Here is a 128,991-nt window from a genome sequence, read left to right as displayed (position 1 = left end):
ATGGACAGGTCCCTCTCACCTCCACAAAACAAATGACATGAAACCTGACATGATTTGATGAGCTGAACATACAGCCATGTGTCTTTATATCTCTAGATTTCAATATCTTTGATGAAACAAAAGTAATTAAAATTTCATGAACATTTTGCATTCCACAGCTTTGAACAACCTCGTGAGACCAGTCTGGACTGTTTCTTTTTCTTTTTTTTACACTATTTCTGCACTTATTTGTATACTTTGTGTGTGTTAGTGAGAGAGAATGCGCGTGAGTGTGTGCATGTGTGTGTGGATCAGTTTGCAAGACATTTAATACACCTGTCCCTAGTTTTTACCTCTGTACCACAACACTGCAACCCATACTTTTCTGAAGTGTACATCACAGGCCATATTCTCTAAACCCCAGAGTGCAGTCTCTGATGAAAGACCTGACTGCTTTCATTGCTGAATATATAATGGCAATGAATCTACTAATAGTGCTCACAGATCTGATTGGATTTTGGAAACATTCTGTTTCCTCCTCTCCCTGCAGCACAGACCACAAGCAACACCTTAATCATCTCCCCAACTGCCATGTCCCAGTTTCATCCCCCTTGGCCCATGCTCCATACTGCATGAGTTGCTATAACAAGATCCCAGGCTGGAATGTTGTTTCAGGGTTAAATTGCAAATATAAAAATTGAGCTCACTGAAGTGATAAATGGAAAATTAAATATTTCATGATGATAAAATGACAACGTGTTTTTCTAAAGAAAGGTGAAGATAACCATAACCCACTTTCATTCATTCGAGCTCAGGTAACAGTAAATTCTAATCAGTTCACAAATATATTTTAACTTCAGTCAGTGTAGTTGTAATTCACCTAACAAACAATTATTCCATATATAAATTAGATTTGTGTGCTAAACAGAAAAACCTCTGAAAACAGTGGAGTTAAATATGTATTTGCAGGCAATACAAACAATATATGGATGCCCTGTATATTTTTGTAGAATAAAGAAACTGAGATTGATTGACAAGTAGATGCACTACTGAGAAGCAAAAATTAGTATATAATTAACTAATCCCTTGAAGCTTTAGTATATGTTGTGCATGGCACACACACATGCTCTAGCTTTCTCTCTCTGTGTCTTCTAGTACTCTTCAATGTCATTTTTCATGCTCATGGCTGTTTATCAAGTGGGTCGTCCTGACATTAACATGTTACTGCTCTATCCTCTCTTCTCCTCCTAGATAAGCCCCCGTGAATCTACACATATATAAGTAGAAAGGGCATGCAGTGGGCAAGGAGGAATAATGGCCATTTCTCACGGCATGGACCTAAGCGTGACACACTGTGAGAAATTCACATGATATAGTATGATTTAGCCCTAAGCTATCACAGGCTAGTGTGTTTGTCTTTCTGGCTTTGCTTTTGTAGAAAACAGTACACAAGGCATTTCATATGCTTTACAGAGCAAGAAATTAGTTCACTGAAATGGTGCTCAGTTATTATGAATTATTGTTGGTGTTCAGTTATTATAAATGGTTCTTATCAATGTTGAAAACCGTTTTGCTGCCTAACATTTTTATGGAAACTATGACACTTTTTTTCTGGATTTTTTGATAAATAGAAAGTTCAAAATAACAACTTTTATTTATAATAGAATCTTTTGGAACATTACAAGTAAATGCTTTTCACTTGTAATTAATTGAATACATATTTGCTGAATGAAAGTATTCATTTCTTGAAAAAAAAGAAATATTACAATAAAATTTGACCATAAAAATATTAGCCAGCAAAAACTATTAGAATGATTTTTGAAGGACTGTGTGACACTGAAGACTGTAGAAATGGCTGCTGAAAATTCAGCTTAGCCATCACAGGAATAAATCACATTTTTAAATATATTAATATTAATGAGCAAAAAAAAGAACTTGTACACACACAAGTTCTATATATATAATTCTTTCATTCATTATTATTTGATATTAAAGAAACAAAGATCAACAGTGAACACAAAGATCCAAAATATATTTCAGTATTTGGTCATATTAGAGCATATGGACCTCCCCCCATTTATGTGCACTGTGGACTAGAGCTGCTCTAATCCATGGTGACATGACATTGAGGCCATAATCAGCAGTGTCACCCATGCAACATGCAGCTAAACTGGTCAGAAAGAGAGAGAGAGAGAGTTGGAGGTTAGAGGAAGAGATGAAGAATGCAAAAGCAAAGAGAGGCAGAAAAAATGACTTCTCATCATCCGTTTCTTCCACACATCATTTCACCCCTATTCTTGCCATATCCAGTTCTGTCATGCCTCCATTTGAAAGATGCCACCCCTTTCAAACACCCAAATTTATGCAAACTATCAAGCACACACACACACACACACTCCATATCAAAAAAGTCGGTCCATCTGTCTGGGTGTTTGCAAGTAACCTTAACATCAGTCTCAGCTCATGATAAAATTTCCCCTTCACACTAAGACTTCACTCATGCGAGGATGAGAGGCAGTGACACTGGAAAATTCAGCACTGGGAATGATGCTTATTTTTTTATTGCCATTTCTTCTGACTTGCCTTAAATACCTAATAAAATTTCAGCTGAAGATATGTCACTATATATTATAAATATAATAAAGGCCAGTGTTGGGACTGGAAGGTGCAAGAAAGTAGAAGCTGCCATCCCACCTTCACCTCACCCAGTGTGTGTTCAGGTTGTATTAGGCAGTAGTCTATGTGATATAGGTTAAAAGACTGGACTGACCGGTGGGGTGGGAGGACAGATAACCAGCAGGAATCAGACAAGCTGCTTGAAACAATGTGTGAGACAGCAATCACGGGGAAAACGCAGAGGCGAACGCATGTGGGTGGGCTTGGAAACACACGCTGAGTAGTGTCACGCTCAAACACACAATTGCAAGCTGCTGAAAATAACTTTAAAACCGGTGAGATACATTTTTGAGAAGTGCTTTGCCTGTATTATTTGAGTCAGTCTTAAATTTACCTGCTTCGACTATCAATAGAGCACATTTCTAAAATAATTTCTTATAGTGTGCATTGTAATATCAGAATGGCTGATATGTATGAAACACTTAACCATTGCTGGCTTTATTTGTGCTTATCAAACTGATATCTGGGAATTCAAAGGCGTACACCTCCGTGTTAGCCTGTCTAGTTACACAAAAGCAGTGGCTCTACCACTGTAATAAGTCAAATGAATGTGAAGGAGGATCTTGCAGTAAAATGCACAGATGAAGGAAATACATATAAAGAATTAGCTAGATAATTGAGAACTGTTTTTCAACACTCCATCACACATTTGTGTGATTTTGATATGTATACTGTAGTCTCTTTAGTGAGTAACTTCATAAGTTGGACCCCTAGGGGGCTCTGTAGTGCATCTTAACATTTTGAAGTCGGAGGGTTTAATCAACTTTAAGTTAAAGCAGGCTACTTAAAATACATAACAGATAACCAAATACATATCCAGATGAAGGTTTTTATTCTAAAAACACTGATTTCCACAGCAGTTCTTAATCTAATGTGACGGCTTTAAAGGTTTTCAAACAGACCTGGCTCCAGACACTGTGAGACAGGGGAAATATATCAGCAAAATCACGCAGTAGCTGTCTCTGTGTCTGTTGCCATAGCAACTAACTAACCATTCACATGCTCTGCAACTCTGTGTATACCACAAAGATAATATGAGGGAAAAAAATGTGGTAAGGTTCCCGATGGTTTCTTCTTGCACTTCCCTTTCATATAAGCAACTTCAGGTTTCTCTTAGATTTATTGGCATGGCCTATTTGTTGTGTGAATGCGGCAGCTAGGGAGAGGTGGGGCACTCTCCATTTAGCACGCTTCATTACATTCCAGACAGATTTCATATTCTGACTAGTGCAAAGACAGCCGTAGGTCAATCTGCCAACATATTTCACAGCATAATGAATACTGGTGCTTGGGTTGGGCACAAGAACAGGTCGGACCCTGACTCCCAGACAGCTTTAGTGTCTTAGGTCTCATGCTAGGTCAGCAACACACATAACAATAAATCAGCAGGACTTTTAAATAGCCCTTATGGGAAAAATACTCGTAGTTCTTGGGTAAATTAACTTTGATATTATGGCCTCAACACTAGAAAAATTTCTTTTTAGTCAGGTACACCGTTTTATTCCGTTGCTTTAATTAAACTTTAAATTATTACACACACCCATTACTTTTAACTTTCATCAAATACTTAATGTACTTGTTTGTATTTAGGTTTTATATTTTATTCATAAAGATTTTATATTTAACTATATTTAATTTAGGTGAACAACTGGTCTAACTTTCAAAAATCAACTCAAAAATGCTTTGCATTTGGTTGCATTATTTAAGGAATTAATTAATTCACTTTTACTCTGAATACATGATAACATCTACAGACATGATCTGAAACTATAAACAAATCAACCTATTTCTAGTTTTTATTTCTAGCTTGACTTTTTAGGATATGATGATCTTGGGAAAGATATAAATAAGAAAAAGACTCATAGGTCATGAGGTCAGCTGAGCCATTAGGCCATTTATTGATGGTTGATTAACAAGCACAGAAGATGTTTATTATTTTCTGCTTCATACACTTGCTTGTAATTTCTGGAATGCTTGTAATAGGAACATCAAAAGACAGTTCTTATGGCAGTGTTTATCAGTACAAATGTCTCAGCATCATCTTAACAGCTGATCTGTAGGTCAAAAATAATGTTATATATTTTAAATACAATATATTAATATCCATATACTCCATTTCTACATGCAAGATAATAATTTATCTCTGGTTTGTGCATAAAGTAAACATAGCAGCTGAAAAGTTTTAAGCAATGCCTTCATTCTTTCTATTCGAAAATGTTTTTATTTATTTATTTATTTTATTAGCAATACTGTGTTTACTGACTGCACATCAGTGGCAAAATTGCTCCGTTTGATGTCTGAGGTACAAATTATATGGGCTGAGACTATACGAAGGAGGGAAAAGTTAGCTGAATGGAAGCAGTTTAAACTTTACACAATCACAAATACACAGACCAGTAAATGACATTAAAGAAAAGGAAGGTGAATGGGAAAATCGCACGAGCATAAAGATCTACGCGCTTGGCTGCCGAGGGGATGACAGGTTTAGGAGGTGGTGGCTTCTTGTTGTTCTTGGCTTGTGATTTACCTAAAGCACTACCAACTTCAATGGGTTTGCCGTAGCAGTCAAAGTTTGAGAGTTCAAAGTCTCGTGGCAGAGAGCCTACAATGCTGAAGTCATTGGAGCGCAAATCTGACTTGGAGGTGCATACCTTTTTGCACCTTGTCTCTGTCACCTGAGAGGGATAAAGAGGGAGAGAGTGAGAAAAAAATTAATAAAGAAAAAACATGTCAGATCTCTGCAACATCTGGTGTGATTTTTACTGAAACATTAAAGTGATAGTTTACCCAAAAATGAAATGCCTTCATCACTTCCTCAACCGCATGTTACTCCAAACCAGTATAACTTACATTCTTCATGAAAAACTAAAAGAGTTATCCTGAAGAATGTCCAAGCTGCTTTCTACATTACAATGAAAGTAAATGGTGACCAACACGGCTGTCTCTGGTCCCCAGTACAAATGGTACAAATGTTACTTTGTTTTAGTTTTTTACCATTAAAAATGATAATAAAATTTAATTTGATTACTAAATTATAAATATAAATAAATAAATAGTTAATTTTAGAAAATCTTTCCAAAAATGTAATATACAAAATTTCCTGGTGAGTTAACAGAAAGAATAACAGATTTTATTGTTACTTTAGTTTTATTTCAGTGTGTGTGTGTATGTGTAGTTGTTTTATTATTGCAAATATATGTAGTACGTATTATGTATCGTCACTGAAGAAAGAAAATCATACTGGTTTGGAATTATATAAACATGAGTTTTTGATAACTGGATTTCATTTTTGACTAAACTATTCCTTTAATTTCACACTTAGGTATTTTCATTTGTATAATTAGGAAATGAACAAATGATAGCTGGCAGGCGGATCATTTATGCATTATGATACCCATTCAGGCAGCAGACATGGACAACACACCAAATCTGATTAAATGTTTCCCTCAGACTTTTGTCCCTCAAGTAGAGACACATACTCTCTCTATCGGTTTCTTTTTGCATTCTCCTTTCTCTTAACACTCTTGTCTGCAGGGAGAGGGAGATTTTGAGGACAGGCAATTATTTTGAGCTCTTCCTGAAGCCCTAACAGGGAAGAGGCAGTGTAGCATGGCCCTCCCACGCAGGAACAACAGGAAAAGGAAAAAAGTAGTGTGAAGAAACACCTACCTTGCATCAAAATAGAACAGGACAAGACAAGCATTACGAACTGTTGTGACATCGCACAACATCTGTTTCTCTCTCTCTGACTAACGGAGCAGAGGGATGTCTGGATAACTGATGTCTGATGGTTTAATGCCAACTTCTCTGTTGTATTAGTTCTGGATGTGTGGAAAAGGGCAGAAGCCATGCAGTGCTGGACCTCACTACTTCTCACTGGGTGCACAACACTTAAATCCTCAAACAGCTTGATATCTTTTCTAGTGTGTGGGGACACATGCACAGATTTAGGAAACTGTCTGTCAAATGCAGTAGGAGCTTTCATATGCTTCTGATAAATGCTGCCTGCTCAAAAGCGTTGAGCATGTCTGAACAGCCGTGAGATGGCTATAGAATCAGTCACAGCAAGCAAGCCTTGGGACACGTCCAAACAGCTCTAATTCAGAGCAATGAATGAGGCTTTCTTGGAGGTCGGTGACTTTTAGGGGTTGTGCAAAGAGCATGTGGGTTAATCTGGGGTCAGATGTTCTTCTGGTAGCTGCTGAAGGTCCAATCTGGGAGTAAATGTGTGACAGTGGTTGAAAACACACCGCATCCTTAAGCCTCCCTCTGGGACTAATTTAAAGCTTATAATAGACTTGAGTAGAACACATTATTCAGCCTATTTCTTCTGTCTGTCAGGCTATCCTTGCCTTCAAGCTCGGCTTCCAACTGTTGCTATAAAGCTGTCTGTTTTCTGAGGAACATGAAGTACTGTGATTATCCCACCTACACTTTTGCATGCAGACCTAACATTAGAAGTGCATGATTTTAGATTATATAACCACAGGGACAGCAATGCAACTGAGTACAATGATACAGAATTGAAACAATGAGCTCTTTGAAAATGTCAAATCACCCAATCAAACATTATGTGTGCATTACAACATTTTAAATGTCTTTACTGTCCCTATTGATTGATTTAATGCATCCTTGCTAAATAAAAAATAAGACAATTCTTGAAAGAATTTCCCCAAACGTTTGAACAATATTGTATATAAAATATTACAGATGATATACAGATGATAAAACTAGGGTATAACAAGATTACCATGGTAGATGTTCATAAAATGGTTTTGGCATGTCCAAATATTTGAGTACCCTCATAATATGTACTGTACATTAAATCACTACCCCACTATCCTTGGTGCTTTTTATTATGATTATGAGCTATGGTAACATTACATTATACTCATTTTGTTTGAATACAAAGTCGTCTGGTTGTTTCTGACCTGTAGAGTACTGACATGTATAGGGGTGCTTCCCATGCCATTGATGGTGTTCTTGGCAGGGGTCTTTCCTTCCGCCTTCTCCTTACTAGCAATCTTTGCTCTCTCCGCCTCCAGCCGTTTAGGGCTGTTAAGCATCACCTGAACCACTGCGTATTCAACCAGAGAGGCAAAGCCAAAGAGCAGGCAGGCAATCAGCCAGATGTCAATTGCCTTTACATAGGAGACTTTGGGCAGTTCAGAGGCCAGAGACGTGCACTCAGAAGAGAGCGAGAGCACTGACAGGATCCCTGCAGACAGAGAGAGGTCATTAGATCAAATTAGTTGATCTGAAGTTGTTTCCAAAGATAATAGTAGAGCAGACTGTAAGACATATGAAGGCATCTGTAACAGTATAAGATCAGTGGACAACAAATGCCATCCAGATTTAACAGGTTTTCATCTTTTTCTGTTACATTACTGTTCAAAAGTCCAAGATTGGTATAAGTTTTTTTTTAAAGATGTTTTTGAAAGAAGAAGCTTATGCTCATCTTATTTAATTAAAAATACAGTAAAAACAGTAATATCGTGAAAAGCTTGATGCTTAATATTTTTGTGGAAACTAGGCAACATTTTATTCAGGAATCTTTGATAAATTTAAAGTTCAAAAGAACATAATTTAATGGAAATATAAATCCTTTCTAAATAAATTTAATGTCTTTACTGTTACTTTTGATCAATTTAATGCATTCTTGCTGGAAAAACAACAACAATACATATACTTTCCTTACATGTTTGTTCCTGTTCCTTACATGTTTTAAAATGTTGTTACTTTTTAATCATTTCATAATAATCTTACATCTTATAATATACTTATATTTTAAATATTTTAACATTAATAACGTCTGTAAAATATGAATAAATATTTAAATTCAATTTGTTGATTTCTCCCCAAAAATCTAGTTTTAATCTGGGCCTGTGTATGAATAATCTAAATGAATGCAAACACACAAATATAAACCAAACACTCACAAAATGCAATAAATGACTGACCTGAAATGATCATGGACAGAGGCATTTTGAGATGGCACTTGATGTAATCACATTATACTGTGACAGTGAGAACAATGTGGACAGAATGATAGTGGTACTTGAATCACCAATGAAATCGCAGAAAAATTGCATGCATATATCAGCAATATCAGGCTATAATTGGAAAACACAAGAAAATGTCACATTTCGCGGCATCTTGCATAATCTTCATCGCATTTCAGATAATACTCTCTCACTGACCTCTGTGATTTCTCATAGAGAATTAATGCCTGTGGGCTGCAGCTCAGGCTGATGGGAATATCCTGGACATGCGTTATATTTCCTTGGAGATGCCTTTAGGTAAGTAATTGATGAAAAGAAGCTAGAGTGCTGTAGGGGATAGAAAAGATCACCCTAAACCTCCCGCAACGACGACACTGAAAAGATTCATTGGTGGATGTTGCACTGATGAAAACGGGAAATGAAAATGGAAAGGATGTGGTCGGTTATGTGGGTATGAGATGAGGTGCTGATGCTTGTGGCGGGACTGATGATTGGAAAAAGTACCCAGAGGCACACGGGCAGCGCTGGCGTCAGGGTTGATCCAAAAAGAGAGCCAGGAGAGCACGACGATGAGCAGGGTGGGAGCGTATACACCCATCATGTAGAAGCCCACCTGCCGCCTCAGAGTAAAAATCACCTCCACACACGTGTAGTATCCTATCATTAAAAGTTCAAAAGGTTGCTTTAAATTGACATGTTTTTTCCTGGAATCACATCTAATGGCTACCTCCTCAACAATGTATGAGAGAGCTCATGTACACATTAGTGCCACTCATGGAAAGTGGAAAGCTTTTACCTGTCCCTGCGTAGAACTTGGTGCAGTTGCCATATTCAATGTCCTCTTGTTTAATATCGAACTGAGGCAGAGCAATCTCCTCCATCTGTACAGGGTCTCCAGACTGCCACATGAACTGCAGGTCATCTGTGGTGTAGCCAACTAGACACGCATTAAATAAGGAAAAAAACTGTTAGACTCCAAGAACAGTCTAAAAATAGGGCACAGTGTACTGTGTTAAAATGAAGGAATATTCCGTATTGATTTTTCTGATGTTTTACCCGCATTTTGAACCACAAATTGCATTCAGTCGTGTTTTAGGGATAAAGGAAGAGTCCATAAACTTCCCAGTACCTTTTCTGTTTTTCTAATGATTTTTTTTTTTCTTGTACTAGCCTCACACTTCAGTGATTGACTTTTTAAATTAAATGTTAGATTATTAAACATTATATTTATAGTGGTCAGGCTCACCAAGAGCACTTTCTAGCAAAATATATATTATATATAACATCAAATCTATAACAACATCAAACATTTTATTGTTTTCACATCAAATAATCATAAAAGATTGTATTCATATTCACGTACAGCTCTCAAGCTGCATTTTGCATCGCTGGGTGTCCATGGGGAAGAGAGTCAAGTCCAGTGGACAAGAAAGGGTAACAGACAACCTGCAAAAGGAAAAAAATATGCAAATTTGAGTACCAGACAATGAATCATGTGAGTTTGAATCAGAGTAGTAATTCTGAATGGGGCAGAATTATATAGCTTTTCCCTAAAATACACTACTTGATCAGCTACATGTGGTCACCTAAATATTATATCAATTTGCACTTAAACATTTAATTTTAAAGGGATAAAATAGAAAAATAACAGATTCCACTTACTGCATTTAAAGCTTCATGCAGAATATATTCAGCAACATTGCAAAGATTTCTATCAAGATTATTTTATCACCAGGTTGCAAATGAAAATCAATCCAAATTTAACAGATTTCCAGAAAATCTAACAGAAATGCCACAGACATAAAGGGTATTTCGTGACAGTGGGATACATTCTTCATGCAGTTCCCTTTATTGTGTACAGCAAGCACACCAAGGCAAATTTATTTAAAACAGTAATAACACATGAAAGCTTTTTTGGTTTTCTGTTGTAATCTAACAAGCACGGTCTCAGATGCAGCAAAGAGCTACTTTTTACACCAGCTAGGCTACACAGAACTAAAGCACTGTGCTAAGATATTTTTGTAAAGGCCTGGGAGAGGTTAGAGAGATCTGTTTTTGTTCTAAATGTATCTTTATGGTGCATTATACAAATTATCTAAGAGAAAGAGAGAGACGATGGGGTTAGGCAAGAAAAGACAGTGCACACAAAGATGCAAAATAAAGATTCCTTATGAAAATAAACATTGCGTCCATCATATTATCTTGCTCCAAACAATGTTTAATTGTAAACTTTTTATTATTATTATTTATACGTCTTTTATAATGTCCAATATACTGGACAATTTGACTTAGACATATACAATTTTAGTATCACTGAGATAATATTATATTTGAGTTGTTGAATTATTTTTCTATTTGTCAATTGGATTTTGTAGTAAAGTTATAGCAATTTATTATTATTCATTTTTATTTCAGTAGTAGTTTGTAGTAGTTTGTTATGTAATGATTATGTAATGATATGTTTTGATATTTAAAGTATATTCATAACATAGTGTTATTTCTGAAATCTTTTTTAAGCTGACTAAAAAATAAAAATTCAAATCTTTGCACAAATGTCATGTTCCAATAAGAAATAAGATTCTCGTTTGCATTTCCAGTACACTGGACGTTTACAGTAGAATGAAGAGGTTATGGGAGCAGAAGGATAATAAAGTGTGATAATGGGGGTGTAAGGTATGTCAGTTTCATGAAGAAAAAGAGATAGGAAAGATATGAAATGTAAAGTCTATGCATGTACAGTATTTGAGGAAGTTGAAGGTCGAGTAAAAGCAAAATTTGTTTCAGGGAGGTATAACATGAAATAAACACTCTTGTTTCTTTTTGAAAGACTCTCATTAGGACAGTAATCCCCTGCCACACACATACCCAGAGATAGAGCAAAGCATCTTGGGCCAATGCCAAAAGTGAGAAAGGGCTCACGAAAGACCACCCAGCTCATGCTGTGATCCGGGTGGCATGGAAAAACACTATGGAAATACATTTGCCTCAGACATATCAGAGCAAAATGTGATGCTCTTAAACACACTTCCCATCCAGATTGAAATGGCTCTGTGCCAGTGTTAAGATTTTATCTTCACCCCAAACTGGACTGTGTCCAATGCCCGTCTGGCACAGTGACCACAACACTACAACCCATGTTTGTGTAAAGCATAACGGCTTGTGGAATTGTTTATCTTTATAAATAACTGTTTGTTTAAATCTATCCGCATTGATAAACTTTTGCTAAATAAAATAATATTCCACAGCACTGCAAGGACAGATCTACAGCAGGTTCACTGGCTACTAGAAGTCTCTGAGAACGTCATTCACTCAGCAGGACCTGCAGATAAAGCAGTGGAAAGATAATGACAGAGGTGTCCACCACTGCTAAAGGACTGAACTTTCACATGGGATCAAATAGCAGGAGCTGTAATTTAGGTCTCAGTGGCGAGGTGAAATCCTAGGGTCAACAGATGTATCGAGTCTCCAACTCTCAGATCACTTTAAGTCCCCTGAGGTTTATTAAAAGCACTAAGAAGAGCTTGGAGGAGGACTAAATCACTGCTCCCTGTCATTCAAACGTATTTTTTTTTGTTATTTTGGTTATATTTACATCATAAGACACTTTTTTCACTTGTTTTGTTTGTATCTATACTCAAATTAGGGGAGTCGTGACCTAGTGGTTAGAGAGTTTGACTCCTAATCCTAGGGCTGTGGGTTCGAATCTCGGGCCAGCAATACCACGACTTAGGTGCCCTTGAGCAAGGCATTGAACCCCCATCTGCTCCCCGGGCGCTGCAGCATAAATGGCTGCCCACTGCTTCGGGTGTGTGTGTGTGTGTTCACAGTGTGTGTGCACTTTGGATGGGTTAAATGCAGAGCACGAATTCTGAGTATGGGTCACCATACTTGGCTGAATGTCACGTCACTTTTCTATACTCAAATTAGTATGGAAGCCTGTTTCTACCTCAGACTTATTAGGTAATCAGGACTTAATTTCTGATAATTGTGAATTTATTTATTGTGATTCATCTCACAGTGTGATTTTATGTACTACCATTCAAAAGTTTAGGGGCAGTTTAAAAAATAATAATACTTTGACATCCTCAGCAAGGATGGATTAAATTGATCAAAGGGGACATCAAAGACTTTTACATTGTTGCAAAAAAAAACTCATCACAGAAAAAAGTATTGGAGTTTTCACCAAAAAAGCATATGTGTAACATTATTTCTTGTAATTGCAACTTTAAATCTTTTAAATGTAACTTAATTTCTCACAAATGTGACTTTTCATCTCGCTGCGTGACATTGTAACTTATTTTAAACTTTGTCTCACAATTTAATATTTCATTGCTCGGTAACTGGCTTCCATAAATTTATGGACATGCTGAACCATTAATTCCAACACCTTCAGATTAGGATCCAGCACAGTCATTTGTTCCACTTTAAAAGGCCTTGACATCTAATAAACTCTTGTGTTTGCTTTGTTTTGATTGCTGCGGTAAATAATGTGAGAAGGTGTTACCAGCACTCAGAGCTCATTTGTCACCATCCCCAAAGACAGAGGTTGGATACTTTGCAGGAAGAGAGCATAAAAGTTCACCTCATGCTGATGAGGACATCTCCGTTCCTGAAGATAAAGAGCAGGATGTTCTCCTGAGTGACGTCATGAAAGTTAGCGCTCTTTTCGTTGGCAAAGAAAAGATCGGGTTTCCACAGGCATTTGAACATCTTGGGGTCAACGGTGAGCGAGTCCGACTTGAACTCCTGAGGAAGCCGGAGTCTGGGATCGTTCCAGCGCTGTCTCAAGAAGATGTTGACACGATAGTCCTAGGAAATATAAGCCAAATTATCCATTAAAGTTTTCACAAATTCAATCAAGCCTGTAAAACCTGGTATTTTGTGTATAAACTGGCTTCTTGGATGGTAGTTAACAGGGCTGACACCTGTCTTTGTGTTACGTGACAGGAACTGTGAGAAGCTCTGATTTGGACACAAAAGCAGCACATTAGTCCTTAGGGTGACAGAGGAGCCCAGGTGTCTTAGGCATCTCCATGGCAACAAGCATTTCTCACGACCTCTGAGTGATGTTTTTTTTTAAATGCCTGTCTCTGAAGTATCCAGGCTCCAATAATGCCTGGTATTGAAGGCGCACAGCTGCTGCGCTTGGAGCTGCTCCTATTTACATTTCTAACTATTGCAAACATCAGGGGCATGCGACGGGTGCTGCAATGAGGGCTCACGCTGTATGTGAGCACCTACACTAGGGAAAACACAGGGTTTGTTAAGTCAGATTGGCCCCAGCTTCCCTGCCAGCTTGCGTGAGCAAAAGGCTTTGAAGTGGCATTTTCTAGTGGGGCTTGTTTAGCTAGCGCTGATACTGTGAAGACAGACGACATGCCAAATAAAATTGCCACATTCCAGCTGCACTAGGTCAAGTGAATTTGGTTCCTAAATGTTATTGGTTGTGTTGTTTCTGTGTGTATGATTCACATCTTGGTATGTCCTGTTTTTCATTCAGGGCTCCGACCAGGAACATTCGGGATGTATTACACACACCATGGATGGTACTGTGTCACCCCAATCAACAGGGAGCATTCTCAGTACATTCTGGTAAGGTTCTCTCAAAGTTATAAACAAACATTCTTCCAGTAATGTTAATAGAATGTTTGTTCAAAGTTATCTGGTCTTTGATAATCTTCTCAAAATGTTGAGAAAAACATCACATCATTAATGGAACTTTAACCCAGGAACCAAGCCAGAAAATGTGAAAAGAAAAAAAATAATTGGGTATGACTTTCTCTGCAAGCTTGTGAAAAACCACGAGCCACTCAGATTTTGTTCCCCCAGTGATGTAGAAAGACAATCTTAGTATAAAATGTTTGCCCCTTAAAATCTGCAAGTTTCCACCCACATCACCACCATTGCGTTTTTGTAAGTGACAGGGTGTACCAGTTCTAACGCCATGGTAAAAGTTTGAGCAAAGCATGCTAACTGTTCTGTCTTTGGCACACAGTCAGTATTTAACAGTTTAAGCACAATAAGACATGAGAGTTTAGTACATGGTGTTTGCGTGCTTCGAATTTGTGCACTCAGAAAACCGTATATCAGAAGTATAAATTAATATGGTTTTAAAAACATGATTTCAGCACGATAGAAATGATAATCAAAACCAAACAGATGTTTTTAGCTGAGGGACGAGCTGTAAAGGCACAGCCTTATTTTGGAAAAGGGGGTGGGGGACAGGAGCATATTTGCATTTAAGAGACATGCACAAAAACTGTGTGTTTCTGCTTCCACTCAAAGTAGGCATTTTCAGAATGATATAATAAATTATCTGTGGGGTATATTGAGCTGAGGGACACATTCTGGGGACACATGAATCTTATAAGGGGCATAATAAGCCTCTCCTAAATGTTACTACTTGTTTTAGAATGTTTAGGGAGAAAAAAATCAAAAACTAACATTCCTATATTGTTTGCAGAATAATGAAATGGAACGTTCCCCTAAGACCCATTCACATTAAGAACAATAACTATAACTACATAGTGTCCACACCAATGCACAATAACATTGTTTATTATAAGCATGCATTGCAATTTTGTCTTCTGTCGCTTTAAATGCTTGAGTTCTCTATTAAAGCAGGATGGATTCTGATTGGCTGCCAATGTTTTTATCATTCATTAGCTGAAAAAAGTTTCTGTGTGGGATTATCATTATAGTTGTTGTGTGGACTCTTCTTTTTAAAATTAGAACAATTTTTAAATTGTAGTCATCGTTTATAGTTATTGGGTCTTTAGTGTTCACAACACCATGACAAAAAGTTTTTAAAACATTAAAAAATATATGTTTTGAACATTCAGAGAACTTTCAAAAATAACATAGTCATAACTTAATGAAAAGGTTAGTAAAATGTTCTTAGAACATAATTTTGTTAGTTTTATGTTTACAAGTGTTGTTTTGTTGGACCTTCCTGTCCAAATGGCTATATAAGCTGTGGTAGGCAAAGTGGCCTACTCTGTACTAGTAATGTCTTTGGATAGGTTATGAATAGCCTTTTTGTATTTCTGTTGTATACCACCTGTTCATTTTAAGGTTAACCACAGCAGAATGATGCAACAACAAAATGGGACCTCAATTCCAATGCTATTAAAGCCTGGTGTCACGCAACACTCCTGTAGAAGTGAATGCAAAACTATATTCAACCTGTGACACCATGCAGTGCTGGGTAGAATACACGGGCCTCTGATGTGTTTCCAGGGGAAATATTTTCAGTGGAGGTGATCTGAGACACTCTGGCATGATGGGTTGTTTATGGATGTCACTGCTCATAAGGAGCCAGACGCAAGATTGTGGGTTCTGGAGCTGATTTTTTTATTTTAGTTTTTTTCCTGGTGCAGTGTTAAGTAAACACAGTAAGCCTAAAATAAAGCACACAGTCATGAATCCAATCGTCTGTCTGGTAGGAGTTGTCTGACAATCTGACATTTTAAAAAAGTTTTTTCCTTTTCTTTTTTTTTCTTTTTTTTTGAGACTGATCTTTGTTTTTTGTTGATCTAATAATTGATTTCAATAAAAAAGTAAAAGTAAAAAAGTAAGAAAAGAAAGCAATTGAATAATCATGAGGAAAATACAGTACATGACTCAAGTACAATGTACAAATACAAATACAGTACAATGATCAAATGTTCTGGCAAATGTCACTTATCAGATTTGTGTTCAGCTTGTTTTGATAAACATCTACTGTATATCCAGGGAACTTTTTTTGTTGTACGGTGAAATTACAAAGAAATTGATTGATTGGAAATAATTGAAAATATGTTAATTATATACATTACCATTCAAAAGGTTTGGGGATAGGTTTTTTTATACTTTTATTTAGCAAGGATGCATTAAATGAATTAAAAGTAGAAAGAAAGAAAGAAAGAAAGAAAGAAAGAAAGAAAGAAAGAAAGAAAGAAAGAAAGACAGACAATAAATCAGCATATTAAAATGATTTCCAAAGTATCAGGCGACAATGAAAACTGCTGAAAATTTATCACAGCAATAAATTATATTTTAAATATGTTAAAATAAAAAAACTGTAAATTGTTAATTGTAATATTTTTTGTACCAAATTACAATTAAATAAATAAATAAATCCATGGTGAGCATTAGAGATTCAAAAACATTTTGAACGGTAGTGTTTATATACAGTATTTATGATTTTTATTTTTATGTTTATTTATTGCTATATTTTTGTGTACACTATTTATGTGTATGGAAAGACAAAAGTGATGTACAATACCATAGTAGTCTCTTGGATGGACCCAAAGCTGTTGATAAAAATGTTTACACGATCCTCAACAGGAATACCTAAAAACCAAAACACACAAAAAAACTTTACATCTTAGCACATCAAGCACATCCGTCAAACAAGACACACCAAAAGTCTTTCTAGCATGACTTTTGAAAGTCATTCAAGTAATTTACACAGCACACATTTTCACGGACTATTATGGGTAGCATTAACTATTTGGTTTATACCATGAAACATATGTTTTCACTTTATGTATAATACGTAGAAAGCATGGCATTATAGAAAAAAGCTTCAACTACTCCACTGCTATTCCAATTCCCAAGATTATAATGTTGACTTTAATGACTGCCAGGAGCTTTCATCTTGCCCAGATATGAAGAGCAGCTGGCTGGCCATAGGGAGTAATAACACTGAATCATACAGTGAGCTCTTAACACTCAGACCACATCAAGGCTCACGTTTACGCCGAATGCCAGAGAGCAGGGAGGCGACAGAGGTTCTCACTCTTTACAACCTGCTTCATTATATCAGGAAAGGCTGCCAACGGTAGCATAACCTAGAATTACGTATCTGCCACAATGTATATACATACATTAAAACATGCTTTGAAATGTTTCAGAATTGGACATAAATATAATCATTGACATGTGGGCACGCAAAAGGCAATGTCATAATAGTAACAACTGACAAGTGAATAAATAGCAGTACCCAGATGAAAAAAGTGCACTTCCATAATAAACTTAAAGTGCAAAGATAGAGCACTTTAAGTACAACCCGAATTCCAGAAAAGTTGAAAGATTCAGCAGAATCTTTCACCTATAGAGAACATTTGGCGCATCATTAAATGAAAAATACGTCAAAGACGACCACGAACTCTTCAGCAGCTGGAAATCTATATAAGGCAAGAATGGGACCAAATTCCAACAGCAAAACTCCAGCAACTCATAGCCTCAATGCCCAGACGTCTTCAAACTGTTTTGAAAAGAAAAGGAGATGCTACACCATGGTAAACATGCCCCGTCCCAACTTTTTTGAGACCTGTAGCAGGCATTAAATTTTAAATGAGCTAATTAAGTGGATAAAAGTGTAAAATTTCTCAGTTTAAACATTTGCTACGTTACCTATGTTCTATTGTGAATAAAATATTGGCTCATGTGATTTGAAATTCCTTTAGTTTTCATTTTATTAAAATTTAAAAAACGTCCCAACTTTTCCGGAATTCGGGATGTACATTATGAAAGTGTACTTTTCCCCCCTTGGTGAACAGTACCAGCAGAAGTATATATTTATACAGAAAGTGAAAGCTTGTTAAGAAAAACTCTTGTTGCTATTGCTGAGGTAATCTGAGGAAAGTGGTAGGGCACTGGTTGGCTGTTGGTTAAACCGTTTGAGTGGCTGCTAGGTCTCTGTTTGGCTTATGAGGTGTTGGTAGATAGATGAGACAACATAATGAATGTTGTTCATAATTATATATATCATGGTGCTAGTACTGACCTTTGAAGTTGGGTCGGATTCTTGGGTCATAGCTGACCAGAAGCCTGTTGAGGATGTTGCTGGTAGAGTTTGCTGGAACTCGTGCCAGATCCTCTGATGACAGCTGCCTGAAGGGAGCAACGGTGGTGGACATTATGGTGCAACCATTTAAAACAACAAAACTATGTGAAATCATGCTCATGTTTAAAGTTTCCGTCATCTGTTTATTAAAATGTCTTTCATTTTTAATTATACTATTGCAAAGGGCAGCACTTCCAACTCAAGAGTCAAACATTATGATGATGTGAGTTACTCCATGTGTGAAATGTGAAGTACACACAACATTAGAACAGATTAAATGGATACTTCACCCAAAAATGAAAATTCAATATCCTTACTACTAGGGCTGCTCCGATCACGATCGGCCGATCGTTATGCGCATCTCGTCAGTAAAGCCGGTTCTCTAATCAGCGGTAAATTCCCTCAGGTGCGTGATTTCACATAGAGCAGCTGTTACTACACGGAGCCGTTGTTAACTGAGAAGATGCGCAAATAAACGCTGAAAATGAACGTGGATTTGCGCAGCTTCTCAGTTAACAATGGCTCTGTGTAGTAACAGCTGCTCTATGTGAAATCACGCACCTGATGGAATTTACCACTGATTAGAGAACCGGCTTTACTGACGAGATGCGCATAACGATCGGCCGATCGTGATCGGAGCAGCCCTACTTACTACCTTTCTGGGCCATAAAACATTTCATTTGCGTTGCTGTCTATACAGGGTCAGAGAGCTCTTTGGTTCCATCAAAAATATCTTAATTTGTGTTCCGAAAAAGAACGAAGGTCGTATGGGTTTGGAATGATATGAGGGTAATTAATGACAGAATTTTCATTTTTGGGTGAATTGTCCCTTTACTCGTTAGTTAATTGTTAGCCTTTAGTTCCCATAGTCAACATTATATGTATATAGCGCAATAGCAGTGTTTTATGAAAAATGGGTCATAAAATGATGCACACAAATGTACTTACGAAGGACAGTAAACCTGTTTTCCCTTCTTCTTTCCCTTCTTAGCAGATTTTTCTTTGGCAAATCCTCCTTCCATCCAGAGACAGATGATAAGCAACAAGAAAATCACCTTTAGAGCCTTCATATTACAGCAGTTTAACTTAGCCTGGAAGAGAAACAGAGCAGGTATATATGTATTATATTAGATGCATACTGACATTATTTTTATTATGGTTATTAGGTAATTAAGGGCTGTTTTGTCAATAGTGTTACTTAATTCCCTTTATTTAATTCCAAATTGAAAAAAAGCAGAATCAATATTTTAACATCTGTTTTTTTGAGAAAACAAAATCTGATATTATTTCCTTTGTTCAAAGTCTTACATAAACATAGCCCTGCAATGGATAACAGTGGATAACAAATGGATAACAATTGCCTCTCTCAGAGGACATATAGTATAGGGCAAGAATGCGCTGGGCTGTCTTGGAGACTGATGGTCCGTTGGCTCAGGAAATGTGGTTCTGTTGTATCCGTGACCACTTTAAAAATGGTCATGGGTGTCTGTCACTGTGGGTGGTCTGACAGTGTGCTTGTACAGTATAAAAGCACATTATTTCCCCAAATTATATAGGACAAATTATTGAATTTATCACCCAATCTACAAATTTTGCCCCTAAACAGTGCCTTACTGATATTTATGTCACGATGGTTCTTGGTATCCTTGCATGTGCATTATAAGAATATTAGCAGGATTCATTCATTTAATATGTTCTATATGAAATAACTAAGTTATGCTTAAAGTAAGACCTAATGTCAGCAGTTTGAACTATACCAAATGTCGACCTAATTGACTCATGTACAGTCCTCTGTACAACACAACCATCCATGAGTGTCCCAAATGTAGAGAGGAAACAATTGGAAAGACCAGCATGAGGAATTCCCCTCTAAAGAACACTGCCAGAAAACTCCCCTGTCTAGACTCTTCCACCCTCCACCTCTGGAGGCCTGATTCTGCGCCAGTGCATTGATCATCATCTTAACTGAAACAGGCCAGCGTTCATGCACACTCCTCCAATCTCTCACTCATTCCATCATTATGATTATCACCAGATGCTTGTGTTTCTCTTTCTGATCTCTCCATATCTCTCAATCTCTTTCTCTCTCTCATTCCCTGATTCAGATGTCATGGCAATTTGAGTTTAATGTTCTTCTTTGGAAAGACACAGAAAAATACTGACTGCCGGTCTACATATGAGGTATAGAAATACAAAAAATGGATTAGAACGTTTTACTACGGAAGATAATTTAAGTTAAAGAGAGACATGGTTTTGCTTTATTTTCACAACAGACTAAATCTAAATAAAGTTGACCCTTATTCAATTGAAACACTTCTTTTTTTTACCCGTCTGCCCTTACTAAGTCTGACTGCTTCATTCGCAGCTAAAAAAAAGGCTCACTCTGTTTCACTCTGTTCCACTGATCTCTGACCTATAACAAAGATCTGAAAATGTATATACAGTATGTAAAATAAAATTATATATATACATATATATATATATATATATATATATATATACATACATATACATATGTATATATATATATATATATATACATACATACATATACATATATATATATATATATATATATATATATATATATATATATATATATATATATATATATATTATGTTTATTATATTAATTATGCCTACTGTTGCTCACACAATATGCTACAGCAATCAGAACAGGTTTAAACAAATTGCTGATCATACAATATTATGAAGGCTCCATATGACTGTGATCATGATCTATGATCTCCATATGGAAAAAAAAATGTATAAAAATATTAATGTTTGTGTTAATGTATTTTAATTTCAAAATAAAATAATAATAATTGCATAATTAAATAATAATAACATAGAAAAAATATACATATTAATAAAGGATATATATATAGAATCTATATATATATATATATATATATATATATATATATATATATATATATATATATATATATTATATATTTATCATTTACTACACACACGTATGGTTATGGTTATTTTTTTGATTCAGTAATAAAATAGTATCGTAGTTAGGCCCAAATTACATAATTTTAGCCTGACAGATGATTCAAATATTGGCAAACCTCATCACTCTAATCTCCTACTGGCATGCTTATATTTTATGCAAATGCTTAAAGGTATAGCAACGACCTGTGGATGAATCTGAGCATCAAGTTGAAGAAGTTGCATTAAGACATGATAGAAAAATAAAACACGTTACGGCAGCAGATGGAGGAGAGGGAAAACATAGCAACAGCATCCTCCATGACGACGAGGGGGTTGGGATGATGATGATGAGGGGAAATACAACACAGAATGACAACATTTACGCGCGTCGCACCTCCCCCCATTCATCATACACATTTAAAACACTCGATCGTTCTTTTGTTTAAATATTACCCGCGGTTTCACTTACCATTTCGTTAACGGTTGTTGTTCCAGTAGCGCTGACAGAGCAATCGGTCGTTAAAAAGCCTTCAAGACCAGTCAGCGTCTATATCGCATTCTGCTCGTCGTTCCTTCAGTCAGCGCGAATCAACGCGAAATATCATTACGACTGCGATTCTCGTCTGTTTTTCTTATTTTTTCAATTTCAGTAATCTGAACAGAATCTATATTCCCGCTGTCCTTTTGCAGTGGTAAAGGGTTGCCAAGATGGAGCCTTGTGTGTGCACCTGTCATGCAACATGCGCAGTAGAACGCTGTACAAGGACAGAATTCATCACACAGCTTCCACATCAGCACTGGAATATAATGCAAGGCCATCACACTTGCTCTGCCGTTTCAGCACCAGTGTGTTCCTGAAAATGATTATGGCATGCACAGTACTCTCTGTTGTGTCCATGTGATGCTTGAAATTGTGCTTCTATAACAGAAAGATGAAAAAGAGAGAAATAAAGAACTCATACAGTATGCAAAGGAGAAAGAAAGGAAAAGAGAGGATGAATGCAAGAAAAAGAACGCATGCAAGGACAACTGCAATAAAAAACAGAGGCAAGAGAGAGAGAGAGCAAGAGAGAGATGAATCTGTCCAAGAAAAAATTATGAAAGAAACAATATGTTAGAATGAATGTTTATATATATATATATATATATATATATATATATATATATATATATATATATATATATATAAAGAAGAAGAATAAAACATGTATTTTTGTGCATGTGTATATAATTAAACGCTTAACCTTCATGTTAGAAAATGATAGTTCATGTTTTTGCATTGTACTAACACTTACTGTCTTTGTAACACAAGGTATTATAACTTTTTGCACTTTTTGAGGAATTGTTGTTTTTTACTCAAAAACTGAGGTGCAACAGCTCAGATCCATGAACAGTCACTTCCAAAACGAAATACAAAACCTGTGTTAACTGAAAAAACAACAACAACAAAAAAACAAAGTTGACAAAAAGATTGAATCCAAGATTTGGTGATAATAGGTCAATGAGATTCACAAGCAATTTTTAAAAGGTCAATTTCAACTGAGATCATAAGATTAAAGAACAGGATTTCCAGCATAGCACAAGGGTTAACCCTCTGGAGTCGATTAACGCGTATACGCGTTTTGCGGGTTAATTTCCTGATAACGCCGAAAATAGCTTAAATTGCACTTCCAGTTTTGATCGTACAGATAAGAGCAATACATCAATCGAATCTGTAAAGTGTTTACTATTTTTTATATACACTCGTGATAAAAACAAAACGCTATACTTTTGTAGAATAAAGAAAATAAACAGTGTGCGTTATCTGCCATCTCTGTCTCTGTCACCTCTCTTCACAGACACCTAAATGAAACAACCCGAATCTCATTGTTATTTACTTTATCATTTTTTTAATATATGTCTCTCTATACTTGTTTCTAGCTGAATGACCGGTCCCATTTTAAGCTTAAACAAGAGTACTCCAGCAACAAGCAAAGTGAAACACAAGTGTGCCAGCCAACAGACACAAGGTGCGAATATCTGTATTTTTAAGAACATTGGGAAATAGAACCAGTTGTTAGTGGAATGTAGCCATCAGGTATAGTCTCAAACCAAGGCCAAATACATTTTTGTTCTCTCTGAGCGACATCAAGCACTCTATCACTTCACTCAACAGACAATATAAACATTAAGATGTGAACCAAGAGCAAAGCTCAGACACATTTTTCTCTCATGCAGATATTTTTCAAGGGTCCTGGGCAAATGGTGTTTGGATTAAGTGAGAATGAAAACACAGACATTCACAAATTTCCGCAGGGCACTCTGGCATTCAGCAGAGGTCCGAAGACCTCAAGCATTGTACATATGAATTATATGCAATACTATACCTCCTTCATCAGCTTTGTCAGAACAATAGACGCCTTAGTGTCTGTTTTTCATTGTACCAGAGCAGAACGCATTAATAAACCGTGCACATTAACTAAATTACTTATTAATACCAGTTGAATTAAAACCCAGACAATAAATGCCCAGGAACAAAGGGAGCCTTATTTTCAGAAAGTGTTCAATGTTTGGCCAAAAGCCACATAGCTGATGGACAACACAGCACCGGTCCAAAAATATGTCAGTATGTTCTAGCAAATCGAATGTGGTATTATATCTGGCATGCAGACTCCACTCTGCTATCAGTGTCCACACACCCCTGTGCTGAAACATTCCTCAATAAAAATTTAAATAAAAGCAGTCAGAGGGTGAAGGTACCACTTTACTTTCCCAAAGACACTTCTTTTTGTACAATTGTTTTTTTGTACTGCATTCCAGAGGGCTGAAGGAATATCAGGAAGACCCCAATGGAGAATAACTTCTGGGACTCTGAATTAGTCGTTATATATACAGTAGTCACTAGATGTGATACATTACATGTAAGAAAGGGACTGTCAGAAGATGTGTATGGAGAAGTCTAAATAATGAATTTCAAAATAGTTAGTCTAGACAGACATGATAGGAAGTTTATTAATAAATCTGTATATTGTAGATTTATATTCTCACATTTCACTGACAATGTCTATCTGAGGGATTCACACTTTTTTTCCAGCCAAAAAACTGTGCAAGGAGCATGACTCATCCTATAGACTCTCACTCATTCACTTTACAACATATTTATCTGATAAAATCTAACAAGTTCATCCGTCTTGTGAAGTACGGACTGGGATAATTCCTTAGGTTGTAATTGCAGCTTAGCAAGAAATTGTTATAACTTTTACTTTAACTTTTTATGTCTCTTGGAACAGACCCAAATAAATCAAAGTGAGCAGGTCAATGGCCTTTTTCTCACATTGGAACAGGACCAAATCACAGACTGCAATGTACAAGGAGAGAATTTACTCACCTGACAAATTACATGGAACTTTAACAGCTACAAATGTGCAGTACAGTACAAACAGAGATCAGGTGTTAAACACAAGAGAATTTTTTTTCAAATCCCTATGGTTTTACTACAACAACCATGTCTTTATACTCTATGTTACTTAATATCATTTCTACAAGCAAAAATACCTTAAACGAGACAAATATCATAGTGACTTTTCCGGTTAATGTTAAAGGGATAGTTCACCCAAAACTGAAAAGGTTATGTTTATCTGCTTACCTTAGGCCATCCAAGATGTACAGTAGGTGACTTTTTTTTTTCTTCAGAGATTTTTTAAAACAAATCATTGCAGTCTGTCAGTCTTATAATGTAAGTAGATGGGAATCACGGCTAAAACATACATAAAAAAAAAAAAACATAAACAAAACCAAATTAAACCCTGCAGCTTGTGACGATACATTGAAGTGTAAAGACACAAAACGATCGGTCTGTGCAAGAAACTGAACAGTATTTATATCGTTGTTTACCTCTGACGCACAGCAATGCCTGAACTGTCTGAGCGCCTCCTCAAAACACAGCCTGTGCGTGAAACGTCTTCTTCTTCTTGCTTTATGGCAGATCGCAGACTTATAAATGCATTACCGCCACCTATCTGTCAAGTGGACCATTGACACTCTTAAATGAAATTAAGAGTCAATTAAAAGCTCAGGCATTGTAGTGCATCAGAGGTAAACAACAATATAAATACTGTTCAGTTTCCTGAGCAGATAAACATAAAATTTTCATTTTTGGGTGAATTAAAGGGATAGTTCACCCAAAAATGAAAATTTTATGTTTATCTGCTCAGGAAACTGAACAGTATTTATATTGTTGTTTACCTCTGATGCACTACAATGTTAGCCAAAACTAAAACTATTAAAAATTTTAAATGTAGAAAATAATATAATATAATATAATATAATATAATATAATATAATATAATATAATATAATATAATATAATATAATATAATATAATATAATATAATATAAATATTGCCTTGGTAACTAACTGAAATGAAATTAAAGCTGAAATTGAAGGGCTAAAATTACTAAAACTCAAAAATAAATACAAATAAATTGAAGCTAAATAGAAATATATATATATAACTAGTGAAAAAGGCAAAATCAAATAACAAAATTACTAAAAGTTAAACTATCAAAACTATTTTTAAACCAAATTTATTACACTATTAAAACAAAAACTTGCAAAATATAGATAATGCAAAAATAAATCTGGATTTGACTGTAAATCTTTAGCACGTCATTGTAATGTCCCTCGCCAATGATGCATTTCCTGGTCTGGACAATCTAACATGTCATATCCTGCATGATGGATACTGCACTGGATAAAAGGTGACACAACGTTTGTTTAGTTTAGTTTCCTCTATGACCTCATTGCAATCATACAAAGATTATTTTCTCACTAATGCTACAGCCGGATGCTAACTTGCTGGCCAGACAGGCAGTGACCACAGTGACCTTTTCCTCCAGTCCTCAAATAGCCTTGTTTGTAATTTCATTGTTTATCTAGATTCAATATCAAAGTGACTCACAGGACCACCATGAAAGCATAAGACACTGTATTGTCTCAAACAAGGCAAAATAGCAATCTACTGAAACCCCTCCCCCATATACAGAGAGAGGGAGAGATTCTTTCTGGCAGAGGTGCTGACATCTGCTGTAGGTTTTGGGTTGGAATATGATACTCTCCCATAGTCTGCACATGACCTCCAGTCTGGCGGCACCACATACTACACCTTTCCACTTTGTGCTACTGAAGGATCCATGAGCAATATTATCTGCATACCTAGAGGCCAAACTTCTAAAAACCAAAAAAATAGCTAAAATAAAGTATTAGGTATGTTTTGTTTTTACATTACAATGTTTTCTTTAAAAACCTACTCCTGCTCTGACTGTCAAAATCATTTGTCAAAAAAGACCAAATATATCCTCCACACTCCCAAAATTACACATATATATGTACTGTACATATACTGTATATTTCTGTCCATGTTGCACACAATGCAACAATAAAACAACAAACTTCAAAATTGGATCATATCAGAATGAGATCTTAAGCTTCCACATGCTTCTGATCTCAGATTTTTTCCCCCTTCTGTAGTGGTCTGGGGCTGAAAGTGAATTGCTTTGCCATTGCATCATTTGTCTGGGAGAATCACTTCAATGTGTGCCCTTCTCTGATTGTTTAGTCTGCCATAGAAATCTACACCTAACAGGCACGTAAGGAACACGTTGACAACTGAGAGATGAGATTAACCACATGAAAAGACCTTCATGGGTTGATGCTTTGAGCAAGGAGAAGGAAATAACTTACACAAGGGGAGTAAGTGCACTGTCTGCAGCTTTGATTTGACAAATTAAGAGGTCTTTAGCAGTTCCCTTAAGATGCTTTAGGCATTGTTCTGACTTCACAATGATGAAATGCCAAACAAAACGATGAAAAGATTTAGACATAAGAACCGACACAGGCCACAACTTGTGATAATAATAGTGTTAGGCCTTATTCCAAATGGTCACACCCATTCAGGAAGCCTTTAGCATCTTCAAGACCATTTGCAGAGGCAGTGTTAAACTTACAATAATGACAAAAGATGGCAAGCTGCCCATGCTATCTAAAACTTTAAGTTCCTAAAAATGATATTTTCTCTGAATTCTCATATTTATTCTTACCACTAAAAACAACAAGAAAAAGGAGATTCCAAAAGATTAATTCTATAGCTGTAGCAATGTCTAACTATGGTACTTGGCAGAAACTATCATCAGAATATATTTTCAGAAGAATATATAAAAATAAAGTGCAAATCTATTTTGATCTGCAATGCAAATCTGTGGAGTTTTTCCCTTTTTCTTTTCTTTTTTTCCCTCATCTCCAGCACCAGTGGTCTCCAAGGCAGGGGCGTAGCCAGAAGTGAGGGGGACAGAAATCACACACACAAACACACACACACACACAAGCTTAGTAAGTATATATATATATATAATTTTTTTTTTTAATTAAAAATTAATACTTTTATTTAGCAAGGATTCTTTAAATTGATCAAAAGTGATGATAAAGACATAATTTTACAAGAGATTTCTATTTCAGATATATGCTGCTCTTCTGAACTGTCTATTCATCAAAGAAACCTAAAAAAAAATTCTACTCCGCTGTTTTCAACATTATCATAATAAGAGTTTTTTTTTTCTTCTTTTTTTTTAGCAGCAAATCATTATATAAGAATTATTTCTGAAGGAACGTGTGACTGGAGTAATGATGCAAAAAAAAATTCAGCTTTGAAATCTCAATAAATTACATTTTGAAATATATTCAAATATAAAACAGCTATTTTAAATAGGCTAGTAAATATTTTTTTAAATTTCACTGATTTGCAGTACTTGGATCAAATAAATGCAGGCTTGGAGAACAGAAGATAATTAAAAAACATTAACAAGCTTAATGTTCAAAAACTTTTGACTGGTAGTGGATACTAAAGGCAACTAATTTTCTCTCATTTTTAGATTTTCTTTTCTTTTTTTCTTTTTTTTTGGCTTAGAAATCTATAACTGCTGGACAATAACAAATAATAATGATTTGTTTATATACTACAAACACTTTTTATCACATAATAAGGCAGAATAGTTTATATACTGTAATAAATCTATGTCAATTAGCACTGCATTGTTCTTATACTCTATTTATTACCTGCTGGAGAATTTTTTGCTGGAGAAAACATCTTGGTTACGTATGTAACCTTGGTTCCCTGAATAGGGAACGAGATGCTGCGGTGACGTCACCACGTATGGGAACACCTTCGGTGTGACGAATGTCTGAAGCCCTATACCATCCCGCCAATCTTATTGGCCAAATAGCGCGTGGCACCGCCCAGCATGCGTAAGCATATATATACCTGGTGCCGCGCGCCATTTACCTCAGATTTCATGACGAAGAAGAAAGCTATCAAGGTACGGCACGGCCAGAACCGCAGCATCTCGTTCCCTATTCAGGGAACCAAGGTTACATACGTAACCGAGATGTTCCCTTTCATAGGTCACTTCGATGCTGCGGTGACGTCACCACGTATGGGAACGCTATACCATCACGCCTGACGTACCTGATAGCTTGGATCCAAGGAAGCATCTCTGTCAAGCGGAGAGAACCCGGGAGCCAGGAGCCATCCTCACATCCAGACTGTAAGACCTGATGAAAGTGCTCGGTGAGGACCAGCCTGCCGCAGCACAGATATCATCCATAGAAGATCCACTGAGAAAGGCTTGAGAAGAAGCCACTGCTCTCGTGGAATTAACTTTTTCCTCCTAAGGGCCAAGCGAGCCCGCGCGCCTCATAGGCCAAGGAAATAGCCTGCACCAGCCAATGGGACATGCGCTGTTTCGTAACTGCATGGCCTTATTCTTATGTCCAAAACAGACAAACAGCTGGTCGGACTCACGCCATGGGGCAGTACGATCCACATAAGTCTTTAACGCTCTCACAGGGCAAAGACTTAGATCCCCAGACTCCGCCGCAGCAGGAGAAAAAGCCTCCAGGACCACCTGCTGAAAGCGAAAGGGATAGATGCGACCTAGGGACATAATTAGGCCTTGGTCACAACAACACTTCCACAGAGTCTGTGCTATAAAAGTCAGGATTTATCCGGAACAATTCCAAGGGCTCAAACAGATGCCCTGATAAACCATGCAACACAATGGAAAAACCCATGAAGGGACCCGCACGGGGCGGAAAGGCCTCAGCCGTCGCGCACCCTGTATGAACGAGAAACAGTGGATGACGGCCCACTGAGGCACCATTTATATATTCGTGGTAAGCTGAATGGCTGCCACGTAAACCTTAGGGTAGCTGGTGTCACTCCATCCGAAAAACGTTCCTGAAGGAACTCCAGTACTGACGCCACTGGGCAGTAAACTGGATCCATATTATGAGTTTCACACCAGGCCGTAAACAGTCTCCACTTGAAAGCATATAAGCGTCTCGTAGAAGCTGCTCTAGAATTCAGTATAGTCTCGGTAGTTTCAGCAGAAAGACCGGGACATATGAACCCACTCCGCTCAGAGGCCACGCCCACAGATTCCATAGATCTGGCCTCGGGTGCCAAATCAGTCCCTGTGCTTGTGATAATAAATCCTGTCTGAGGGGAATCTCCCATGGAGAGCCCGCTAACAGATTGATCAGATCCACAAACCACGGCTGTGTGTGTGCCACCGCGGAGCCACCAGCAGCAGCTGTTCCACCCTGTCCACCCGTATTCTGCATAATACCGCCGAAATCAGACAGATTGGGGGAAAATGCATACAAACTGGTCCTGGGCCAGTTGTGGGCTAATGCATCCAAGCCCAGGGGTGCTGGAGGGCATAGGGAGAACCAAAGCGGGTAATGCGTAGTCGTGTTTGACGCAAACAATTCCACTTCTCTTCCCCGAAAATCTGCCATAGGAGACTCACCGTTTGGGGGTGCAATCCCCACTCCGCTTGCTCCAGAGTCTGCCTGGATAGCAAATTCGCTCCAAAGTCCAACGTCCGGGGACATGAACAGCTCGGATCGATAGAATTTAGTTCTGAAAACAAAGAACATGTTTCGCCAGCCTGCACAGGGGGCGAGAGAATAATCCTTTCTGATGATTCAGGTATGACGCAACCGCTGTGTTGTCTGATCTGAGCAGCACATGACGGCCGATCAGCAGATTCGAGAAATACTGGAGAGCCAGAAAAACAGCCAGTAATTTCAACCTGTTTATGTGCCTGTACCTGTTTAACTCCCTTGACAAACAGCTCCCCAGTCGGTCAAAGACGCATCCGTTGTGACAGTCTCTCGAGAAGCGCAAATCCCCAGCCGGACTCCGGTCAGGAGAATTCAGTCAGGAGAATTCGGTTGACATACATATTTTTAGGGACATCACACATCGCCGTGTCACCGGAATCGTCCGATGCGGAGACAACGGGGTGAAACATTCCATACGTAAGCCCAGGCTGTTAAATGATTCAACACAAGATCCCCATGAGAGTGTGCTTGAGTCTGCGATTGCGCTAAACACCAGCTAATCGCCTAAAATAGTTCAAACACGAACGCCCTGGGGCCGCAACGGGGCCAGAGATCCATCCATGCACTTTGAGAAATACTGATACGCTTTGCTCTCTAAAGCGAATCTGAGGAACTTCCTGAGTGCAAGATTCAGATGGTGTAAATCCAGAATGGGTCGTAATCCGTCAGTGGTTTTTTTTTTTTTTCTTTTTTACCACAAAATGACGGCTGTAAAAAACCCCGCCTCCATCTGAGAGGGGTGTACTTCCTCTATAGCCCCTTTGATCAGCAGAGTTGACATCTCCTGTCGCAGCACCGCTATTTCCATCGGCTTCGCCACCGTGGAAAGAATTCTGCGGAAAGGAGGCGGGCCTTATGGAAACTGAATGGTGTATCCATGACAAATCGTGCGTAACACCCATAGAGAAATGTCGGGCAAGCATTCACACACGGCCTAGACCATACTAGCGGTCTCAAAATTTCTGCTTCCTGCAACGCTGTCATACATGTTAAAATATCCGGGCACGAAAAGCTCGTGGCGTTCGTGCACAGGGGAAGTGTATGTATAAGAGCCGTTGCGTCTCGTTGTGTATAATCCTGAAACGTGTCCACGGCAGGAATTAGGCCAACAGATTGAACATCGGGCTTTGCCCCTAGCGAAAAACGGCGGCTGTGCGAGCCGTCATAAATGGGTCGTCGGTGCAGGACCCTTGAATCGCCCCTCGAATTCTGAAAGCTGGATTGCGCAGAGTGTCTGAGGGAACGTTTGGCATTACAGCTCAATCCAATGCTGCTCGAAGCACCGTTTGCTGCGAGGCAAACAATGTAGAATGTGGGGACTGCAGTGAGAGGGTTAGATGTGCATAGCAATCCAACAGCACTCTCTGGTGGAGGGCACAGTCCCTGGCAAGCATTAAGGAAAACGCATGCGTCAAACTCGCTGCGTTTCGTTGTGTATAATCCTGAAGCGTATCCACGGCAGGATTTAATCCAACAAGATAAACATTGGGCCACGCTGCTAGCGAGAACGCGGCAGCTGTGTGAGCCGTCATACACTGGCCATCTTTGCCAGCCTCCGCGCCGTCCCTCAAACTCTGAAGGCTGGATTGTGCAGAGTGTCTGAGGGGGCGTGCGAATGAGAGCTCAGTTCAATGACGCTCGAGGTGCCTTTGCTGCGAGACAGTCAATGTTAGAGAAAATGAAGGAAAACGCATGCATCAAACTCGCTGCGTTTCGTTGTGTATAATCCTGAAGCGTATCCACGGCAGGATTTAATCCAACAAGATAAACATTGGGCCACGCTGCTAGCAAGAACGCGGCAGCTGTGCGAGCCGTCATACACTGGCCATCTTTGCCAGCCTCCGCGCCGTCCCTCAAACTCTGAAGGCTGGATTGTGCAGAGTGTCTGAGGGGGCGCGCGAATGATAGCTCAGTTAAATGACGCTCGAGGAGCCTTTGCTGCGAGACAGTCAAATGTTAGAGAACATGAAGGAAACGCATGCATCAAACTCGCTGCGTTTCGTTGTGTATAATCCTGAAGCGTATCCACGGCAGGATTTAATCCAACAAGATAAACATTGGGCCACGCCGCTAGCGAAAATGCGGCGGCTGTGTGAGCCGTAATCCACCATTTGAAGAGCAAAACTGTTGATTAACGCGCTCGAGTGGGGGAGAGCGAGCACATGGAACTCCAGTGCATCACTGTATTCATAGTCAAGCCGCACATATCGCCCCTAACCAACACCTCGTGCGGGGCCTCGGCGACCGCAGAAGCAAAACGGTGGGGGTTAGACGCGTGGCGACTTAAGAAATACACTCCAGAGCGCGGATACTTCCTATTGGCGTTAGTGCACAGGGGAAGTGTATGCATATTTTACTGTAGCCATAGGCTATCAAGGAGAGAACCTGTAGAGAGGCTGCAACGAACCTCTCATAAGTGCCTCCTCGTGATAACCCATCATACGGCTCCTACCTTTCGTTGACTCATCGCGTCCGCGGAGAGGAGTATACTGCTCGTAGAAGATCGCTGAGAACGCGAGATAATAGGGCACAGAAGATTCGCTTCGTACTGAAGGAATGAAATCTGAGGTAAATGGCGCACGGCACCAGGTATATATATGCTTACGCATGCTGGGCGGTGCCACGCGCTATTTGGCCAATAAGATTGGCGGGATGGTATAGGGCTTCAGACATTCGTCACACCGAAGGTGTTCCCATACGTGGTGACGTCACCGCAACATCGAAGTGACCTATGAAAGGGAACCGAAAACAACTGTTTTCATACAGCGATAGCTGGACGCTTTTGCCCATATTAGGAATTTCCTGTTATGACTTTCTGCGCGAGAGCGCCCTCCGGCTTCGAGTATGAATGAAACGCACACACACACACACGCACACGCACACACACACACACTGTAGGAGAGTTTAGCGCTCCATGATGTTCATTAAGCCTTTCGTCCGAAAAAAACATCAGGTCATGCGCAGACTATCCTATCTCTTTGAGTTTAAATCTATATTTATCAGTGTTTGGGAAAGTTACTTTTAAAAGTAATGCATTACAATATTGCATTACTCCCTAAAAAAAGTAACTAATTACGCTACTTTGTTACTTTTTACGAAAAGTAATGCGTTACATTACTTTGTGTTACTTTTACGTTACTTTTTAAATATGAGCAGGGCTTGATTGTATTTAATATAATAAGTTTTATTAATAGATAATGTAAAAGCTCTTTCACACCAAAAAGTGTAATGAATAAACCTGAGCTTAACAATTGTTAGTTTATCCAAAGTAATTTTTGCTTATTAGTATGGTTGAACTGGATCATCAAAGGTCAGCAGAAAAGACATTAGTTAATACAATGGGATTAGATACATTTGTGTTATTTAACATATTTAATTATTGCAGGTTTGTGTCATATCCTGAGTTTGTACTTCACTGTTTTAATTCATTTTGCTGAATACTAAATCTGTTTTTTTTTTGTGAGTGGGATGAATTAATGCAAATTCACATTTAGTTTAGAACTACAGTAACATCATGTTCACATAGTGCACACAACGCCTCTGTACTTCCGATTTCTTCCAATATGGGCACAGGAGACTTGTCAGTCAATAAATGGGAAAACAAAGTAACTCACGTTACTTTTTTGAAAAAGTAACTCAGATATTTTCTCTTAGATTAAAAAGTAGTGTGTTACTTTACTAGTTACTTGAAAAAAGTAATCTGATTATGTAACTTGCGTTACTTGTAATGGGTTACCTCCAACACTGATATATATTCACACCAGCTCTTGAAAACCTCTATATGAACACAATTGCCCGAAAAAGTGCGGGGGACGAATTTCCGTGATACTAAAAGTGTGGGGGGGGGGGGCACGTCCCCCGCATAATCTACGCCCCTGCTCCCAGGTTTTCAAACATAGGGAAGTAGGCTGCAGATGATGCTACCAATGTCCAGATTATCCATAATCATTTCTACAGTATGTGAGATTAGACCAAAAGCATAGCATGTTGAATAGTGTACAGGTACATCTCAATAAATTAGAACCTCGTGGAAAAGTTGATTTATTTCAGTAATTCAACTCAAATTGTAAAACTTGTGTATTAAATAAATTCAGTGTTGAAGTCTTTGGTCCTTTTAATTGTGATGATTTTGGTTCACATTTAACAAAAACCCACCAATTCAATATCTCAACAAATTAGAATATGGTGACATGCCAATCAGCTGATCAACTCAAACACCTGCAAAGGTTTCCTGGGCCTTCAAAATAATCTCTCAGTTTGGTCCACTAGGCTACGCAATCATGGGGGAAGACTACTGATCTGACAGTTATCCAGAAGACAATCATTGACACCCTTCACAAGGAGGGTGTCACAGTGTCTGGGTTGTGTTCCCTGGGTTTCCACTAGGTGTCCTCCTTTCCCACGGTTTCTGTAACCTTATCACTTCCTGTTCCCTTATTTGGTCACCTTCCTCTTTGTTGAGTAATTGACTGTCTCCTGTTCCCTCATTATCCTTCTTTGTATTTATACCCGGTCTGTCTGAGTCTGTGTTATGGAGTCCTTGTTTAATGTCCTATGATTATTCATGTCCGTCGCTTCTTGCCTTGCCTTGCCTTACCTTACCTTACCTTACCTTACCTTACCTTGTCTTCGTGTCTTGTTTATGTTGGATTTGGATATTCTGGTTTTGACCCTGCCTGGACTGTTTACCCCTTTGGATTACCCTTTAAATAAATGACTTACCTGCAATTGGTTCCCTCTCCTGTGTTTCCTGTAACGCCGATCGTGACAGAAGGACTCCGTCACAGTAGGAACCAGAGTTATGTCATTTTTCCGTTCCCCAGCCAAGATGGCGGAGTGGCGAACCAAGTACCTTCGGTTGATCGCCCTCTGCCAAGAGGGCAATGAAGTGGGTGCACTGGCTCAGGTGTTCTGGTCCCTGGCCGAGGGCATGGGCTACAACGATGCGGCCTCAAGGACTATTTCAATGGCGGGCTGGATGATCCAGTGTCTCAGGAGGAGATGGCGCGGTTAGAGACACTGGAATTCTGGGAATTTGTGCGCTACCTGCAGCATCGGCTTCGGTGAGATGCCCCAGCCACTTCTGTCTCTTCCGGCGGGGTGGTCGTCAGCCCAGCACCACTGCCCAGGATGACAACCAGCCAAGCGCCACAGCACAAGATGGCCGCTAACCCATCGCCAATGCCCAAATTGGCCACCGTTCCAGCGCCACAGCCCAAGATGGCCGCCAGCCCAGCACCAATGCCCAAATTGGCCACCGGTTCAGCGCCACAGCCCAAGATGGCCGTCAGCCTAGCGCCACAGCACAAGATGGCCGTCAGTCCAGTGCCACTGCACAAGATGGCCGCTAACCCAGCGCCAATGCCCAGATTGGCCACCGGTCCAGCGCCGCACAGGATGAGAGTCTCAGTTGACCCTCCGGAGTCGAGTCAGGTTCCAGTTGACCCTCCGGAGTCGAGTCAGGTTCCAGTTGACCCTCCGGAGTCTAGTCAAGTTCCAGTTGACCCTCCGGAGTCGAGTCAGGTGCCAGTGAACTCTCCAGAGTCGAGTCAGGTGCCAGTGAACTCTCCAGAGTCGAGTCAGGTGCCAGTGAACTCTCCAGAGTCAGGGCTAGTCACCGCTGATCCTCCAGAGTCAGGGCTAGTCACCGCTGATCCTCCAGAGTCAGGGCTAGTCACCGCTGATCCTCCAGAGTCAGGGCTAGTCACCGCTGATCCTCCAGAGACTAGGCTGGCCACCGCTGATCCTCCAGAGACTAGGCTGGCCACCGGTGATCTTCAAGGACTGAGTCAAGTCACCGGTGATCTTCAAGGACTGAGTCAAGTCACCGGTGATCTTCATGAACAAAGGCAAGTCACCATTGATCTTCGTGAGCAAATACAAGTCACCAATGATCTTCATGAGCAGGGTCAGGCCAGCACCAATCTTCTGGAATCCAGTAGGGACACCAGGGGATTACCAGAGTTTCGTCGTCCCGTTGGTCCAGCCGCACGGAGGTCTGCTCCGCCTTGGGGGGCTCTGGTCCTGACCACATGGCTGTGGTGGTCTTCTGCTCCACCCTGGGGGCCTTCCGCCCTGACCACACGGTTGTGGGGGTCTTCCGCTCCATCCTGGAGGACTCTGACTACGTCCACAAGGACGTGGTGGTCTTCGGCTCCGCCCTGGGGGGCTTCCATCCTGACCACACGGCTGTGGTGGTCTTCTGCTCCGCCTTGGGGGCTTCTCGTCCTGACCACATGGCTGTGGTGGTTTTCTGTTCCGCCCTGGGGGCTCTCGCCCTGACTACACGGTTGTGGTGGTCTTCTGCCCCGCCCTTGAGGACTCTGGTTTTGACCACAAGGACGTGGTGGTCTTCCGCTCCGCCCTGGAGGACTCTGGCGTCGACCACAAGGATGTGGTGGTCTTCTGCCCCGCCCTGGGGGGCTTCATGTTGTTGTTTTTGCTTTTTTTGTGTTCACTCCTGTCCCTGTTCCTTTCTGTTAGTCTGGCCCTCCGTCCCTCCCCCTGAACCTCCTCCGGTCCTCCTCCCTCCTGGTCTCCCTGTTTTGTGTTTTCAATTCTGGTGCCTGTTCCCCATGTTTTTCTTTTCTGGCCCTCCGTCCCTCCCCCTGAGCCTCCACCTGTCCGCCTCCCTCCTGATCTCTGTTTTGTGTCTGTCGTGGAGCGTCTGGGAGCCGCTCCGTAGAGGGGGGGTACTGTCACAGTGTCTGGGTTGTGTTCCCTGGGTTTCCACTAGGTGTCCTCCTTTCCCACGGTTTCTGTCACCTTATCACTTCCTGTTCCCTTATTTGGTCACCTTCCTCTTTGTTGAGTAATTGATTGTTCCCCACCTGTCTCCTGTTCCCTCATTATCCTTCTGTGTATTTATACCCGGTCTGTCTGAGTCTGTGTTACGGAGTCCTTGTTTAATGTCCTATGATTATTCATGTCCGTCGCTTCTTGCCTTGCCTTGCCTTGCCTTACCTTACCTTGTCTTCGTGTCTTCGTGTCTTGTTTATGTTGGATTTGGATATTCTGGTTTTGACCCTGCCTGGACTGTTTACCCCTTTGGATTACCCTTTAAATAAATGACTTACCTGCAATTGGTTCCCTCTCCTGTGTTTCCTGTAACGCCGATCGTGACAGAGGGTAAGCCACAAACATTCATTGCCAAAGAAGCTGGATGTTCACAGAGTGCTGTATCCAAGCATGTTAACAGAAAGTTGAGTGGAAGGAAAAGTGTGGAAGAAAAGATTCACAAACAACTGAGCCTTATGAGGATTGTCAAGCAAAATCGATTCAAGAATTTGAGTGAACCTCATAAGGAATGGACTGAGGCTGGGGTCAAGGCATACAGACGTGTCAAGGAATTTGGCTACAGCTGTCGTATTCCACTTGTTAAGCCACTCCTGAAACACAGACAACATCAGAGGCGTCTTACCTGGGCTAAGGAGAAGAAAAACTGGACTGTTGCCCAGTGGTCCAAAGTCCTCTTTTCAGATGAGAGCAAGTTTTGTATTTAAGTTTTGTATTTTGAGTCTGGAGGAAGGGTGGAGAAGCTCAAAGCACAAGTTGCTTAAAGTACAGTGTTAAATTTCCACAGTCTGTGATGATTTGGGGTGCAATGTCATCTGCTGGTGTTGGTCCATTGTGTTTTTTGAAAACCAAAGTCACTGCACCCGTTTACCAATAACTTTTGGAGCAAAAGCAAAAGGAGCCCCTACCAAATATTGAGTTCATGTACAGTAAATGAATATACTTTCCAGAAGGCCAACAATTCACTATTTCTTTATTTAATATATATTGGTCTTATGAATTATTTTAATTTGTTGAGATAGTGAATTGGTGGGTTTTTGTTAAATGTGAGCCAAAATCATCACGATTAAAAGAACCAAAGACTTCAGCTACTTCACTCTGTGTGCATTTAATTTATTTAATACACGAGTTTCACAATTTGAGTTGAATTAATGAAATAAATTAACTTTTCCATGACATTCTAATTTATTGAGATGCACCTGTATGCCAAAGGTTCCCTAGTATATACTATTTCCAATAGATTTCCAAAGTGTGGACCTATGCACACTCAAATTGCTGACTGATATATAAGAGGAGGATTTGGTTCGGAACTAGAAAACATGATGGATGTAAATGAGAATGACGAAGTACAGATGCCTTGAAAGGCAGTTATATATATTTTTATATAGTTTTCGCATATATATATATATATACATTTCCCCCAAGGTCTTATAGCCAGCACAATACTGTACTGCAGAAAATGTTGACTACAAGCACCATAAACATTCTACAAATTAATTTAAATTAAGAAAAAAAAAATCACAGAAGTATATATTTTTTGACTAATTGCATTGTTAATGTTATTTTAAATAACTTTATCGATTAACTGACAAATCCAGCGTCACGTTATTGACCCATAAACATATGCTCACTCTCATTTCTCTCTCTCACACACACTCACTCACACACACATACGCACACACATAGGCTATATACTTGTGTGGCAGTGGAAATGTGAGAAATATAGTCTCTCACTCCAAGTGACTGTAGCGGCAGCACCAGCAGCAGCTTGTGAATGGTCCCCGCCTCTCCGGGGAGTTTCCTCCAAGGGGAACTTTTACTTTATGTGCAGCACCTGTTGTGTCGCCAGTCGGCCGTCTGCGCTCGCCAAACACTCGGAGCCTCCTCAAGACACAAATTTCCTTCAGAAAGTTGGACAAGCAACGCTGCAAAGTGCCATTTTACCCAGAGTCGACGCGTTACTCGAATGGACTATCTGTGTTTGCAAGGGCAAAATGTCCTCTTAAACTCTCGTTTTTAGGCGAACAGGTGTGCGCTCACTAAGTTAAGAGCAATTATTAACTTTGTGCAGATGCTCAACTGGAAACTTTCCGCACAGAAGTTTTCGCAGTAGAAACTCTGGCCGATCAGGATTATGTGGACTTTACTTTACGCGTGCCTGTGTCCAAAGTTGGATACGCGTCTCACGAACAATATTTCTGCATGGTGATAGAAACAACATATAAGTGCCTATAAGCACCGACAGCCACCATTTATCCAAATGATTCCTTTGCTTCTCTTGATTCTTATATCGTCTCTTCATCAGCATGGGTCGGAGGCGGAATCGAGTCACATCAGTAAGATTCACCACGCCAGCACGAAACAGCAGAATCGTAAGTTCAAAGAGTCACGATTTTCTTTTTCTTTTCTTGGCTTGTGTGGGACTTCTGATGATGCTTTACAACTAAATGCATTGAGTTTACCTGTGCAATGGCAAGCCTTTTTAACATTTATTCTTTAAAACATACAAAAAAAAAATCACTTCATGTGTATCTCTCATATTTATTATATAAGTTCCTACGATGTAAGTAGTAAAGCTGGAATATATACTAGCAAATATTGGGATTGTTGCAAGTACTAAAGATGAAGTAGTAAAACTAATCCAGTGTCAATTAGAATACATGTGAGTGATAAATTGTCTAACCCACGTGTCCCCATAGAAAAATTTCATTTGTTACCATAGATACTAATAGCAAAGGAAGAAATACTAAAATCTGATAAGATTTTAAGTAGTCTATTACCATTCAATTGACTACTTGACTGAATGCTAGTCTCTGTTGAAAAAACTAACAGCACTAGTATATAATACATAATTGGTGATATAACAAATATTCCATTGGTTATTGTTGTACATATGAATTTAAGGAATAGTAACTAATAGAATAAATCACAGAAACTGAATTAAAAAGAATAAATGTTTAAACAGCTTGCCATAAATGGCTACAATTTAAGAGGTTCACACAGCATTATGCTTAATAGAACTTGAAGTTACCTTTGGCTTTCATGTGCATGAAACGCACATCTCTATGTGTATTTCTCTTTTTAAGAGGAAAAAAATCTCTGGTTAACGGTGTCCCCTGGGGAGGGATTTCTCTCTGATCGCAGAAAGACTCCATTCATGCAGCGTGGGGTGCCCTGGGGCAAAGTAATTTTCTTTCCTCTGAATCCCACCAAAACTCACAGGTGAACATGAAAAATTTAAATCATAATGATTAAAAAAAAGCAAACGTTTGCATTTAATTTTATTCTGAAACTATAAGCTCAGTGTTGTAAAGCAGGCGTTGGTGGGGACATGCAAACTGTCACCCATTGCGCACCATTAACAAAATGTAAACTACTACTTGTGTTGACTTAGGCTAGGGAGGGCCCCTTACTGTGTCAGGGGTGAAGCAGAGTGGAAACATCTTGCTTCTCTGGGCCCACTATCAGAGCTTTCATTGTATTATCATTCTTTCTCTAAACTGTGGAACATGCAGAACATGTCTACTGGAAAGCAATGTTTATATGAAAAAAAAGAAAAAAAATATATACATTGGGGTTTTCTTTGGGAAACATATAAACATGAAATCCTTCTAGTTCCATGTGTATATATTTGAAAAGTAACTTCTGTATAACTTGGGACTGTAAAATCCTAACTTTTTTGTCTAATAAAGGCAGGCTTAATTGATTTGGTAGGTCTAATGCAGCACATACTGTATCTAGTCCTCTCAGGTCAGAGTTGTGAGCCAAGGAAGACCTTGATGATTGCTATTTGATAGAGGTTTTTGGCTGTAACGCCACCTTTATTCCCCAATGACTTAAGAATGGAGGTGAATTGGTAGTATGCTCTGCCAAGGGTCTCTGAACGGAGAGTTTTGTTCTCTGGCTCTCTTTAATTGCCATAACAGTAGATGCTCTGTCGCAGCCATCTCTGGTTGGTGTTGATTGAGGCAGTTCTTCACCGCTGATCTGAGGCTGGTTTTATTTCGCAGCTTCAGTGTGAAGTTAAGGTCAAGTTAAAAAGCTACTCAACCAACTTTCTCAGGTTAACCCCAGTAGAGAGTTTGCCAGCCCACAGTTCATGGAGCTGTTCAGTCGTCTCATAAATGCTTTAAAAAAAAAATTGTTCTTTTGGTTCAGTGGTTTTCATACAAATTCTTGATGTGAGGAGGATGTAGTTGATGAAAGATGTTAATGTGAAAGTTGATTAAACTGCAAATTAGTATTATATCAATGTTTTCCATAAACCATATGCAAAGACAGTACATTATAATGGTAAATAAGTGGATCGTTAAATAGAAATTACAAAAATTTGCTTTAGAAACCTATATAGATTGTAGGCTTATGTTATGTTTTTTTTGTTGTTTTTTTTATAGACGGAATGCTAAGTTAAAAAATGTATCAAGGCTCCTTCAATATGAACAACCCATTGCTCATTCTATGCTGCCTGATCTTGGTAAATGTGGTTTGTCAGGTCAGAGAACATGATTAAATATGTAAATTTTTTGTGTGTCATGTTTGAATGATCAGCTGTACGTAAAAATTAAGTTAACAGCCATATAGTTATTACCATACAAGTATGAGGAGCTTTGAGTAAGAGAACAGAACCTGAATGGTTGTCTGCTCCACTTAAAATTTATTTTCGTATTCTAACCTCTGAATGAGCTTATGCACAATTTCCGCCATTATTTTACACTTCAGTGTGAAATTATTAACATCTATCAGAGATCTTAAATTTATAGCAATGTTATTGAAATCAAATTTAGATTAATGTTATCAGCAATTACTAGGTGACATTCAAGAAGAGAGTCAGTCAGAACCCAGATGCTGAACTGGTGAGTAGTTGTTTATTCCTTGTTGCAACAGCGTCCTACCCTAATGGCAAAACTACAAATACTTGCACCATGGTTTGTTAACCATTCCCATCTTTAGCTGTATCCATATGCCAGTTCTATAGCAGTGGAATGGGTTCAGAAAGCAGCTGCAATTTTTCTAATGGTGCCAGATTATCCACCATTAATCTGCTGTAACCCCTTTGACATCTCAGACAGAGACGTGTGAGAGTCAGCCTCAATAATGACTGAATGCTTCGCGAGGCTCTGCATTACTGGATTACTCGGTTAGGAATGGGGTTAATGTGGTGCACCAGCTAACTGGGAAATGCAGTGCGCCTCACGTATCAGTTAAGTGGTGGGTGTGTAATGATTAAAGCATATTGCTTGAATGCTCACAAGCAACACTTCACTCTGCAGTTAGGAGTTTAAATCTAGTTATTAACATGTACATTTATCATGGCCTTTCATGCACATCATGCAGCCTAAAGGGATGGATAACCAAAAAATGAAATGCACACACATATGTGTATTTCATTTTTTTACTATCATTTTCTGAGTGAAAATAGTTTATACATTTTGGTAATGCTTTTTTGCAATGTCCTTGTTATGCATATGTAATTACTAATAGTAATAGCAATAAATTATGCATAATTACATGCAACAAACCCCAAAACAAACCCTCATTCTAACCCTAATTATATAGCAAGCACATTTAGTGAATTGGTATTACCAGATACTTAAATGTATAATCATACTGTAAAGTGTAACCGTTTTTTTTTTTCAGCATGGGTTTAGTTAACTATAATAACCCTTCCCCAATGTTATTCCAAACCTGTAAGACTTTATGTATGTTGTGTGGTGGTGGTAATAGAAAATGTGTTTTTTCTCTCTCTCTTTTTAAACATGAAATGAAAGGTATAGTGTTTTTTTGACTTGCATTGTATGAACATACACATTTAAATAGATTCTGTTGGACTTGTGGAAATTAATGAATTTGAAATTTGAAGCCACTTGCTCAATCCATTTCTCAAAAGAGAACAACATATTGTAGGTATTACCTTTGCTGTAAAGACTTCAGAAGAAAGTGGTTCCCAGAACTCTGAGACTATGTGGCAGCTGGCTGTGCTCTTGCTTGGCAAAGCTCTACATTACCAGCCTGTTGTATTATGTAGTTTCCATAGCATTTCAAGTTTATATTGCAATTGTGAATTGTGAATACGCTGTGGGTAGCGAATGGCAAACCTAAACCAAAAGGATTTTCAATACCCGGTAGTCCAATAAAACAGAAAACAAGCTTTCTAGTAACTCAAGCACAGGCACACACACACACACACACCTGAAACAAATGACTCCCTGTTAAAGTAAAAGTTTACCCCGGTCCTTTTGCACCAAGCTCTTCTGGCTGTAATACTGTAGGCATTAAAGTTAGTTGTCAATCGACAAGCAGTACCCTGCCAATTCCCGACTTTCAAAAGCTCAATGGGGGCTGTTTTTTTTTTTTTTTTTTTTTTTGAGAACTTTAAGACTAAAGGAGGAAAAAAGCATTGGGAAGTTGAAGATATTTTTATGCAATACTATGCAGTTTGTTTAAAGGGAAGTCTCTTTTGTAACCTTTCCGGGATAGAAGATTGCATGGTTGCGGTGTCCATGTTTTTGCTGTCACCACACTTTAAAGGCAGTGCAACTAATTTGGCAAGTCAATGCCTGTCTGATGTTTGTCGTGACGGACAGTGAGTGTACATTCCTAACCCAAACAGAGCTCCAATTTAAAGGGATCAGCAGCAGGGCCATGGAGTTCCTCTGTACAACTGGGTCATAGCCTTTGATTTGTTTTGCTTTTTTTTCCCTCCTGTAATTTCATGGCCTTTCTTCTGCTGTCCTGGCACCACCCGTGTCATCTACCTAATACCCGTAATCCTGTGAAAGATATGTCCTCTTGTTTCAGTTAAATATGAGGTCAAGAAATCCATAGCTTGTGCTCTGAAATGGTCATTGAAGATCATTTTAGGAGGACATCAGTAGTGGTGTCCATCATCTACACTGATGAGAAATGGGACGCTTATCCTCCATTGACCTTAGAACCAGGCCTAGCTTGACAGATGCTAAATTGCCGTGATCTAACAGATAATAGTAAATATTTATCTAATCACACAAATAGTAGAAGAGATTTAGCCCAATACTTATACTGCGAGACCCAAAAATAGGAATCAGACTTAAAAGATGTAATTGTGCTACATAGCTGCTTCCTCCTGTCTACTTACCTCTCATTTTTGATGATTTATGCAGTGATCAGAAATAACTATAGCCTCAAGCAATTCTAGTTGTAATGCTGAGCCCAGATTTGACTTTCTAAAGCAGTAAATCTCAAATTGCACTGACAACAAATGATATGAATATGAGTTTGGCTACAGTCAAATGTGTATAAACGCAAATAGGTTTTCTCTTTTTCATCTGAATCTAGTTGTTTTTCTTCAAAAAAAAAGTTTACACATTTACACAAAAAGTATATTAAATTTATGGTGCTCCGGCTCCGTTTTCCTGCATGTGTATGAAAGTGCACTAACATACAAAATATTGGGGCTAGTAACATTTTATTTTAATATAAAGTGACAGTAAAGACTTCTACATTAAAACGCTAAAACTCTTTCTTACTTTCTATTCATAAAATAATCCTAAAGAAATAAATAAAAATTCACAACTGTTTTCAACATTGATTTAAAAAAGAAAGAAATGTTTTTTGAGCAGCACCAGATTAGAAGGATTTCATGTGACATGCTTTTGCCATCACAGGGATAAATAAATTAAAATAGAAAATGGATATTTTAAACTGTATTACATGTAAATAAATTAAACCGTATTATAAAATTCTGTTTGTTTTTTTATTGTATTTTTCATCAAATAAATGCTTTTCTTTCTCATGGGAGGGGGGGGGGGGCGCTTGTCTGAAGTTTAAAATCATTGGTTACCCATAAGCCAAATCACATAACGTTTGGTTATGACGTTTGTTATTCGCCGGCTCAGCCGCCTCGAACTTCCACTGTAAACACAGGAATGCTGCGAAAACAATACCAGAGTGAACATGGCAGTTCACAATCACAATTATCACCTAGCCAGACTTTGGCCTCCCCAGTTTCTCGCTAACGATCGGTAACGGTTGATAAATGTAACTTTTCCCAAAACCTGTCGGGACTCCGGAGTAGGGCCACAACTTCAACTACATTCAAAATGTGAAACAAACACTCCTCTTGTTCGGGATTCAGTTGGCAAATGCTGGGAATATTCTCCACAACAGAGCGAATAGCATCCAGTGTCTCAGTGTCCATTTTCGATTTCCCTAACCTAAACTACAATCCTAAATTCGGTGCATAGCGTTTACGTCACAGCTCTCTGCCCACCGTCTGTTCGTTGATTGGCCGGCTGTTTTGGAGTCGTATGAAAACTGGGAGATAGTTCGCTATCTCAGACTGAGTACAGAAGCGAACTGAAATTGAGCGGAAGTACCAAGTCTGACATAGTCAGGCTAGAGAAAACCTTACCTAACCAAAACTTTTGAATAGTTGTCTGTGTAAAAACAACACTTAAAAGAAACAAGATCCAGCATGGACACTGACCATGACTATTGTTTATCTGCACTTCTCTAGACTGGAGGAGCTGAACATTGCAGCCTCAGATCCAGCTTAACTTGTATCATTAATGCCTGTCAATCACTCCCTGACATCAACACTTCCTCAAGCTTTTGCTCATCCCTCACTTTGACTCTTGGGCTCCCTTTCTTTATTCATCCTACCTGTCACCCACAGACAGTTTGAAGACCGATGTTTCTGCGCTTTTTAATAAACAGAGTCATGCACTCAGGCAACACTTAACAACATCTGCTAGAGACTTAATTCAGAGACTGTCACATGAACTAGTGCAGAAAAAAATCCTTTATCTTCTAATATTGTACAGTGTATATAGTGAAAGTGGTTTGTGGGCAATGCTGGTTAAGTTGGACTTGGTTGAGCCATTCCTACCAAAACTTGGCCTGCTGGTTATTTAATCCTGTCTGCTGAAACAAGCGGATGTCCTGTAACTGTTTGTGAGGCCTAGTGCTCTGCCGGAACAGATAATTCTACACTCTTAGCCATAAGCTGTCTGTGGATATTGCCTGTTTTCAGAGAAAACTGAATTCCAAAGGCCTTAGACTTTTGGCAGCAGGTAAATGTGATGACTTGACCTTGGTTCCTATCTCTTCAAGGCATGTCTACATACCTTGGCAGATGTCAGCACTCGCTGTCAGAGAGGTATTTTGGACCTGCCCCCCTCCTTTTTAATCCTCACTTATCTTGCTTGGTATCTATCAACCCATGTAGATATGTGTGTTTAAGTAGATAGTGTATTATAAAATAAAATAAATATATATAAAATTTGCAAAACATTTATAAATCAATTAAAAAATAATAAAACCAAATACAATAAAAAAAGTAGATAAGCAGATATAAATGTAAGCTTATATATAATAAATGAATCGTTAGAATTGTATACCATGAGTGCCTACTGTATTAAGTACCACTGTAAAAAATCACCATGAATTTAATCGTTAAAGACTGTAAAAAATGCTACATTGCAAACCTGTTAACCCTCTCAGGCTCAAATTAAGTTTTAGTAACTTAGTAACTTTAGTAAACTTTAGTAAAGTTTTTAGTATTCCAGATACATAAAATATGTATCTGGAGTAATAAGGTTTTTAGTTTTTAACTGTTGCAAATCAGCAACGCCTGCCTTGAGAGGGTTAAAAGGTTAACGGTAAATTTCCCTACTATATATGGTGAAAAACTGTATTGGATATTACATGTAATTTTACAGTAGTATACCATTTTAGAAAGGTTTTTTTGGGACTATTAATGGGGAGAAGTGAAAAAATGCTGCTCAGTGCTCCTGTAGTCTACCACTGAAAACATAGAGCGCCCTCTCGCGGCAGTAGACTGTAATGTTCCCTTTCGAAAGGGAACTCTACACTACGTCAGAATGACGCTTTGGGGGGAACGCCTCAGGCGTGACAGGTGTCTGAAATCACTATCAAATCACGGCAATCATAATGACCGGCGACAGCCCGTGAATCATTAACGTGAATGATTAACGTGCGACCTGCAAGTATAAAAGGGAGCCTTGCAAACATGACAAACATCTTTTCGTCTTCAGGGACTGTCTGTTTGATATCGCTGGAAAAGTCGGCAAAGAAAATGAAACGCACGGAGAAGGCTGAAAGATTCGGGAAGTGTGCGGATCCGTGCCCAAGGTATTTGACGCCGGGTGATTCACACGAACTGTGCGTTCTCTGTCTGGGCAAAGAGCATGCACAGGCGGCTCTTGAGGGAGCTGTCTGTGCAAACTGTGAGCGTTTTGCTTTGAAAACGCTCTGCTCTCGTCTAGCCTTCTTCTCGAGTGAGGAGGGCTCACCATCTGTACCTCGTGGCTCAGGTCCCGCTCGCGCTAAGGCAGAGCGGCGACTCGCGTCATGGGGTTCCCAGAGGGATCTCGCCGATCGTCTTGAGAGGGGTGTTAACCTCTCAGATGATTCGGCGGATGACGAGGGTGAGTTGCAGGTGGATGACGAAGAGGATTTTTCTCCTACTGTTCCTGCAACAGATGCTCTTCAGGACGGGCAGGTGATGGATGAGGAGGAGGTCATTCAGGTGGACCCTGAACCCTCTCAGCCACCCTGCCCCGTGTATGCTGAGCTGCTGGATGTAATGGAACGCGCCACGGACAGGTTGCAACTGCCATGGCGGCGCGTTAGGGGAGAAGTTGTTCGTGGCAGGCTGGACGATCGATTTCTCCCCGGCCATAGACCACCAGCTCAGGCGAGCCTTCCATTTCTTCCTGATCTCCATACTGAGATCGAGAGGGCATGGAAGAACCCATACTCTGCTCGGATCCACCGACATCAGCGGGCTAGTTTCGCTGATGTTGAGGGGATCGGCGAGTATGGGTATGTGTCGATGCCGCCCATTGACGAGACGTTTGCGAACCATCTCGTGTCTGGGCGGGCGTCGACACTGAGTGCTCCAGCCCTGCCATCCAAACCGCTCAAGACCACAGCGCGTTTGAATGGCAGAGCATACACGGCAGCGGGTCAGGCCGGTGCTGCCCTGCACACTATGGCGGTGTTGCAGGCGTACCAGGCCGACCTGCTGGGGGATCTCGACCAGGGGGCAGGGCTGTCCCCTGAGGCGGTGGCTGAGCTGCGCCGCACCACAGATCTTGCTCTCCGGGCCACTAAACAGACTGCCGCTTCGATCGGTCGATCGATGGCGGCAATGGTGGCCACGGAGAGGCATCTGTGGTTGAACCTGGCTGGCATCGGGGAGAAAGAGAAGGCCTTTCTCCTTGATGCACCGGTTTCGCCCTCTGAACTTTTTGGCACCTCCGTGGAGGCGGTGGTTGGAAAGTTCAGGGAGGCGAAGGCGCGCTCAGCGGCGTTTAAGACCTGTATACCGCTGAGATCCGGATCCGAGCCCAGACAGGCGGGAGAGCCTGGCCCTTCACGACCTGAGGGCCGTAGACAGGGCCAGAGAGCTAGTGTCGCCTCTCGTGCACCCCCTCCATGTAGGAGCAGGTCACAGAGGAGGCGTGACTCCCGCAGGAAAAAGAAGGATCTGAGGGAGGTGATCCAGTACAAACGATCACAGCGTTAGTGATGGATCATCTCCTGGAGGGCTGTTACTATCCTAGCCCTCTCCTCTTTTTCCCGACTCCCCAGGCGTTTCTTACACCAGGCCTGGGGCTGGGTCTAGGATGAGAACAAGGTTCTGATGGCCCGCCTCGGCTTGGTTGGTGAGAGCGCCTCTTTCAGGCATGTAAAGTGATGGCCCCCAGGTTCATAGAGAACTCTCTGGCGAGTCTTCACTCTGCACGCCGCAGGTGAACTGGTTGGTTTTTAATATAATTTCTGTGTGTATACTAACACTGATTTGTATTTCTCTACAGACCTTGTTCCCTGTATAGACCTAGGGAGTCATTCTTAGAGGAGCAATGAGGTAAGGTATTGGAACTTCAGGGCCCTGAAGCCCCCCCCAGCTTGTGGCTAGAACGATTTAGGGAGAAGCTCAAAAAAAAAAAGATTTGACTCCCGTGTGAGTAGGTGATGGCCTTCCTGTCATGACATTTTTATGCGTGGTGGGCCACCACTCATTTCTATGTTAGCCTCAGGGCTTTAAGCCGCCTAGGGGTAGAGTAGTTGGTCTTCCTAAAAAAAAAAAAAACTTTTTTACTTTAGGTTTAGACTGACGCTGGCGCTTCAGATAGATCTTATGTCCTACCTTTCGGTTTGTGACATTGGTATCCTGAGTACTTCGCTCCCCTGGCAGTAGGTTGAGTGTTTCACAGCCTCTCAATCAAGTAGGCTGTGGCTCCTCCGAGCCCTCAGGTAGATCTATGCTTGTAGGTCGGCCCTAACCCGGGCCGCCTCTGTAGCTGGCCTAGGCTATGTTTGGGATGTTGGAGGCGTTTTGCTAAGTATAGCTGCCGCATTTTATTATGTGTAGGCTTCCTCCCCGAGATTTCAGCCTCCTCCCTTAAATGGGAGTTGTTGGCCAAAGCCCGCCCCTTTCACTGCATTCAGGGGTGATAGAGTAATGCAGGGTGGTAGTTGAGGTATGATCCTTCAGGCGGGTCAGGCTGTCTTTCGCTCTGCGATGTGATAGTTTGCCAGACCCTGCCGAACAGAGCTACTTGTTTTTAGGCCTCTAGAGCTGGCTCCACTCAGCCCGTTGAGCTGAACCGCTCGGACGATGGGTGAAAGTTGGTTGGCTTGCAAGCAAGCTCCGCTCCCCCAGGCTGGGCACAGGACAAATCCCTGTCACCCTTTGGAGCCACTTGCAGGCCCGCTCCCTGTCTAACATTTCAGGGGCATATGGTGTTACTCCCCCGCTAACGCAGGGTAGTTTTGAGTAATCCATTCTCAGCTCTGTATTATCTACCTCACACCATGATGGCTCCGGTTGAGCAGGGAGTTCTAACTACATTTCTTTCCGGTATTTGAACTCCGCTCCCTTGAAGCCAGAGCATTGCCATGAGCTGATGCCCTTGCATTTAGTAGGTAGGCCCTTAAAATGGGGCCTCCACTAGGCAGAGTGGCGTATGTTGTACTCCCCTGCTATGAGGGTATTGCTTTTTGCTGAGTACACTGCCTTTGGCAATGTGATTAGGTACCAGGATGCTGTAAGCGCTGTAGTAACAGTTTTTCTGCCTTGAAGGCTGCACAGTTAGGTAGTAGGCCCCAGCAGGCCTCCTTGACTGGGTAACCCCTAAGATAGGGCTCCTAGGCCAGCTCACCTTTGGTGGTTGGCCCTGGTAGTTTGGGCAGAAGACTCACTACCGAGTAGTAGGTCTTAACAGGCCTCCTCGGAGGTGGGTCACAACATTGTGGAGCATACACTAGGTCAAAACTTTAGGAAAGTTTTTTATTAGTATGGTTCCAGCAGTGTTCATTAAAGTAGCAGAAAGACTCGCTATCAGCTAGTAGGCTCGACCGGGCCTCCCTGTTAGGCGAGTCCCCAGCAGCAGTACACATCCAGCTGATTAGACCGTTTCAGGAAGTAGGCCTCTTCAGGCCTCCCTGAAGATGGGCTCCCACATTTTTTGTGGAGATCAGGTAGTAGGCTTTACTAGGCCTCCCTGAGGGCTGAATCCCTCATACTGTGGTACTAAGTGGCCCTGAGGTTGAACTATCAGGTAGTAGGCCTCATAAGGCCTCCCTGAAGGCAAAGCCCCATAGACAGTCAACTGGACTGCCAGTCTGGCCCACTGTCAGCTGTGGTTTTCAGGTAGTAGGCCTCTCCAGGCCTCCCTGAAAGTAAGCTCCTTCATGTCATGGTTCTCTGGTAGTAGGCCTCACCAGGCCTCCCTGGAGTTGAGTTCCAACATACTTTGAGTTTCCACTTAATGTGGGTTTTCTGGTAATGGGTAGTAGGCCTCTCTAGGCCTCTCTGTAAGCGAACTCCTATGTACTGTGGTAGGCTTCACTAGGCCTCCCTTAAGTTGAGCTCCCAGGTTTTGTGGTTGTCATGTAGTAGGCCTCTCCAGGCCTCTCTGTAAGTGAACTCCCATGCGCTGTGGTTATCAGGTAGTAGGCCTCACTAGGCCTCCCTGAAGTTGAGCTCCCACATACTGTGGTTATCATGTAGTAGGCCTCTCCAGGCCTCCTTGGAAGGTTAGCTCCCACTTACTGTGTGTTCCACTGAGCATGGTTTTTCAGGTAGTAGGCCTCTCCAGGCCTCTCTGAAAGTGAGCTCTCACGTTTTATGGTTATCAGATAGTAGGCTGCACCAGGCCTCTCTGATGGTGAGCTCCCACATACTGTGGTTGTCAGGTAGTAGGCCTCTCCAGGTCTCCCTGAGTAGTTTCACAGTGGTGCTGGGTTTTGTAAGCTAGTGGCCGCTTACTTTCAGTTTAGCAGACCTTATCAGGCAGCTACCAAAGGTGAGCTTGCGCCCTGGCTCGACTCAAGTTTTTATTCTCTGCTACGGGTTCCCTCCTGGAACCTCTTTATCTTGCTACAGCCTGGTTGCCTACCAGGTAGATCTAATGCTCCCCTCACTGAGGGTCAGTATGAGTATGTGGTCTCCTGAGTCTGATCAGTCGGTCGTAGGCCTCTCATGAGGCCTCCCAGTTAGATCAGTCCTTAGGCCCTCACAGGCCTCCTTAGTGTTTTGAAACACAAACACTGGGTTGATCCGTGGATCGAGTAGAGAAACTCCCCTCGCTGGCAAGGGTTGTAATGCACTATGCTGAGTCATACTCTCCAGGATATCCCGTCTCTGAGATCCGGTCCGAGTGGTTCACTGCCTGCTTCGCAGTCCCTCGGGTTGGATGCCTTCCTAAAGGCAAGTGTCCAGAGGCTTTGTCTTCGGACAGACAGGAAGTGGCCAGACTATAGTGTCTTGTATGGTGACACCAGGTCAGGCCTGCCTGGTGGCATTTCAGGTGGCACGTTCCCCTGAATAGTGACTGGCTGGGGTTCCCTCAGGTTCCCTAGCCACATTCCCTAGAAGGGACCCCTTCTAAGAAGTTGAAGTGTGGTCCTAGGCCCTTGAGCAGGCCCAGGTAGACCTTTCACTAAAACTATGTTTATGGAGGTTTTTCTGTGGTATCATATAGCTTGGGCTATGACCGTAGGGAGTGCTGTCACTGACAGCCCAGTGTGACCTGAGGGTGAGTGGTTCTAGCGTTTCATTTGAATTTGCTAGTTCTGTCAGTTGTCACTGCCGCTTGGCAGGCACTCCCCTTAGCATGGTGGCGTTGGTATATCGTTCCCCAAAGCGTCATTCTGACGTAGTGTAGAGTTCCCTTTCGAAAGGGAACGTCTCAGGTTACGACTGTAACCTATGTTCCCTGAGAACAGGGAACGAGACACTACGTCTTCCTGCCATGCCTCGGGGCCTGCCTGCAACAGTCCCTTCAGACGATAGGATGTTTGTCATGTTTGCAAGGCTCCCTTTTATACTTGCAGGTCGCACGTTAATCATTCACGTTAATGATTCACGGGCTGTCGCCGGTCATTATGATTGCCGTGATTTGATAGTGATTTCAGACACCTGTCACGCCTGAGGCGTTCCCCCCAAAGCGTCATTCTGACGTAGTGTCTCGTTCCCTGTTCTCAAGGAACATAGGTTACAGTCGTAACCTGAGACGTTTTCTCTTGGCTCTTGGTTCTAAATAAATGCAACTTATAGTCCAGTGCGACTTATATATGTTTTTTTTCCTCGTCATGGCGTATTTTTGGACTGATGCGACTTATACTCAGGTGCGACTTATAGTCCGAAAAATACGGTAATTATTACTGAAGTGGCAAGTCCATAGTCTTTTGTAGAGTTTTACCAATATTCAGTCATGTTAGCTTGGCTAACTAGCCTGTTTGAGACATGAGTCTGAAATTGACTCATTACATCATGTTTATGACTTGGGAAGTAGATCACTGGATGATCACCAGCCCACACACCAAGACACACTCTATTAGCCAAACAACATGCCATTATGACTGGCGTGTTTGTGTCGTGGCTTTGAATTGAGGAAATATTTTGCTGTCAACACCACACCACTGTGGTGACATGACCTCAGTCAGCATTTCTCAGAAGGTCTCTGCTGACCCTCAGCTACTGTTTTTACACGAGAGGTTGAGAATGCTCAGTCCTCCACTTTGAATGGTGTGAAAAATATCCCGTGGCCACTGAGGATTCACTGAGGCCAAACTATAAATTTTCATTTCCATGTTTAGAGAAATGGCATGACTGACAGAAACATTTGGATTATGCAAGGCTATCAGAGATGTCACCTGGTGGGTAGTGTATGTTGTCCAATATTTTGCACAGTTGTGCAGGCGACCAAAGTTCAAGTCTACAGTAGTTTTCGATACCACCCACCCCACCCATCTTCTTTCTATTATTTATGTTTCCTCTATAAGTCTCTGTCCAACTTGGTGTCATGAGAGATCGTAAGAATTCATACAAGATTGTAAGAATTCGTAAACCTCGTCATAAAGCCTTACCTTAAACAGACCCCTATACCTAATGGTTTTAATAATAAAAAAAAAATTGAATGTTTTCATTGCATTTCATTGCATTGGATTTGTTTTTTGTTTTTTTAAATGCACAAACACTAACACTTTCCATGATTAACTGAATAATGATTAAAGTTTTAACTGATCATTTCTTATGTAATATTTTTGGTAACTTTTCCAGGTCAAGAAATCACACTTAAAAATAGGTTACTTCACATTTAAAAGTTTTCAAAAACAAAACAAAAACTTGGTAAATGGATTTTTTTTTTTCTTCTTCTTTTTAGTTTTCAGTCTTGTTTTAATGCTTGTCTTGTTTTAAATCATTTAAAGTTTCTTTTAAGTTTGCTGAAGCCCCCTAGTAGGCCCTGTCCTTTTCCCAAAGCAGCCAAGACCATCACAGTTATTTTCTCTTTCACTGTGGAAAATATTCACCTGAATAACTCCTTTTGTCTACCACGGACAAGAAAAATGTTGAATAATATGAAGTAAAGTGAATGGCAAAACCTTTTCATTTTTGGCCAGCTATGCCTTTTAAAGTTTTTTTGTTTTGTTTTATTTTTGTTTAGTTTTTTTTAAACATCGTCTGATTAATACAGTGTATTTGGTTAGTAATTGCTCATGCAGAACTCTGATTTCTCTGAAACTGTAATCAGATGTGTTAGAATGTGGCTTCCAACAGCTTCATCGTTATTCTGTCCGCGGTACGATGCTGACTGGTGAAATATGGTAGATATGTTATTTGAAATCAAGGGGAAAAAAAGTAGCAGCACACCTGTCGCGGTACTCGCTGGCTGAGCACCAGTGTCCCCATGCCAGAACAGATTGCTTTATGTTTACTTGCACATGCTGAGATTTGATATACGACAGTGTGCCAGTCGCACACCCTAGTGTGTGTAACTCAATCGCACATAGTATTTGGAGAATGTCTGGCTTTTTGCCGGTGCACAAATAGGTTCTCCGGACACACTCTTACACAGATGCTGGTGTCAGGCGTGGCACGTTGGTTCTCCCTGGAGACTCGAGATCTATTTCCCAGCCTACAGACTGAGCAGCAGCAGCCTGGTTGTCAGCTAAGATGGACTCCAGTTGTGATTTATAGCTGTGTGAATGCAAGGCCAGATTCAGGAAGATTCTCTTGGACTGCCACTGAATCTTTTATCGTATCGGCTTTATAGTGCCGTAAGTCTTATTCCTTCACGCATGCAGGAGTCTACGCTGACTTTTTAGTGGTTTTGAATGACTCTGAACTTTCTCTGCTTGCTGTCTTTGATAGTGCTACATAATCAGTCCCACCGGATGAAGGATGCTGATTATGCATTTAGAAGCCCATTAATTTAGTGTTCAATCCCTATTGGGCTGTTAAATTCCCATTGGCTTGTGACACAGTATTACCGCAGCACTGATAAGTAAAATGCATGCTGATACTAACAAAAAAATTAATAAATTATTCCATGAGTTTATCCACTGAATCAAACACTAAGGGTTATTCGATGTGTATTTATAATAGACTATACTTTTTATATTTTCCTTCTGTTATAACAGACTATGCTTTTTATTTTTTACCTCCTATCTCTGTATCTTGGTGTGTGCATATATTTCATGGCTAATGGGGAGGTGGGTGATCAAAATGGTGTCAGAATGACTGAGGTGAAAAAAGGTGGGATACATCAAGTTTAAAGCACCAAAGGTGAAATTGTCTCACCCGCCTTGCATCGGACATCTGTTCAGAAGCCTCTCATTAACTCCTTGGAATGACAGCACTAATTCAAGCCGGAAGCCCCACTGGCTAATGAGATGCCAGGCACAGCTCTCATTCATCTCTGTGCCACGCTGAGTGCGTGTGCATGTTTTACATTACATCAGTCACCAATTCTAGGGACCATATCTGTTCCCACACATGTGGCAGGTATGGAATTTAACTGTTAAAGTGACTTCTTTCAGATAATTTGGCAAAGTTGTGTGAATCCATTCTCCTGCAATGCATCTGTGCTCACCTGATAACTAAAACACCTGGTTTATGTGTCCATACTTGCAGAAACCAGGTGCAGCTTTGTGCTGAAATCTTCTATAAGGTATTTTTTTATATATTTCATCATGGATGATTTGGTGTGATTTTATGTTTCGATCCAGACATGCAGGTTGCTTTTGAGAAATAAGGGCATTATGAAGAAGAAAAAAACTTTTACACAGTTATTTAAAAAGTGCACATCATCTGCCTTCAATTCATGGCCCTTTTTACTTGATTGAGATGGATAACCACCATCAAGATGGGATTAAATGGAGATTTAGAGCAATCATTGGATGATCTGGATTGCTGCTTTGTAATGCAAACGATTAAAACACACCTGGGCTTGTATGTATAGAATGAAGATTTGAATAAAAGCCAATTTCTTGGCAAAAATACATAGTTTTATATAAAGAAGCTAAAAGTAACTTTTGCAAAGGTCTGAGTTTGATTTTAGCAATTATTGACTAAAGTGACACTTAAGTGTTGTGAGGTATTTATCAGTGAGTAATGCATCAGACCAGTCATTCTTGATTTAATAGTAACCATTATATGCCAAAACATAGGGCTGGGTGATATGGCCTAAAAAATTATTTTTTTTTTCAAAAAAGATACGATTTATGATTTAAATAGATTATTTTGCCCCCCACCCCCTACTTAAAATCAATATTCAAATGACAAAGAAATTGTTAAAAACAATTTTTAATATCGTTCTTTATCATTTACTAGTCAAATTTATAACTGAGACGAGATGATAAAAAAAAAAAAAAAAGCAGTTACGTTATTACCCTAATGCTGGAAAGACCTTTATTTTATTTTATTTTATTTCTTGTTTTTTAATACTAGCCCATCATGCATCTAACCATCCACTCGGCATTAAGTGCTGTTAAGATTAAAACTTGCAACTCCGCAGTGAGTGTCATGAACGTAGGACAGAGCAAGTGTAAATATATTTTCTAGTCTATATTTCCATCTCGTTATGCTGCTGGTATAGGTTATTTTTAAGTTTTTTGTCTTATAGAAATTATTTGTAAATAGAGCAGATGCGCCGCTCGTGTCCGGTGTAGACCTGGCGTGAGTTTATTAATGGGTTATGTTATAGCCCTGGTTGTTTTTATTAAATATCTGTATTGACTGCATGATCATATCATCATATTATTTACTGCCATGCGAGCCACAACAGTAAAGCTTTGGCAAGCCGTCCAACGAGCATTGCTGCAGGTTGATTTTTGGTGGATATGCTGTGCTTGTGCTGCCGCGGTCGTCTTCATTTTGTAGGTTGAAACATCTCTCTCATTTAGCAGTAGAGTATGTGAGTGGAGTGGCAACAATTTCCCCTCCGCACTCAGAGCATAATCACTCCGCTCCACGCTCACTGATACCAGAAATACCGCTCCGCCTTCACTCCGTGACTAAAGTATTTCAGTATGTTTGAAATGTTACGTTCATAATGTAGTCTCTAAAAATAATAAATAAATAAATAAAATAACAGGAGAGTTTCAAAGTGGCTTAGGCTATTGTGTAAACTTTTTTTTCCCTACCAAATGCCAAACTAATAACATTTGTCAGCATTAAATGTATAATTGCTGCTTTCTGTTGTGCAAATTCTGTTTGTGATGGAAAATAACAGTACATTTTCAGCCGTTATTTTATCTGCAGATCGATGCATTTCTTACAGATTTCAAAATCATTCAAAATCAGATACTGATGATGAAGTAGCACTGTAAGATTACATTTGTTTGAATGCATTATTGCGAAAGCGAATGTGTATGAATGTGCTGTATCTGTTTAAATCATGCTTTAACCCGAAAATATTCGGAAAATGGAACAGACAAACTCCTTGAGAACTAGCCTATAACTTCCCGCTCGGCTGTTGCTGTCATTATTATCATCTGATCTGAGAGATCCATCTGTATCAAGCTATAGCTAAATATGTTTAACATGTGAATTCTTGCTGAATATGCAGTTATATTACGGGCCGTTGGCATGAATTGTACTTGTGATGGAGCGCTCTTGGAGTGAGTGAAAACCACAATGCTCCAACTTAAAAAAATAAATAAATCCACTCCTCGCTCAAGTCAAAATCAAACCACTCCGCTCACATACTCTGCTCAGCAGCATGTCTCTACAGCAAACGTGTTTGGAGGGTTGAGCCCATTCGGAACTACGGGAGCCCTGAGTGGAGCATCGGTGGATGTTAAAAAGAAAACAGATTTACATTCAAACAAACCGATGTAAACTACACATTCGATTTAATCAATTAAATCAATTTATCGCCCAGCCCTACCAAAACATTTAAAGCAACACATGTTCTGCTCTTCTCTGTAGGGTTTTCCAGAAGAGTTTGTGTGGAGGAACTGCAGGCAGTTAATGAGTTGATGACAAGTTACATATTAATTTAATTTCTAAAAACTTTCTAGTTTGATATTTTAGAATCATATAAATGCAACAAAACGGATCTATAAAAAGTCAAGTCACCTTTATTTATATAGGGCTTTAAACAAAATACATTGTGTCAAAGCAACTGAACAACATTCATTAGGAAAAAAGTGTGTCAATAATGCAAAATGACAGTTAAAGGCAGTTCATCATTGAATTCAGTTATGTCATATCTGTTCAATTTAAATAGTGTCTGTGCAATGATATATAAGTCAATGATATCGCTGTAGATGAAGTTATCGCAACTAAGCAAGCCAGAGGCGACAGCGGCAAGGAACCAAAACTCCATCGGTGACAGAATGGAGAAAAAAACCTTGGGAGAAACCAGGCTCAGTTGGGGGGCCAGTTCTCCTCTGACCAGACGAAACCAGCAGTTCAATTCCAGGCCGCAGCGAAGTCAGATTGTCAGACAGTTTCCTGTGGTCTTGTCCTGGTGGTCGTCTGAGACAAGGTCTTTACAGGGGATCTGTATCTGGGGCTCTAGTTGTCCTGGTCTCCGCTGTCTTTCAGGGATGTAGCGGTCCTTTCTAGGTGCTGATCCACCATCTGGTCTGGATACGTACTGGATCCGGGTGACTGCAGTGACCCTCTGATCTGGATACAGACTGGATCTGGTGGCTACGGTGACCTCGGAATAAGAGAGAAACAGACAAATATTAGCGTGATGAAAAAAAGAAAAGATGAACTATTTATCATGAGACCGTTAACCAACACAACAAGTAAGTATTTTAGGTCAAAGGAGTTTGGCTGATAAGTTATTTAGGTACATTTTTATTTATTTATCTTATTTAATTTTTTATTTTGACAAAAAAAAAAAACTCAAAGCAACTTATAAATAAAGCAGATTATAAATAAAATCACTGGTTCATACGATTGGTGTTCTATCATTGTATAAATCACCCATAAAAGGCATAGCTTTTTAATCACAAAGAAGAGTGAATAAATGAAAAAAAAAAAAACATACTTGTGACCACAACCTAATTTTTTTTTCCTAAGTGTTGGAATCCAAATTGATGAATTAGCATTTTTCCTTATGTCTTGTCTTTTGCTATCCTGATGTTTTTACAGTTTAATTGGCTGTTTTGGGAATCTATCAGTCACACATGACTGAGCATTTGTTTTGTTATCCGTCACCACTAACAGCAAGCGTCTGACAGATCAAGGCACTCTTATGCTTAATGGTGTGTGAAGGCTGTTAAAATGCAATCAGACACAGTGTTTAGCTTATTTATTTATTTAAATCCCTTTATCCGTTATTCTGAAACAGCAGATTCAGGAAAACATTAAAGTAAAAAGCAAATCCAAGCTTTTATTATTCTGTCCTTAGCTATGTAATCAGTCTTAAATCATTTGCCTGGTGTCCATTGTACACATTAAGGAATGTTTTATGGGCTTTTACATTACAATTTACATAAGTTTGCTTTATAGCCGTAGTGCAGACATATTTCAAATGTATTGTTGCAGTTCGTATCTATGCAGTGGAAATATCAGCTGCAGTTTAAAGAAAATCACTCCTCAAATGTGCTTTGTAGCTTCCATCCATCAAGTCAAGTTCAGCTGGTTCATTGTAAATGTCTGGACCATCTTCCCATGGTATGCATGCATGCTTGAGCAGGCAGGAGTCAGTGAATGTGAACACTATATGTGTCTACATGTGTGTCTTAGTGTATGTTTAGCCTTTAGTAGAGTTGGATTGTGAAATGCTATTAGCAGAGTGACTGATCCTTACTCATGAAATGGGATGCGTATTTTGATGGCTGTTTTTAGTAATAGTTTGGGTATTTAAGAGCAATGGTGCATTTCCACCACTGGGGATGTAACTGTTTATTTGTTTATCTGCCTAGGAATGCATATATTTTCTTTGGCTCCATATCTGATATGTTAAACAAGTCAGTAGCTTATACACCAACAGCTGGGCATTGCATGACTTAATGTGTGCTGTTACTAAACAGTAAGTGAGGCATCAAAAGCACAGATCTGTATCTTGGCTGTTTACCTGATAAATACTTATGTTTTGTCATATTATAGTTCAGACTCCCACTGTACTACTGTTGTTATGCTCATTTCTATTTCTAAAAAAACACGAAAACACTGCAAAATTTCTGTCATTCCCTTATGCCATCTGTTTATTTTTTTTTCCAAATCCGGTTAAACATTTTTATTTGGTTGAAAAATTATTCTCACTGTAGATTGGAGATTATATCAGTTACTGTATATATTATCAGAATGTCTAGCCTAGCCATAATTTCTATTATGTAATTTGTGTTTCTTTAGCATTAGGGGTGAGCACATTTAAAGGGATGACAATTATTTCATTTACTCACCCTAATGTCATTCCAAACCTATAACTTTCTTCTGAAGGGACACAAAATAAGGTATTCTGAAGAATGGATTTGAGGTTAACATTTACTTGCATTGTATGAACAAAAATCAGACAGTTCTCAAAATATCTTTGTTCCACAAGAGAAAAATTCACAAATTACATGGGGGTGAGTAAATGATGACAGAGTTTTTGTTTTTTCCTGCGAACTGTTCTTTTAAGGAAGCCCTGTGTAATTATTGTCCACCAGGCAGAATCAGGCTCACATGAAACATTCTTGTTTTCAAAGACAGCTAGATGGAGTACAACAAGAAATGGATAATAGGGCCCTATACAGTAGCTCTTCCAATATCAAAGTGAATTTAAAATGTGTTTTGAGATGAACTGTGTGGAGAGCTGCATTACTGCAGTAAAGCTTGTGAGAGCTCTGTCTCTCTCTGACACACACACACACACACACACACATACATGCAGCACCCAAAATCACGGATGGGATTACAAAGAGCCCTCCACAAGAGAACCAGCACAACTGTAGCAGAAAAGAAGCCTTTTAAGAGAAGATGTCTTGTGTTGGGTCAGATACAGATGTGCCTATCCGTGTGTTTAAGAGAGGGTGAGGTAAAGATTCAGTGGAAATGTGAGCATTTGCTCTTAGTACCAGCAGACTTGGAATTTGTCTGTTGTAGCAGCTGGTGTGTCGTCTCTTGCCAGCGATTTCTGCTATTATATGAAAGTTTATCCTCAGAACATTTTTACTCCGGCAGGTCAGTATGAGATTAGAGGGGTTTCGAGACGTTAATGTGGCCACCCACCCTGATGAGAATGGGTTTCCGACTTAGCATGAGCTGGTTTGTGTGGTGAGAAGTCAGAAGCTGACACATAGCCCTTAATTAGCTCGATCTTTTATGGAATAGTACAACTACTGGGTACTAAAGCTATTTTCAGAATTTTGTTTTTGTTCCAAAATGGGGACTAAATTGCACAATGTTGAACTTCTTGGTCTGGTTCACATTCACTAAGCAACATTTCAAAACAGACCAAAATTTGTTTATTTATCTTTTCTTTTTTAATTAGTTATATTTTTAGATTTTTTTTCTTTGCAGTTTCACAAAATGTAGGTTGACATCTAATACTAGCCAGTATTAGATGCAGCAAGTTCACAGAATGGCAGAGCTGCCTTTAAATGCACCTAAATTATTTATTTATCATCAGCTATCATTTCTATACATAACTCCATATCATGTATGTAACCCACAAATTTGACTATCATTTCCTAATCACTCATTGTGTTCGTCTTTTGAATGACTATTGAGAAAAATAGCAACACCCTGAGCTAAGACAATGTCTAATTGGTCAAGACTACTTTTGGGATGTGTCCAACAGCATAGTTTAAAAACTTAGGTCACCAAATTAGATTTTGCCTTAGGGCTTTTTTATCTTTCTTTGCTTTTTGCCATCCTTTTTTGCATTCTTTGAGCGCTCTTTCTGCGTTCTTCGGCCTGCACGCCTGCTGCTACATAATCACGATGAGAAGAAAAACTATCTTGACTCATTACATTCTTTTATTCCTTTACTTTAGTTATTTTCCTTTCCATTGAGAGTTTTATGTTCTGAGTTAAGTTGAAACCCCTTTCTGCAATAACAGCAACAAGGGAATCCCCTAAATAAGCAACTCGCGTACCTCCAGATTCTAGAACTGGTGCATTTAATATAAATTTTAACCATGTTGAGGAACTCAGTGCGAGGGTTAAGTAAATGATTCATGGTTGTTCAGGTCTATGCTATTGCACATAATGCTATAAACTTGGGATTTCACATTTTTGCTCTTAAACTCTTCACTCACTTTCTCTTTTCCTGCAACTTGTGTGAATGTGTGAGTGCATAAGCATATGTAATATGTTTTAGATTAGTTTATATTTTTTTAGATTTAACCAATAAAATCTTATTTAAATTGAGAAAAGTATCTTGTGTTTTGTTCTTACATGTTAATGTCCTAAACTGCCGATCTTGTTACTGTGCTAATTAATGTTTTCACTATATTTTTGAATTTTAATATCCATTGCAGAGTTGATGTTATATAGCTTGTTCAATGAATCACTGGCTGACTCGGTTATCAGCCTTAAAAAAAAGTTATTCTGTCTAAATTCCCTATAAAATAAAAAATAATTCCCTTTGAGCTACATTTAACCTGTTTCCCTTTCAAACATTAGCCTTATAGTGTGATAAGAAGCTCTTTCAGAAAGGCTCTGGAAAACAAAATATGAAGGTTTTTATCAGGAGCTGACGTTTGCACATGAGCATTGGTATTGATCAGTCTTTCAGACTAAAATGATTTTTATAAAATGAAATCCTTTTGTGAAAATCCAGCATTGAAATTACCCTCGTTTGTGAGGCAGTCCAATGTAAAATGATTGGCAAAATCATATAGGACCTCACCGATTTTTTTTTGTTGTTTTTTTTTTGGGGGGGGGGGGGGGGGTATTTCTTTCAAAAATGAAACTTAACCACAGTTTCCTCAGCAGCTCAGATGGAGGGAGTCTATGGAGACTCCTATGATCATCTGTGCATCCCAAAGCACAACACTCCTAATGCCCCTTTAGTGTAGTAGTAGCAACAGCAAGAAAACAGTAATGGTGCAACTGTGTTCAAACGCTTATAAGTGATTTTTGCATAATGGGTCCCCTTTAAGGTCTCTATCAGATTGTTTTGAGGTGGATCAGATTATTTTAAGATTATTCAGATATAACCATGGTATAGCAATGATGTTAAAACAAAACTGAGGTATTTCCAAGGTAGTGTTTTGTAAGCATCTGTTCTTGACAGAAATCTTTAGTACGTGTTTTGCATAACAAAGATCTTGATATTTATTACAATTTCCTCTCCCAGTTTCTAAAGTTGAAATCATCCAAAATGTTATTGGGCAGTAAAACAAAAATGTTCAAAAGCACCAATAACAGGAACATTTTCCGTTATAAGGAAGGCAGCGGTTAAACTGAGCCTACATTTTATGAGAAAACTCAATGGCTACCTGTCATAGATACCCTATTAGTGTGATTGCTGACTGTCTTCTGCTATTTCGCAGATGATGTCATGTCTAAATCAAGGCCCTTCTGGTCAGAGGTAAGTTACAGAGAACCAAAGCCATGTCTAACTATGTAAACAGAGCGCTGTGGTGAAAGTAAGCATGAGGCAGGCAGTACACCAGACCTCCATTAGAGAATAACACGCACACGTGTTTTGCTTAATTGAAGACCACACCAAATTGTTAAAGGATGTGGTCTGTATACAACATGAGCAAGCTTTGTGTGTGTGGCCAGGACCGCAAACACAAGTATGCAAGCAGCTGACGTGTCGGAAGAGTTTAATTTAGTTTCTTACACACAAACAGACGCACTTTGTTTGAGAAAAGCCACAAAGATATTTTAGCCTTGTTTGGGCCTAGTATGGTTGGCTAGATTTAATAGGGACGTTTGTATTCTTCCATCTTCCTCTCATACAAAACCATTAAACCCAGGCAACGTTGTTTTTAGATTAGCAGGTAATGTTAAATAGCAATGGTCTCTCTCCCTTCAACTTGGCATGTGTAATGTAAAATGTCCTTTCTACATTAATATGCATAGACAACTGTAACTAAGTTTGTTTGGACTCCATTGACCTTCACAATGTCTTTTGTGTTCATAGTAGAAAGTCATAGAGGTTTGGAATGACTTAAGGGAGATTTTAACAAATAACAATGTTATATATATATTAATTTACAAATTTACAAAGAACAGTGGTGAACAGTTGATCACCATAGTGGTTGTAGGAATCTGCATGACTTACAGTGTCTCAGCTCCACATGCTTTTATTTTCCCAGTTGTTGCTGTTAATTTTAGACCTGGCATAAAGCGTGAGTAAAGTGGAGTTGAAGAAATAATGTACCGCCCTGATGATACTTGATCTGATAATCATTTTAAAAGTGACGAGCTTAAGCTCACAGTCAGGCGTTCAGCAGTATAAACCACATGAAGTGAGACATTAGAAAAAGCTTGTGGAGAGAGACAGAGGAAACAGTCATGCTAACTTCAGAATCAAATTTCCTGTCAGGCAAGTGCTTCCCAAAGACATTCGTACACACATTATATTCACCCACCCACCAAGTGGGTTAGTTCAATGTCGACATTTGGCCATGCGATAGCATCTGTGGATGTTATGGAGCTCTCTGAGAGGATGTGTTAATGGATGAGCCTCATTCTGTGAGCTGTGGAAAGGGAAGGTTTTGGTGCCCTGTTAGGATCTTAATCGGGTCTTGGTGAAGTGCCTGTAGGATTCTGTTACTCAATGACACAACAGCAACCTAATGCTCACACAGCATTTGAAGAGATTTAGTTTAGCCAAGCTTTACTTAAACATGCTCTTTACCACAGTATAATTGTAAAAAGAATTAGACAAATGTACAGGATTAGTCAGGATTGTGGGGGTGACCAATCCAATTCACATTTAAAGGAACTGTTTACTCAACCCAAAACTGAATGATTTACTTGGAACACAGAGAGAGTTTAGCTGAAAGTTCACTGCTCTGTTCCTTACAATGAAAATAAATGGTGACAGGTGCTGGCAGATTACAAAAAGCAACATAAAAGTAGTTAATGTGACATGCCTGCTAAATTCAAAATCTTCTGTTACACACACACCTAAAATGATGTGGATCAGCTGTATGGAATTCCTTGATTTATGCATTTACTTTTTTCTTTTTTTTAAATAATGCTTCTGAATTTGACAAAGAAAATAATAGTGGAAAAAGAAAATAAGATTGTGAATGTAAATTGTGAATGTTGTGAAACAAATATATTGGAAAAAAGGTTTGCCATTTAAGTGATGCTAAATGGCCAACAGGAACTGAGCAATTCAGTGAGTTAAAGCATCAGACTCCTGTGGTGAGTCTCCATAAGGAGCATCTGCGAGGCAGATTGTACCATTCCAAATAAGTCGAGGCTTTTGAAGCCAAATTATTTTTTAATGGTATGATACATTCCCATGCTGCGTTCCCCTCACTTGTCTCTCCCCACTCCTTTTCTATTCTTCTCCCTCCTTCTCTTTGCTGCCCAACTGAAAACCTTAAAGCAATAAATATGAAAAAGCCAGAACTGGAATTTACAGCACCTGTAGTTACTGCCACAAACCCTTTAATCATGAGCAGATGTACTGTAGGAGCAACTTAAAAGTAGGGGGTGAAATCAGCATACACACAGGTGGGTGTGGGGTGGGGGTTAGCGTGGGGTACAGTTTCACCAGCCGGCTGCAGTCAGCTCCCGACATATGGGGGATTAAAACACAGACAACGCCTGAACAAGTCCCTTGGAATCAGAAACATTAGCACTTTTTGTTGTTAAATGCTGTTACGGGCACTAGCATTAACTTTCTAGAGTGAAATAAATACGGACATCAAGGCCTTCTGCCAGACAACTGGGAAATATGAATTGAGTGAAATGTAGTGCTATTACGCCACATTTCCAACAGGAGGTTTCAAAAGAGTTTTTATGAGCTTGGTTGATTGTAATACACATTTCTGTGAGAAGAAACACTGCAGTTTCTGAACCCCAAATATATTTGATCCTGATCAGAGTGGACTGCGAAAAGAAGTAGGAGCTTTGGTTTCAGTGCACCAAACCATCAAAACGTAATATTTTACCCACTGCATTTCTCTTTGATTGAAACCTAAATGTGCGTTGTTCGATTAGAGGGATAGTTTACCCAAAATTAATGATTCTGTCATCATTTACCTGCGTGTCATCCCAAGCCCGTATTACTTTATTCTGTGGAGCGTAAGAATTTGGTTAAGGTTGTTTAGTGTCACTTTGTGGTAAAGAGTAATATATTCTTGTTTCTCTGTTTTTGTTTGTATTTAGACACTTGTCTACGTCCAGACAAACATGCTCACATACATGTCTGGGCTGTCTTTGTTTCTACCGCGTCCAGGTTAATATTTAAACTCCAGACTCAGTCGGAGGTCTAACATGTGAACAAGGCACAATGGTAGCACTGTGAGCCCTTATTTATTCATGCTCAGCTTCCTACCTTAATCAACGTAGTGCTCTCCTCAAGAGAGAGAGAAGAAGGGAAAAAAAAGAGAAATGGGTCAAGGAAAAGTCATGTTTGAGGTAATGCACCCAAGGGGCCAGCCTCTGATCATTATATGACATTATTTAACCCAGAGATGAGGTCATCTTAAAGCACAGACATGTAACTCTTTCAATCCTTACTAAGCCTAAAATTCAAAAATCAAATAAGGAAGTTTTAGTGTCAAGGCTGAGGTTCAGTTTCTAATGACAAACCTTCATTTGATCATTAACCGTCAACCATTATTATATTTGTGCGCTTTGGTGTTTGAAGCAGTGGTGTTTCTTATCAGGACCATTTAAAGTGGTTTGTTGGGGTTCTAGATATAGAATGTTACTAAATCCTAGGTTGCACAAAATGTATGGGTTCTTTTTAATAATGAATGTGAATACAAATTGAATTTGCCCTGCATATCATTAAGTAAAATTTTAATTGACAGGAAGATTAATTTTAATGAGCTGGAATTAAGTGCAGTCACACATGGAGAGTTTTGCAACATGATAAACAATTAGATAATGTAGTCTGATAAATTGTACCTATATACACTATCAAAAATAAAGCTTCTTAAATGGTTTTCACTACCAAAGAAGGTTTTTGGGTTACCAAAGAACCTTTCAGTGAAGAGTTCTTAATATAACTATTTTACAATGTATAGAACCTTTTATGCCATTGAAAGGTTCTATATAAAGGGATAGTTCACCCAAAAATGAAAATTTGTCATTAATTATTCACCCTTTTGTCGTTCCAAACCTGTAAGACCTTTGTTCATCTTCAACACAAATTAAGATATTTTTGATGCATTTCAAGAGCTCTCTGACCCTCCCATAGACAGCAAGGATCGTAACACGATCAAGGCTCAGAAACATAGCGTCGAGATCGTTAAAATAATCCATGTGACATGAGTGGTTCAACCAAAATTGTACGAAGCTATGAGATTACTTTTTGTGTGCAAAGAAAACTAAAATAACAACTTTATTCAACAAATCATCTGCTCCGTGTCACCCACGCCATTTTGGAGAGTATTACATACCACTGATGTCACCTGGATTGTTTTAACCATCTTCATGCTACTTTTCTAAGCATTGATCGTGTAAGGATCCTTGCTGTCTATGGGAGAGTCAGAGAGCTCTCGGAATGCATCAAAAATATCATAATTTTTTATTCGAAGATGAACGAAGGTCTTGTGGGTTTGGAACGACATGAGGGTGAGTAATGAATGAAAGGATGTTCCTTTTTTTGGTGAACTATCCCATTAATGGCAATATAGATAGCAATAAAGAACCTTTATTTTTAAGACGGAGTATGTCACCCACATGATGAATTTAATTGAAATTAATTTGGTGGTATTCATTTAACTACATCTGCTCTAGTTACATTAGCATTTTAATAACAAGGTATGTTTATACCGTATACCTCCTTCCAAGATCTTGTAACAGTTAACAATCATAGGCTTCAATAAGAGAAGGCCTGTTTTAATGCCAGAAACCTAAGAGAATTATAAACATTAATACAGGGCTTGACAAGAAGCTGTCAGTCTGCTGGGCAAATGCTGAAACATGCTGAGGAAAAATGCCCTTTCTTTCTCATTTCAACTAACTTCAAAGACCTTGGCAGCTGTTGCCGTCTCCTGATCTGTTTATATAACTGAGTCCATAAAGGGTTTAGGCTTGTGTTGCAAACAGATCTGAGGTGTTCAACACTGTTCCACGGGCCTTGGGCTCTTTTGTTTGGATATGTTTCACACAAAATACTTCTCAACTCTGAAGAGCATGAGTGATCTTGCTTTACATCCCTAACATTGACAATGTGTCTATTCTACGTGGGCAATAATTTGCAGGGCATGCCAGGTTTCTGCGCACCGAGTGCAATTTTTTGGAAGGTACTTTTCGGATGTGCACACAGTTTCTGTTCAAAAGTGACTTGTGTATTGTCTTTCACATCTCCTCCCCGGAGTGCAATTAATCACAGCATGAGAAAAAGACATCAAAGCAGTCAATGTCATGTTTACAGAGAGAAATTATACGAGTCTTTTCTTTTTTCCACTCAAAATTTTTCCTCCTGCCTACAAGTCACACAGAGTCAAACATATTGAATTTTGATGGTCTTAACAGATTGTTTTTTTTTTTTTATCTCTTTCTCTCTGCTCTTTACGGATGTCAGAGTGATCATATTTCTATCTCTTGTGGTTGTGGACACACCTCAGGGGTTAAAGCTGTTCCCCAGAACTTTCCGAAACCCCAGTGGTTCAGTCATTTCTCTTCCAGTGACTCCTGAAACATCATTCAGCCCTTTACTGCTGCTTGTGATGGGATCTGTCATCCAGACCATGGAGGGAATAAGTCATCCGTCAATCCTAATACAAAAAAAATGAAAATCGAATGAATTTTGTCATTTACTCATCCTAATTTTGTTCCAAGGATTTCTTTCTTTTGTGAAAATACAGAAGAAGACATTTGATGAGAATTTTTGTCCATACAGTGAAAGTGAAACCTGTTTAAGACCCCCATTTTGCTTATAAGATAATTAGCACTTGCTGGAAAGGAAGCAATGACTCATTTTTGAAAGCTTATCATCTGTTATGTACTATATTGATGTCTGCAAATACAGCACAGGAAAATGCTGGGCGGTTTGTTACTTTTGAAGGTGAATAGTTCCAGTGTTATGTAATTCAGATAAACCAGAAAGAGCATTACAGATCTTGTACCATCACTGTAACTGATCAAGATACCTATTGACACCCTGACATTGTCACACAAATTGAGGGAGCCGTGTGTATATTTGTGTGTTCAGGGAGTGGAGCGTGAATGAAAATCTGTATGCATTTCCCTTGGGTGGGCTGTGAATGTGACAGGCCTGTAAAAACCAGCACTGGTGTTGCATTTCAACAGCTGTCTGTTTGCATCAAACATCTTTTCTGAACCTAGTACACAACAGGATAAGATAGATTTCAATCCTCCTTGCAGAATTCAAGTCCAGTTCATTTTATTGGACAGGCAACAAGCATCCCTTTCTAAGAATTGTTTCTATCTAGTTTGGAACAGTACTTTTAGGTTGGTTCTTTATTAGTTCTCTTTGCTGTGATTTAAACGTTGTGAAATGTTGGCTAGAGTTCATCAGCACTTGTGAGCTTTTCTTACCCCATTTAACCCTGGCTTAATGTCCTTTTAAACCCCAGGTGAAGGCTGGTTTTTAACAGGTTAGCCAGTAATTCACACTTCTATTGACTTGACAGTGGTTTATGAAACCTGAATGCTATTATGCACTGTGAAACACTGTGATGTTAAACGATGTTAAACCGATCAAAACCCCTCGTTGGTTACCTTATTAAATATTCATGCACTTTGTATATTCACACAAAAACAGTTTCTGTGTCTGAAGGGACAGACAGAACCAGTACAGATATGCATGGTAACATTTCTACTGCTAGATAATGTTGTACTTGTCCAATCTATGTTTTTAATATCATAAATATGCAAAGAAGCATATTAACTTCACCAATCTCGAATCCTGACTTTCAAAGATTAATTACTTACCCAGAATTAAATTGTGAAACATGGATTAAGTGTTAAGAATAAATGACCTTTGGTTAACTATCTCAAGTGTAAAGCCTGTTGAAAGTCAGCAATGTATTCTTTGAGCTCATTTTCCCATCCTGGCAAAGTTGCTGGTAAAAGGTGCTTTTATTTGTGCTTTATTGAGGAAGCCATTATAGTTTCTTCCTCTTGGGAGGAACAACTCTGGAAATCTTGTCATAACAGAGTAGCAAGTAAATCAGTATGTTATAATTTCTGAACTTTTAAATGACTAAACTCTTGGCATACCTCACCTCAGTCATGCTGCTAAACCCAGCTCAAAATGACTTTCTCGGCCTTGGATTCTCTGAACTGTTAAACTATCAGAGCTCTTAAAGATACAATTGATTGTAGCAGAACAATCTGTCCTAGTAGCCTTCACAAGTTCCCTCCACCCAAACAATGTTTTTCGACATAGCTTTAATTCTTATCTTACTGCTACAACTAGGAATGTCATTGCCAGCTGAAGTGTCACTATAAATAAAACTTTATAGCTGCTGATTGATTGTTTTAATCTAGATCTATAATGTAACACTATTACGGTGAAGCAACATCAAAGCACAACATTGCTTTGATAGACAGGGGTTTATTAGGTGTATGCTGTGTTAGCAAAAGGAAGAACATCATTCTGCTGGTTTTATGGTATTGACAAGGCAAAATAATTTCAGAGGTTTCCTTTTATTGCTTCCTTAATGTGATTATCAGGTTTACAGTTAATCAATGCTCAATAAAAAAAAAATCCTTTCTATTTGTGATAATTTATTTAGTATTCACACAGTGCACTGCATAATCCATATTATTTGGGTTGTAGTAGAAGCTAAATCTAGTTTGATGTTAATTTGCATTAAGAGCTATTCACAAATGACTACAATGTGTTCTTTCTTCACTATGATGAGTTATACAGGTTCAAAAAATTTTTAATGAACCTCTTTTTTTTCTCCCTCTCTCTGTTCTGTAGGAGTTCATGATTCTCAACACGAAAAGGTCCTCAGTGCCACTGGGGATGGAAATATTCAAAGTCCTGACTTCCCCAACACTTATCCCCGGAATACAGTTATAGTGTGGCGGCTGGTGGCAGTCACGGAAAGTTCCAGGATCCAGCTGACCTTTGATCCTCGCTTTGGTCTGGAGGACGCCGAGGACGGCATTTGCAAGTAAGAGACACTGACCTTTTGGTCACTGGTAAGACCTCACGTGCACATTAGAGAAAGACAAAATCTTAACATGTATAATGTAGAAGACAGACAATAAAAGAGTAAAAAAAGACAATTAAAGACATTTACATTACATTTACTCAGCTTGTGGCCTTAGATATCAAAATGTTGTTGTTGTTTTCATGTATTTTAAACATAATTGCCTACAGTCCACATCATCATCATCATTATTATTATTATTATTAGTCACTTTTTTTGGTCTATTTACCAACCAACATATTTGGCAGTTGCATTGCATCTTGCCATTAAATTTTTTGGGGAGGAGGATTGTCACTTCATGACATGGCATGTTTCTGTAACTTATTTTATTTTATTTTATTTTATTTTATTTTATTTTATTTTATTTTATTTCATTTTTCATTTTTCATTTTTCATTTCATTTTTCATTTCATTTTTCATTTCATTTCATTTCATTTCATTTTATTTTATTTTTTCTATCTCATGGCTGTGACTTTCTAGTACAAGTCAAAGCTGCCGGTTGATTTGAACTGGCGGGTTGCAATATAGAATCAAGGCTGGACCAAAACTGTATATTGAGGATGAGATTTAGAAAATTTGAGAGCTTGAAAAATTCCTGGGTGTTTCCTTTCAGACACTCAAATATTTGCTTAGCATTATGCGACAAATCAGCACTACTAAACAAGCAGCATCAGGCATCCATTGCACTCTCTTGACAGGGTCAGACGTAAGATAAATCGCCCATATACAATGCAGCGGTATAAGTGTATGTGGAGAAGCAGGGGGAATTACAGTGGAGATGTATGTGCTTGTTGTGACCGAGTCCATTTTTTTAAGATTTAGAGTCGAAAGGAGGCCATTTGGGAGATTGGCTGTGCTGTAAAAAGGCTGATGAATAATGAAAAGCCCACCCCTAGAGTGATTATGTTCAGTTATATATTTATTTTTTCCAATGACATAAAGAACAGCCCTACTTTGTGCATATTTAGTTCCTAGTCTCCTACGTAACTCCATAGCATCTGTTTGAGATTCTGGAGACCCGTACGATCAGAGATGTACACTCACACACAGTGTAGGTCACACAAAGCCCAGCCAGCCAATCCACATTAAAGATCCTTTCAATTACAGGCTAGCTTTCCTTCCTTCCTTCCAGGCCTCTGTCCATGCCTCTGTTGTGCTGTATAGTGCAATCAATTGCAGACGTGCACATCTGTGAATTTCTGCTTCCCAGAATCTAGATGATGACCTTCCCATAGCTGGTGGTTTCATGTGGAAAAAATGTTCGTAGACCTCTTCTAATTATTGATAAATAGTACTATTTTTGTATTAATGCCCTACTGACTTGTACACATTATCTGTGAAAGGTTCTTCATTGTCTGCAAGCCTAATGTGTGAAATAGTGTTACAGTAAATCAGTGTAGTTTTATTTCTTGTCAATAATCAATTACATAATGTGCTTTCATACAGGTTTGTTAGCAAGCCTATGGAGTCTTGCCAGCTATGTGTGTAGCGCCTCCTAGTGGCTTCATGTTAACTGGATATGAACACTTTTTTTGTGGTTAATGAAGTAGTTCAGCAAAAAAATGCAAATTTGCTGAAAATGTACTCATCATCTTGGCCTGAGGGTGTTTCTTTATTGCAACAGATTCTGAGCATTTGCAATACATAATTTGCTTACCAATGGATCCTCTAATGTGAATGGGTGCCGTGAGTTCAAACAGCTGATAAAAACATATTGTTTTGATATAATGTAGCAAATGTTGTTCGATTTAATGCTATTCTGTTATTTCTATACTTTTTGCTTTTTTGTTAGCATTATCCACTACCATATTAAGTGATTTCAGCAGGAAAACACTAGTTTTTACACCAATTTAATATTCTCAGAATTTTTGATGGTGGCTTACAATTAGTAATATGCTTTGTTCTCTGCCTATAAACATATCAGACAGATCAGTGAACATAATAGAACAGGACCCTTTGGCAACAACAATGATGCTATACATCTATGCTTGTCCACTTTGTTTAAATCACAGGCTGTGGCCTTGAGGAGCAAGTGTAGGGTTGGGGTTTTTGCAGTGAGTGTATTTGACCTGGAAAGAGTTTGTGTGGGTTTGTGTTGTGTGTTTTATACTTGGCAGCCATGCAGTGACGGGGGTCTGTATGATTGCACCAGCAATAAATCATTAAAGTCATTATTATACAAGTGATACAAGCACTCACTTACAATATGTGTGTATATAATATATATATAAGCCAAATCCAGATACTGTACACACCATGCAACTTTCCCTTCACAACTTCCATGCCGTCCTACTTTTTTAAATAGAGCAACCACATATTGAAAAGCAGTAAAATAATTAATAGACAGTTGATGAAGAAAAAAGCCCCTTCTGTTTAGATCGAATCAAAGGAACTGGGCTGGAATAAACTGTAATAAAGCTGCATGCTGAATCCTATCACACTGCCTCAAAGCCCAGCCCAGAGCCGACAGGCCACTACAGACAATTCTCATCTTCCTGTGTGTGTGTTTGTTCCGACCCACAAGAAAACTAGGCCAGATTTTCTGTGCTTGTTAGAATTTTTTTTTTTACAATGTTGGTTCTGTCTTTGATGGAAGGCCGAAGGTTGTTGAAAGGTAACATATAAGATATAAGATAGTCATCTATCTGTTGACAACTATTAGGAATTTTGATCAGCATTACATCATTTAATGTATAGAAGTATTTGTCATTGAGGTTTATGGTGATAAGGACTTTTCTCTACAGACTGAATTGTATAATAAAGAATCATAATAGTTTAATCTAGTAGACTTTTTTTGAAACTGTGGACCACTCACTTGAATTTAAAATTCATGAAAAGCACCAACATTAAGTAATATTTTGTATGCAACAAAATAACATTAATTTTTAACATTTGTGATATACTGAACAAAATTATAAACGCAACACTTTTGTTTATGCCACCATTTTTCATGAGCTGAACTTTTTCTATGTACACAAAAGGCCTATTTCTCTCAAATATTGTTCACAGATCTGTCTAAATCTGTGTTAGTGAGCACTTCTCCTTTGCCGAGATAATCCATCCACCTCACAGGTGTGGCTTATCAAGATGCTGATTAGACAGCATGATTATTGCACAGGTGTGCCTTAGGCTTGCCACAATAAAAGGCCACTCTAAAATGTGCGGTTTTAGCACAATGCCACAGATGCTGCAAGTTTTGAAGGAGCGTCCAATTGGCATGCTGACTGCAGGATAGTCCAACAGAGCTGTTGGTCTCGACCTGACTGCAGTTCGTCATTGTAACCGACTTGACTTCATATTCGATGGCGGCTGGCACTTTGGAGAGGTGTTCCCTCATGGATGAATCTCGGTTTTCAAGTCCAGTTCAAGTCAAGTTTGCTGATGTCAACGTTGTGGATCAAGTGGCCCATGGTGGCGGTGGGGTTATGGTATGGGCAGGCATATATTATGGACAACGAACATAGGTGCATTTTATTAATGGCATTTTGAATGCACAGAAATACTGTGATGGGATCCCAAGGCCCATTTTTGTGCCATTCATTCACGACCATCATGATAATGCACGGCCCCATCAAGGAATCTGTGCACAATTCCTGGAAGCTGAAAACATCCCAGTTCTCACATGGCCAGGACACTCACTAGACATGTCATCCATTGAGCATTTTGTGGGATGCTCTTGATCGGTGTATACGACAGCATGTTCCAGTTCCTGCACATTTTAGAGTGGCCTTTTAATGTGGCCATCCTAAGGGTGCACCTGTGCAATAATCATGCTATCTAATCATCGTTATGTCACACCTGTGAGGTGGATTATCTCTAGAAAGGAGAAGTGCTCACTAACACAATTTAGACAGATTTGTGAACAATATTTGAGAGAAATAGGCCTTTTGTGTACGTAGAAAAGGTCTTAGATCTTTGAGTTCAGCTCATGAAAAATGGGGGCAAAAACAAAATAATGCATCAATATTTCCACAAAACTATTAAGCAGCACGAATGTTTTCAACATGTATAATAATAAGAAATTTTTGTTGTGCAGCAAATCAGCATATTACAATAATTTCTAAACGATCATGTGACACTGAAGAATAGAGAATTGACGGCTGAAAATTCAGCTTTGGTCAAAGGAATAAATAACGGTTTTATATTTAATATATTTGAAAACAATTTTCAATTGTAATTATATTGTATTAATATATTTTGGCATAATCTATAGCACGATTTCTCTAATATGATTACTTGACATCTTTTGCAATCATTTAATAGAGAGAATGATTAAGCTTATGAAGTGGTGTTGGTTTGTAACGCTATTAGCTGAAATCTCGTAATGTGGCTTGTTTTTAAGCATTGTTTAAATGGATTCAAGACAATCCAGTGTTTGTTTTCTGATGCTGTGCCATATTTTCTAAAAGATATCAGCGGTACTTTCTTCTGTCCTACTTTAGCTTCTGTGGAGTGAATGTATGCATGTAAACCTGGTAATAGTGAAATCAAATTAAATTATTGATGAGCCATCTGCCTCAAGTGTCACTGGAATGAGACGAACCCCTCTGCTTTGTGGTCTTGTGAGGTAGAACAGAGAAACAGACGGAGTGAAACATGTATTCATTAGCTAATGTGTGATGTTGCCTTAACATTTCATTTTGGCTAATTGCAGTTTATATGTCGTTTTACTTTGTGAGCACTAAATATTTATATTGACCTTTATTGCAAAGCAGTTGCTGTTTAATGGTTTTCTTCTACACCTACGGGTGTATCGGTCTACACTAATTCATAAGAGATCTTTCAGCCCTCAGGCCTTTTTTTCCTGTGTATTGGCTTTGTGGAAATCAAACCTGTATGTGTCGAAAATCAGGGGTTTAATGTCTTTTTTTTATTTTTTTTTATTTTTTTTCATTAAGTGCTTGATGACCTATTGTTTTAATTGAATGTGGTTTGAAACTTTAGTGTCAGGCTGGGCAGAGAGTAAACAATACAAACTCCAAAAAGCCAAACGGCTGTGCTGGCACATAAACGTATTTTTGTCCAATCAAATGATTAGTACCAGGCTTTGGCAGCAGCCACTGAAACCACCATTTATTGAACACTGCAGGAGCATTGAGGCCATGCAGGCAAAAATAACACAACCTCAACAATGCTCTCTCTTCTTTTCTTTATTAAATTTTTTTTTATAAATAAATAAATGCTCAGGCCACTTTGTTCAGTTCAAGTTGCATCAAAGACTGTAATTTAGGGCCTGCAAAGAAGGCAATGAGAGACATAAAGGGTGAGTTGACTTAAATTACACCAATAAATGCAAAAATCTGCAATACAGTTAAAAAATGTATACTTACATCTAGTTCATTTTTTAAATACAAGTCTAATAGAAAATTCAGCCATTGCACCAGTCCTCTCCATCAACAGATATATATATATATATATATATTTTTTTTTTTTGCTACAGTACCCAAAACCACTCTGATGTTTTTGACCATCTTTGCATTATTGCATAAATTCCTTTAGTAAATAGGGCGCTTAAACAATTAGTTTATAGACAATTTAAGTTATGCCATTTCAGAAGATGGCTTAGATTAAATCATTAAGAGCCTGATGAACTGTTAAGGATTGAGAGATAAGCAATGTCAGTATAAGAAAATGTTGAGTTAGATTGACTTCTCATGGCATGTTGATTTAGAACATTGTCAAACTATAGCCAATAAGTGCCTAAATAATATAAAATACATTCCATATATATCCTATGTACACAAGTATTTGTTAACTATGATGTTACTCTATTGCACCAATTTTGCACAGATGGCACAAAATGCCCCCCCCCTCCCCACAGTAAACTTAATTTAAAGGGGTTACAGTGGTGTTTCGTGTGTTCAGAGTTGTTCACAGAGTTAAAGAGATGGATTCTCATGCTAAACATGTCCGAAGTTTTAAAAAATAATTTAGAAAAATGACAGAGAATTTCTGTGCCGAAAATCTTACTTCCGGGCTGGTACAAGTTTCGGCTGTTTTTTTTTTATCGTGAATCTAATAACATAGTCGAAAACGAAAGTCCTTATATGAGCATTTCTTCTGGAAAAGCGCACCCGCGCACACATATTGACCAGAGGAGAGCAAGACCGCGCACATCAACGCGCTTCAAAATCGTCTGCAGCGCTGCATAGGATTTGTTCGAGAATGCCTAAAAATAAGTGCATTTTTGGATGTAAGGGAAAGTTTACCATGTTCAGCTTCCCAAGAACCCAGTGTTACATGAATAGTGGATGCAGTTTGTTGTTCCGGTGCAGCAACGGAGTTTATCAAGTGCGCTTGTGTGTTCTGGTCATTTGAGCGACAAATGTTTTATAAACAAGGCCCAAGTCGACGTTGGATTTGCCCATCGTTTGCTATTAAAACACGGAGCCATCCCTGTGATAACAGACTCCATTCATGGAAGTACAATTGCATCAGATTTCTGTATTTTGTTGGAAATCAGCACATAAGTGAATATATGTTAATGGAAACAACACAAAACATCAGTATTATAGCTCCGCTCACGGCACACCTCCAGGAGCTCGGCTTTTTCCGGAAAGAATCAGAAAGCTGTATTTTTCTTTTAGAAATATGATAAAACTAAAGACTTTTTGGATATATGAAGGATGCAGTACTACTCTATAGGTACTCAAGATTAACATGAGATTAGGTGAAACTGTGTATGTTATGTACCCTTTAATATCATTTTAAGTGTGATTTTCCTGAAGCATGTGTAGTACAAAACAATTCTTCAGTTGCTGAGTGCCAATTTGGGATACCTGCGTAGTCCCAGAATCTAATATGTTTTTAGCCGTCATAATAAAAGATAATTTAGCTCTCATGTTCTCTGTGGACAGCAATGCCATAAAAGTGATTGAGATACATTTAGCCGTGCTTCGGCTCTTAGCTTATTCAGTTCATTAAATGCTTGTGAGAATGGATTTCTAGGTCATGGCTATTGTAGCTTATGAAAAGCCTAATACGTTAGCATATTAGCTTGAGATCAAATACAGATAAATTTAATTTATGAGCTTAAATGTCTGTAGCCCTCCTTTAATCTTATTCACTCTTCATTTTCTCCCAAGGTTTAGCTCTGTTTTTCTCTCAGTATACTTCTCCTTTCATTTTTCCTCTCTCTACTTTTCCTGTCTTTCCTCACTGTCTTTGTTTGAATGTCTGTGTTTAGCTTCAAAGCCATAGTTCCCTGTTTTCAGCCTACCCTAGCATCTATTTCTTCCAAAAGCACGTAGCAACAAATTTATCTATTTTTAAATTTTATTTAGCTACTTTTAGCAACTTTTGATAAGTGTCTCAAACAATAAAAATGCACACATTTTCTGTCTAAATTTCACAAAAAGAGGAAACCAACGTTGAAGTACACGCATCACATGAATTAAATTATTGCTATTTGCAATTGTTCAATTTGATAATTAACCTCTTAGCCAGCACACCGACGTCCTCGTCCTGAAAACCCCTAAACTCGCACGTGTCAGTGTTTATGAATAGATTAAATGAAACGGGACAAATTTAATCTTGACAAACTATGTATCATTATAAAGATCTAAGCCTCAAGCATCGACGACAGATCGCTGTTTTTCAATGGAAAGCTTATAAAGACTGTATTTGCTACATTTGTGTAAGCAGTACACATACAAACATGAACAATGGAAACGCTGTACATACCAGATCCGTCGTAATAACGAGTCATAAACACCTCCACAGCTGTAAATCCTGGTTTAGTTAGAAAGGTAAGGGTCCACTGAACGACATCTCATGAAGCACGTTTAGTCCAACGAAGCAATAACGTTGTAATATGGATCATAATTCCTTTGTTTACGTTTCAATTCTTCAGCGACGGAACATTTTGCGCCCGTTATGGAATAACTCACGGTCGGAAACTGCGTCTTGGTATTAAAAAAAACGGCATGGTTTTGCAGCGTACAGTGTCACAAACAGAATGAGACGATCCACCGGAAAAAAGAATGAATGAAAGATAGATAGTATATTTGAATTTTGGCGCTCCCTCATGACGTGCTCTGACGCACCTGTCAGCTGATGGAGGCGGAACTTATAGCGATCGCCTTTTTCTTTGTTTCCTTTATTTTTCAACAGTTTTTATATATGTAGGTGTGTTTTATGTTGAATGTGAATGAATCTGCATGATTACCATCTGTTTGAGTGCAAATCAGCCCAAATCGGCTCGCTATTACTGTATTATCACGGCTATCAAAGTGAACGCGTCTATATGAATAGAGAGAGTGGATTATTTACTTTTATGGCACATTTGTGTTATTACCATCTGTATAAGTGGCCATCAGCACTTATTTGCATCGTAATTCATTGTAAAATATGCATCTCTAGCAATCTCATGATTTTCTGTAATTAGCAAACAAAGTTAAATCTTTTTTTATTCTTCTTATTATTCTTATTTTTCTTACTCTTTCTCACTGTTTCTTATTATTCTTATTGTATTTTTCTTGTGCTCAAATAAATCACTTATATGATGTCTAAGTTTCTGTCTAGTGTTTTATAATTGAAAAAAACTATGCAGTGGTATGTTTACTGACTAAATAGTTTGTAGAAGCCTTCAATACTGTTGGTAAATGTTTTTTTATATATTTGGGGAGTGGGGGGTCTAGACATTGTCTCAGAAATATATTTGCAGGAGTCTCATTTTTCATGATATCTTATTCAGATTTGAAATAGAAACTCATGAGACATGTGGCTTTCAACCCATTACTTTACTAGATTGCTCGAGGACTCATTTAATGTATTTTTATATCAAATAAAAAAATATTTAAGTGTGGTAAAAAAAATTTCAAGGCACTTCAGTGTCTATATTTTTGTAGGAAACTTACAATTACAAGTTAGGTAGAGCACTTTCAGCTGTGAGTGCCATAATGGGGGTGCTGGCTAACAGGTTAAAATAAGTTTAATAATCATTCATTTATGATACACCTTGCTAGTAGCTTATACCTGTGATTGTTGATCAGTTAGAAAAATATCTAGAAAAATTGAAAATGTACTAGTAATTTTCCAGGACATTATCTGTTTTAACCCTGTAAACCAAAAACACTAAACAATGCGTAATTTAAAATGCAGGTAAAAAATACCCTGTGAATTAACATAGTAGATTGTGCCCTATTTTTATAGACTATTCTTAGAGTGTAGCATGTGTTCAGAATATGTAGATTTACTAGTTTACTAGATTATAAAAACTTTAATTGTAAGTATAAATTGTTCAATAATTCAATGTGTTTAAAAAGTTTTCTATTTTAATATTATATTATGAATTTAGATTATTTTACAAACAAATCTAAATTAACATGAAAAAAAAAAATTTTGCTGAGATTTGATGTAGTGACACAATTTTGCATCGTGATTACGTTATGACTTCATTGCGCAATGACGTCACAATGTCATTTAGCAACTTTTAGCAACAAATTAGTTGAAAATTAGTTGTTAAGTTAAGTGAAGTGAGTGAGTGAAGTGACATTCAGCCAAGTATGGTGACCCATACTCAGAATTTGTGCTCTGCATTTAACCCATCCGAAATGCACACACACAGAGCAGTGAACACACACACACACACACTGTGAGCACACACCCGGAGCAGTGGGCAGCCATTTATGCTGCGGCACCCGGGGAGCAGTTGGGGGTTCGATGCCTTGCTCAAGGGCACCTAAGTCGTGGTATTGAGGGTGGAGAGAGAACTGTACATGCACTCCCCCCACCCACAATTCCTGCCAGCCCGAGACTCGAACTCACAACCTTTCGATTGGGAGTCCGACTCTCTAACCATTAGGCCACGATGAGATAACATCAAACATGCAGCAAAAATGACACGAATACTAAGGAAATTATGGCAGATGAAGGATTTGGTTTTCAAGCTAAAGTAAAGTAAAAGACTTCTCAATAAACCAGAGAAGGTGAAAATGTTAGTATTGTTGTGGGGAAAAAAGCATGCTAGTCCTCACCGACAGCCAGTTTAGTTGTACTTTTTGTTTTCGTTTTTAAAAACTTATCTTGGCTTTTTTTATTATATTTTTTTTATTATTATTATTTATTTGATTCCTTAGTGTTTGCTAAACATTCTGTAATTTATTAGTCTGTATATAATACAGCATGTGGTGTATGTATGCCATGCCTCATCTTTTTACTTATTGTTAATAAAAATCATGTAAGCTAGTTTGTCATTGTGGCCTGTTTTATTGTTGTTGTGCTTTTTAATTAAGAATAACAATGAATCCATCTTTTGTTTTAATCTTACAAAGTTAAAGGCGTATAGATATAACTTTATAAAAGCAAATATAATATTTATCATTATATGAGCAAAACAGACAATTATCTTTATCCATGTAATGCACGTTTTAATATGGATGGATGTGCTTTATTTTACTACTTTTGTAGTGTTGAATAAAAACACCTGCCTACTCCCATTTTAATGCTTGGAAGAGCAAGAGCAAATTTTCTATATAAATTCGATTGAATTCTTTTGAAAAAAGAAAGTTATATACACCTAGGATGCCTTGAGTGAGAGTAAAACATGGACACATTTTTGGTTGAACTAACCCAACTAACTTTAATTACTAGAATAATATTTTCTCGCTAGAAATGGCATCAAATGTGGAAAAGGTCCAAAATATACATGTACGTACAAAATGTTAACCATCCTTTTAGACGACAATGTCAACTTTATTTTTTGCTCAACTTTCACGGAATTGAACGGATAGGATCGTGCAATATTTTAGGTAGCGAGGTAGGAGTCAAAAATGACCCTTAAACTTTAAGCCTACTCATGCTAATTTGACAAACTGCAGAGATATTCTGAATATGTCTATGTATTGTTTAAAAGTTTGAGGTCAGGGACTTTTTTGTTTTTGAAATGATTCCCTTATACTCAAATAGGCTGTATTCATTTTATCCGAAATATAGTAAAACAGTAATATTTTAAAATGGTTTTTTTTTCAGCAACCATTACTTCAGTCTTCAGAGTCATATGGTCCTTGAAATCACTGGTGCTGTAGAAACCATTTTTATATTATCATCAATTTTCAAAACAGTTGCACTGCTTTATATTTTTTGTGGAAAATGTTTTCATTTTTCAGGATTCTTTGATTAATGTAGTGAAAACATAGCTGCATTTATTTGAAAAAGAAATCTTTTAAATGTCACTGTTGATCATTTTAATGCATACTTTCTGCGTAAGTGTTGAAATCTCACTGACCCTGAACTTTTGAATGATAGTGTAGATGATTTTGCCTAATCCAATCAAAACTAGACAGTGCTAAATGCAGATGTAAACAGCATTAAATGTGTTTTGACATCCAATCAGTTAAACCACATTCGTAAAAGCTTCTCTGGATTGTTTCACATCAACAACAAATGACATGTATCCAAATGCCTGTTGATATGGAATCCTGAATAAAACAGTTCGCTTTTTGTTTTACTGTTCATAATTGTTCATCACAAAATCTGAAATTCTTTTGAAATTCGCTCTTAAAATCTGTCTTGCCCAACTGCTTATGATGAGATCATTGAAGAACTATGTAAACAGGAGCTGAATGTTAGTGATTAATGAGTCTCTTGTAAAAAAACAAACGGTGTTCTTTGCTGTTGTAGGTATGATTATGTGGAGGTGGAGGACCCTCTCGGAGGCGTGGTGTTGGGGCGTTGGTGTGGCTCAGAGATGGTTCCAGTGCCCCAGGTGTCCAAGGGAAACCAGATCCTGATCCGCTTCGTCTCTGATGAATATTTTCCCTCGGACCCAGGATTCTGCATCCACTACTCTTTGCTTCAGCAGGTATGAAATTACTCATGCACCACGTTTTTGCTTATGTAATGCTTATGCAACATTTACTGATAGGGCTGGCTGTGATTTTGCTGAAAATGTTTTGTTAATCCCTAACGGCCCTGTACTATATTATTCCTCCACCTAATGAACTTAAATACACATTGTGCGAAATTAAATTGAATGTTTATGAGAAATGCAGTGAGCTTTGCTGAATATCAAAACATAAAAAGTCATACTGTATGTACTTGGGACTGAAAAAGAGATCCTGAGAACTTAAACATACTCCTATTTTATTACAATGCATCTGTTGCTGTAATCACCATCCCTTCCTCTGAAATGACCTGGCAACCTTAAATGGCACTTACTAACTTGGAAATTTCAAGCTATAATCATATTCCTACCTCAGAGACCTTCTCCTCAATGTCTCACTTCTTGTGGTGGTGAAAACCACAGCAGGGCGAGCTACGGTGTTTTCCACTTTGGCCATGGTTCAGTTTCCTCCCTTTAATTTACACTCTGACAGGCGTCACACGGCACATTTGAAAAGGATTATTACCCTGAAATGATTTAATAGACATGCTTGGCTTTGATGTGTGATGCCTGTCAAAGTTTATGACTCCACTTTCCCTTGCATTTGTTTTTTCTGAGGCTTCAGAGCGTGTCTGAACGCTTTGCTATGTAGCTTGAAAATTACTCTCGTTGTTTTCCAGTGAACAAAGGTGTGCTTTATCTTCAGGTAGATAATGTCTGTATCTATTCTGCTGAAACTTAATTATCTTAGTGTTGATTGTGGTGAGATATGCCACCAAAACTAGACAGGACAAATGTGGCTGTGGATTGTTAAACATATGGGGTTTCAATATGTCCTTTCCTTCTGATCTCATCATTTCTATTAAAAGTGCTGATGCTGTCAATCTTTTTCTGCATTTCCGTTGATTTGAGAGCCAAATGATGGTAACTGGTAAGTGTACTACTACATTACTTGCCAACAAAAATATTGTCTTTTAGAGTCTTAGGGAGTTTTGAGAACACATTTTATTTATCCAGACATAACATAATACACTACTGTTCAAAGATTTTTTACCTCCAAAACTGACAACATTAATGGGACATCAATTTGCCTTTAAGGAGATCTTTTGATTGTTCTTTTTAGGGATTTTTCCCTAGATGACATTTTTGGCTTTCAGGTATAAAATGAAGCATGTTTATATGTAGAATTATGTGTAGATGAGTACATTCTCCACTCTTTATACTAGCGGTGCTCTATCATTGCAGAGGAGGTGGTGTGTTATGGCTGGTTTCTGGACAGCGAGCTAGCGTCAGAGAAGATGTGGCTGAATCAAGCTCTATTTATAGTTTGTGGAGGAGGATGTTGAGCTGGAACTTACAATTTCAACATGGCCTCCTCCAGCCCTGACTCACAGTGCACAGTTTGTTTTATTGCTCACCAAAGCATTTGTATTCAGGAGGCTTGTGGATGGGAGTTACATCTCTGTTGTTGTGCGCCTGTGTGCGTCAAACTGTTTGAATTGGTGTGTTCTAAAATGTCACGGAGTGTGTGGCAGAAGGTCTTCAACAACCTAAAAATAAGTCATTTGCTCTTTTATGAAACATTGCTTGACTATCCTGCAATTATTGTTGTTGTGTGCTGTTTTGACATTACGTGAGCATATGCATGATACATTGTTTAATGCCAGGTGAACACAAAAATACAATTTCATAGTATGTAAAACAAAAAAAAATGCACAGAGTCTTTTAGTGAAGAAATGCCTTTTCTAGCTTCTAAATGTTTAACAAAGTCTTTAGTTAGGTTGTGTTTTAATCTCCTTTGCCGTTAAATTCAGCTTCTCTCTGGCGGCATGTCTTAATTCCCAGTTTAATTTGCACATCCTGCACCACCTACTGTCAACTGAATTGTTTAAAGACAGCAGTGGTGTTAATGACACTAAACTGCAATTTAGCAGGAAATGTCCTTGGATGCCCTGCAAAAAAAAAAAAAGAAAAAAAAAAGCTCAATTATGTCTGTCACGCTTCTTTTTTTGATGGAAGAATTTAAAAATTGTGACCTTTTTTGTTACTTCACCTGCATAGTAAAGTAGTAGTAGTAGATGGGAGCTATATTTCTTAATGTTTTCATCTCATCTTTTTGTGTTGCAGTTGTCACTGAAGAAAAATCTTTATCACAGGTGCTATGGTGAATTTTCTTTTTTATGAAAAGCATTTTACAATAAAGTGGGAATTCATTAAAGAGGTTTCATTTATCAAAATAATGTTGGGTGGAGGGACATTTTTATTAGTTAATACTAGTAAATGAGTACATTTTTCAGTTTTGGCTCAAGACAAATATGAACAACATGTCTGTAATATCATGCTTAGTATTTAATGTATTACACAAAGTATAAACTATATAGCTGCTTATTTATGTTACAAAAGGAGTCATATTTGGTCCTTGACATTTAAGAGATTCAGTATAAGGAAATTTCAGTGTGAGGAAAAGACCAGAACATTTCATAAACTATAAACCTGGATGAAATATCAATAAAACCCAACTACACAAACAGGTAAAGTGGACAGTTGTGGAGATCAACATTTCCTGCATGTAGCCACACATTAATAGATGGTATAACATTATTGGGTAAAAATGTTCATTTTGGAACTGTTAATTCACCTGACAGTTCACAAATCCTGTGTACTTCTCATAAAATTCTTAACGGTGTACTTAGTCTATACTGCATCCAGGTTTATGGCTCAGTTTATTTTACCCCACTCTCCACTGATGCTAATCTAAATGATGAGTGCTTCAGATCTTTTGCTTGAAAGTTCCCTATTATGATGCAACTTGGGGAAATGAGTGGCCCATTTGGCTGGCTTTTGGGTTTGTATGCGGTGGCAATGGGCTGCCATGTTGGAACAGCCGAATTCTGTTTCTCTGTGGTCAACCTCAGCTACTGGAAACCCGGGATCACGGGGGCGCCCCTGCACTTTCTGTTTAAACAAGCAATCACTCCCCTTCACCACTACCACAGAGAGAAGAGGGAAAATGAGCCCCAGCTGCGATTCTCAGGAAGAGACTTTGGGAGTTGGTAAGGTTTGAGGGAAGAGGTAATTTAAATCGGCACCTTTCTCTGGAAATAAGAAAAAATTTGGGATTCTCATGAAAGTCTGAGGATCTGGACTGCTGCTTTTAACTCCCAACTGGATTTCATAGATGTTTTCCTCCTCAGATCAACCTGAAATATGCCTTTTGCATGAGCTTACTGATTTCCACTTGCTTTGCATAAACTTTATTGCCATTAAATAGACCAAAATAGTCTAGAACAAAGGCGAGATGTTTCTTTCCAAGCAGAGTAACCAGTTTCATAGGCACCAAAAGTGGGACATGGTTGCTGAGGCCAAACTAAGTTCAGAACAGGATTTTTATAAACATTTTAAATCGGAAACAGCTTCTCTTTAAAAGAATGAGGTTAATGTGCAGTGTGAACACAGTATACACTTGTGTGTAAGAACCTTTTGTAGTTGCCACTTGTTTTTAAAGTAAGTGTAGATGGCGGTTTTGTTGGCCGGACCTTTCTTCTCAGTAACATTAGTTCAGGACAACCACAAGGATTACTGAATTACATAAGGCGTATAATTTCAAACACAATGTCTATTCAAAATTCAGAGTTAGATGTGTGAAAATGACTCCAGTCACTTCATTTCTCTTCTCCTCTTCCTTCAACCACTGTGTATGACTGGCATGCCACCAAGCTTGGCCTTCACCAAAATACATCCACAGTGAATCACCCGCATTTTTGAGTGAGACCTCTGCACTGTTATTTGGTTTTCTACAGAGCTGAATGCTCTCATGTGTGTTCTGACTGCTACTGGCAGACATCTGAGTCTGCGCTCATGTCCATCTGTTAAGCCATTTTCCTTGTACAACCTGCAAACAATTTGAAACATCATGTTGTCTGGCTTCAGAACATAAATGAGGCCATTATTTTGTGGATAATATTTTACCTTTAATCAATGCATCTGTTAGGAAATATGATGACATAAGAGCAAGATGTTTGAAGAAAAGCACCTTAAGTGTTACTGTGATATGTGATACTTTATTGGCAGATTATAAAAACAGTGACATGATGCTTAAGAATAATCATTTCTGGTAACACTTTACTCAAAGCCTTTATGTATGATGCATTCTAAAAGTCATTTTAATGCATTAATTATGCCTTGTAATGCACCTTATGATACATTGTACATGAACGATTGTCTCATAAAAAAATGTAACCACAGTTAATACATTATAACACTTATCAACTCTATGCATTTTAAATTTGGTTGTAAGTTTATATTTATTCATATTATATTGAATGATACCCTTTAATAACCCTTTATAATGCATTATACATAAAGGCTTTAAGTAAAGTTTTACCTAATTTCTTCACACAAAGTATCAAGATATCTTCGTATGCATTTAGTGTTTTTTTTTACTACTAATTTTTGATGATTAATGCACTCTTTTCAACCAGACATGATTTAACTGATTTCAATTATAATTGTGATAGAAATATAGTGTAAGCAAGTATGTTAAATTTGAAAAAGTTTACTAGTAAATAAGACACAGTGAGACAATATTTAAATAAAATAATAATAATAATGAGAAGCAATATTTATTTGCAACAACTGATGGAATGCTAAATGCTGCACGCACAGCGTTGTCAAAGTAACCTAAGGTCAGTCGTTCCCTTAACCAAGGGAGTCCCAAATGCAAATATGAGACGGTAATGCCCTACACCCTTAAAAGAACACACTTATGACTCTTATGCCCTTTGAAGGGAGTAGTTCTTTTTTTTCTTTTCTTTTTTTCGATTGTTTAGATCTATGATCTATTTATTAGATTATATGTTGCCTGCATTTTTTTAAATAAATGAATGTCTGAATGTGAAGAATGTGTTTCTATAATGAGCAAATCAGTTACTGAGTGCACCCTTAAATGCATTTTAAACTCACTTTATACCTGCAAAGTAGAGATCTAAAATATAGGGAAAGTATTCAGTTGTCATTTGTTTCTTTTAATATGTTGAATTTAAATACATGATTCCATGTTTTATGTCTGAAATTCTCCTAAATTTCCTTTGTCTTGTAAGCGAAGTTGCTCAAGTGCTGTTATCCGCTTCGGTTGGGATGCTTGGCTCTGGGTTTATAGTCCAGGGCTCAGAGGATCTTTAATTGACAGATTGAAAGAGTGCATCACATTCACAAGCTGTTAATGGTTTCCATTCCCCGACCAGTGCCAAAAATTGGAAGCCAGCTTTGTGTATTGAAGGATAGCTGAATGTACAGGTTTTTAGGAGGTAATTGCAACTGCTCTTGAGAGCTTACAAAATATATATGTTGAAACATTTTGATGTGTGCAGCAGATTTACATCTCTGAGTGAAAGTTATGGTGACTTGCTGTTCAGTGAGTCGAGTGATAATTCACTAAAGCATTCATTAGAATGATTCAAATGGGTCACTTGGGAGTTATTGAGTCCTTTTGAACAATTGAAATAACAATAAAATAAGTGGCTTATAAGAGTCATGCATTTGTAAATCTGACTTAGCTGGTCATAGTCTTTCAAAGGCAGAGGAACACTTGTTGTCTTTGATTTATATTGAGATTGACCTGATCCTTTCACTTATCACATTAACTTTGACATGTACTGTATATATATCCAATAAAATATTTGAATGTCTTTAAAGAAATGTTTTCATTGCTTAATGTCCACATGTACTGAAACACAGGTTGGCACTGTGTTATTTCCAGTGCTTGACTCAGATGCCCTCAATCAGTCTGTCTTGGTGACCTCATTTACCGCTTTGTTCACGGTAGCAATGCTTTTTTATCATTGTCGAAATCACAGGCCTTCCATTGACACCTTGTCCTTTACACAATAGTAACCATGCCAACTCACTCCTCACTTGTTACCCGGTTTAGAGTGCAGCATTGGACGTGTCATTCATAGGGGGATTATGTTAGTATGCCTGAATTAAGCTGCTGGAAAAAGGACATGTTGACAGATCCCACAGCACCTGAGGCAGTGGAGAGGAGTTGAACTGAGTGCAGAAATGTGGCTTCTTACATATCGCCCAACACCATAGGTATCAGTTTTGCTGCCCTGGCATACATTTTTAATTGTATGTTTGAGTTCAAACAAGGTAAAACTGCTTGGGGGCTGGTTAATTGACTCTGTGGATAAGCCAATGTCAAACTTGAACCTGTCTAGCAAAATGATTCCCTTATAAATTGGTAATTTAGTAACACAAAAGCTCTTTTGTTGTTCTCTGATGCTTTGTTGGGAAAAACTGCATTTTGCGTAGATTTAGATTTTATTAAATTTTATATTTATTCATATATTGTGGGTATGTGTGTGTGTGTGTATATATATATATATATATATATATATATATATACCGCTATCGAAGCATCCTGGGCCTCCATAACACCTCAGCAGTGCCACAGGCTGATTGCCTCCATGCCACGCCGCATTGAAGCAGTCATTTCTGCAAAAGGATTCCCGACCAAGTATTGAGTGCATAACTGAACATAATTATTTGAAGGTTGACTTTCTTTGTATTATATATTTTCTTTGTAACACTTTTCTTTTATTGGTTGTTATTTTAAGACTCATATTACTCACGGTCCAGTGTATTGTATATATGTGTGTATTTTTGTATAAATATGTATTGCATATTTTACCTGTGCATGCAAGCTGCTGTATTCATAAGGGGTGTATAGTATGCTTATGTGTACAAATGTCAATTTCTATTTTTCGCAGAGGGATTTATTTTATTTTATTTTGTGTTTTTGTATCTCAGTATTTTTATTATATTTTTTTATCATACCATATCTGTGCAAAGTTTGTGAAATACTGGCTGGGGGCTGGGAGGTGCTAGTTTCGGGGAGCATTGTTGGAGTGTGCGTGGGTATGTGAATGAGTGTGTGTCTTTGTGTTTATGAGTTTGGAATTATCTTTAATACTTACTCTTTATTATTATTTTGTATTGTTTATCATCATTGTTAGGACCCCCTCGAAAATGAGATGGCACATCTCAAGGGGCTATCCTTGAAATAAATAAATAAAGGTTGGATGAAATATGCTAATTTTTTGAGACAGGCATTTTGGGTTTTCATGAGCTGTATGCCAAAATCATCAGTATTAAAACAATAAAAGACCTGAAATATTTCAGTTGGTGTGCAATGAATCTAAAATATATGAAAGTTTAATTTTTATCATTACATTATGGAAAATAATGAACTTTATCACAATATGCTAATTTTTTGAGAAGGACCTGTGTATATGTGTATATATATATATATATATATATATATATATATATATATATATATAATATAATATAATATAAAATGCTTTTAAGTTGTACATTTTATTCTAATATAATTTTTAAATATCACAATAAACATTAAAATGTAACGTATTTGTATATGAGTTTAAAAAGTGAATTTTATTCTATGATTATATTTTTGGGGGGAAAATATTTTTACTTAAAGGCTAATTTCACATCTAGGATTTTCTGCATTTTAATGATTTATAATTCATTAATATAACAGTTACTACTTAATTATGCAGTCTTAAATTATATATAGATCTGCTTAAATTATATTTACATTTTAATTTCATATAATTAGCCACAATTTGTGAAGAAAGCAAAGCATTAAACAATAAATATGTTAAAATATGTCAGTCTTCTGCAGAATACTTTATAATCACCTTTTAAAACTGAAATGGCCCGGAGTGGCAGCAGTACCACTGATTTTTTTTTGTTTGTTTGTGTTATTTGTGTGTTCAGAAGCAGTCGGAGCCCGAGACCCCTGCAGTGATGCCTGCATGGATGCAGAGTGTGGATGTTCTGAGTGAAGCTGTAGCTGGATTCAGCACAATGGAGGAAGTAATGAAATACCTGGAGCCGGAACGCTGGCAGGTGGACATAGAGGATCTCTACAAGCCTTCCTGGCAGGTGGTGGGCAAATCATTCTTCCACCAAAAGAAATCTAGAGGTGAAGATAGTGTATTTAAAAATACGTAGTCAATACTGGAACTACGACTTTTTTTTTTTTTAAACCGCTGTCTATTTCTGTTTGAATAGGAGCGGTGGACCTGAACCTGCTTCGTGAGGAGGTTCGGCTTTACAGTTGCACTCCACGGAACTTTTCCGTCTCGTTGCGTGAGGAGCTGAAAAGGACGGACGCCATCTTCTGGCCCAGCTGCCTGCTGGTGAAGCGCTGTGGAGGGAACTGCGCATGCTGCTCTCACAACTGCTATGATTGCCAGTGCTCGCCCACCAAAGTGGCCAAAAAATACCATGAGGTATATAGCAAAGAACAGAAGGCCTTCTATTATACTCTGTATTTCACATATTAGGTTTCTTTCACTAATAACTGCGTGCAAGTGTTTATGTGTGTATCAGTGTGTCATCTATTAATGCTTTAGTATGCTATTTTTGAGTTGGTTCTAAAATGTATCCTGAATTTAGAAATGATTTAGTGCAAATTGAATGTTCAATTATGATTTCATGTGTACACAGGGTTAGTGAATGAGACGCATTGGATTTACATGAAGTGATGATGTGTTTAATTGCTTGAATAATTTCTGTGTGTTTCTCTGTCTGTCTCTATATTTGTCTCTTCATGTGCAGGTTCTGATGCTGAAACACAGGGCAGGGGGTCGGGGGCTGCAAAAGACTCTAACAGATGTCCCCCTGGAGCACCACGAGGAGTGTAGCTGTGTGTGTAAAAATGACTCCGACTAAAACAGTCCCAGGGAGAGAGCAACACTGGCCCCCTACAGACTCAACCAGGGAAATAATTCTTGAATCATGCATAAATGAGCGAAAGAGATTTTACCCTGACATTGCAAACTAATGAAATTAAAGATAATCTTGACTTATCTAAACCTGCGGTTCCATTCGTTTTGGGCTCACAAATCTATAGAGAACTGACCTATGCAGAATTTTCCATTGGCCCTGTGATAACATGGAATGTCAGGAGGAAAATTGGACACGGTCTTGCTTCTCTGTGTGTATGTGGAGGTTTGCAAACAGTGTGTGTGTGTATGTACATTCATGAATCTCTTTCTGTGTGTGAGTGAATGTATAGAGCTGTTCAGGAAATTAGGTATTCCAGGATAACTAGAGAGCCTGAAGTGAGTGTGCTATTACTTGTGGAACAAGTGGATTTGACGCATTCTTTTATATAATTTTTCTCTTTGCTTTTTTCACTACTTAAAAGGACATTGACTGTGCATCAACTTTCAGCAATCCAAGGACAATTTTGAGGTGGCATGGACTTTCTCCTCAATAACATCCCAAAGAAATTAATTACACTGTGTCATAAACCAGCACTCAGTCACCTATTCATTACTGAATCGGCATATTTTCATTAATAATTCAGAACGAATATTCCAGGAAAGATAAGGATGTCTCTTTTTTTTTTTTTTTTTTTTTTTTTAAACCAGAGCTGAGTGATCATGCATCTTCTGCTCTTTTGCAGTGTACTATAGACTCTTAAGAATGGCTCCATTCAAGAAAGAACACTAAAATACAATAGTGAAACTTGTGTAAATATATTTCAAATTGTGATTTGTTGACTTTTCCTATGTCATGACAGTTTTTGGTACCAAAATTTTGGGCATGTAACAATCGTTTTTCCCCTTTCATAATCACTGTAGTATTTTCAGTATTAGTCACTCTTTTTGTAGAGACATTTATACTTTTGTGTTGTTTGAATAGCTGTTTTAATTGTGTAATAAGATTGTTGTTTGACTGGAGACAAAATTAAAGCTGTTAGATGTTCATGTAAATAGACTTTTTAGAAGTTAAAGGGACATAGAACTGCCAGTACCATATTCCTCTACCATTAAACGATTAACTAAATTGTTGTGGTTTTTCCAAATGGTGCTTAAAGCATTGGTTTGCTCAAGTTATCTGCAGTTGTCACAAAAATGTGTAGGAACCCTATGACAATGAACTATTTACTGCAATCTGACTTAAGTCTTTTAGAGCGTAATTAGATGTTAATGATGTATCTCTGCATTAAGCTTTTCAAGAGTAAAATCGTGTGCCTGACAGTGTTACTCTCAGCATTCCTTGAATAGTGGACACAATTTCCTTTTCACTTGATTTTGGCAAACAATTTGATCTCATCTGCATGCAGTAGATGGCTTGCGAACACTAAAACAATATAACAAAACATGACATTGGTGGAAAATGAAGACAATGTGATTTGTTCACAAATTCAGTTTTGATTGACTGGAAAAGGGAGCTGAGTAAACAAGACATGCAGCGTTATTTCCATCTTTTTTAATCTGCCTTAGATGACCTTTTCCGCTGTCATTTTGTCAGGCTATTATTCTTTGATGTAATATTTTTGTGACTTGTTTTTCATACTTCGATCACAGATTCCTCACACTTGGCAAACCAATTTAACAAGCCACCTACTGTAAGCAGGCTTCGAGATCATCTTTAAAGGAAGAAAGGCTCATTTTTGCGCAGCTCGGCAGAGGGAATGAGAATTTGGATTTTGTTGATGTGTCATGTGAAAGTGAGAGAAGTGCCTTGATGTTAAAAGCATGACGTTTCTCTCCATGAGACTCCTTTATGATTCAGAGAGAAATTTGAAAATTTGTGTGTCATTTTGGATCATCATCAGATTCCTTTGTAACAGAATCTTAAAGGTGATGCATGTTTTTTTTTTTGTTTTTTTTCTTGGTAAAAATACTTTCTTCTGTTCTTAATTTGGAGAGAAAGCCTTCATAAGCTGATCTGTCTGTTATGCCATCAAAACTCTTATTCATGGGATGAAGTTTTGGGCAGGGCTTCCTGATCGTTTGACCAATGGCAGATGGGAAAGTGTTTCAAGAACGTTGAAAACAATCAGTTCAGTTATGCTAATGATGCAGCAATCATACACTTAGTTTTAATATGCTGTCCAAGGTCATTTTATGACCATCAAGTACAGTGTAAGTAGTTGAGCATAATAACATGAATACTCTTAATATTCATTAGCACATGTCCGTTTGCATTCTAAAGAGACTAGGGCATTTCACTGTCACCGTAAATAGTAAAAAATTGTGAGTCCAAATTTATGAGATTGTCTGGGAACAAAGCATTTATGTATTTAACCAGATGTGCATATATTAGCTTTGGACTGTGGGCTTGGTCTTATTTAGATAATTACAGGGTAGTTGCTCTGTGGTTTTCCAGAAACTGGCTGTGGTTCCCGAGGAAAGGAATGACCTGACATCTGAGTGGCATTAATCAATGATGAGGACAGTTCACTTTTCCACTGCTTGTGTCATTATGCAGTCACATTTTGGATAAATATCTTAAATTACTGTTCAGATCCTTCAAAGATCATTCTAATATGCTAATTTGGTGCTATTTTCAATGTTGAATACAGCGGTGCTTAAAATTTGTTCAAGGGTTTTTCTTTTTCTTTTTTATAAAGATAAACATCTGGACTAAAAAAAGTTAACTGTTTATATTTCATAAATTACAATTATCTTACTAAGAAAAAGGAATAAATGGCAGAGTTCTCCTATAATGCCTGACCGTGCCTGTTGCATACACATCTGGGAAGCTGTTCACTCAATTCCAGATTTATGCAAACATACAAGTAACAGCATGCCCACTGAAAAACATTTGTTCCACAAGTCCATGTTGTAACTTCAATAAAAGCTAAATGTGGTTTGATTCCCTTTAGCCCTGAATAACTCTTAAAGGCAGGGACTGTAATCTCTTTCTAGAACATCCAGTACTTGTACCACACAAAACGTACAGTCATATTGTCTCACACTGTGTGTGTGTGTGTGTGTGTATGTGTGTTTGTGTTAGGGTTGATGATAAGCTTATTCCAAAGAGGCAGGGAAAAGGCCATTTATCTTGGAAAACCTTATTCTGTCATGTCCAATTAGAAAAGATAGAGGGCAAAGTGTAGACTGTACTGTATTTGCTTCTAGACTTTGAATAATGCATGTACTTCATAGGCACATATATGCATTCAGTGTCCTAAAAGGTTAATACGACCGATGCCGTTTTCATAATCTAAGCTAATATAAGTGAGCCATGACATTCTAAAGTACATTTTCAATGGCGGATCATTCTGTCATTATTCACAGCCTGAAATAATCTACATGAAAACTAAATGGAACTTTCCATGTATTTTAAAACTGTTTTGGGCTGGTTTACAGTAATTGCACCAGCTCAATGTTTAATGCTTAAGAGTTCTGAACAAAGCCGTAATCAGAATGTTTGAGGAATATCAATGCCATTCAAGCACTGTAAAGATCACAGCAATTGCTCTGTTAAAAACTGTAGATCAATCAAGTGAGCTTGGGGTGATTATAGACTGGGGTTTATAGATCTGGGCTGTTAATTAGGTGGTCTTAAGTCTGATGAAAAAAAGAGCTTTGCTTCAAAATCTAGTCAAATACATGTAATTATCAATAAAACCAGAAAAACCCCAATTTGCTATTGCTTTAACTTAACAGAACTGTTCAGTGTTTTCCAGGAGAGTTACATGTTGCAACATAGTTACAGTGGTACTATGAAAGTCTTAATTACTCTTGCCACTACTGTGACTTACATCAATATGCATATGATACATTAAAGTTTAATTAATCTACCATGTGTGATGCACCTTAATGCAAAAAAGAGCATCATTTAGGGATCTTCAGTGCATGTTTGCTTTCTTCATATGTGAGTTTCAGCATTGCTTTGCAATGTGCTGATGCAGGTTCAATCTCATGCACACATTCTCATAATAAACACCGACCTGTGTAGTCTGTGAAGAGCTGAGCGGGACCCACAGGGAATATCAACAGCCAAGTTGTGAACATTCAGCACATAATGTCCTTCAATTGAAGGGGTCGTTCTCAGGAAACACTGCCACTTGTGCCCTATTTATGACCCCTGGCTTAATACTGCTCCATATGTTTAGAAAAATAAATAAATAAATGAATTTATATATAGCTAAATATGTTTTCCCTATGAAATGTTTAAATCTATGTAAATCTCTTGAACAGTGGTTTGTCAGAACAGTGCTGATGTGGCATAAAGTCTTTTCAATCACATTGTTTCAAAGTATATATCAGTCCTTCTTCATGGTTACACTTATATTGGCCCATCGAATTCTAGCTCTGATTTTACATTGTGTAGATTTTTTTATTTTTCTTAGCACAAAATACAAAAATGGTGACTGAATAATGTGGTATGACGTGCATGTAACATTCTAGACCAAAAATATTTTGAGTTGGGGGATTTATTAATGAAAAGGTGCTTAATAAAAAGTGTTTTATAACATGGCATACCTAAAAGTGATCATATTGGAATTTACTCTATTCCCAGTCAAATTATAAGCAGTAATTTTTTTTATTTAATGATTCTGAATTATTCATGCACAAATTATTCTTAATATGCACAAGTGTTTTTTGACAAAAATTATTGTTGATCTTTAAAAATATCAGCGCTCTGCTTATCAGTAGAAATGCCACCCCTGTTATGTCTGGCAAGGTAATGCATTGAAAAAAACTGGATGTGAAGGTGCCTGGTGCCTGATATCACACATTCACACATTCTCTTCTCCATATGGCCCTCGGGCTCAGAGAGGTCAGCCTCACGCAATCCCCAAGATTCATGGGTAATCAGTCTAGAGGAAGTCCCTGTTGAGCTGAACCTACTGGACGCTTACAACCCTCTGACACTGACAGATGCTGTTTCACAATATGCATGGTGCTGACCAGAAAGTACATACTCTGCTTACCCTACTGCTCTTTAATAAAACAGACTTTCAGAAATACAGCGAAGGACCTCAAAAGTTGAAGGAAATTTAAAGTTAGGGAACTTGATCAATCTTGAAGAGTTTTGTCTTGAGGCTTGATTTAATTTGAAGTCAGCAAATTCTGACAGTTATTGATACTTAGCAAAACCCTACAGCTAAATATACTTTCTTTAACTTTCCTATTTGTTCTTTACCTGTGATATATATCCTGTCTGATACATGTCCCAGGTCTATACAGGTACATTTTCCATAAGTATTCATGGTCTAAAATCTACACTCAAATAAATGTTATGCTTTTTTTTCCTTTTTTTTTTAAATCTAACACTATGAATAAGTATCCTTCAAAAAATATCACAAAAACACACACATAAATGAAAAGAGACCCTATGTGAACGTGTTAGACTAAGATGAATGAGATTTAATCATATTTATTATTCTTTCCAAAGAGGAACCTCCACTCAACCACAACTTCCTCAATGGTATTTTCACTCCAGGTCATCGTTTAGCTGGGATTGCCTCTGTCGCCTGTCCCACTGAAAAGACTGGTAAGGATTTTATATTTACATGTGGTTCTAACTGTGATGTGAAAACATGAGGTAGACAAAATGATTTTTTTTTTCGTTATTGAGTTCAACTGCACACTTTTGGACATCGCTGTCAAATGAGTCAGTTTTGCAATTACTCATTCTTGTAAGAACAATGTTTTTATCAGACCACCCAAATCCACAGAGGTCATTTGAGAAGCAGCCCAAATGATGAGAACATAGTCCCAGTAGCCCTTCAGTTCTCCTTCCTCTGAAAACTAATCAGAGAACACCTAAGAGAGAAACAGAGCTAGACAGCAAGTGACCTTGGATCTTAACATTCTGCAGTCTGACCCGAGCCGCCTTGCTTTCATGTTTTAAACTGCCCGGCACCCAGCATTACAAACAGACCATCTCTTTGTTAGTCATACAGACCTAATGTCGCTGGAGAATGGTGCAGGCTTCCTCCATTTTCCCCTCATTCCACTTTGACCTTACTGAAAAGAGGGTCACAAACCACATGTAAAGACTTCCATATTACAAGTCAGCAGTCCACAAAATGTGCCCTTCACATCTAAACACCACTTTCCAGGCCCTCTAAACCACATCAGTGATGAGGTTGTTCAGAGAAGCGAGAAAAAAAAGGGGAAGAGAGGAGAAGAAAAAACAACAGCTGGGGTCAGTTTACTCTTTAATGGTTGAAGGTTTACAAATTTAGGAAACCACTGATGCCTAACACAGTGGAAGGATCTCATTTTGAAAAGGAGTAGTTTCCGCCCTTCTCCAAGCCAGCTCCTGGAAAGTTTTAACTAGACGTCCCTCTTCATTAGGAGACTTCCCTATGAATACACCATGTGCATTCAGCACCCATTGCCCAAGCTGGAGACTACTGTGAGGTAAATGTCTGTTTGTCTTGGCATGGGGACGACACAGCGCATGGCATACATAGGGTATGGCATGCTTTTATAATTCCCGTTGCTCTTTGTAAACTGACGAAAAGGAAGGCTCTTAGTAAATCCTTTAAATCACCCAGTGTTCAGTAACACTATCAAAAATATGTAATCCATTTAATGTATTTAAAGACGATATGTGTATATGCCATCTGAATTAATGAAATTAGTTTGGGAGTAAAAGGTACATGTTTTGGCAGAATCACTCAGTTCTTCATGTGTATAATGATCAGGCTCAGACAGAACCTGTTGACACATTTTCTGTGCTTATTTTTGGTTAAATATAGATGAGGGTAGCTACTGTACTTTGTGGTAATTAAAAGCATCATTTAGCAGTATCTTATTACAAAAATATTTAACAAGCTAACACAGTGAGTTGGATGTATAGAACTTTGAGTCACAGTCCTGGTAATCGTACATTACTTGTTTTATGAAAAAGACTCTTAGGAAACTATTCAGTCATTAATAAATAACTCCACAGGAACAAATGACTAATGCATTATTAACATTCTATTAACTACCATTAATTGGCAAGGAACTCAGATTAAAGAATTAGTTGTGTTCAGTAAAAAAGTAATTAGCTAATCAATAACTACTAATCTCCCAGAGAACTAAAAACCACAAGTTCATAATTAATTTAAATAATGCAAAAAAGTATAATTAATTGAAGTGAGGGAAGATCATGGTAACCCACAAGTAATGAACAAATAAGGGATTACTGATTATTTGGTTCAGTATTTTAAAGTAGAATCCATGATAATATCTTAATATTGACTGAAGTAACTTTAAGCTTTAGAGATTTTTGTTCGTTTTTGGATAATATTGACTATTACTACAGTCTTATTAAGGAATTACCAATTATTTGGATGAGTTTTCTAAAGTGAAGATAATGGTAACCCAATAGTAATAACTTAAGTGTTACCAAATCCATCGGAAAGTACCTTACAAAAACCGCAAAAGTTTACAATTACTTCTGTCATTAGGCAGTTATTATTATCTTCACTTTCAAATACTGATCCAATTAGTAATTCCTTTAGAAGGATTTAATAACACTTGAGTCATTACTATCCAATACTTTACAAAACCTTTAAAAGCTTATCATGATTTCAGTCAAGTTATGTCATACACTTTAGCATACTTATCCAAATATTTAGCAATACCTTTTGAAGGATTTGGTAATACCAGAGTCATTACTAGTGGGTTACCATGATCTTCAGTTTAGAATGTATATACTTTTTCCATTATTCACATTTATTATGAATCTGTATACAGTAGTTCTTAGTAGGTCTCCAAGAGAAATATAGTACTTAGATAATAGTGAACTACCACATTCGACTAAGCACTATTACTTACTAATCCATGAATGAAAGTTTCTTGTTAGTTAAGAGTAATTACTAGAGTGCTAATGTTGTGTTACTCATTTGTTCCTGTGTAGTTATTCATTAATTATAGAACAGTATTCTAAAGTGTTACCAAAAACTCTTTTGCCAATGTTGGGGTTGTATAAACAATTAAACAGTATAAATTACATGAATTCAAGGGCATTTAAGAGGCACAAAAGGTAGTGTAAAAGAAAACAAGTAACACAAGTAAAAATGTCTTCTCCTCTTTATTTAATATACAGGCGCATCTCAATAAATTTGAATGTTGGGGAAAAGGTTCATTTATTTCACTAATTCAACTCAAATTGTGAAACTCGTGTATTAAATAAATTCAATGCAAACAGACTGAAAAGTTTGAGTCTTTGATTCTTTTAATTGTGATGATTTTGGCTCACATTTAACAAAAACCACCAATCTCAACAAATTAGAATATGATGACATGCCAATCAGCTAATCATCTCAAAACACCTGCAAAGGTTTCCTGAGCCTTCAAAATGGTCTCTCAGTTTGGTCCAGGCTACACAATCATGGGGAAGACTGCTGATCTGACAGTTGTCCAGAAGACAATCATTGACACCCTTCACAAGGAGGGTAAGCAACAAACATTCATTGCCAAAGAAGCTGGCTGTTCACAGAGTGCTGTATCTAAGCATGTTAACAGAAAGTTGAGTGGAAGGAAAAAGTGTGGAAGAAAACTGACAAACAGTCAAACAAACTGAGAATCGCAGCCTTATGAGGATTGTCAAGCAAAATCGATTCAAGAATTTGAGTGAACTTCACAAGGAATGTACTGAGGCTGGGGTTAAGACAAACAGAATTGATCACCTCCATGCCACGCCGAATTGAGGCAGTAATTAAATCAAAAGGAGCCCCTACCAAGAATTGAGTACATGTACAGTAAATGATCATACTTTCCAGAAGGCCAACAATTCACTAAAAATATTTTTTTATTATTATTATTGTTCTTATGAAGTATTCTTATTTTTTAAGATAGTGAATTGGTGGGTTTTTGTTAAATGTGAGCCAAAATCATCACAATTAAAAGAACCAAAGACTTAAACTATTATACATATATTTTGCCGTAAAAGCCTGAGTAAAATATGATACTTAAAAAACACACATACAGATACTTTTTTGTCTAAATTTTCAATAAACTGTTCCATTTAAAACATATATTTATATATATTTTTCTAACTTGATGTCCACACACACACCATGAACACACACCCGGAGCAGTTCTGGGCAGCCATTTTTTGAAGATTTATCCCCTTATTAAAACTTTATTTTACCAGGTTATCCCTGAGCAGCATTAACCATGCATTGTGATCTCAGTCATGGCTTTAGGTCAATGTACACCCAAAGCCCTCTCCCATCCCTCTCTCCCTCTTTCTCTGTGGGAGTCTGAACAGGGTGGAACTTGCTTGACTTCACTCGGATGGCCTCTGTCCAAGGCAAACGGTCTAGATTCTCTAAGGCAGGGTGCTGCTCTGGGATGCCGTTGACCTAAATCACTGGTCCGCTCCATGGTAAGAGGTTACAAAGCCTCACAATGCCTCTTTGAATTAGTCTGAACACTAGCGGAGTCTTTAGCTGATGTATACCTCCAAGCATTTGACAGCCTCGCCTTCTTATAGCGTATATCAGGGTTGTGTCCAGTTTCACCAAGAACAAAAAGTATCCACAGCACATATAAACACAATATCTCAGAATTTCAAAGCATCTGTTAAGAGTATGTCTGAGCTCTTTGATGATAAATTGTAAGGCTTTGTAGTGAAAACTTTGATGGTTTCTACAGATTGGATACTTGGAATAGTTTTTAAAAGTACAGGTGCCTCTTTTCTATGTGCTGTCTCACATAATACTTCTCAGCACACTTGATTCCATGGTCTTTTATTGCAAATCAAACTTCTTAGTCTACTCTCAACAGGCCTTTGAAGTCTGTCTTCCATTTGTAAGATCAAACAACTCAATATAAAAGCATCACTGAATTACCATGTGGTAATGTTAAAAAAGTTATCTATGTGCATTACCTAACTTTCAGCAACACACACTGGGGTTATGGTATAATGGTCACAGACATTCAAACACTGTTTCTGTTGTAGTTTTGATCAATGTTCAGCATTTCTGTCAGTTCAGCAGGGAGTTTGTAATATATGCTAATAGTGTCTCTTTTGCCCATCTTGAGCTTCCCCTACCTAAATTCTTTCACTTTAAAGAAGTCTCATGTCGGCAGTAATACACAGCTCATAACTACACAGCGAGAAAGCCCATAACAATAGGGTATGAGTTGCACCTTTGGTGGCTTTGAAACACTTGGTCCAGCAGTATCTAGTGATCTGAAAAGAAAATAAATGGATTGCGAGCTGTACTCCACAGTAGACCGACTCTCCACACTGATGTTTCTGGAGACACAGAGAGTCATGTGGAAGTTAACAAAGTCCCCCAGGTCATGAAAAAGGTAATATCTCATGTCAGCTGCAGCCAGTCGGACAGCCTAATGGCAGACATTTATTCTGGGTGGGAAAACAGTCTAATTTCTGCTGGATTTATGTTGACTGCTGGGAGCAAGGCAAACTGTGCTGTTTTAATGCAGAATCATATTGCATGAGTCTCAAGAATAAAAAAGACAAATGGACTTGGGTGCACAGTACACAATTGCAGGTTATTATGCTTCAAATTACATCATTTTATATGACAGAGTCATAATGCAAATGAAAAATATGGATGTAGCAGCAGTGCAACACCAGCAGCAGCAGAACAATGACCGTGTGGGTTGTGTTTTCCTTTTATGGTTTTCCATTTGGGAGCCATAGGGGTAAAAAAACATTTCCTCCTTTGTTCAAAAGAGTTTTTGAAATGAATAGATTGCAAAGATGTCAAATTCCCCCTGAATTCCCCTGACAAGAAAATGGCACAAAATGGATGGTTTCTTTTTATCCTAGAATAATCAGGCACCTTAGTTGTGCTCTGACACTTCCCCACCACCCAGCCTAAGATTTCCCCTAAGGAGAAGATGGAAAACAGGGATATGCCAGGGATTTTGTGAGATCAGACTGTGTCAGGCAGTCAGTGTGAGACAAATGTGTCATTCCGGTGCTTATTCATGTTGATGTGAAATGGTGGTGTGAGCTGATGGGGAACTCTCAGAGGAGAGGTAGTAGTGAGCTGTGAAGACCCCGGTTTCCACTTAAAATACAAGCTGAAAGCCAGGTCAGATCCACACATCACTTTGATTCAAGTCTTATGACAATCAAAGCAGTATATCATGTACAGGTCAGCCTGGTGTCTGTTGGCTTTGACATTTAGCTGAAGCAGTAAAGCAGTGCTAAGGAAAAGTTATGGAGTTGTTAACTGTCACTTAAATAAAATTATATGCATATTCTGTTTCTGAATATATATATATATATATATATATATAAAATGTTTTTGTAAGAAGTCTTTTATGCTCACCAAGGGTGCATTTATTTAATCAAAAATATTACGTAAAAGTATTTTAAGTAAAAAATATTCAAATAAATGTTGTCTATTTTAATGCATTTGAATGATTATAATATGATAAGCTTAATTTATTTGAAAAAGAGCATATTTTTATGTACTGTAATTTTTGATTGATTTAATGCATCCTTGATGAATAATAAAAATAATCTTACCTTTTTTTTTGAATGGTGTAGTTTAAATAAAATTATTATTTAAACTTTTTTTGCAGGATTGAAACCACTGTTGAAAAAGTTTTTATTTTTTTATTTTTTTTTATTTTTCTTAACATTAACAACAGTATTTGGAGTTATCACAACATAGCATTACTGTGCCCTTTACTTGCAGCAATTAATTTAAAAAATCATACTCATTATCACTTTTTGATGGAATATGTTAATGTTTCACTTTGCATTAAAAATTATTCTGATGGCATTACTCGATGGAAAAACACTGTGGTTTAATATAACACTTTCTTTTTTTTTCGGGGTCTGTTTTAAGAGGGAAAAATGAGTACTAATTGTGTGGCCACATACTAATGCTATTATTTTCTGACTGTAAAATGAAATTACCACAAAAGCACAATAGCCACTATAACAAGTGCAGGCCAAACCACAGGGGAAAAATAAAGTGAAAGGCAAATATAAATTAGAGGATAGAGTTAAAGAACATGCAATGGGCTAAAAGAACATCCGCATCTCTGGCTATAGCCACAGCATGCAATGGACTCAAATGAGCTTAATTATCCTTTGTTTGTTGCCCAACTGCTGAACTTGCTCTTAGAAAAGGCTAACAGCTTTTCTGAAGTTCCTGAATAATTTTCTTCTCCAGATGTTCAAATGTACAAAACCTGTGATCATTTTCTGATTATCATTCGTTTGATCTCTCCTTTAACAGAACCCACTTTTAAGACGCCCACAGCTGGCACGGATGGCCTATTTCTATTAGAGGTGCCAACCAGTCATGAGCAATGCCCGTGCTGAGGAAGATCAAAGTGGTGGCACTCCTAGGGCATGGGTCACCAGAGGAACAGACTGCTCAAACTACAATGAGATGTGTTGGAATACACTTGTGCGTGAGTGTGAGAGTGTGTGCGTTCATTCTCTTTGATTTTGATACAAGCACTTAACACTGTTCCCTGGTGATTTTCATTTAGATCAAAAGAGTCTAGCCCAAACAAAGCATCTGCTACAAAATACCTAAATTATTTTCCTTTCCCTCCTCTCAAGCTGGACATCCTAGCAGATCCATACACCCAGCTAGTCACAGCTGCACTCTCTGTGTTTCTGCTGATTATTATGTTTAAATAGCATACTATGATAATTGTTTGGCTTTTCTACAGATACAGGCAAGGAGAGACAATTGGACACATCGATAATAGTTGACAACACTGATCTTTGACCACTGCATCTTGTGCATGAGTGCCATGATTTTAAGACAGCGAGTCAAACAAAATGTTGTTCAGAATTTAAAAAACTCTCTCAAGACACATAGTTGTCCATTTATATGCTCTACATCTCACATTTTTACAAGCAAAAGTGCATTCTGTGTAAACAGTGCATTTGAGTACAATGGTCTTGGTTTGTTGTTTTGTGCCTTTGCTCACCCTGAAGCCATTTGATTTATTATTTTTCCACGGTGTGTTTCTTTTGACCAACAAGATCCAATGCTATGTTTTGTAGTGTTCCTGTATGTTTTTATGCTTTATGTTTCGCTCTACTGATGGCTGTAATTTTCCAGACTATGCATTCCCTGGAAATCAAACACATGACTTTGGCCATGCTTTGCCAATGGATTCACAGGGCTGCCCTTGTGATATGATTAGTAAACCATTTACACCCTTTATAAAGAAAGACAGATGAGTTGCGTGTTGTGTATAGCAGCAGGAAAATCTGACCACCCACTCATCACATTGTCTAGACAGAAGATTTGATCAAAGCTGTCATAACACTTGAGCTATGAGGGTGTGGCTGCCAAAACAGAACAAACGAGGGAAATGAAACTATGGGATATAAAAAGGAAAGACAAAAAAGTGGAGATTCGAAAAATATGCGACCATGCATGTACGAATCTGAGCTAGGAGATGACGATATTGTTGCACTCCCATATGTTAAGCATTCGGTATAATGAGTTGTGGTTACAAATGCTTATGTAGAGTGTCTTGTTCTATTTCAGTGCTCTTTCAAATGTTAAATGATTAAATCTGTGCTGCTCAGTATATATAAGCATATGAAAATGTTGTCTGTTCTGTTGATCTAACAATGCTGTTCTCTCAGAGTAACCTAGAAAGGCACACCCACCCTCTTTTCTTTTCATGCCAACCTTCTACATAAGTCTGCCCCAAGATAGTGTTGCTATGGAAATAAGGCATCCCTTGCAACATAGAGCCAAGGGCTTGTCATGAAAGAAGTTAGTTATGCAAACCTAACCCTTCTAGTCATGCAATAACATTGCAACATAAGATGCAGCCAATATTGCAAGCTCCGAGTGTTTGATTATGTGATCTTAGGCTTATGCAGTGTTTATGATCAAGCTGACTGAATGATGTAGCCTGGGGTAAGAGAATGAAATCGGAAAATGTAAGGTTTGGTTTAAGGTCAAATAAACTGCATAGGAATCTGAACATACAATGCTTACTTTTAATTATGTTATGTTTTAATAAGGATGTTATGAGACAGCAATTATTTTGCTTTTCTCTTCAGTTTACGATGTCAATGAGGGGAAAAAAAACTTGGCTGTTAAATTTAGATTACCCATATTTACTGACCCTGTATCATGAAATCCTCCTAATTATTTCTTTTCTTTTTTAAAGGAACGTTCAAGGTATGATTAGAGTTTTGAGAAGGGAGTCAGTCGCCTGTGGCTCTTGGCTCCTTTCCCTCTCTTCAGCACGAGATGAATGATTCTGCTTCAAAGGCAACAGTGAACCCAGTTTAAGCAAGGAGATTATTTCTGTTCAGCATTTTACAGTTTGATCTTCCGTTCCGAGTTATTTTGATTGGCATTCTTGTCTTGTCCTTTAATACATACATTAGTGTTAATAACTCAATACTAAAATCTCATAGTCTATGCATCTGAACATGAGATATCAGAAAAATAGATTTTTTTATTTTGAAATACATTCTTTTCACAGTGGCTTATGTTTTTATGGATTTATGGGACTTAATGTTGCCATCTGTTTCACTGTATTATGGATATATTAATTCTGATAGATTTTGTTTGTGGTACCGATAGAAAGTATAAACGTTTCCATAAAATGACTCACTATGAGTACATTAACTTTACAAATACAATTATTTTACAATTAGCATTTAATGAGACTTGATGATGGAAGCTTAATTCTTAATTTGTCAGCTTTATAATTCTCTCTAGTCTTCAAGACCCCTCATTGGATCAACATTAGTAACCTCATCTGTCACAACTTAATCTAGTCTGGGCGGTTTGTCAAGTATGCACAGCCAAATTAATCTCTGTGAGAGAATAATCTGTCATCTTTTTTTTATAGTGCTGGTAAGTTTGTGTGTGTATTTGGTACTGTGGCTGCACCCATTAGTTCCTGCTGAATTAGTTGCATATTTGAAATTAATTGCAAATTTGAGATAACTACTATATTATGTTACTGTTTCCACGAAGCAAAAAATAATAATTACGATGAACAAACAAGACGAGCACCACAACAATGGGGCTATGACTAATTTTCAAAGGATATGTTCATCTGTATTCATACAGACAACGGTAAACATTAGGAAATAAATTAGCTCTGGGCGCCACGATTGAATGATCAGAATATAGTATTCCATAAAACCACTAGGCAATATTTATAAATATACTAACACAGCACAGGTGCAAAATCATCCTGAAGATCAGGTAGAAGACATTTTGTGTTGTGATGTGTAATTTAACCTAGGGGCTTTGTGATGGCAATTATGGTGCACATTAATGAACCCTGAAATGGCAGACACAGAGGAAGTCAGATAAGGTCTTCTGTCTCAGTTTGAGGCCAGTAATGAAAGCTGCTCTTCACATTATTTTTGTCTTATTTCTTGAAAGAGTGTCAGATATCACGAGAGACTATGCTCTGAAATTGGTTCAGTATAGCACATTTTTATACTGGTATGATCCAGGTTTTGACCTTGTTGTTAGGCTTGGTGAGTATGGAGCCTCTTGAAGGGAAATATTTTGGAACAGTGGAAATAAAATATTTGAATGCTTACACGTTTGCTGCCAAAATTATGTCCTCCTGAGACACATAGGACTAGTTATCATAGTTTTAAACCCTGTTTTTAACTAGGGGTGAAAGTAAGGTTGACACTTGAAATTAAGAAAAGCAGGGTTAGCACCGCTTTTGCATTGTTAACCCTGCATTGCATTGCCAAGCTTGTGCAATGTGAAACAATGCAGTGTTAAAATGTTACAACTTGATACTTAGCAACCAACAGCCAGTCACTTGCTTTATACTCACATGAAACACCATGCTTTGTATGTGCAATAACTGTGTGAATTTTTTCCCCCTGAACCAGTTCAGCTCTAACTCCATCCCTTAGCCAATTAGCACACATGTGGTTTTGTTTACAATTTCTGGTTCACTTGCAAAAAGGGCAGTGTTAAAGCAAAACAAAAATCAACATTGTTTTTGGTCTGGACCAAGGCAAGTGAACTAGCAAACTTTCCTGGTGGGAATACCCTTACTCATGCAAATAAATTTGATTTGTTGTGCACACACCATTAAGCTTTCATTGATCATGTAGATAGTGATGATTACAGTGATGATCACTTACACAAACCACTTAACCAACGAAACTGGCTGCAGGGTGGATTTGTGCTGAAATGGTTTTGAAAAAATATAACGTTTCAATGTTTGAGTGGAAAAATGTCAAAAGGTGATGGAAAGCAGTTGAACAGGATTTAAATAGAGATGGTTTTATTGTCCCCTTTACAGTTTAGTTTACAGAAAGCTACAGTGGTGAAAATCTCCAATGTCCAATGACATACCAGTACTTGTAAATGAATCAAAATAGTCAGATTATGGACTTTGTATAGAAGTACAATATTATGATCATGTTAGCTGCGATCCTTTCTTCTCTGAAACCCTTTTTAAATGCAAGTGCTTCCCTCGCACATTAATCAATCCATGTTTAGTAACTGGAAAAAGGATTTCAAAAGGGATTGAATATATCTTTTGTTTGCCTATGCCACTTCTGAATGGATTGACACTCCTGTCTATATTCCCCAGCCCATGAGAGATTGATCAGGCAGTCTGGATAATAGAGTTCTAAAATGAAAGGCTTTATTTCACTCTTCCTGCCAAAGGCACTTCTCAGCCTGGCAGGGCATCAGCTGTGCTTTACAGCCACTGGCTATTTCAGTGACAGTATTGTTACACAACCTTAACCAGAGATATGCCTGCCCCCTTTATTTCAGGGGATATGGAGCCTAAGTAAGGCACCAGACACAGCACCATTTCTAGAAGCTACATTACACCAGATTTTGTCATTCATATCTGCAATATGCCTCAACAAATCTCTATGGACATTTTGTTCAGCAACATCTAAAGGGCTGGTCTCTGCATCTGCTAAATTTAGATTCTAAATGTTTTAATTTCACAGGCACTATTTTTGGCAATGGATGGCAGTTGGCTGGACCTAAAGGACGGTTAAGTGCAAAGTTATTTACTAGGCCTCTTGGGACATTGTCAGATCTTACATTAACTCTGCTAAAATACAATCAACTCCTGGCAAGAACAACTTTTGATAAGCTAGAAATGTCTCTTCTGACTTTTAATGGCTTGAAATTAAATTCAGTTACAACAGGAAGCAATGAGTAATTTCATCAACACCATATATGATGTCTTGCATTCTAAAGAACATTACAAAAACAAACAAAAAAAAACCTGTATATCAATGTTTGTATCCTGAATAGCTTATGTTCTTTATCTGTTGAAATCCGGGACATCTATATTCCTGAGGAAAAAAAAAAAGAATAATAATAATAATAAAAAATAATTATATATATATATATATATATATATATATATATATATATATATATATATATATATATATTTAAGATCATGTATATAATATATCAGATAAATCATTTTGCAGTCATTGTCTGTGAGATCAATGTGCAGCCTTTAACAGTGGATGTTGGTAATAGTGGTAATAGTGGTTATTGGGGGGTAAATGTATTCTCTTTGCAGAGGCATGACAGTTATGAAGTATTCCTCTCCTCCCAGCTGGCTTGGCAGCGTAGCTAACACCTGGATGATCAAACTCTTAACTGGGTCATCTCCACGGGGAGCAGCACAAGTGGCCACTTACCTCATTACAGCTCCCGCTCATTTGTAAGCCTTCATGTTCATCTCTCTTTTCACCCTTCACAACACTCGCAAATAAGGGTTATGTTTTGGTATGGCACTTTATTTCCCTTGAAAATTAAGACAAATATATCTGACATTCAAAGGCAGGTTGTAAAATAAAGGTGGAAAATAAAAATTATAAGTTGCAAGAATGCTGAAATCAACCTCAAAACAAACCACTTGTTAGGTAACATATTGGTAATAATAATAATAATAATAACAATTTTATATATATATATATATAAAATTGTTTTTTTTTTCAGTTATCTCAGTTTACCACTTCCACTTTTTTTTTTTTTACTACTTGGATACCAACTGTTACAACAAAAAGATATAGATGAAATATAAGATGTGATGTGTAAAGAAAATGTGATTATTTTTTATTGTGTGTCATTTTCAGTCAAATTAATATTTAAAATATAGTAATATTGATGAAAATTTGGCTAAATGTGTGGGTTTTAGGGAAAAGGCCTTATTTTATATATTTTATATTTTATCATTTCTAACTTGTTAAAAATTGGTTTTATATATAAGCTAGTTGCCATGGCAACACTTCTCGTTTTAGTATAACTTGATGTACTAAAATAACTAAAAATGAGAAAAAAAACTTCAAACACACAAAAAGCAGACAAAATGAAAACATATTCAATATATTTTATAAAAAAATCTCAATTATACTAAAGTAAGACATTTGTTGGTTCAGAAAACCACTGAGGAATGCAAAGAAATGGTCTGTATTTGGAGACAAGGTTTAGTAGCTGTATTTGTTTCCCGCAGTCACAAAACATCTTTTGGGTTTGTAATTTTTAGTTCTGAATCTAAAGCATATCACAACCATCAAATACAAACTTAACATTTATTTTTAAATATGTTTGTGATTGTATAAAATTAATCAAATGCTCACTGAAATGCTGGTGTGTTTATCTGTTTATTGTTTTATGTGGTGGCCAAAAATATGAAATCTTCTTACTCTTCATACTATAATATTGAGTTACTGTACCTCAAACCAGAGTTAGTATGGGACATGCAAACAGAATCCCTTCCTTCTTTTAAAACTTGAGTTCTGGAGGTGGATCAAAGGCTCACAGAGATGAGGAGTGATGTGGAGCTTTTCTTTGTCCTCTCTTTTTCTCTCTCTGCCTCTCCTTCTCTCAGGGGCTTTTGACTGTGGATGATAAATAATGGAAATCATATGTAGCCTAGGGCTACAGAGAACACAGCATCTGTGAAATCAAAACTCCCAGATCAAAAGATTAAAAAGTGGAAACTAGTCATGGAAAACATACAAACAATAATGACAGAGTGAGCATATGTAGGTTCATGCCTCTTCACATGTGATTATTGCAAGCAGCCTGTGTATGCTTTGACTATATTGTTGATTTACACTGTGCATTTTAATGCTCTATCCACAAGACTACAAAACTTTGATTGGCTTAGTCAATCTTATGCTTCAACAGACAATTCCATTATCTTTGGATGTCATGAAAAACCTTTCCTCCCTGCTTTCAAAGGATTCTGACTCTATAATGCAAAGCCAGTCTGCAGTATTTCTTGTGGTAATTCTGTGTACTGCAACAGGAAGCAATCTTCAATATCTTTATCAACACTATTTGTAAGTTACAATAAAAAGATACAAAAGCTGTCATCTCTCTCCCACTTCACTTCCTCTTCTAATCTGTCCTATAGTAATAAAAGATGAAAATGTCAAATATATATATATATATTTAAGAACACATTAGTACCAAAAGTGCACATATTAATAGAGAAGTGGTACATTGTATTAGTACCTTTTGAAAAGGTACTACCCAAGTCACAGATCTTGTACCTTTCTGTTTGAAAGTGCATTAAAAACTTCTGACTTTATTAAGAAAAAAAAGAATATATATATATATATATATATATATATATATATATATATATATATATATAGGCTATATATACATGTATATATACGCACACACACACACACACACACACTACTTGCTAGAATAATAAAACCATTATAAGTTCTTCTGCATTATGTTTCATGAACAGTATCAATTTGATATATGTATTTATGTATTTATTTAAAGCAGTGTTTAACCTTTAGACAAAATCTTACAATTACTAAGCATTTGCATATGTGTTTTTTGTTGATTATTATATTTGATCATCAGGCTTTTATGGCTCACATGTAGCTTAATTGCATTTAAAGGCCCAAACTTGGCAAAAAAAAATATTTAAAATAAATTAAATTAAATTACAAGTCCTATTTGGTGCAGTTGCTGATATTGATATGATCGAAATGATCACAAGGTAAAATTAAATTCTGCAAACTTGCAACATAAATCAATGAGGTCTTTAAAACAGTATAGCAGAATGTGTATAATACAGATATTTCAATTGGCACTCTCAGTATATCTCCCAGTTAGATGTATTAGTAAGATATTTAATTATATTTATATTATATTTTAATTATATAACTGCTTAGTTTTATGATCAAAGCTCTGCAGCGTTCCCTGGTGTAAAACATGCAGTATAATGCAGTGCAATGCCATAATGACTGAGAGACATACAAATAAAAGCTTGATGTATCATATTACACATTTACTTTTTTATTACAAAAATGTATGAATAATCAAGTAAACTCCCTATTTTTGAAAACACCTTTCTTTTGTCCTGCATACTCAATATTATTTGTAACAGCTTTCTCTTCTAAAAAAAAAAAAACTGTAATAGTGTGTTAAAAAATCACCGCAAACATAATAAAAAACAGGTGGTCAAACTCAAAGATGCTCTGTGAGACACACTGCCACTCAGAGGACAATGGCAAAACTGTGCTTTGTTCATTTATTGATTGCAGGGCGTTGCTGGAATGTTCACAAGATGTAGTTGAATGGAGTCTTTTAAAGGTTGTTATTGATCATTGAACACCTCTAGATTCAATATCCACGTTCTTGCAATAAGGCTTTATATTTTATTGTGTGAACTGTTGCTGTGTGTGTATTTTTGTATATGCATGCCGAGGAGTGAATATGCAGAAGTTAACCTCCATTTTTGAAAACATATTTTGAGGCGTAAGGAGAATATGAATCAGATTTTTCCTGAAGTGACCCTGTGCTTTGTGAGTGTATGTGTGTGCTCTGACATTTCAAACAGAGCTGAGGTGTGTGTGTGGTGATGTGGGAGGCTGTCACTTTTTTTTTCTCACCCACACCATCATCTACACAGTCAAACCATGTCTGGGTAACCATTGTGGAATCCCTGTTGCATAGCAACACATCTCCAACACATTCCAGACAAGTGTTACTTCTGTTTTGCAGCCAGCCTCATTCACGTCTCTCTTCGCTATAGCTCTTTCCTTTACCATGAGCACGATAAAATGTGAAGTGCTTTAACTACAAAAAAGAACCATGGTTCATTATGTTAATAATATATAATGAATGGTATTTAACATTTAAGGCACACTGTTTTCACTTGTTTTCTCACAAGTGTTGTAAATGACCTTGTTGTGAGTAATAGCTCATTGTTCCTAGTTATACTGAGTGAAGTTGATTTCTATCTAGATAGGCATTTGTTATCATATGGAGAATGTCAATCAGTGTGAGAGAGCCATTAGAGGGCTCATCTGATGTAGTGATGATGAAGAAGAAAGGTGATAAAGATGAGTTTTGAAATGTTTGAAACAATCAGGGGAAGTGTAGTTGTCAAACATGACCTCTGGTGTTCAGATTAACATTTGTCTTCAAAGCAGTTTGAGTGTTTGACAGTAAATTAGCACATTTACTGTATTAAACAAAAAAAGAATGTTGATATAAGTTTTTATTAATTATTATTATTTTTTTATTTTTTTATTTTTTGTGAATGTACAGTAGTAAAGTAATTTGTCTTTGGTGCTTCAAGTTGGATATTCCTGCATGTGGACAGACAAATCCTTTCATTAACAATCTCTATGGATGTATGAAAAGGAAACTGTTAAAAAGGGAGGGGGGAAACGATATAGAGTAGTGTAAGGTCATGATTTGCACATCTATTCAATTCAATTCAAGTTTATTTGTATAGCGCTTTTTACAATACAAATCGTTACAAAGCAACTTTACAGAAAATTATGTTTCTACAATATTTAGTAGTAGCTAGTAGTTTGTGCACGTTTGACAGGATTTTAGAAAAAATAAAAAATAATAATAAAAATACGTAGTCAGCTAGACGATGAACTATCAATATTATTAATTAACAGTTATTATATGATGCAGTCACACATGTAGCAATAATTGTTAGTTCTGCGCATTTGCGCTTCCCTCCCCCAAATGTAAGGTTTCTAATGGTCTGAAGGAGCACATGGGTAAAGTGCACAATGTTATTAGACTGTAGCTCTTGCTGAGAGCAAGGATTTTGGGTTACAGGAGCATGCGTGTTCAAATGGCAAGAGAACCATTTATTTTATCTAGGGACACAGCCTCTTCACAGCATGCTAAAAGTGCAGCACAAACAAACTGGCCAAATTAAAATGGCAAGCCATGCAGAAAATCCCTTAATGTCCAGAGGTGAGCCCAGCACTGCCTGGAAATGTTAGAGAGGGCTATAATAAGCTGGAGATTGTGAGAGGAAAATACAGTTTCATTTGAACTATTGGATATGTTTTAAATGAACTTCACCAGCAAGCTTAAGGGTATGTTGATGCACACGGTTCATCACAAATTAAACTAATTAATAAGTCTTGTGACTGTAGGGGCTACTAAACCTTGATTTCAACTTAATTGTATTATGTACTTTTATGGAATGTTATGCCATAATACCAGGACAAAAAAAAGGTGTACTTGTGCCATCTTGTGGACATAATAATATTGTCTGATTACTATTTTCTACCGGATCTTAAATAATGTTTCATTAAATACCTTATGTCTCCTTCTTATTTATTTATTTATTTATTATTATTATTATTATATTTTCATTCTTTTTAAGGATTTCTAATAAGCAAAGAAGGGATTTTTTTCAAATGCTGAAGAAAAACATTATAAATGTTAATGTTCAGACGCTTTTAGAAGGAAGTACTTGTGATTGTGATCAAACATCTCATGATTTACCTAAAAAATTACATGATTGATGGAAAGAATGTAATTAGTTCCCTTGTTTGTCATATACTGCTGCACACTCCAGTCTGGTGTGTGGCGATAATACGCCTTTAAAATTGGTTGTCAGCCACCAATTAAATATAAAGAAGAAGAAAACAATTGGCTTAAATCGACTCATATAAAAGAATATAGTCTTTTTTTATTGTGTTTTATTATTATTATTTCTTATGTTTTTAATTTCTAGTTTGTTCATTTGTTTTTATGTTTTTTTTTTTTTGTCCTAAAAGCAAAATCCCGATCCATAAATATATTCCTGTCGGTGGCAGTAATGCACCAGTCAGTTAGGTTGCCAACCGCCAATAAACATCAAAGAAGAAGAAGAAGGATTTCTAAGCGGAACTAATGTGAACTCCAAACCTTAAACACGGAACAGTTTTAGTGTGACATCACAATGGTTGCGCACTAGAAAGTGCTCAAATCGTTTTAACAATATACGAAGGGTCATGCTGTCTCCGTTTTTACAGAAACAACAAGTATAAATTGTCCCCAGAATTAAAGGTATTTTGTACAGCTGTCAAATGGCTTTGTTAAGTGGTATTTGGCGTAGTGTTCGCACGCTGCTGGGTCAATGTCAGAGATCTGCGGCTGCAGCGGCGTGGGTTCACTGTCAATCATGTAAGTAACAGATCTAGAACACAACTACATCCGTGTATACTCTCTGCTGCATGTGTTTACGTTACTACAGAACGAGTTTAAAGCAGTAGATTTGTAGAATTTGCCGTCTATAATGAATATTTTGTTTGTTTTTCTAATCTCGTAGAACAGACCGATTTGGACCTAAAGTTCACGAAGTATCAAGAAAAGAAAACAACTGATTTAATATGAACATGACTTTGATTCATTAAAGTGACTCGAGTCTTGAGTCCGTTCATAATAATTTATTCTGAACTATCAATAATTTTTCCACTCAGATTTACTTTTCTATATTTCCCAGCAAAATGTATCTATCTAACATATAATTGAATAATGAATCTTATTTTCATACATTTTAATAACCGAGTGACTTATGAACAATTCGTCCACTTAAAAGATTTGTTACAGTGTTTTGACCGTTTGCAAATGAATTTCAAAGCTGTCATTATTATCATTTATATGATTGACAGAAATCGTTAATGTTTTTTAATAAAAATATAATCTTTTTTGTTTTACAAAAGCTTTGTTCTCCACACATCCTCCACATACTAAAGAATGTGTGTGTATAAAAGAATCCAGAATAATAAACTCCAACAGTCTGCACTTAAATTTAGAGATGGATCCATTTGAACACCGATACAACAGCATCACGTCATTTAAACCCCTCAAGGGATCTGTAGATATAATTCATGAACAATATTTATGATGTGTCTCTTCCCACCAGCTCGGAAATACAGTCAGACAGCGCCTGAGCCAGAACCAGTGATTAACGATAATGAAGCCATCAATAAAACATTTGTTAACCGAAACCCAAGAAACCTGGAACAGATGGCCCTGGCAGTGAAGGATCGAGGCTGGGTTACAGTGTGGCCCTCAAGACAATATTATCACAGGTTTGTAAGCTTTCCAATGTCTAGAGCTAGATGTGAATAATAAAACCTCTACAAAGTTCTGCTTAAGCACAGCTCTAATAACTGCATCTTAAAAATCTTTTCCAGATAGAAAAACAAATGCACACCGTCTATGAATATTGAACTGATGCTATTTTGTTCTGTACCGTTCGTCCATCAGGTTGGTGTTCAGGCGCACACAGCATCACATCACAGCTGAGGTGTATTCAAGTGACTCTGTAGATCCAGTGTTGTCCTGCTCCACGAAGGAGTGGGCACTGAAGCGTGAGCTGGGCCCCACACGCTCTGTAGCAGCTTGTCGTGCCGTCGGTGAGGTGCTTGCTCAGCGGTGTCTTGAAGCTGGCATCACACGCATTGTTTATCGAGAGGTACCGTGGAAGTTTCGATCAGAGTCGGTGAGTTTTTTTTTTTTTTTTTTCAATGCTTTTTAGGTATTATACATAAATGGTGAAAATGTATTGACTAATTCATGCCATTTTTTTTTCCTCTGCAGAATCAGACATTCTGGACAGCCATGAAAGAGGGTGGTGTCATGCTTAGTGAACCAAGGCGAAAATTCATTTAAGTTGCAACATCTGTTTTTTATTATCATTACTGTTCTGAAGTGTGGCTTTTGTCTGTAAATATAAATATTCTCACATTCAAACGGTGTATTTATTGTCGATTACAGAAGGGTCCCCAACACATTATAGTAATTTGATTATTGGGATATAAATATTTGGTTTGACAGTGAAATGATGTAGTGGTTTTCAGTTTGATTTTTGCAAACTAAAGATGTTTCAGTACTTTTTAAAAGTATTTGTAATGTTTTAAAAACTGATGCATTTCAGACAAGAAAAAAAGACAAAATACTTTGCTACAAATGACACTACGGTGCAAAAAATTTGGGGCCAATTTGATTATTTTCTTTAAAAAAAAAAATTCTCAGCAGGATGTTACATTGATCAAAAGTGAGAGTATATACATTTGTAATGGGACAAAAAAAAAGGTAAATGCTTGCTATTCATCAATGAATCCTATGAAAATATTAAGCAGCAGCAGAACTGTTTTCACCATTGATAAGAAATATTTCTTAAGCACCAAATCAGCATATTAGAATGGTTTCCAAAGGATCATTTGACAGTGAAGATTGGCATAATAGCTGCTGTAAATATATTTCAAATGTATTAAAACAGAAACCAGTTATTTTAAATTGCAATAGCATTTCACAAAAATACTGCTTTTGCTTTTATTCCTGATCAAATAAATGCAGCCTTGGTGAGAAAAATATTTAAATCTTACTGACCCAACACATTTGAACAGTAGTGTATGTGAGAGTAAGCAGTGGCCCCACTTTGGCGCTTTATTAAAATACATATTTTAAAATATTGTTAAAACAAATTGTGTATTATTCTCCAATCAATTTCGTCAGACTAACAAAAAGAGTTATTTCTCATATTTTAGGATCGATACAGTTGTATTGGTTTGATTTTTAATCAGTCCACTGCACATACATTATTGCTTAGCTGTAATATATAATATATGCCCTGTTTATCTGGCTGAATCATTCAGTATTGCTGTATACAGCATAGTTGCTGTTGTTAATATTTTAGTAAAGACACATTTCCAGTAATATATGTAAAGCACTAGTATATATGTGTGTGTGATATAAATTATATATATATATAAATTATATATATATATAAATTATATATATATATAAATTATATATATATATAAATTATATATATATATATATATAAATTATATATATACATATATATATATATATATATACATACAATTTTACAGTAGAATTAAGAATATGAATATCTTAAAACCTGAAACATTACATTATACAAAAACAATCAATGAGAGTTTCCATTAGATATTTCTCAAGCCCCCATTATAAAATAATTTTATTTTTTTATAGCACAGACAACTTTGTATAACAAATTAAAAAGATACATATTCAGATCAGTCATAAACAGAAAAAGCAACAGCAACCTTGACTTTATATTTAACGCCACCTGATACCAACAATAGAAATGAGAGTTAAATCCGAATAAAATTTATAACGTTTCACTTATTTTGAAGTTGATAAGGCATGGCACATTATACATTAGTTGAAGAAAATCAGCACTCTGAAGGCTGTGGGTCTTCATCTATCGCTAATACACATAACTTAAGACATTCTCATGGAAAATAACTGCAAAACCAGTGGTGCCTCAATACTAGAAACATTCCTCAACATAACTTTGGTTTCACAACATTGGCACTTTGTGCAATGACAGTATACACATTTCAACATGTTTTACAGCAGACTGTATATACTTTATACATACAGGACTCAGGCTTACATACAGTACAAACAGCATGCATACGGTCTGATATTTGAGACATGCAAAGACACAAATCAACCACACCTTGGGCTAAACACACATGTACTGTAGGAGCTGGTTTTAACTGTGTAGATATAAAACCAACAAATGTAGTTATTTTGGTCCACCTCCATCAACTAAAGCCACTGAACCATCATGCAGAATGATTGAAACCACAGAGACGTTAAATAACTGGCACATTTTATAGGACAATACTCCGGTTTCGTTTCCTGCATAATGTACAGGTTAAAAACAAATATAAAAAAAAATCTGCTTAAAAAAAAAAAAAAAAAAAAAGAGAGACATGAAAATAGCTCAAAGTGTTTAAAACATGTGATATAGCACGAGTAGCTACATCACTGTCTAGAAACTACCATTCATAAGTTTGGAGTCAGCAAGATGTTTTTATGAAATCTCTTATGTTTACAAAGGCTACATTTATATGATTAAAAAATACAGTTAAAACAGTAATGTTGCAATTTAAAATAAACGGTTTCTATACATTTAAAAATTATTTCTGAATCGGCAAAGCTGAATTTTCAGCAGCCATTATTCCAGTCTTTAGTGTCAAATAATCTTTTAGAAATCTTAATATGCCGAGTTGGTGCTCAGAAAGATTTCTTATTATCGCCAAATGCTGAAAACAACTGTGCTAACATTATTACGGTACCCGTGATACATTTTTATAGAAAGTTAAGAAACAGCACTTATTTTCTAAAATTAAATGTCACTTTCAATCAATGTAATGCATCCTCGCTGAATAAAATTTTTTTCACTGATTTCTTACTGACCCCAAAATTTTAAATAGTAGTATATATGAAAAATCGAAGTCCTTGAGTGCTTTCTCTCTCTACACTTTTTCACCTACTGATCTCCACAGAGCCAGCATAAAGCTTCACATTCGTGGAGAAGGAACAGCTATAAAGTAGATTTATTGCATAGGATTCCTAAAATGAGTGAATCACACTCTTATTCATTTATTAAAAACAACATGAAACTATGATATCAAGAGGAATAATAGTTCATGTTTCTGTATAATGACAAGAGCGATAACAGCCATAGAGAAATCCTCCACTCGCACTATAATACCATATTAAAATATGTGAAGTATATTGAATTCTATGGCTCAGTATGAAGGTGCAAAGGATACAGAGATTTCAAAAGGCACAATGTGACATTTAGAATGATAATGCTCTGAGGAAAACAATTCCTTTAACAATACTCACTTGACAAGTGGTGGCTGATTTTTTTATTCAACAATCCCCCTAAACTGACCACAGTTTATGAGTTTTGGACTAGGCGGACAGGTGAGGGGAAAATTAGTGCGATATCCATTGATATGTAACCATGTGCTTTTATGTTGCCTCCAAGTGAAATGACCTAAATGAGCCTCGAAACAGCAACTATATGAAGAAATTCCCTAATTTTATTCTGCAGTGACTCCTCGAAGCACTTGGAATGATACAATCAGAAGAAGTGTTCTTTTTCCTCACCTTTTCACTTTGAATATTCCTCTTTCTCCATATTTCCTAACACGGCCCCTTTGTTAAAGTGCTTCAGAGACCAGCTTCATCCTGGTTTGTGTTCGGTGACTGTCTGCTGCTTGGTTCAGGAGAAACATCAACATGCGCTCTCTGACAAGTCAAGACTCTTCTTTCAAGACTCCGCCTTCGTTGCGCAGGAGAAAGTCTCTGACCGACAGTGACCTAAACAACAAGAGTTCTTCAGTTAATGCTTGCTTGCATGTGTTTTTCTACTTGACTTTGAAAATATCTTTATCACTCAGTTTTGCATTCCAACCAATACTTTCTTTTCCTCACCTCTTTATCTAGCCCTCTGTCCTCATCGTCAAGCTGAATAGACTGCATGAGAGAGAATAAATCCATCCTGCCACTTCTGCTAGGGCTAGGTGACACCTAGAGTTAAAGTTTTGCAAACATTTTAAAATATGCTTCACCAAAACACAAACCATTCATTAAGACACACCCAGCTAATATTTCAAAAAGGCCTAATATTACCAAATTTAATTTTAGATGGCGAGTTTCAAAATATCCATCATGTACAGTTTTTAATCATAAGTCAAAATCTCATTTTATAGATAGAGAAAACATATTGGTCATGGTTGCATTTTCTTCTGCCACTGGTTATAATTTCTAACCTTGAAATCAGGATTAGGCATAAAAGAATATCTCCAGAATAAATGGTTGCTACCAGTCTCACATGTCTTTGTGGCAGTTTTTCTGGTAATTCAAGACTTCTTCACCCATACAAATGGTTCTCGAAAGCAAAAATGCAATGCACATGATATATATATATATATATATTTTTTTTTTTATTTTTTTTTTTTGGAACCAGCACCCCAGAAGAAGAAAAAAACAAGTATTGGATTTCATTCATAAAATATATGCAGGATAGTAAAAGAAAACCTTACTGACATCTGGAAGGCCTTTTAAATGGTCAAGTGAAATTAATTGAAATTATTGTCCTCGGAGAGCTCTAACCTTATCACTTTCTTGTACAGTAATAAGTGGGTTGGATGGAGCTGTATCTGCCCCAGACGTGTCGGGAACACTCTCATCCAGATGCTCATCAAAGACCTGCGAATGAAATAGGAGTAGAAATAAACAGTTTTTGGGTAAAAAATACTATTTGGAAACTAAAGAGACCGAGAAGCATCAAAATTCTATGACATTTTCTTACATCGATTTCCTCCTCCTCGTAACTGCTTTCGTCTTCTGGGCTCTCGGAGTCTTCCTCTTTCTGTTCCTGTTCACTCCCTGTGGCTGCATCGTTGTGGACAGATGGCTGGCGGACTTCTGGCTTGGACTTCCTCCTCCAGAGGGCACTGTGCCGCTGTTTACTGCACAGCACAATTCCACATTTGGAATGAAAATCAGAAGTTACTACTGAAAAGGTTTTTTTTTTTTTTTTTTTTTTTTTTTATAATAACGTGAAACAAAAATCCACCTAATTCTGCAAGTCGTTTCAGTTTTTCAGAAATTTTTTTTGAAGGGCCATTTAGGCTTTTTTGTCCAACTTTGTGTAAAAATGTCTCGATAACCCTACTTAAATGAAAGAGAGAAAAAAAGACAGATAGCTGACAGTACTTCCAGTACATTTTGGCAAATCGGTCTTTTGTGCACAATATGCTGTAGAGAGCTTCTGCATATACCACTTTAGATCTGTATAATGTGTATTTTATACATGTATAGGAAGCCTGTTAATTAAATTTATAGTAAACAGTTTCATTTGCAGCTGAGCAATCAGAATATATACACACTACCGTTCAGTGTAGTTCATTAAGATTTCTTTTGAAAGAAATTCATACTTTTGATTAATTCAGTTCGTGCTTGCTGAATATTTATGATGTTTCAAAAGATTTCTACTTCCAGTTAAGTCAATATAAATGGAAATGTCTATGTAGCAGCAAATAGCATGTAATGAAGATTTCTAAAGGACCATGTGATACTACAGACTGAATTAATGACTGCTAAAAAGCGGTCAACACAGAAATAAATGACATTTTAAAATACTGCAAATATTGTAATAATTTCACAATTTTACTGTATTTTTGATCAAACACAGCCTTGCCTAGTGCAAGAGACTTCTTTCAAGATCCCAAACTTACATAGCTGTGACTGTTTGAGAGGAGTTTGTGTATCTAAGCTATTTAGTTCCCTCATGTACACACATGGTTGAACAACAATACACCAGACTTGACTTGACTCGTCTGTACCTGAACATCCACTAAGATGCTACACAAATGGGAAAATGTCAGTACTTCTGTGTGAATGCTTGTTAACGCAAGTATGATGCCTGATTTTAGTACAGCACCATTATGAGAATGTGAGTCACCTGGCATTGAGGATGCCACTGTACGTATGCAGCTGTTTGAGGAAACCTTCATTGGGCTGCACTATAGACCGTTTTTCTCTCACGTGGTTGAGGGCTTCGTCTAATGTCCAGCCCTGCTGCTTCATCAGGTAAGCAATTACTGTGGAGGCAGAGCGAGAGACGCCCATCTTACAATGCACCAGTATGGCTTGTCCACTCTTCCTGTATCATCATCAGTACAAAACAATGGCACATAATATATTAGATTGAGACAGAGCACAAAGGCGATATTTTTCATAGGGGGTTAAGTATACTGCATGTGTGCTTAAATATAAACCAATGCATTTAAGAGTCAGCATAGGCAGACTGCAAACACAAAAAGTAAGAGGAGTTTGTGTGTTGAGCACCTTGCTTCACTGATGAACATGTATGTGTTGTTCCAGTATGAGAGTAGGTCGGTCGCTTCCACATCGTAAACTCTAATATTCATATAGGTGAAGGATTCTGGGAAAAAGTTGTCAATCTCCTTGGTAACATTGAGGATGTAGCCCACACTACCAAAAACAAAAAAAAAAACATTTTAAAAAAATTATTTGTATGCAGCAGAACATTTTATTTAAAATATATTAAACAGATAAGTAATAAAACATATTAAAGGATTAAATTATCTTAATTCAATTTAAGTTGTATACTTGTTCTTCTGTAGTTCTTCAAAATTGGCAGCATTCCATTCGGAACCCTTTGGGGGAAAAAAGGACAAAAAATAAATAAATAAATATATATATACACACACACACACACACACAAATAAATAAATGTATTTCCAACAGTATAGCAGATAAGACAAATGTCAACACTCACCAAGTAAAGGTAGTCCAAGATTCTGGAAGGTTTGTCCATCTGTGCCATTGTGACCATCATCTCATTGTCAATATACTCTTTGTAGTCCTTCATGTCTATGCCTATTCTGGACTCCAGGGCTGTTCGCACCTACAAACACACAGAAAGAGTGACTGTAGCTCAACTGTAAGACAACAAGCCCAGGCACGTTAACTTTTTGAGTAAGTGCTAGAAGAAGAGAGTCTTTAAAAGGTGTGTCCTCAGGCTTGCACCACTGTTCAAATGCTTGAGATCAGCCAAGGTTTTTTTTTTTTTTTTTTAAAGAAATTAATATTTTTGTTAAGCAAATGATTGATTAGTTTGATTAATTTGATTAATTAATCAAAATCAAAGTGACAGTAAAAACACATAATAAAAAAAATATTGGCTAAAAATAAAATGCTACTCTTTAGAATTTTCTAGACTTCTGCAAAAAGGAGCAGCAAATCAGCATAATGGAATGATTTCTGAAGGATCATGTGATACTGAAGACTGGAGTAATGGTCCTGAAAATTCAGCTTTGTCAGGAATAAAATTAGATTTGGTCAATATATTCAAACAGAATGAAGCTATTTAAAATGGACACGATTTCACAGCTTCACAATATTGACATTTTACTGTATTTTTTTAAATAATAGTGAACATAAGATAATTTTTTTTTTTAAATAAAAGAAATCATACCAACCCCATAAGATTTGAACTGTAGTGTACTTTGAATAACTTCAAAGGGGCCATATTAAATAAATCCAGTTCAAACGGACCACTTACTGAAAATAAAGTCAAAAACATGCCAATTGTGAAATGTTTTGCAACTGTCGCAATGCAATACTGGCTTCTGAAAAGTGTCTGTTATGGAAGGATGGCAGCAAAACAACGGTAAAAAAAAAAAAAAAAAACCTCGCACACACATGCAAAAAAAGTGAACAAATCATAACACTGTAAAAAAAACAATAATAATAAAAAAAATAAAAAACATTTTTTTTTTTTTTTTTTTTTTACAAAATACAGCATTATGTTCTGTATTATTTTGAATGAATTTTTAAAGTGCAGATGATATAAGTAAAAAAAGTTCAAAGTGAAAGTCGTGACATTTGCTAAGTATGGTAGCCCATACTCAGAATTGGTGCTCTGCATTTAAACCATCCAAGTGCACACACACAGCAGTGAGAAGTAAACACACCATGAATACACACCCGGAGCAGTGGGCAGCTTTAGATCCAGCGCCCGGGGAGCAACTGGGGGTTCAGTGCCTTGCTCAAGGGCACTTCAGCCATGGGTATTGAGGGTGAAAGATAGCGCTGTTCATTCAATCCCTCCCACCTACAACTCCTGCCAGCACAGAGACTCGAACCGGCGACTTTTGGGTAACTAGTCCAAGTCTCTTACCATTAGGCCACAGCTGCCCCTACATGAAATTGTATTTGTAACCATTTGACTTCTGTTCAACTACCTGTTTGAACTCAGTGTGGAACTTGATTTTATCCATCAGGAACTGACTGGATCATGAAAAGTGGCCTATACGTGACTAGAGGGAAGAGCTTGGTGACGTTGCGGGACATTGTAAAGCCATACTCTCTTACATTTTACCTGCTTTGAGGTAATGTTTTCTAAGTCCTCAGTCCTCATGATATCTCGTAGTTGGGCTTTGATGTCCTTCTCCACTGACTCCCGATTCAATGATGAGCGTGTTCCCTTGTCCCTCCTGACTGACTCCAGGCCAGTCATGACCGCCCATTCATTAAGGCAGTGCTGGTCAGATTCCACATTCCCTCTGTAATGGTGTGCCCACTCCAGCCCGCAGCCTGGTATGACAGCCCCACGCACGGCCCGTTCACAGCAGCCATGCAGTGCCTGCAACACTGACCTTGAGCAAAGTGAGAGTGACACATAAGAGAGTGCTGTAAACAAGCAATCAACAAACAACAAACACATTTACAAGTCACAGAGCTAACTTGGAGGCAGATGTCTAACAGCGTACATGTAACTGACTAGACAACCAGAATAAAGACAAATAGCATTACAACAGAAAACAAATATTTAAGTGTTTGTAGGCTGTGAGACCAACGTCACACTGTATGCCGTTGACAGTTGAGGAAATTCAGTGTTTCCTCAGCATTTCCTGCTTTAAAGCTTACCACATCGTCTGAATGGACACAGGCTTAAAGATTCGTGTCACTTCTGCAGATGTCACACTGAAACCTCTGTAAGAGAACGAGTGAAAACAAGCTGTCAGAAAAGCAGAACCCTGGGGCTGAGGCTTTAACAGTGACTAAGGTTCTGCAGAGCTTTGCAGATAAACTATAAAGTGGAAGCATCGTTCGGTTTTGTTTTAAATGGTATTTACTTTTTTTTCAGTTCAGTTAGATTTAGTTTAGTGTTGACTGATTTTTTCTTAAGAAGCAAAACCTTTGTGCTTGAGCTCCCTTCAATTTACAAACCGCATTAAAAGCGTATGCGAGAGTTGACTTTGATGGTAAGATAATGTTATCAAGATTGCTTCACACAGTACTAAAGCACTTATGCCTTTTTTGCTTTCCCTGCTATATCATCAGATGTTTGTACTTGATTAGTTGCCTTCTAGTGCGCATGATTCAGTCTTATGTTCTTACCCATCTCCATCAAGGTAAACCTGTGTGTCACTCCATATTGGCAAGACAAGTCCAATAGTGCACTCATCACTGAGGAAGTGAGAAGAAATAAGTGAGAAGTTTCTTGACAGGCTTACTGAAATCTTCTGCAATTTTATTACAAATTTTGCTAAAAGTTATATTTAACGAGAGAGTTCACCCCAAATGAAAACATATATGAAAATATTTGTTTCATATTTGTCTAAAATATATTTTAAGAAATGTCTCAGCACTTTTTGTCTATACACAAAAACTCAATGGCTACCAAACATTATTCAAAATAACTTATTTTATATTTCACAGAAGAAAAAAAGTAATGCAGGCTTAGAATGAAAAGTAGTATGATGACACAAATGAAATTTTTGGTTGAACTATCCCTTTAAAACTGCAACTAAACATGGGCACCATGTTTGCAAAATATCTGCACATTTAATTTCCAAAAAAGCATAATGTAAAAATAAAAACATATCATCAAAAATGCAACAGTATTTTGTCTATTAAACAATGCATTTACAAATGTTTAATAGGTACGTCCCACATACAAATAAATATTTCCAGATTTATCTATAATGAAATTAAATCTTCTTATGATGATTTAATAATTTAGTTTATAAAGACATGCTACCTGTTTGACCCTGGGAAGTCCATGCCAAGTATTAGACTCTCCTGTTTTTTGTTAAGTGTGCCGATTATAAGCAAATACCTCACTCTGACTGGGCTCACTGACTCCAAACGCACAGCCTGAGGTAGGGAGAAAGAGAAATGTAGGCACACTGTAAATGAATCAGACATAATTCTTAAAAAAAATAATAATAATTTAATTACTGAGCAATTAAAATGAGATTAACTTTTCTGTTATTATAATTCAAACACAGCACCCAAGTATGATGTTCTATAATAATTTTATACACAGATTTACCTAGCAAACAGTATTGTGTGTAACAGTATTCTTAAAAGTCAAAACAAAGTTTTTGTCATTTCTGCCTAGCAGAAGGTGGATGAACTAAAGTGTCTTCAGAAACCACATTGCAGAACTTGTGACGTTGCATATGCAAAACACGGTGAGTAATATACACAGGCAGTAAGTACAAACACTTCCTTTAATCGGTCTCAAAGAGACAAGAAATGTTGTAAATGCATGAGATATTTTCATATCCATTCAATTTCCCAGTGATTTGTGATTATAAAATTCATTTTGTAGAGGCCGTGTTCAATTTGGAGACCCAAAAGGGCAGTGTAGTAAAACAAGAGTGGGCTGAGAAAATCCTAACCAGTTTGAGTGTGTCTTCTGGTCGTAGTAACGAAATCATTGCGTGCAAATGTCTGTGCTGAGTGTCAGAGGCTCGGCCTCCGTGCCTAGGACCTAGCAGAGAGGGCACGGTTTCTTCCTGTGATCCCTCCCTCTCTCCCTCTCCCACCAGGAGCACTGCCCCCTTAACCAGGGCGAAACTTTCTCTGGTGTGCGGAAATAAATACAAAAATGAATCAGTTACGCATTTCTGGAGGAAACACTACATACACTAAAAACACATGCATGATGAAAGCTGTATCACAATCAATCACCTTTTCTGAAGTCTTCCTCTTCTTAGAATAGGCTCATCCTTAAAAATAAAATTAAGTCGATTAGAACTCATTATAACTCTTAAGACTCTAAACTCTTAAGATTTGTCCAGAGAATGGCAATGTTAAAAATGGGTGGAGGGTGAACTGATTATGTGATGCATTTATTTGCAAACAGACACTAAGAGATTCTGCTTGATCATCTGACTCGGTATCTGAATAAAAACTTGCACCAGGGATGGGCCTTTAGCCTTTTTTCCTCACCCATAACTCACTCTGAGATGAGTGTTTGGGTAAAAAAAAATAGAAAAAAGGAAACCCGTACACACAATGACAAGGCATTTCGACAAAATTGCCAACTGCAATGGAGTGACAGGATGATAAGACACTGAGGAAGCTCATACTAAAGACGATAAACAGAGAAAGAAATAGAGCGAGAGAGGAAGACAGTGAGAAGGACACCAAAGACGCTGTTATTGGTGCTTCTATGGAATGAGAGAGGAGACAGTAACATTACCTGTTATGTGACTGACGTGTCCAGACAGAGACAAGAAGAAAAAGAAGAGAGGGGGTGGAGAGGAGAGTAGGGGCAATGAGGTTTTAGGTTAAAGCTCTAGTGAGACTTTACTCAAAATAGTCTGAACATGGTGTTTTATAGAAGATACACAGTTTGCATGGGTTACGGGTGAAAAAAGAATCGTGTTATATAATAAATACAAAGCCTACCAATCAACCAACAGAGACAGAGAACGATTACTTGGCATTGTCCAATACCTATCAAGAACAGCAATAAAAGTTATCAGGCATTTTGGCTCTTTAGCAGAATCCTCATATAATCCTGGGGCTTTTTATTGTATTTTTTTGGAGCAGTGTGAAGTTAATTCTCATATTCAGATTCACTGCAAATTTGGAAAGCGTTTGGTACGCTACCAAGAAGACATTCCTCCTAATTATACATAAACTTGTGTAAAGACAAAGGTGTAGCGTAACTGGACGCACATGGAGGGAGTGGGAGTAGGGTGAAAGAATGTGTGGAGAACACACATGATGTTCAGATCATCTTCTGTAGCATCTTAGAAATTAATATTTTTCATTAGGTGCAATAAAACTCACCGGTGTCGTGGAAACAGATGGGGTTCTGTGCAAGGTCAGCAAAGCCATTCCACAGCCGCGTATCCTGCTTTAACACCGGCAGACGAGTCAGAGCAGCTCCACAGAGTGCTTCCAAGTTTACGGAGTTGAACAGAAAAAGAGACCAAAAAAAAAAAACCTGATTAATGGTGCTACATCCAAAAATGCAATACTAAAACATATTTATAGTGCAACTAGATTGAATTACTATAGAGCAGACTCAGAATCTGTAATAACATCCAGACATTTCCACAAGAAGGTAACAGAACAGGGTCTGAAACTAATAATAATAATAAAAAAAATACACAATTTTATTTTAAGAACTACCTTCAGAAAGTGTTTATCGCCAACCTTCCATTCATTTTCTATGGGGTTTCACTCTAGAAAGTACTTTATTTAAAACTTAAGTGCAAATTCTGAAAATAAAATACAATCATTTTCTATATTTTCTTTTCT

General features: G+C 37.8%; 4 protein-coding genes across 6 annotated transcripts; 2 read left to right on the top strand and 2 right to left on the bottom strand.

The window, feature by feature from the left end:
• Window positions 1-4,524: 4,524 nt before the first annotated feature.
• Window positions 4,525-22,257, bottom strand: LOC132109590 (glycine receptor subunit beta-like). Its single transcript, XM_059515793.1, has 10 exons — window positions 21,902-22,257; window positions 19,438-19,580; window positions 18,430-18,536; window positions 16,924-16,991; window positions 13,240-13,466; window positions 10,021-10,103; window positions 9,454-9,594; window positions 9,162-9,314; window positions 7,587-7,873; window positions 4,525-5,330 (listed from the first exon to the last, which is right to left on the bottom strand). The coding sequence occupies exons 1-10, from the start codon at window positions 21,902-21,904 to the stop codon at window positions 5,034-5,036; spliced, it is 1,509 nt and encodes a 502-aa protein (XP_059371776.1). The 5' UTR covers window positions 21,905-22,257; the 3' UTR covers window positions 4,525-5,033.
• A 16,650-nt stretch (window positions 22,258-38,907) lies between these two features.
• pdgfc (platelet derived growth factor c) lies at window positions 38,908-93,720 on the top strand. Of its 2 annotated transcripts, XM_059515792.1 has the most exons (7): window positions 38,908-39,373; window positions 39,474-39,540; window positions 70,954-71,149; window positions 82,811-82,991; window positions 90,816-91,023; window positions 91,113-91,333; window positions 91,662-93,720. In XM_059515792.1, the coding sequence occupies exons 1-7, from the start codon at window positions 39,371-39,373 to the stop codon at window positions 91,773-91,775; spliced, it is 990 nt and encodes a 329-aa protein (XP_059371775.1). In that variant the 5' UTR covers window positions 38,908-39,370; the 3' UTR covers window positions 91,776-93,720. The 2 variants fall into 2 exon arrangements, with proteins under 2 accessions (XP_059371775.1, XP_059371774.1); XM_059515791.1 differs by having other exon boundaries at window positions 38,908-39,540.
• A 21,206-nt stretch (window positions 93,721-114,926) lies between these two features.
• mrpl18 (mitochondrial ribosomal protein L18) lies at window positions 114,927-116,790 on the top strand. The gene is made up of 4 exons (XM_059516707.1): window positions 114,927-115,215; window positions 115,958-116,126; window positions 116,305-116,539; window positions 116,638-116,790. Exons 1-4 carry the CDS (start codon window positions 115,119-115,121, stop codon window positions 116,707-116,709), a joined length of 573 nt encoding a protein of 190 aa, XP_059372690.1. The 5' UTR covers window positions 114,927-115,118; the 3' UTR covers window positions 116,710-116,790.
• A 2,188-nt stretch (window positions 116,791-118,978) lies between these two features.
• Window positions 118,979-128,673, bottom strand: si:ch211-203d1.3 (protein phosphatase Slingshot homolog 3). Of its 2 annotated transcripts, XM_059515790.1 has the most exons (16): window positions 128,518-128,594; window positions 128,131-128,178; window positions 127,408-127,445; window positions 127,116-127,299; window positions 126,470-126,585; window positions 125,827-125,895; window positions 125,353-125,418; window positions 124,805-125,081; window positions 123,200-123,328; window positions 123,031-123,077; window positions 122,746-122,892; window positions 122,360-122,560; window positions 121,205-121,364; window positions 121,006-121,101; window positions 120,325-120,420; window positions 118,979-120,210 (listed from the first exon to the last, which is right to left on the bottom strand). In XM_059515790.1, exons 4-16 carry the CDS (start codon window positions 127,152-127,154, stop codon window positions 120,061-120,063), a joined length of 1,593 nt encoding a protein of 530 aa, XP_059371773.1. In that variant the 5' UTR covers window positions 127,155-127,299; window positions 127,408-127,445; window positions 128,131-128,178; window positions 128,518-128,594; the 3' UTR covers window positions 118,979-120,060. The 2 variants fall into 2 exon arrangements, with proteins under 2 accessions (XP_059371773.1, XP_059371772.1); XM_059515789.1 differs by lacking the exon at window positions 128,131-128,178 and having other exon boundaries at window positions 128,518-128,673.
• Window positions 128,674-128,991: the final 318 nt, after the last annotated feature.

This window comes from Carassius carassius, chromosome 29 (assembly GCF_963082965.1).
Source record: "Carassius carassius chromosome 29, fCarCar2.1, whole genome shotgun sequence".
Lineage (NCBI taxonomy): Eukaryota > Metazoa > Chordata > Actinopteri > Cypriniformes > Cyprinidae > Carassius > Carassius carassius.
This window is presented reverse-complemented; position numbering and strand designations above follow the sequence as displayed.

Bases quoted from the DNA above. Each gene is read 5' to 3' on its own strand.
- LOC132109590 (XM_059515793.1), bottom strand. The intron at 16,992-18,429 runs GTCAGTACTAGC...TTTGGTTTTTAG, and splicing joins AATCCGACCCAACTTCAAAG to GTATTCCTGTTGAGGATCGT. The intron at 13,467-16,923 runs GTATTGTACATC...TATATTTCCTAG, and splicing joins CCATCCAAGAGACTACTATG to GACTATCGTGTCAACATCTT.
- pdgfc (XM_059515791.1), top strand. From the start codon at position 39,429: ATGATTCCTTTGCTTCTCTTGATTCTTATATCGTCTCTTCATCAGCAT. The intron at 39,541-70,953 runs GTAAGTTCAAAG...TCTGTTCTGTAG, and splicing joins CAGCACGAAACAGCAGAATC to GAGTTCATGATTCTCAACAC. The intron at 82,992-90,815 runs GTATGAAATTAC...TTGTGTGTTCAG, and splicing joins ACTACTCTTTGCTTCAGCAG to AAGCAGTCGGAGCCCGAGAC.
- mrpl18 (XM_059516707.1), top strand. From the start codon at position 115,119: ATGGCTTTGTTAAGTGGTATTTGGCGTAGTGTTCGCACGCTGCTGGGT. The intron at 115,216-115,957 runs GTAAGTAACAGA...TCTTCCCACCAG, and splicing joins GTGGGTTCACTGTCAATCAT to CTCGGAAATACAGTCAGACA. The intron at 116,127-116,304 runs GTTTGTAAGCTT...TTCGTCCATCAG, and splicing joins TCAAGACAATATTATCACAG to GTTGGTGTTCAGGCGCACAC.
- si:ch211-203d1.3 (XM_059515789.1), bottom strand. From the start codon at position 128,565: ATGGCTTTGCTGACCTTGCACAGAACCCCATCTGTTTCCACGACACCG. The intron at 127,446-128,517 runs GTGAGTTTTATT...TTTATTTTTAAG, and splicing joins CATCTGTTTCCACGACACCG to GATGAGCCTATTCTAAGAAG. The intron at 120,211-120,324 runs GTGAGGAAAAGA...CTTGTTGTTTAG, and splicing joins ACAGAGGGCTAGATAAAGAG to GTCACTGTCGGTCAGAGACT.